The 143,177-nt window shown below is 43.3% G+C and overlaps 4 protein-coding genes across 5 annotated transcripts; 2 read left to right on the plus strand and 2 right to left on the minus strand.

The window, feature by feature from the left end:
• Positions 1–8,306: 8,306 nt before the first annotated feature.
• LOC131090923 (serine/threonine-protein phosphatase 4 regulatory subunit 1-like) lies at positions 8,307–29,097 on the minus strand. Of its 2 annotated transcripts, XM_058036597.1 has the most exons (20): positions 29,017–29,097; positions 28,877–28,921; positions 24,945–25,077; positions 24,517–24,623; positions 23,774–23,916; positions 23,097–23,243; positions 21,443–21,550; positions 20,252–20,317; positions 19,529–19,687; positions 18,869–19,062; positions 18,103–18,536; positions 17,207–17,439; positions 16,560–16,649; positions 15,891–16,076; positions 15,457–15,618; positions 14,763–14,863; positions 13,552–13,672; positions 12,918–13,052; positions 12,116–12,257; positions 8,307–11,390 (listed from the first exon to the last, which is right to left on the minus strand). In XM_058036597.1, the coding sequence occupies exons 1-20, from the start codon at positions 29,021–29,023 to the stop codon at positions 11,239–11,241; spliced, it is 2,865 nt and encodes a 954-aa protein (XP_057892580.1). In that variant the 5' UTR covers positions 29,024–29,097; the 3' UTR covers positions 8,307–11,238. The 2 variants fall into 2 exon arrangements, with proteins under 2 accessions (XP_057892580.1, XP_057892582.1); XM_058036599.1 differs by lacking the exon at positions 28,877–28,921 and having other exon boundaries at positions 29,017–29,091.
• A 176-nt stretch (positions 29,098–29,273) lies between these two features.
• On the plus strand, positions 29,274–47,156 carry RAB22A (RAB22A, member RAS oncogene family). Its single transcript, XM_058036600.1, has 7 exons — positions 29,274–29,395; positions 31,199–31,278; positions 33,409–33,490; positions 37,405–37,476; positions 37,598–37,704; positions 39,551–39,660; positions 41,015–47,156. Exons 1-7 carry the CDS (start codon positions 29,360–29,362, stop codon positions 41,110–41,112), a joined length of 585 nt encoding a protein of 194 aa, XP_057892583.1. The 5' UTR covers positions 29,274–29,359; the 3' UTR covers positions 41,113–47,156.
• A 3,558-nt stretch (positions 47,157–50,714) lies between these two features.
• VAPB (VAMP associated protein B and C) lies at positions 50,715–83,649 on the plus strand. The gene is made up of 6 exons (XM_058036344.1): positions 50,715–51,051; positions 66,541–66,693; positions 73,975–74,078; positions 76,270–76,350; positions 77,524–77,700; positions 79,814–83,649. Exons 1-6 carry the CDS (start codon positions 50,994–50,996, stop codon positions 79,970–79,972), a joined length of 732 nt encoding a protein of 243 aa, XP_057892327.1. The 5' UTR covers positions 50,715–50,993; the 3' UTR covers positions 79,973–83,649.
• Positions 83,650–88,935: 5,286 nt separating this feature from the next.
• APCDD1L (APC down-regulated 1 like) lies at positions 88,936–105,276 on the minus strand. The gene is made up of 4 exons (XM_058036343.1): positions 104,903–105,276; positions 94,202–94,313; positions 93,271–93,829; positions 88,936–91,037 (listed from the first exon to the last, which is right to left on the minus strand). The coding sequence occupies exons 1-4, from the start codon at positions 104,937–104,939 to the stop codon at positions 90,273–90,275; spliced, it is 1,473 nt and encodes a 490-aa protein (XP_057892326.1). The 5' UTR covers positions 104,940–105,276; the 3' UTR covers positions 88,936–90,272.
• Between the last annotated feature and the right edge of the window lie 37,901 nt (positions 105,277–143,177).

Consider the following 143,177-nt stretch of genomic DNA (forward strand, 5'->3'; position numbering starts at 1 on the left):
TTGTGCTGTGAAACTGATTGGGTTGGAAGTGAACAAAACATTGTTCCTCAGTCATACGTGGAAAAGACTAATGGTATTGTGAAATAATTTTAAAACATAGTAACTCTGTTAACCTTATGTGTCCTGTTTTAGGTGAGCCACACTTTGCAGTTCCAGATAAGATCTAGCTGAAATTTGAAAGTGATGGGTCAATATAATGTGCTTTTATTAATGGAAATTATACCTTGTGGTCACAGGTTGTGTATGTGGCCCAAGTGACTCTGAATTTAGCCCCTTTCGTCATATTATCCCCCTCACTAAAGTGAAATAAACTAAAAATTCACTAAGTGTTGAAATAAACCTGCGGACTTCAAAGCACAAAAACAGATGAACCATGAAGAAATAAACAGAACAAAGAATCTTCACTCCCCACCAGCACCCCACTTTCAGTTTGGTGGCTCCATTGACAGCAGCTTCCCTGGGTGCAAAATCAGATTTGCCGGTATGTGGACACAATTCTTGTTAATCTAAGCTTTTAACCTCTCTAATAACAGCATCATTTAGAGTTCCAATACAGGACTGAAGAAGTGGCCATTTTCTCTGCTTCCTTGGTAAAAGAAGGGCTCCCTGATAAAGGAAGGGCTCTTTATTCAGTCCATTTTGCTTTGCTTTCCCCAAAGATCACAAACGTAGAGAGCAGCCCCGCACCCAAACGAGCCATGGCAGCCTCGCCCCCAGCCCTGCACGCACATCTCTGATTTCTGTCTGCGGCTTTCCCAGCGATGCCTGCAGGCTGCCGAGTGGCACCCGGCTAATCCGCGATGCTCCAGCCCGACCCGAGCCTGACAAAGCCTTCGCACCTCCCGCAGCCCCTCCTCCTCCTCCCGAAGTGAGAGACGGGCGACGCTTTTATTCCTCACCGGGGAGCAAGACGAGCCCAGCTCTGCTCTGAATCTCCTCTGCTCGCTGACACGCGTCAGACACAACATTCTCATCCTTAAGAGCTGGAGCAAAACAAAAACAAAGCAAGAGCCCAAAAAACCCCAGTGAGCTCCAGTCCCTGTCTGGAAAAAATAATCAGCCATTATGCTCCTCTCGCCAGAGCCCAGCCAGGTCCTTTGTTTGATGGAAGCTGGGTGATTTCTCTGCTCCATCTTGGCACTGCACAGGTTAATGAACAAACCCCACATACTTACAGTCTCTCAGGAGAAGTGAGATCCGACTGACTGCCACGTGAGGAAGCACGAAGGGACAAGGTTTATGGACGTGGAGATCTTCTCCCCCAGCTCATTCCCTCCCTGGCTGCGGTCACAGGCCAGGTTGGGAGCTCTCTGTGCCAACAAACCGGCCCTTGCTGCTTAAGGCCAAGGCCTGAGAAGTCAGGCTGGCTCTGCTGCTTCTGCACAGGACAATGGAGTGCAGGGGCAGTGGTGCTGCTGGGCCAGAGAACTCTGCTCAGGAGATGGGGCCTGAATATTTAAAGTAGGAAAATTCACTTTAATCTACCACTTTTGGGGGTCTTGAGCCAGGTGCCAGGTAAAGGGAACACACTGCAGTGCAAACTGGACAACAGCCTGGTTCCCAAAGAGCACTGGTGATGCTTTTGTTCTCCCAGAAGCTGTGTCCACAATAATTCCAGTTACTTATGTGCAAATGAGAAAAGCTCTTGCCATAGATTTACCCAAACCAGGTTTCTCACAATGTTTGTTTGCCCTTCTGTTTGTTTAAAGCAGGAGTTCTGAGCAAATCTGTATTTTACTGGGATAGCCACAAGCAATGGACAGCTTGAGCCTCACTCCTTCACCTTGGGCCAGAGCTGTTTAACTTGAGAGGGAGCCACCTTCCTCATACTCAACAAATCTCAATTAAAATATCCTGCAGACACAGACACAGAATTCTACACTTAAAGGACTCACAGAGGAGAAAGAATTGCCTAAATCTGCTTTCCATTTTCCTTTATTTGCACTGTTGGAGTCACTGCTAGTCCATCCTCACCTGGCAGCAGTGACAGGCAGGACCTGGCTGGTTGTGCTGGGCAGCCAGACCCTGGCACTCCCTGGTTCTCACTGCTCCTGCTGGGGTTAACCAGCTGTTGAGAGTTTCAGGAACACACAAGACACCAAATTACATAAATACTGTGATTATTTGGAATGTGTTTTACATTCATCTCATGTGTGTGTTTGGCAGCGTTGGGGGACTTGTTTTGAAGCTGAATAAAGCACATGCAGAGTGGTCATGGATGTGTAAAAGCATCCAAATATGAGAATGGCTCTTCAAACCTAGTGAGCCAAATCTTTCTCTTTTGGAGAAGGGCTCTGTAATGATGATTTATACATTTTCACTGTGGAAAAGTAGATAAATACACAGCATTGCCTTGTAAGCCTCCTAAACAGTCCCCATAAGGGCAGATGGCAAAGTTTATCCTATAGCTCAGGTTCCAAAATGTTGATTTGTTCACCTGGTCTTGCCCAAACCCCGTGAGACATGAAAATACAAATTCTTACAAGACTCTAGTCCCAGTTCAGGTCTCTTACAACACTTACAAAACAAACAAGCTTCACTTTCTCTCCTGATGACTACAGCCTTCCCTGAAAAATTACAACTTTATTATGCATAATTCAATTTCATCAACTGCTTTTCTTTATTGTCCCTCCTAATTATGCACACATATACTTGTTATTTATTGCAATACATAAATTATGCCCCAAGCATAGCACAGAAGTACACACACATTTCTTATGCAAGAATAGAAAAATCAGCTAGGCCTATCAGGGATTTATTTACTCCCCTGTCCCATTCTGGATTTGTAGGTGTTTGTACAGATTCAGAAACCACATCTGAATTCTGTCTGAATTCTCCCCTTAGTTGAGGGGGGAGAATTCCCTACATTATGGAATTACCTGCATTCCATAATGTACCACACCAACTTTAAATGCTTTTTTATTTCTGAAGAACAAGGCCAGATGCACAGAAGTTTTTATGCTTCTGACAGCCCTATGATGACAACACAGTAACCCAATTTGTTGCCTGATTTTGGCTGAGAGGGGCTCAGGTCAGTGGTGTGTGATGTGCCACATGCAATACTTTTAAACTCTGGTCATGATTCAGGACTGCAGTCCAAATTCAGGCTTTAAATGATGCACCACAGGATCCCTGTTCTCCACAAAGCTACAGAGGGAGCTTGGGCAATGAGATCTGAACTTTAGACTTCAAAGGTATTGTCTGAAATGAGTCCCTGTGGATAAACCCCTTCAGGGCAGAGCTTGCTCCTCCTGAGCCCACTTTGGCTGTGCTGACCACTCACCTTCCCTGCAAGAACATCTGCATACAGCAAACTAAGCCCAAAATGTCAGGTTTTTACCAGCACATATTGAGCACCTATGGCACATAATTAATCTCAAGGGTACATTCCCTCTGCAGGGTGTCAGGAGAGCACAGAGTGCAGAGGCATCTGTGGCAATGAAGAATGTAATGCCTGCAGGTCTCCTTCTCCCCCACAGGCGATTTGAGAGCCCCCTGTAATGGATGGTTATTTGTCTGTGGTATTGATTTATTAATTTGTTACACACTAATCATTAATCAGCATCTGGTGCCCAGACAGTACAAGGGGTCACACAATGCAGCATCACCCACTGCCCTGCCAGGCCTCTCCAGAACCCACAGATGCTAAAACACCAAACTTTCATTTCATAAAGGAAATGCCAACACTGCTCTGCAGTGCCTGGCTGAGCCCAGCGGTGGGAGCTCTCCCCTCATGTCCCTGAGGTCACAGTTTGGCCAAACACGTGCAGAACATGCTTGGCTCATTACACATGTGCATAGCAAATCCACACTCAGCAGCAAGGGAACACAAGACAATATATGGTAAAATACTGGGACTGCACTTCAAAGATCAGGATGCAATTCCAGGGACTCCCAGGGTGACTTTGGCCACAACAGTCCCTCCCCTGCTTCAGCTCCCATCTGTAAAAAGCAAAATAACCATCCCTCATCTTTGCTTCATCCATCTTTGCAATTTAAACTCCGAGTTCTTTGTAGTGGCGTCTCTTTCTCAAAATACATCCAGCTCCCAGTACACAATGTCCTCCTCAGAACAGCCTTATGAAAATGCATCCAAAAAATAAAATAAAAAGAACCATATAAAACATCTACTGATGAGATAAGACCACCAGCATAACAATGCAGTGAACAGCTGTAATCTGTGGGAGGATTATTTCTCTTTGCCACAAATGCCATCTATTTTTCAAGACAAGCTCTTCTCTTTCATAGATCAGGGAACTCAGTATCTGCAGACAACTTCCCTTCCCAGCAGTATGGTTTTTAAAGGCTCACAGTAATTTGTGACATTAATTAGAAGATGTCACATTTTAATGACAAATATTAGTACTAGTCTGCTTGATTAACATAATTTATTTTTTCATTGGACATTTTATTCCAGATGAGCTGCTTTTCATCCATCCATATTTGCTGGGGGAAAAATGCATCCTGACATGCAATGTTAATGTGCCCTCTGAGCTGACCTCTTATCTCTTAATTTTTCATTCTCACCCCCCATTCTGTGCAGTGCCTGAAATAAGATTTAGCAGCAGCTCCTGGTCAAGACTCTCCCACACTGGAGCCCTGCCAAGGCTTTTGGGGTGTTTAGCACTGACTAAAGGTCTATTCCTATGACATACACATTTAAATTTAGCACTAAACTGGTGGGGAAGAAAAGAGAAAAATATGTAAAATGCCACATTCTGACAAGCAGAAAATTAGAATTCATTCCCCTGAGAATTAAATGGACTTTTCTGCTTCCAGTCACTAACTATGACAAGGTTAACATTTTTCAGTCTAATGACTAAGGACATTAAGTGTGCATGTGAATAAGAAATAAAATTCCTGGAGGGTATTAGCTAAGTTGTGACAACAGCCCAAGCTGACAACAGAACTCTGAGGCTGCAGATTGCAGCCAACACTGATCCTCTGCTGAGAACCAATGGATACCACAACATGGAGGGCATCCTTCTGTCCTTATTCCTGCAACAACACCAAAATCACAGCAAGATCCATGCCTGGCTGGGGACAGAGCTCTCAAAGGGCATCCAGAACATTCCCAGTACCCCAGGAAGGGGAACCATGTCAATCAGAGGCCACAAACCTCTGAAAATACTCCAAAAATAAAAAATTCCAAGTGCATCTCTTACTTCCCCAAGGATTCTTTCCCCACTCCTGATTTAATTCTGATATGACACGAGGATTAGGGTAGGAGATTAAGTTATTATTTGTGACTTGCCTTAGCTTCTGTCCTTCCCAGTTGTGTTTTCCCTGTAGCTCCTCACTGTCTGACTCAGCTGTGGCTTCCAGACAATAAAGGATTTCATGGGATGCAGCATGGAGAGCTCAGAGGAAGAGAGAAGTCTCTGTGTTATTGATATGCCCTTGATGATAGCATTAGGATACTGGAAATTATGGACTATTGGGAATCTGTCAGGGCATATGTAAAACTGGGGCACTAAAAGGTAAGATAGGAAAATTCTATTTTCAAATATCTAATTTCTTCAGTGAAAAATAAGTGCAAAAATTACATTTAGAGATACAGGTCAAGTTAGAGAAAGCCCTTTTAAACAGGTACAATTAATATGGATTCTATCAGAACAAATAAAAGCTGTGAGAACATCAATAGAATTCAACACAGAGCTCTCATTTTATTGTTTCTGCCTTTGATTTGGTTTCAAAAGCTGCTTGGCCACAACTAAGAAAAATCCAAACCTTACAATTTAGGGGAGAAATGAAATGTTCTAAAAAATTAAAATAGACATTAGGACTAAAAAGAAGGAAAGAAAACCAGAAGAAAACAAGTACTTTCAAAACCACAAAATCCACCTCTAGATTAGCCAACTGGAAGGATTCACCAAATTCTCTTTGCTTTCCTGTGGCTGTCAGGGCACTCATCAGTCCAAAGCAATCATTTTTTAATTTTTCTAGTCTGAAATCAGCGTGATGAACTATTAGGCAGCTCTGTAACAAACCATGTGTACTGTAACATCAAAAGCTGGATTCTCCTCTCTCCATGTGCAAAGCAGCAGGCACATCTCAGCCTGTGGAAGGTTTGTGCTTTGCCAGAGCAGTGTGAGGATTCCTGCAGGTTTGGCACCAGTGGTGAGTGCTGCACCTGCCCTCCCCAGCTCTGATCACATCCCACACCACTCTCACTCTGCACTCTCATTACCTTTGGTCCCTGCTCTCATTACCTCACACTTCCCTACAATAAACTGCATGAGCCACTCACCTGCCTGTAATCCTGATAAATCCAAATCATTTAAAATGAGTTTGTTATGTTCCTCTGCCCCTCCAAATTCCCCAGCCTTATTTTATGTCATCAGCATATTTCAGGCACTTTTGAAATTACATCCTGCTTGAGGTCACTGCACTCATTTTAATTCCACCCCCCAGCACATCAGTGCTTTAACTCCCTCCTGATTTATTTATACTGTTTATTATCAGAGCCCAATTCAATCAATAAAAGCTGGGATCCAAACACATGCACACGTTTGAATTATGCATACAAACACTCATCAGGGGACAGAAGACAACTGCTATGGTCTAGATCATTCCTCTAACATCTGGCAGCTCATAGGTAAGGGGGCTCAGAGCCATGAATTTTTATACCTTGACTTCTGCTTGACCCCAGTGGTTGTTTGGCTACTGGAAACCAAATGAATTGAAATAGCATCAGAAATTCCATGGAAGAGGCTTGGCCAGGGGATCTCTGCATTTCTATCCCAAGCCACTATAACTGTATTTATGGCTTTCTGAGCTGACAGTTCCTTTATTAGCTCCTGTGCACACAGGAATTCCAGAAAAACACCAGCAACCCACAGCAGACAGTCATGTCCAGCAAATGCTGCAAACAGAACAGTGTACAGAGAACTGGAACCTAAAGGGAAACCAAAGCACAAACCTCAATTGCAGCCTGGCTTAGGCATCAAACCAACCCAAACAGGCTGCTGGAAGCAGAGTAGGAAATTAATAACTTCTGGCTCCCCTCTGCAAACCACCACCCTCCCCAAACCTTACTGGTCAGCAGATCCTCAGGCACAGCTCACTGCTGGCCTCTGCTTGCCTTTGAACACAGTTGGTGGTTACAACCCAACAGCACTGCAAATTCAGAAAATGAAGGCAGAGAATGTGTGGACATGCTACAGACAGACTGCCCTTGGAATTGTGTGCCCCAGTTCATCTGCAGTTCCATTTCTCTCAGTCCTTTGCCACCTCCTCACTGCTCTTCCCTCCCTACCATGGATCCTTAGCAGCCATCCCTCATAAGCAATCATCCTCCCTGCTAATCACTCTTCTGAAAAGCTGTTTCTATTTCTTACTGCTCCAAGCTCTTGTGCCACAGCAGAGCAGCACAGGGAGGCATGGCCTGAGTGCTGGGGACTAAATCACAGCCCCTCTGCCCCTCCTCATCAATTTGACACTGACAAAATTCCCTCCTGAACCTTCTCTGGCCTAGAGTTACATGAATTCCTGGAGTCTCTCTGAAATCCTGTTTTAATATTTCACAATTTATGCACAGAGTATTTCAGCTTTTCCATCAATACATTTCTGCTTGGTAACTCCCAGTTTGAATGCTGACTGTGTTTTGCATAAATTAACTAAATTGCAGCCCTTCTGTTTCATTGGTACTTTTTGTCTGCTTCCATCAGGAACAATGTCAGGGAGATTGCAAGCTGACTACAATTCTCTTTCCTAAGCAAGAGGAAAACATGTAAGAGCCCAATCAGCACCAGTTTCCTGATGCCTGTTGGGCTTTATTGTACTCTGGCATTTAACAATTTCTGTTCATTTGGTTCACTTTAAGAAGGGAATGTAACAATTGCCACAGTGTTCTGAGCCTCTGGTGTGTATTGATAAATATGGAACAGGTGTAACAACAGCTTCTTTTTCTTTCCCCTTAGAAACTCCCTGAGCTAAAGTTGTTTGTACAATGCCAAAGCAAGAACAGAACTCTGCTGCCAAGCTCCACCACTCAGCTTCCAATGGAGATGTGCAGCAGGCTGGAGTTCACAGGTGAGACAAGACCAAGCTTGGTGTGAAGCTGCCAAGAACACAAAACTCTGCTCAGGTGCTGCCTGAGGCTTCCCTGCAAGTTCCATATCCCTACAGGTAGAGAAAGTTCCATCAACTGATGGCAGATTTTAAAGATTCTTTTACTACACAGCACAAGGAATTGCACATTCAGCCCTGGTTTGGCAGACAACAGTGCTTCCACCCAGGAGAGGTTTCATTAACCAAGAAATGCACTCACATCTCACCCACAGCAAAAATCAGTTACCACAAGGTGGTTTATAAAACAGTCACAGGATTTATTGAGATAAATACAAATAGAAAGTTACATAGATTCTTTATTCTGACAAATGGGTGGCACTTCCAGAGTGTCCCCACTTAACTGGGCTCTGAACACCACGGTGCAGTGACACAGCTGCCACATGCCCATCCCACCAGGGCCACGAGGAGGCTCAGACCTGAACAACATGACCAACATGCTTTGGATCACAAGTGCTGGCTCATTCCCTACAGCATCCCAGCAATATTGCACCAACTACTGTTATTGTCATGTTCCTTAGCTGGAAATGCTGAAAAGTGATGTCCTTACTGCTGCTGTGCAAGTGGATGGACTACCTAACTTTGCTCCACCTGGCTTTTTAAATACATATTTTTGCATAATTTAACCCAGAGAACTGCACGTGAACACACTCATTGCATACATTTGTCTAGACAAGACAAAGTGCAGCCTTTAGTCATGCTGAAATAATTTCTAGTTTAAAACTAAACCAAAAGGACAAACTTGCAGAGGGTAAATCTGGGTCACAGACCTGCACATTGTCTACAGAAATCCCATCCCAGAGCTATGCTGGCCCCCATTAGGACAACATGCAACTGTGGAGTGTAACAGGAGGTTTTAAACACCTGACTGAAATCACCTTGTTCAAAACCAACCTGAATTTGGGAGCCAGAGAGGTACCAAAATATTGTTAAAAAACAAAGAACTTTGTTCAGCCTTTTAGTGAACTTTTATAGCTGGTGGCTTACCCTTGACACACATCCTAGTTAAAAACTCCTACTGAACACTAACCAAACATGCTAAACCCTATGGAAGCTTGTGTTTCCCAGTGGATTATTGCAAGTCAAGGAATTATTGAAGGTGATCTGACAAACAGCAACCTGGCTTGGGTTAATGTTCAGGGTATTTCATTTATATACAGTTATTTCAAACATACTTACATATACACACACTTAAAAAAATCTGTGCTGAGAAATTTAATGAACTGATAATAAAAAACAGAAGTGAAACCTTGTCAGAAAGGCTTTAGAAAATCTGAACTGTTAGAAAATATCAGTATAATGCCAGCATTAGGAAAAGATATTAGAACTAGAAAAAATTAATTTGAGGGGTCTTTTTGTTAAGAAATTGTAATCATAAAAAGTCTGTACTGAAGAAGCATTTGTTTTAAATTATAAAAAAAACTGTAAAAAATTAAATGTAGAATATTGCAGAGTTTACACTGTTTGCTGCAATAGCAGTGGTGTATTTCTGCCTGCAACTTCCAAACAGCATTTTGTGATCTTTCAAGAAAACAATTTGCTACAAATACTGTACATATTATATAATACATGACTGGTTAACTCACACAAAAGTGAGCCCTCCCAAAATACAGAACTCAGCTGAGGAACCTACTCACTGTATTGCCACATTCAAACAAAACCAGAACAGGTATTTCTGAAAACCTTCCCCCATGTGAACTACTTACTATGGAACATGAAATAAGGGTGAATATTTACAGGTCTGCTGAGGAGAAAGGACTCTGCTCTCAGAAAGAAAGTAACTGTTATCACATGAAAGCATTTCTTTAGTGTTTAAGCATTAGTTTTTGAGCTGGACAAAGTTTCAATCCACAATAAAAAAAAGACTGTTTTTTTTCCAGGACCCACATTATTGCAGATTTGGGATCCAAAAGAAGACAGGGTCCAGCAGAAGTATAGGCTTTACAATTTTTCTGAGGCCAATTTGACTAACAATTCTGCTCTTTCTTCCAAGCCCCTGTTCCAACAGACAGGAGCCATCCCACTTCACCTCACATGTCTGACTTGGTGTTTGCCCCAGAGCTTGCCCTACAACCCACAGAGGCTGCAGAGCCAACTGTGGCACCACCTTTCCCCTGAACATTTCCCCACTGGGGTTTTGCAGAATTTAGAGCTCCTTTGTTTCTTAGGAAAAGCTGTTTGGGGTTTAAGCAGTGGGCAGGTTAAAAGGTGTTTGTTAAATGAGGTGTGCATGTAGAACACACAGACCCAGGCCTGCATCTCTCTGTAATTCCCTTGTACAGCTCCTGATGCAGAACTGAATCTCTCCACTCAAGTGACCTTTGCTGGGGCAGAGGAGGAATTTTCCACTTAGGAGCTCTCCATTCTGCCTGCTCCTGGGAGAGGCAGCAGCAACAAAACCTGACCTGTAACACCTGCAAGGGCACTCAGAAATGTTGCTGTTATGATCTGTTAGCACTGTAAGGGTATAGCTCAGAAGGAAGAAATTAATGGAAACCTCACAATATACAAAGAATCTTGAGCTCTCTGTACTTTGAAAAGTATCACACACAAAAATGACCAACCAATGCTTAATTCTAGCAGTGAACCTACTTTAAAAATGAAATGATTTTTGAGCTATTCCCACTGATACAGAATTAAGTTCTTCATAATTTTTTGTTACAATTCAAAACTATTCACATATATACACTTTTTTTTTTCAAATAAATGCAGTAGGTGGAACACTACAAAGATTATAATAAAAGTGAGGAAAGAACAGCTTCAGGAAAGTTTGCTACAATCAGGTTTTAAGATTTAGCAATCTTTTTAAGCTTATAGCAAACTTGTACTAACAGAAATATTTTGTTAAAAAATGAAATGTAAATTCCAATTATGCTTAAACACAGAGTGTGGTGTAAGACTTTAGAGACAGTACTGAGGTGCAGGTGAGGTCAGAGTTATCACCTCCATTTATAGAGGGAAAACCAAAAGGAAGGAATTACTCACAGGAATCAAACACACCGCTGCAGATGAAACAAGGTCATGAAATGGAGACTGCAACATTTCTCAACACCCCCTTTCCTGCTCAAATAGGTAACAAAACCCACCTTGTCTGTCCTCATTACTCACACTAACAGAAACTAGGTGAAAAACCATCCTGCTGTTCAGCCTTCACTGCACAACAACTCCTTATTGTTTTTCAATGGTGATATTGTCCCTGTTATCCTGTTTCAGTTTTATGGTGGCAAAGAAAGACACATCTTGATCTCTGTCAGACTGCAGGGCTAGAATGGTTTCTTCTGCAGCTTCTAGATGAGGATTGCCAACACTTTTAAAATAAGCTGGAATAAGAGGAGAAAAAAGACAATTTTAATCAAATCCAAAGGAATAAACCCTAGAGTATAAGTAGTGCAGAAATACAAAGAATGCCAAAACCATCTGGGGCAGTTTATCCAGCTTACAGTCTCCTTACAGAGACCACAGGAAACTAAGGAAGCTGACAGAGAAAGAGAAATATGCTGCTTCTGATTCATCTTATTAGCTACTTAAATACCTCTAAGATAAACTTTTTTGCCAAGCCCTAAATAGAAATGTATCAATGAGCAACAGGAAACTGCTACTGTACAACACATTCCAAACATTTTCCATACTTTATTCTGACAAAAAGATAGGAGATTTCTGTGCTTCTTCCTCTGAATAATCAGAGGGCAGGACAGAAATTAGACCCGAGATTCACCAGAAGAGCCCCGAGGGGCGTTCAGGAGGCTGGAGCCGCAGGCAGAGCTGCCTCGGGCGGCTCGCGGGGCCGCAGTGCCCCCGTGTGGGGCCGCTCGGCACCTGCGGCACGGCCGAGGCAGCTCCGGCCCCCTCGGGATGAGCATCCCATCCCATCCCATCCCACCTTCCGGGGCTGCAGAGCCACTCCAGCGCTCTCAAATCTGAATCTAAATCCTAGATTTCAGTGCGTGGCTCTGTTTTACAGCCTTGCACCGACTGAGCTGCAAGAGCTGTGCTCCAGAGGAGAGCCCGAGGTGCTGGATCTTTCCAAGGGAATGGAGGACCACACCTTTCTCCAGCAGTGTCTGCCTGAGAGCCTTGGCCAGCAGCACCCTGACGTTGGGCACAGGATCTGATGCAAGGCTTAGAAGGCTGGGGAGTAAGTGTTCAACAAACTGGTCCACAGGCATGCACTCCTCTTCTACTACAGCCTATGAGACAAACACACAACAGAAAAAGCAAGATTTATGTTAAAAATACACTATTTGCCATTCCTTCAGTTTCTTTCCACCTTGTCCTTAATTTGGCCTGTTAAAAAAGCTCTGAATGAGAACACCTCACCCTGTGTCTCACCATTTTGAATTTCAGCCAAAGATAGGCCAGAAAGAGCAGATTAATTTCTTTCAAGAATGTTTTAAGAAACGCTGCTCTCTTGCCTGTCATCACCCTTTTCCCTTTGAATGCCCAACCCTTGCTCCTCACTGCTACCCAAGTAAGCATTTTTGGTTTGGAGGGGGTGAGTGGTGGCAGTCAAGAGGGAAATGGCTCCTGGCATCCAGCACCCGTTGGTGGTGTGAGGAGCTCTTGTGATGATCCTTTAGCCTAACACTTGTTTGATCCTTGGCCATGCATCTCTGTTTGCCTCTGGGATAGCAGATATTCCAAGGACTAGCTGTGGCAGCTGGAAGCACAGACCCAGGCAGGGATCCAGCCTGGGCTGGGACAACCAGATGCCAGCACTGAGACCACACTGACTCTGACCAAACCAAAAATAACCAAAAAAACTGTGAGTCAAATTCCAGCCTTGCCCACATGCTGCAAAGCCCCACATTTAATGTACACATAGAAACACAGAGAGACAATATTCCAACCTGACAAATGAAGGCAAAGGCTTGTCTCCCAACCCACTTGGAGCAGTGGCGAAACCGCACCACGAGCTCATTGATGAAATTCAGTCCCAGGGCATTGGCACTGTTGGCATAGAACTTCTGCAGTATTGCTACAACCTGTGAGCCAGAGCAATGGGAAAAGGAGGGGAACAAAAAGAACAAATGAAACTTCAGCCCTTAGACTTAAAAAGCCATCATGTCGTTTGAATTCTACAAGGAACACCGTATTCAATGTAGTCAGCTCTGCTTGTAGGCTTCATAACAAATTAAATTAACTCTGAGGAAAGATCAGTAGTTGGTTGTTCTGTGTTTTGTTGTGTTTTTTTTTTTTTTTCCACAGAATGGAGGAAGGTTTTCCAATTCACATATACTGGCTTTCATTCACTTCAAAGGATTTCTCATTCACATACAACCACAGAGAAAAATTTCAGCATCTGTGGCAGTCAGACAACTCAAAATATTTTATAAACTTTCCACTTCACTTTTTTCCACATTGATTCCTGTGTTTATCAAAACATCCCTATTCACCCTACTGTCTGAAAACACAATGATTTCAGGTACCCTCTGCAGGACCATTTTGCTGCTCTCCTGCCAGGAAGTGAACTACATCCCCTACCAGTTTGAAGGAGATCCACCGAACTTCTGACACTTTATCGGAGCACAGAGTCAGTGCAATGTGCCTTAAGTAGTCATAGACATCATTGGGGTTGTAGAGCTCCAGGATCAGGATCAGCTGCCTGGAACACAAAGGAAACCATCACTGTACCAGGTGCAGCACCAGCCTGCTGCCATTCACCAGCTCTCACAGGTGGGGAAGGAGCACCAAAGCACCAGGGTTACTACAGAGCCCTTGGGCAGTTTGTTCTTCTCTTCACTTGTTACAGGTACAGGCTTTAATCCATCAGGGAGGCCCAGAGAAACTGTGATCCAACCTACATGTACCAGTGTATCAACATTAGCCAAAAGAATAAGGAAAAGCTACAAACAGAAGCATGAGAAGCCTTTTCCAGCTTCAAACCAATACCCTGGATATTCTTGCAAAGCAGACACTGAATATTTACCTCAGTGTAGAAATCTACATTCCAGAAAACAATTCCTATCACAGAACCACCCAGAACTCAGTCCAGCCACAGAAGCAGCAGCCACACAGAGCCCAGGCAGTGGCAGCTCCCCACCAGGGCTCAGGGAGCTGCTGTGTAACTTCTGTGCCACTGAGAGTTTGTTGTGCCAAACTACAAAGGGAGAGCAAGTCCTCAACAGGCCAAACACAGCAACAAAATAAACAAAGATCAGACTTCATCTGCAAACTATGGCTACAATGGTGCTGCAAATATCTACAGGGCTTGTAGAAAAACAACTGCAGGATGTTAATCTACTTCTGTTTATATACCCAGTCTTATAGAAGTACCAAAAAAAACCAACCTATTTTTTAAGAACTGATTTTTCTTTCCTACACATTAAAAACATTTTTACATGCATGTCACTAGTTTTTGCAAGAGTCTTGAACTAATAAATTCTCACTGAATACTATCTATCATATTGTCATATTTCATCACCTGCAAGTGAACCAGATCTCCATTTTAGTAAATCACAGGCATTTTAGTCATACATTACAACACAACTCATGAAGAAAAAAAAAAAAAAATCAAAAATCCCAAACACCCTCAACTCCCCCCAGATAACCCTAACAGCCAGTGGCTTTTTTCTTCCTAAAGAAAGGTTGTGAACTTTTAGCTTCTAATCTAGATGTGCTAACTTCTGAATGTAATTACTTATTTCCAAGTTAGTAATACAGATTAAAAATCAGAAGTTAACAAAATTACATACTCTGCCAGCTCGTAACGAAACCTCCAGTTCCTGCTGTTATCAGTCACCACAAATTCTTGCAGCTGGTAAAGATACTCCCTCCTTTTGTCTGCATGAAGTAGCTAAAGGAAAAACATTACTGGTATCAAACTGATAAAACTTCAGACTTGCAGTTCTCTGGTGTGTCACTATTCACACCAATGTGCATTTTCCTACTTGAAAGCCAGTGACCAATCACAAGGTGCTCCCTAAAAGCTGTGCACAGTCAGCTGAGTGCCTGGACACACACAAGTGACGTCCAAAGTACAAGAAGTCATCCCTTTAGCAACACCCAAAGCACCATCTCTGGATATGAGAGTGAGGAACCAAAAGCTGAGGATCTGTGTGCATTCCACAGCAGCCCACCAGGATCTGCTCTCTTCTCTCCCAGCCCCAAACACAAATTGCTACTGGGCCAATTCTCCCAGTTTACAACAGGCAGCAGCATTTACAACCACATTTACAAAGGGTTTTCAGCTTGGTATTTTGTTGGGATATGGAGAAAAGAGAAGCAAGGCACTTTAAAAGAAGGAATAGAGGCACACACACAAAATGGTAGCGTGGTGAAAAACTAAACATTGATTAGATACTGAGACATGCACAGGTCATTCAAAAACTCTTCATAAAATGGAGTCAGAAAAAATTTCATGTTGAGAAATTTATTACATTTTCCTACCTTCAGAAAGTCATAGAGGTGTTTGAGGACACCGATTCGCACTTCATCCAGGTCTTTCAGGAAGCCATTGAAAATTGGCACCAGGTCAGCAGCTGTGAGCTGATCCCCCAGGATCACAGCCAGCTCGTGGATGGAGAAGGCCAGAGTGCGCCGCACCTTCCACTGCAAACGGGCAGCAAGGAACCGTGAGGCACCAGGACTACAACAAACAAGCTTTTCAACTACCCCTGGGTGAGGGCTGAGAGCAGGACAAACAGGGCTAGGAGAAATGTTAATCATATTTATGAAGTCTGCTTTAAATCTGGAATTTTGCATTTTTAGTGCACATTTATTCCTCTATATGAAATTATGTGATCTTATAACTACAGTACAGACTGAAGAAAAAAATCTCCTCCTCAAAATTCTGATTTTTGTTACAAACTTTTTTTTCTTACCTGTACATCTGAAGCCAGTGTCTCATAGGTGTCCTTGAGGCAGTGCCAGTTCTGCCTGCCCAGTGTCAGGGCCACCCCAGGCAGGCTGTAGGCACAGTGCTTGGCAATCTCAGTGTCAACAGTCTGGGCCCGAGCAGGGTCAGTCATGGACAGGTACTGGTCCAGTAAAGGCTGGGGGATGATGTCCTACAGACAGACACACTTCCATTTAAGAGCAGAAAGAAAATACAGCTGCTGTGCTACAGTGCTACCCATCAGCCAGCACCAAAACACAAGAGACAGCACCCCCTGTGTGTTACCCTCACCAGGGGTACATGCTCCAGTGGTTATTTATCCTCTCATCAGGACAGAGCAGTCAGCAAGGAACAGTCATTACAGCTTTATCAGCACCTTGCACCCACCAAGCTCAAAGTTCCTTCTATGGTGATGCCAAACAGAGAATCAGTGACAGAGCAGACAGTGCCTACCTTGCTTGCACAGGTTGCCTCTAAGGCACCAAAAAGGCAACAGAATGTTGCTAATTTTCCCATCTAAACCAGGGCTCTCCTTGAATTCTGGAGCATTCCTTCACATTCTGCAGCTGATCCATTGCACAAGGTATCACTGCATTAAGGGTAAGATGAATTACTCCAGCACTCCACTAAATCCATTAGATGCCATTTTAATCACCTGTAATTTTGACTTGTCATCTTCAAATGGTGGATTTTCTTGCTCTTTCCTCAAAAAGACACTGGTTCCTCTGTGTTGTTCCTCTGAGTCCTGTAAAAGAAGGTACCAGGTAGTGAAATGAAGGAGATTTGGTGGTGTTTGGGCTATTTCAAAGCATCACAGTGCAGAACAACAGAGCTCAGATTCAGAACAGCCCTGCACAGGCAGAGCCTTGTTCAGTGTGTTTATGCAAGTACAAAAAGACAACAGTTGCACACTGAGGCAAACAGATTGTAGCAGCAACAAGGGCAGCAGTAGTTAAGATTTACTCCTAAAGAAAGCAATCTAACATCTCAAACCTAACATTCATACACATTTTGGATGGTTACTTTTAAATAGTTTTTATTCTTGAAATTAACAAATTATATTCAACAGAATTTAATCAGAAAAAAAACTTGCACAAGACTACTGCAAATCTTTACCTCCTGGGTCATTTGTGTGCAAACAGAAATGATAACCCTTAATGGCTTTTCTTTTGTTAATTAGAGTAAGTAGAATATGATAGCTTGGTCTAGTAACGTTCAAAGGCTTTGGATCAAAAGTGGATCAGTTATGCCAGGACTACATAACCCCACACAGCTCAGACATGGAGCACAAGGTGTACTTACTGTGCTTTTCAGCACACTGGTGCTTGACTGGTCACTGATGTCACCCTGGGAGGCAGGGGATGAAAGAGTGTCCCCCTGCACCTGCTTGCAGGCAGCATCTGAAACCACTGTTTCATCCAAAATCATTTTGTTCTGAAGATGGTCACCACTTTCTTCCATTTTTTTGGTGTCACAGTCACCAACAGAATCAAACTGAGCGGCTCTGAGAGCAGCAGACAGCACTTGGACCTGAGCTGTAGAAAGTAAAAGCTGGTTATTTAGTCTCCTTTCTGCATTTAAAGGCATTAAACTTGTAATTAACTCATCTGAAAAGAGAAAAGGTAACCCAGTAGGAGCTGCACACAAATGCTGCATTAGCAAACATTTGCTCTTGGAAAGATAAGGCATTTTACTGCAGAGCACTCCAGAGACTTGGTGAAAACAAGAAACTGAGCTGGCTATGGATGACAAGAAGGATTTGGTCCATGAAGCACAGATCCCACTATCAGGCCAAAGGGCCTGTTTCAGGTGGGTAAGGAGGAAGAACTGGAAATGAGGGCCATTCTCAGTCAGCCAATATTAGATGAATTCAGCTTGTAACAGGTAGCACTGTCACTAAACCCACAGTATCTACAATACTCAAAACCTGTTAAAACTGTCTTTAACAAGCTGTTTTCCCTTTTGTCTTTAAATCAATTTATTTTTATGCAAACAGAAGCCAGGAACAATTCCCCAGTTGCTCTAGAAATAATTTAGGTCTTATGAAAAAAGCTGTTACATAACCTTCTACTATAATTTACTACTCAAGGTAGGTTCATCACCCTATGAAGATCAAGCTAATTAAAATGCAGTCAAGTGTTTTGTAAAGGCCAGAAAGCCTGCTCAGACAAAACACAGTTTTACTGTCAGAGTCCCACCTTGAACATCTGGATCATCTATGTGCTCCTGTAAGCTTTCTAGAACCTTTTTTATTTCATTGCTAGCAACACAGTTATTGCATGGCCCAGAGCAGCCATCGCTGTGCTTGTCAGCCTTGAACTGCAGCAGCTCCAGGTCCTGACTGATGTCGGGCAGAGGAGGGCGCCAGTACAGGAATGTGTTAAACACGTCCTCGGCAGGCGGCAGCCCCGAGCCCAGCCCCGGAACGCTGCTCTCCTTCGTGCCTTCAGAGCCACCAGCAGCAGCTTTGTCACCCTGACACAAGCCAGACACATCTTCTCCTGGGCTGGCACAACAATCTGAACTTTGTTCCAATAAATTTTTATTTAGGTCCTCAGAGAGCTTTGTATGAACTTCTGCTGAAGTCCCCTCAGTCGATGATTCTGGTTTGATTTCCATTGGTTGTTCTGAGCTAGAAACAAAGTTATTGAAAGTAAATTTTAAGTACTCTGTAACAAGAAGTTCTCAGTTAAACACTTCATAAGAGACAGCAGCAACAACAGAAGCTTTTCTCTAAAGAAAGACAGAATTTGTTACCACTATGCTTTACTTCACTAGTTATCCCTTTGCCCTCCTGAAGCCAAAGTGAATTTTTCAATAATCTGGTTTACACTCCAATGGGTGATCTCACTCTTCAGACCTTTTCTGGAACTGCATTCTCAAATTGAATTTTTAGCTTTGCCAAACAACAAAACCCCCTTTTTTTAACCCCTTCCACTACATCCCACCTTTCCCAGGATTTACCTGGACAGTGCAGCATTGGCACTGGAAGACATCACAGTGATATTGTTGCTTGGCTGACAGGGATTGGAATTCACATCTTGTGCTGGTGGTCGGATACTCAGTGTCCCATCCTCTCGAATGTACAGACCAGCACTTGAAGGGTTTGCAAAGGTAGAAATAAATGGGCCAAGAGACTGAAAAGCAGCCTGACGAACCTGTGGTGGTGTGAGAGCAACAGTCAAGCTTCGTGCAAGTCTCACAGAGTTGAAAAATCTAAATTTGGTGCTATTTTCAGTAAGAACCAATGTGTTCTTAATATAACAGCTTCATTTAATACCAACTATAACCAATTACCAAGTAAGTGCCACTTAAGCAAAGGGTGATACACCTATGCATGTATCTACAATCACTATACAGAAATCTTTTGGGAGTTATAAATTTGAAGGACATCTGTTTACTTCAACTCATCTATTTAACACAAGCAACCTTTTCTCAGAAGAGTATTTAAATTTATAAACTGTTGAGAGAGAAGAAACATAAGAAACTGTCTCATTAGAGATTAGTTTTTAGCACATGAAGCTCTGCTCTCAGCAAATGCACTTCAGAGCACTACTAAAGGTGTCCATTATTTGTTTAGGATGTGCCTGGGAGGAGGCATCCAGTCCAGAGGGAGTTACTCACCCATCTGCAGGTGTCACTGATCAGGCTGATGAACAGTGGGGACAGTTTGCTCCTGCGAACCTCTGGGGACGTGGTGTAAGACACTGCCATAAAGCACTCAGCACAAGCCTTCCTCATTCCCCACACACTATCAGAACACAGCTCAAAGAACTTGGGAATCTGCCAAAAAACACCAATCCAAAACCAATTAAAGACTAAACAAAGACTGCAGTAATATCAAAGTATTTGTTTGAAAACTGGAGACAATAAGTAAAGAACAGAAGAAACAGGGACAGGTTAAATGCATACACTAATTAAAGGAATTGGAAAAAACCCATCTGTCTGTCACTTACTCCATTAGGAATATGTACACAACTATTTGCAGAAAGGAAGAATAGAAAGAATTATTAATGGCAAGTTTTCCCTGAAATCATAATTGAATTGATGATCATCTAGTTCAGGAAAAAATAAAAGTGGTAATTCTACAACATGTGAGCATACATAAATGTGTGTATATATATATCTGCTGTCAATTACATTGTTAAACATGTTTTGCAAAGGAAGAACTTTGCATTTCTCTTAATTCCCAGTTTTGCTGTGTAATTGCAACCAAGGCCTCAGCCAAATCAATTAAAAAATGCATGCACACTGATTAATTTATAGAGAAGACAATAAAGGAACTCATTATTAAACTTTCTGAACTGAGAAATACAGGTCTTGCAAATTGATTTGGTTTTTACATACCAGCAGTCTTTCAGTGGCTTCTTGCCCAACTGCGTTACAGATGTCACCAAAATTAGCTGCACAAATCTAAGAAATAACAAGTCATTAATAACACTGTGTCTCTTTCAAGGGCATTAGTTTGATTATCAACTCCACCATGCATTATTTATCCCATCAAACAACTGCACATGTTTTGACTCTTCCAATTTCAGGCCTGTAACTGCATCATGTAACATTAACTCATCCAAACAAAGAGTCACTGGAGCAAGTGTCCATACACCACATGCCTCTGGGATCAATAGCAATAAAGGTTTCTGCATGAGGAGCATCATCTGCTCCAGTAACCACCAGAAGGGACAATAAGCCCCCATGAAAGTTTAAATCACTTTGAGCAACAGCTGTCAAAGCCAAAGCAGGCCAGAACATGATACCAGGGTCAGGACTTAGGTGTACTGACAGCACTACCCTGGCTCAAGGTGGCTTAAGTGCTTTGCTGAAGCAAGGTTTAATCAAGGTCTCAAGTTCGTGCCATTTACAGGCCACTACAGAGCTCTCATTAAGGCAAAAGGGACATCCCCTCAGAAAAAGATGTTGGCAAAATCTGAAATAATTTAAGATAGAGCTGTGTTCAAACACATTTTAGTCACTCCCTGTGCTTATCTAGAAGGCACTAAAAGCAGCTCAAATTCCAGCAAGTGCAGCTTATATTGCAAACTAAGCTGCAGCTTGGTGTGACCCTTAAGTCTACACAAGTATTTTAATACTTCTTATGCTACAAGTTTCCTTTTGTACTCAAACATGAGTTAAAGTAAGTCTTACACTTTGGGGATTTCTCCTTTCAATAATAACAAATTTCTTTTTAAAGGAAGGATTTCTCAAATGTCCATTACTTCTGAATTTTGAAATAAGATGCTAGAAATTATAAAAGTTGCTACTATCCTATAATCAAGCACAGCAGCTTACAAAAAAACATTGTGCAAAGCTATTAAATGTGCAAGACCAGTTATCAGTTTAACTACTGGACCCGACCTACTGGCCAAAGTCTGTTCCTTACTGAGGCACAGAAACTAGAACCATGTCAATAAATCAAAACTTCTCTTCCAGGTGCTTTGAAAGTCCATCAGGTAGAGTTATAACTAAACTATGCAGGAAAGCATTTGAGCAGCAGTACAAACTCATTGTCAGCTGGTTTTGGGCTTGACACACACCAACCTTTCGGACTTGGAACAATTTCCCATCACTGCACAGCTCACAGAAACGAGGGAGCAGCATGTGCTCAACTGTTGTTCTGCTCAACATTGAAGCCATTTTACAGATTATCTGAAAATCAGGAAAGGAATATGAGTAAGGAGAAGAAAATTATTAAGCTTTTAAGCACAGCCAAATATTCCTCCTAAAAATTACCTCAGAGAGCAAGACAGTGATTACAATCAAACAGATGAAACTGCTACACATTATTTGTATTTCCATACACCTGTTTTATGTAAAGCACAAACACAGCTTTACTTTCAATCATTATATGCCAGAACATAACATTTCTGCATTTAACTCCTTGTCTTTATCTGATTTAAATAGACTTTTTATTAATAGATTTGTTTTCAAGGTGTTTGCAATGTGCAAACACTGGCATTTTGTATGAAGAAAAAAGCTCCATTGCACTAAGGATCTTATAAAAACCACATTCTTGAAGCATATTAGAAACATCCCAAGCTTCAGCATGCAATAAGAGATTGGTCTTGAACAGCTCAGATACCTAAAGTGCACAGTCCCAGCTCTATAGGCTCAGATACCACAATAAAATAGAAGTTTGCCATACAGCAGGAGACAAAAAAGGGAGTGCAAGAAAAATGAGTTATTTATGTGAGCCACTGCACACTCTGCAGGAATGATGAACAGAATTTTAGGAGTTAACAGTGTAAAGGAAGTTAGCAACATGCTCCTTAATTCAGCTTTCTCTGAGGAACCATCAGTTTCCTCTACCAACACAAACCATGTTTCTGCTGTGAAAATCATGTGCTTTGGTTTGGGTGTTTCCTTTCAGCTGTAATTCTTGTGTTTGCAAAAGGAGAAAGTGAGGGGCTCTGATGCACCAGGGGTTTAATGCTTACACAAACATCATCAGATTACAGTCCCCATCTTTCTGGTTTTATTTTTAAAAAAACATTGAAGCTTTCTACCTTCACAAAAAAGAAGCTTTATTCCTTTCTAGGAATGCTTGTCCTTGTAATAGAATGCTCAACAACTAAGGAAGAGACCATTCAAGGACTTTCCTACAAATTTTCAAACTCCTAAAAGGCATCTGGTGCTCAGATGTCATCCTGGAAAATTGCCTAAGCAATTCCCAACTCCCAAACAAGGAAGAGGAAAATCTAGCTGGTAAAATATTTTACAGGTCAAGTGTCAGATATCCATGCTGAAATGTAATTACACACCAGCACTTTTCTGTGGAGTCAACTGGTTTCTTGAAAGTCACCAGGCAATGTTTTTTTCAGAACACTTCAGAACAGAGATCAGGTCACATTTCCACAACATTACTGTGAAACCTGGTAAAGCAAATGTAAAGAACACTCTGGGGAATGTAACAATCCTAACAAGAATTTTAAAAAAGGCTGCCAAGGACCAATTGTATTTTAAAGCTATTCAGCTACTATTTTGACATCATTTGGCATCCTGAAGCATAAAGATGGTCTCTTTAAATCTGATATTTTCAAAAATGCAGAATAAAAATTAAAGACTTGCTTTGTTAAAGTAAAAATCCAAACATCTTACTGAATAAACACAGAGTTTGATGGCTTACTTTTTTAATGTCAGCACTATTCCTGGACCTCATCTTAATCACCACTATAAATTAATGTTATCAACTTACATTGACAGCTTCCACCTTGTACTCATCATCACTGTCAGGGGCAGAGAGGTCCAGCAGAATTGGACACACCTTATTTTCAATGTCACTCTGAGCCACAAGATCTTGTTCCAGCAGAATCAGCAGTGCTTCCTGGCCTGCCTTTCTGACCTATAAACAAACACACAAAACCAGTCTGTCACTATAAAAACAACATTTACAGATACAAGAACCACAAAAGCCTCTATGCTTTGAATGGACACAAAAAAAAAAACAAACCCAGAAAAAAAGTCTTAGTTCTATTATCATAAGGAATTAGTAACAAATACTAAAGTTTAATACAATCATTAGATGGCATTTCATCACATTCTGAAAATGAGATAAAAGATGAAGTAGAAGACAGAGTTTTCAAGTCATGACTCCAGTAACAGATTCTGTCCATGTGCTGTCAGACAAATCCTGAAGTCTCCCATTATCTATCTGCTAAGGGAAGTACTAAAAACAAAAACCAAAAATACAAAAAAAAAAAAAAAAAAATCAGACCTCCCTAGCAGAATGTACTGAAACCAATAAACACAGAGCAGTACATAACAGCCAGATATCAACCAACATGGAATTTTCTCTTATCCTTTCTCATGCCTTAAATTCACTGAACCACACAATTTTCCAAGGATTCAACTCCTGTTGTTTGTTTTTCCTACCTGATTGTTAACATCTGTGAGGTACCTCACTACTATGGGCATAAGGTATTCAAAAAATGCTGTTGGGAATTTTGGTCGACTTTCCTGTAGAAAGATGGCAATAGGAGGAATCTGCTCCATCAGCTCTGTGCGAACAGTGGGCTCTGGAAATACAAGTCAGGTTACATTGGTAAACATGAAATGAAGATCAGGTATCTTTAAAAAAAGGTAGCATTTTTCTTCATGTTTTCACAACAGAGGAAAATTAAAATAACTGAAACATAGAAATAGCATCACTGAGATTGCCTGCTCTTAAAAGAAAGCTGAATAAAACAGAGTAGCCTTACATACATCACCACAGTTCAGAGACTTGGGAGCAGTTCCCAAATCAATCCAATAAAATGAGACAACAAGGTAGAAAATCAGTCACCATGAATGTATGCATAAGAACTATTAAAACACAAAACTGCTCTGTGCCACTTAAACCAAATACAACAAATCAAATTTAACAAATTTCTTGAAAAATGTTGCTTGAGGCCCTATACTAAGAATAGGCCTTTTATTTAACATTTACCATACAAAATATTTCAAAACCAAGAGATAAAAATGAATCTTTTTCCACTAACAGATCTTCCTGCTGGATGATTCAACTTCCTTAGTTCATTCATTGTCTTCTCAAAATCGGAAGTCAGCATTTCCTATGTTGCAATTTACATAAAATAACTTACACAAATTAAAAAACAAACAAAAGCAAACTTTCAAACCTGCATCTTCAGAGAGCCTGACCACTATTTCCATCACAGTCAGAAAGTCCTCCTCATTGTTACTGAAATCTCGAAAGACATCCAGAAGACCCCTGGCAATAATTTGCCTGTGGAGTGAACACAACAATTGCCTTAAAATCCAGCCAGTGCCACTTAGATGGGATGCAAGGGGAACTTATCACATGTAACTGGCACCATAAAACAGATCAAGCTGTTCTCTGAACATTGCAATACCCACAAAATAAAGATGGAATCAAGAGATCTTATTTGATAATCAAGGCTGAAAACCTCTTTTCATGGAAGTGTTTTACAAGTTATTCAAATAGAAATAACATCAGGCATGTATTTGGGAGAATAATGAAAGACAGTAACATCTTAACATGCACAGTGCACTCAGGCACCACCAGGTGTGCCAGCTGTGCCCTTACCTGTTAAATACATTATCACTGAAGGCATATTTCTCCAGACGAGCCAGTGGAGTTAAGTTATCCTGGCCAGGAATATCCAAGAATGCTGTTATCCTCATGCTATCACAGTCTGGTCCATAATCTTCAAAGCCAACTTGAAAGACATGAAAAGTAACCCAAAAAAAAAAAAAAAAAAAAATCCAAGAGTCAGCAAGAGATGTTACAATGTAAAATACAAGAAACCAGTAACTATTTCTTTAAAAGAAAAGTAATTGCACATCACTGCAAACAGCTTACAAAATCATCTTAAACTGTATCTAATGAAGTTGAGTATAACACTTGCACACAGACTTGTAAATCCAAGCTTTAAAATTTAACTGCCAAAAACCTTAGCTTTAAACACTTTACTTTGCCCTTTCAGTGGAGGATCCACATGCATTGAGTTAAGAGGGCTCAGCTGACACAACTGCAGATCACAAACTTTGGGAAAAAACTTCAGCTTCACAGAACTTGTGGAGGTGCTGGGAGCTCCCTGCTGCACCTATCAACTATGGGCTTTTTTTTGTGTAAACCCACTCTTCTCAGACTTTATATGTTTAAAATTCTTCTGTTCCAAGCCTCAGTTTGTTCCCAAATTTCCTATGTAAAACCCTGCTTTCCAATTATTCAGCAAAAGTCAAAACACTCTCAGAAACAGAACTCAGTAAAAAAGGAAGTCATCTGAACATACTTGGAGAAAAATGCTATATCTGGGTCTTCAGGGGAAAAAAAAAGCAGATTGGTTTAAGGTCTCCAAGGAACCCAGGTGAGTTAAAATACTACAGAAGCTCCAAAAACTGCTTTTCTCGCAGACAACGTGCTCAACAAATCCAATAGATTTCAAACAAACAGAACTGTGGGGTTAGATTAAACATTGACATTTCAAATGTGCACACAGATACAAGTGAACCCACAGCCACACAATAGGAAACAGATGCTAACGATTCCCAGCTTTTTAAAATGATGACATATTGCACTGGCACCCTTATTTCCCCTCCACTGGTCATTATTATTTCTCATGCCTGCTCCTTACAGCAGGGTCTGTCTGGTTCAAAACATTTTTCTGCACAAGTGTAAACAATTTACAGAGCCCAGGTCTGTCTGGGATAAATCTGCTCCAGGACCTGCCCCCAGTCAGAGCAGCTGGAGAGGGAAGATGCAGATTTGCTGTGTCCCTGACAGCTCAGGGGAGTTACACAGCAATGTCTGCAGCATTGCAGATTTCCCTTCTGAGGTTGCAACAAACTCTGGCCATCCTTATGTCTGTGCAATTATTGTGTATATATTTGAAATTCACACAGACCAGACACTCAGTAGCTGATTTTTGAGCTTAGTCACCTGTTACACAAAGAAAGACTGATTAGAATCAATATACTTGTCATTAGCTTTGCCTAGGTCCCACCTGTCCCTAATTACAAACACTTTAACAATTAAAGCTATTAGTTCACTTCAAATAGTGCAGAATTCCTACCAATTCAAACAACAATGAAGTAAATCCCAGTTCTAACTTTGACTACAATACCACACCTGGGACTAATCTTGTAAACATGATGTACATGTTTAATTTTACTGCATGGAGCAGCTCCATTATTCATTTGAAGTTCTTAAGCACACCCCAGTGCTTCCAAGAGCAGAGAGAAAACAGAGCACCACTACTTATGCTCAGGATTGAGAGTTAAATACCTGACATTTTTTCCATACACTCTCACTACACATAAGTAAGAAATAATCATGGCAGAATCCATTTTGTCTTCTCTCAAGAATTTTAGTTTTCTTTTTCCATAAAATAGGACACCATGGATACTCACAGGTTTCAGAATACATCAAGTCCTACAAAGTAAATCCCAAATACTGAACTAGTATTTCTTATTCTCATGTTCCTTCACAGGTACATCTATTATTCAGTATTTTCTCTTCTAACTAGATCAAAAAAGTGAGCTTGAAATCTGTTCACCCATAAACAGAAATAAATGTGACAGTATTCACAGCTGAACTTGAGTTCACTGTGCTTAAAAGCTGCTCAGAGGTGTGAGAAACTCAGGGTCACAGGACCTAGTGGAGCAATTCAATGTCATCCCCCAGTGTCACCATTCAGATTTCACAGCACAAACCAGTAAATACCAGCACCCAGCACCATGCTTTAATCAGCTCAAGAAGGTAATTTTCCCTCCTGGTGTTTGTAGAAGGAAAAACAAATTCTTTAAATACTTTCTTATTAATTACACAAAGGGCACAAATAAGCTAATTCTTTCTTCCAGATGACCCATTACTTTATGAAAAACAAGTTTTAAGCTGCACTTGACTTTAGCTAGATTTTACTACAGCTTTTTCTCATATTCAGAATAAGTCCCTAGACTTCCTGTTTCAACACAATTGATCTTCACTGTGCATGACACTATTGCACCTATTTACTCAAGGAAGTAAGAATCCAGTTCCAGTGATTTATTTCACTGAGGCTTTCCTGAAATACACCCTGAACTCTCTGCTAGCCTGGTCTCTGGACAACGTCACCTTAATCATGGGACACCTGAACTCTGCTACAACAGAGCTCTTAATTCCATAATTCTAAAGGTAATGTCAAATTAACTAACATAATCAAAGAATATTTTTAAATAGTTCAATTTTCATAAATCTCTAAAAGGTATATTTATTTCCATGCTCATCCTGGAATGGGTAACTTCTTTAATGAATTACCACTTATGGCAAAACTGTCTTTATCTGGACATTTTTATTCACTCAAGCTTTGCCTTACAAGCATCAAGCCTCTTAATCAACTTAGCAGACAAATCTGTTACAGTCTAAACAGAACAGCCAAGGAGTGAACACTAATGGACAATAAACACTCCCAGGGATGGTCCAAGGCCAAAACCCATAAGGAAACAACCTTGAAGTTTGCCTTTATTTTTGCTTCTCACACTTTACACAGCGCTACCTACTAGGGAAAAGCAGAAACCTCAAAGGCTGAGAGCAACAACCAACAGAATTCCACAGAAGCAGCTCCTCCCACAGAGGCAACATCCCTGCACATCTTCCAAACGAAAGACTTTAGAACCCAGTTGTATTCCAGTATTTCCCCACCTTTCTCCTAAATCAGCTTTCGCACGCTCAGCTGGGAAGGTGGGTGGGATGGGTCAACCTGTTTCACATTTCCAAGCGGTATCAAGCAATAAAAGTCTTGTGAGAAACAAAGTTTCACACAAGAAAGGAATGCAACATCTTTCTTTTTAAATAGAAAAGTCAATCGAAAGCGTCAAGGAAGCCACCCCACAGAGAGAGCTGCTTTCTAAGGCATCGGGAGTTCGTATCACTGTCAGTCAAAGCTTTATCTCCTGAAGTCACAGCGCTGACCAGGCTGGCTCAGGTCTGACAGGTGTGCAGCTCCTCTGGAACACAGCCCGGGACTACCGGGGTGTGTGACGGAGCCGTTCCCTGCTCTGGGACCGGGGCTCGGTACCCAACCCAGACCCGAATTTGTGCGATCCAACCGGAGCACGCACGGAGATCTTCCCTTCATCCCGAGGTGCGCTCGCAGCACATCCCCGGGATGCAGGAGCAGCGGAAAACGCGTCCTCGCAGCCCCTGCAGCTTTGGAAAGTCTCCTTGCTGAGCTGAGCAATCCCTGGGCTAAGTATCCTAATTCCCACTGACAACAGGAGCGGGGCTGATCCCCTCGTCCCTCCGTGCGCCTTTCCCAGGCTGCCGGAGCTGCTGTTTACACCGAGCCCACCGGGCACTGGAAGCAGCGGGGATAGTCCCAACACCCCGGGAGCCTTCACCTGCCAGAACTGCCACAAAATCCTCCCCTCGCCCTCACCGGGGTGCAAATGCGGAGGGGGAAAGAGGGCGACAGGAGGACCCCGGGGTGGGAGCGCGGGCCTGAACAGGGAGCAGAAAAATAAAAAACAGTTACTCACAATCATCTAAGTCATCCTGCAAATCCACAAAATACAAAGGGATCCCTACAAACAAAAAACAGAAGAGAGATACCAGGGGGTTGGTTTCGGAGGGACGGCGGCAGCCCCGGCTGAGCCGCCCGCCCGCCGGCCCCACTTACCGGCCATCTTGGAATGGACATGGGCGAGGAGGAGGAGCGGGAGGGCACAGGGAGGAGCCGCGGGTGCTTCCTGTCGCCGGGTCAGCCCCGAAACGCCACCGGGTGAAGGAGCAGCGGCTGCCGGGGGTCGAGTGATCCCTCAGCGCCCAAGGGGGACAACAGCGAGCGGGGGGCACGGGCGGGGACTCCGGTGGCCGCCCAAGATGGCGGCGCGTCCGCGCAGCCTGAGGAGGAGCGCGGTGTGCGGGTAACCGGGGCGGGCGGGGGGCGGCCGCCGCGGGGACGGCGATGATCGTGCTGGGCCGCGTCTCAGGCGCTCGCTGAAGGCGCTGCCTGCCCGGCCATGGCTCTGAGGGAGCTGAAAGTTTGCCTTCTGGGGGTAAGTGCTGGGCGGCGGGAGAGAGGGTGGGAGGGAAATGAGGGGCTGGCTGGAGAAGCTCTGTGGTGGCGGGGAGCCTCTTGTCAGAGCTCGGGAGCCTCTGGTGATGGCGGAGAGCCTCTGTCAGGGGCTGGAGAGGCTCTGTGGCGATGGCGGAAAGCTTCTCTCAGAGCCTGGAGAGCCTCTGCCAGAGCCCGGAGGGGCGCCGAGTGTGCTGAGCGCTCCCCGGGCGCTGCCGGGCCCTCGCCCCGTCCCTCTGAGGGGACCGGGCGGACGCGCCTTCCTGTCCGCGAGGGAGGCGTCTGCCAGGGGTCAATATCGCTTCTTTTCTGCCCTGTTCTCCTTTCTAAAAAGTAAGAGAGGAAGCACGATTATCCAATGCGCCCTTCGCTCTTCCTCTCAGGCCTTTTCGGGCTTGGAGTGCACAAAATAAATAGAAGCACCTGAAATCTAACTGGCGGGAGAGAGGGAGGGGCCTGAACTTATATTGTAGGAACATTTGCAGGAAAGTCTTGCAGGTGGTGGAAGGAGGAGACGTGGAGTAAAGCGAAGCAGAAGTTTAAAAATTTAAGAATATGAAGCTGCTTGTTGTCTTGGTTTGGTTGGAGGGCCCCACGGTGAACAGGTGGAGGTGTCACTACCAGCATTAAAACTCTCTGTTCAGAGTTGTCTTCTGCTTTAAATGGCCACCCTGCCCTTCAGAGGGGAAGATTATGTGTTTGTGTGCCCTTCGTGTTGTGCAGGTACTTGGGATAAATACTGTTTGTGTTTGCCTGGCCTGAGAAACCTTTTAGTACAAAAGAAAAGGAGAATAAGCACCCACGAAAACTTGTCCTTGAATTCCCTGAGCCAGGAGCCACATCTGCGTTTGTCTTTTTAAGATTTGCTCTGATTAATGAGACTGCAAACAGTGAAAAATACAGAGCTGTGATGTGCTTTTTTTCAAAAGGAAAATAGCTTGGCAAGATGAACACAATTGTACATAGTGTACCCAAATTACTGCAATATTCAGGAGGTTTGGAAAAAAAAGCATGAATGATGTAAAACTTCATTTTCAGTGAAGCAATTCTTCAGGGGTTTATTTCTTAAAGTTTTAATTACTCGGGAAATGTAAAGCAAAAAGTTTGTCTTCACACATCTTAAATAAAATACAATTTCAAATGTCCAGCTTCTACTGAGAAGTGTTTTACAGCTAAAAGTTTAATTTCACTTCTAAATGTGACTTCTCTATATCTTTTGCTTTTTAACCATGGAGTTGATAGTGCAAAGATATACACAATCCAGAATCTTCATGGTTTGTTTCCTCTTTCACCATTTTTAGCACGTAGAGTTGCATTAGTAATGTGTTTCAGGTGTGTCACAGAAGAAATTTCAAGTCTTTCATTAAGCAGGGTGGGACAGCATTAGTCAGAGGTTGAATGCATGTGTCACACTTGTATAATTTCATGTACTCCACTGGTCCTCTATCCTGGTAAGCTGTACTCAGTTGCTGTATGTTTTACCAAAAGTGGTCTTTTCCCACTGCTGTTCTATTGGAAGGTGTGCATAGCTTTGTAAAAAAGCTTAAAGTTTGAGTAATAATATGTGAATGCAGATTTTAACAATTTTGTTTAGAAAGCTGTAACTTGTTACAGACCTTTCATTTTCTACTAAATTAATGTAATACCTGAAGGATTTCACAACTTCTCTGAGATTCTCTGCAGGAATGTGTTATTCACTGCAGTTTACTGCAGGATTTGAGGACAAAAGAATCATGTCTGTAGTAATTAATAATGCTTTCAACTGTTTCTGTTCTTTCCTTAGGACACTGGTGTGGGCAAATCAAGTATTGTGTGGAGATTTGTTGAAGATAGCTTTGATCCCAACATCAACCCAACAATAGGGTAAGAAACTAAACGAAGTAAATGTGATTTATGCAAGAATAAAATGAAATTACCTGAATGGATCACTTGGGAGTTCTTCGTGTGTGGCAGCTGAGTGTGGTAATAAACATAACTGCAGCCTTAATTAAGCTGGTGAGCTACTTCAGGACATGTGGGAGTGTTCTCAGCACTCCTGCAGCTTCCATTTTCAGGTGTAAGGTCTGGACCCATTTTTGTATTGTTAATCTAAGCTAACAATGAATAAATTACACTACAGATGCTTCTTCTAAAGGGACAGCATGCTTTTCTCATGGACAGCTCTTAAATTTCAAATTCTAATTATTATGCAACTCCACGGTTTCTAATTCATGTATTTTAAGACTCAAGTACTGTAAGTCTCCTAGGTTTTTGAGGATGGTTAACATACTAATTCAGGTAGGTCTCACCATTAATTAGTTAAAATGTTACACATCTGTAGGCAATGCACACACAAATCTAACTGATGAAACTGTTTTTGCAGTAAGTCTCATGGGTAAGGGGAATATTTGAAATTTGAGCCTCAGAGTAGCAACATTATTGATCTCAAATCTTTGAATGGATGGAAGGAAGAGCAAGCATCAGGAATTCTTGGAGTGGTTGGATCTTTTTCTTTCTTTTGCTGTCTTTTTTTTTTGGGCTGCTTTGATCAGAATCAATTTTTGGCTTAGGGAACTTTGCTTGATGCCAAGAGGTGTGTGGGAGTGTCAGCACAACTTCCTGTCTCAGGTGTGGTGTCCCACAGGCTCTGCTGCAGCTTCTACCAAAAAAGATCCTGCTGATAAAGATCAGCTGTGTCTCATCCTGTCCTTCTGAAAAATTGGGGTCTCTGTGGTCTCTCTCTTTTCCTTTACACCCTCCTCTTTTTTTGAGCATAAATACTGATGTTAAACTGCAAAATGTTCTGTAGAAGTGTGCTTTTGTTTGAATTTCTCTGTTAACAGAGGTTTATTGGCAGTACTGAGAACATTATAGCTGCTTGAAGTGATAGACTGAAAATCTATCTTTTACCAGCCTTAGCAAAATCATTCACTGCTCTTAGGACTGGTTATTTTGGTAATTTGCTATATTAAAGAATCAAAACTTGCCCAAATGTAGGGATTATGTAAAGCTCCAACAAGATACACAGTCCAAAAACTTAAAGTAAATTATTTTTTGCCTTTTTTTTTATGCCTTGCTTTTAATTCCCAATTGGGAATAGTAGGTGGAAAAGACAAAGAAGAGTGTCTTGCAAAACTAAAGCTGAGACTGTTTCAACTTTATTCTCTGGGTCTTTGAGTTCATGAGATACAATCTTGTTTCCTGTCCTGTTTTCATTCCTCTTAGAATCAGCTGAGCAATCACACTTTGTTGTTGTCAATGTTCATTGCTCAATTCCTGACATGGGCAGCTGCAGAAGCCTTGTCAGAATTCTGCAGCTTTTCTCCCCTCAGGATGCAGAGGGCAGATTTAACCAGCAAATACTTTAGGCACTGCAGGATATTCATTATAGCATCAAAAAGGAATATCAAACAAGTTATAGTGCCTACTTGGCTGGGAGAAGCAGCTGGGAAATTTAATAACAAAGCAGACATTATTCCTACTAAAAGTCATCAAGGATAACTCCTGTTTGGAGGGGTTTGTCCACTCAATTGTCAAAGGACTTTGAGAAGCCTCTTGTCAGGTACCACTGGGGATGGTTTAGTTGGGATGTGAATTACAGAAACACAACTTTACAGTTCAAAATGACTGTACAGGGATGTTCTGGTTTGTAGAACCGAGTAAGATAAATTCAGTGAGACTCTATGATTCAGGAAACTGTTTCCCTATTGACCAGAGAATTCAGATTTGATGCATAATTTGCAGCAGTCTTGAAGGAAGTGAAAGTCTCTGCTGTGCTTTACAAGAGATATCCTCTCACTTTGGTGTTCTTCCCTCATTGCAGAAATACATCAGCTAATTAATGGTGTTGAAATGCAACTAGGCTCACTTTTATTGGAATGTGAACCTTCTTGAAAGCTCATGGTGGTAATGAATGTTCTGAAGATATATTTATATTCTTAATTATATATATATAATGTTCTGAGGATATATTTACATTCTCAAAAAGCCTGAACTGTGTCTTTTTTTTTTCAGAGCCTCATTTATGACCAAGACTGTACAGTATCAAAATGAGCTGCATAAATTCCTGATTTGGGATACAGCTGGACAGGAGAGGGTAAGTATAACCAATATTTGTGGAGAAAGTTTGGGCCAGTTTGGGTTGTTTTCTACTCTGCCCCTGGAAGTCACAAGTGATCTCGCATGTATTAGAACACATTTTCTGTGCAGATTCCTATCAATATGTGGGTGCTGCAGATATGTTTTTATTTTTCATTGTCATGATTTAAGTGTAAAGGTAAGGAAGATTACCTAGGAGGAGTTTATGAAACAATAGTCTGAGTTTAGATTCACTGAAAGAGAATGGTCTTTCCACAGAGAACAAGGCTGCTGTGGGGGGAAGCCAGCAGCTCTCTCCAGTACCATTTCTGAGCTGAGTTTTAAACCTCCAACTGCAATATTTGCTGTCAGTGCAGCAACACAAGAATCAAAGTGAGATGAATTACCATGTTTCATAGTACAAGTAAGGCCTTGATTCTGGAAAAATATACAACTGCTGACATATTCTGTTAGCTTCCCTGTTGGGGTTGTAAATGTGAGTAGGATGTAGAGTTAGGTTTTCCAGAGCAGTTTCAAGCAGTGTTACAGGTGATAACTACTCTTTTATTCTTTTGTAAAGTTTTGCTAATCAAATCTGATGGTGTTAGAAGCTGTGTCCAATCTCTTTTGAAATTTAAATTTTAATTTGGTAGTTTGGGGTTTTGATCTCTGCAGCATGCATAGTTCTGAGGGAAGCAACAAAAGCTTTGAAGGAAATGACTAATCAGATGAAATCCCAGCTAATTAATTTGCATGATTTTCACTTGGAATTAAAAGGAAGACTTTTTCTAGGGAGCTTGATTGCTTATGGATTACTAGTAAGAGTGGTAGAAATTACAGTAGCTGCATTAACAGTGCTTATTCTTGCTCTGACTGCAAGTGAACTGCTGGCAGCTGCCAATTACTGGAGATGAGTTTATTTAGGATGTGAGGTAACTGTGATAAAGGTTGGCTTAGAACTTTAGGATAAGAATTGGCAAATACAGCTGTACTGCTTTTCAGGATTGGCTTGAGAAACAACCCAAACAAACAAACCAACAAAATAATCCTCCCAATAATAACAAACAAAACAAACACTTTGTAAAGCCTCAGTCATCCCTGTCCACAGGGACCTGACCTTTAGGGTTCCTGGTGGAGCTGAGCTGCCAGCTTTTTGGCTTGATAACAGCCTAGGAAATAACTCAAGTGTATTTGTATTGTGATTTAGTGCTGTCAGTTTTGAATGACAATTTGTTTCCTTCCAGCAGCACCATATAAAGCAAACTGAAGTTGTCAGGGATGTTTCCCAGGAATATGTCCAATAGTATCTGTGTTATCAAAAATATCCTGAGCCCTTCCATTCCCAGCAGTCAGTCAGCATTTGCTGTAAATAGTTTGTCTTGAGTGAACATCATAGCCCATTCTGGAATGTTATTGCTGCAAAGTGATATTCTGAGAGGTAGAGTATGAATTTTTAGAGGTTGGTACTCTTAAATGAAAAGCTTTATAAACATGCCTGCCACTATTTGGCAGGAAGCATCCATTATGTTTTAAGATTCCATCCTGTTCACTTTAACTGTGCAGGCAATGGGAGGACCCTGGAATTTGGCTTCAGCACATCTAATCTGAGGAAGCATCTCTGTACATGACCAGCATGTTCCTGGTCTATTTTTGGACTCTCAGTGATACCTCTTTACTTTTCTTCCATACAAGTAGCTTGATATCTTTATTGAATCAAAAAAGGAAAGGTGTCTTTACAGGACTCTGAGCCAGGAGCTGTGATACCTGTGCAGTTTATATTCCATATCTGAGAGAAGTCACTTGAGACTCCAATGTAATCAAGGGAATCAGTGAAATGTGAGCAGGCATGCTTGCTCTGAAATGATTCAGTGTCTTCACAAAGGTTCCTTTTCCAGAGCAGGGCAGCACTGTCACTGCTGTCACAAATGGGCTGTACACCTGCCCGGCCTGAAATCTGTAGCAGTTTTCTGGTCATGCAACATATCTGCCAATGAATTATGGAAGGGATTCCCTCTGTGGAATAGATCTGGAATACTAAAAATGTCCACACCATTCTTGGAACTGAAATGTCTCTGCTGAGCTATGGTGTGGAATGCATGGAATTCACAGTCCTGGCTTCTTGAGGAGTGTTTGCTGTTTCCCATTTCAAAAGCCCAGCTGCAAACAGTGCTGCACTGCACTGGGCACCCCCTTGCTCTCAGTGGCTTTGGGGTGGCTGGACAGCCTTGTTCCAGAGCTGGAAATGTGCACCAAGTCATTCACACGCCTCATTTACACACATACCTTATTTCTTCTCTCATTTCTTCTACACTGAGTTCAATTGATAGGAGGTCACTTACAGTAATTAGGATTTTTGCCTTCTTACCTAAGAGTTTTGAGTTTCCCTGCATAGTTACATTATGCATAATTACATTAATAATTCTCTCAAAACACAAATTGGAGGCTGGGGGCCAAGCTGAAGTCTTTGGAAAAATTGCAAAAGGAAAATCCAGTGTTCCTGGTAACATCTGTTTTGTTAATATATTTTATCTGCTGACTGCTCTTAGGTGGAAAAAAGTATCTAAGTGTTAGCAGACAGGAAATGAGAGTAATACAAAATCAGCTAGTGAAAGTTGGTTTATTCCCAATGTAAATAGTGAATAATCAAAAAGCCAGGTTGCAACCAGTCCAAGTGGTGGTTTACCAAATATGTTTCCCTTTATATTTCAGTACTTAGAAGGAAGAGAGAGATTATGTCCCAATGTGAACTGAATGCCTGCCCATGTTTCCCTTTCCCACTATTAAATATTTTTATATTCTGAACTTTGCATTCAAAATCCTATTTTCAAAACAGAATTTGAGAACCAAATGTAAATGGTCTGGAATTCTGCTTTATAGCAAGATTTTTATGATTTATTATATTGCTCTCAGTTGAACTGTACTAAGCAAAAGGAAATTGGTATTTTATTAGAAATGAATAAGCCTTTATGAAAAACTGTATCCAATTCATTATTTTTACCCTGAGTAATAAGATGCACAAAAGCTCTAAATCATAATGCTTACATGAAACCAATACATGCAGTTTATTCTGCACTTTGAAGGGGAGTTCTGGTTGCTAGATTGGTTGTCTTGGCTTTTTTAAAGTTGGCAGAATATCCCACTGTTCTTAAGAATTCTTCATTGAGATTTTTGATGCAACTTGATTGTCTACTTTATTACTTTTTTTAGCACTGGATTCATAAGGTTCTGTCTACTCAAAAGTACAGCCCTGCAAAGCAAACAGACCTGCTGTAGATTTCATTCTGAAAATCACAAGAAAGCAGCCTTTTATCTAGCATGTTCCTTAAAGCTCTATTTGCGACAGGGCAGATAGGTGTGGGCTTTTGCAATTTTTTGGTTTAAACATACTTCTAAATTTGAGGGAAAAACTGAAGCAAAATCATTAAAGCCATAAGTTAGATTCTGAAGAAATCAACATTTCTAGCATTGAAGACTGCTGATTGATCCATGGGGCTAGGAGTTGACAGCAGCTTCTGAGCATTTCAGATCAAAATTAATAAATGCTAGTTTTCTTAACTAGCATTTTTGTCTTAGTCAAAGTTGACCTTGCTTCTCCCTGCATTTTTGCCCTTGTTTGGTGTTTGAAGTTGAGCACATGCATGTTTGTGTAGACAGTGTGTTCAGGGAGAGGTTCTAATCTGGGCAAAATAAGATCAAGTTTGCTTTGCTGCTGTTTGCAGTAGGTGCTGCTGAGCCCCACAGGATTTATTGCTGTCCTTAGGAGAACAATGCCTTCCTGGGAGATTATGTGCTCTACTGCACAGGCTAATTGTGACTGTGAAGGAAAGTTTCTCACTGCTGTGATCTTGGTTTTCCCTTTTTTCAGTAGTACCACTAATGCTAGTGAGGTTCTGGAGGCAGTGGAAGATGAGGTTTGTGTTTGCTCTTTTCCAGTTCCGAGCTTTAGCCCCGATGTATTACCGAGGGTCAGCAGCAGCCATTATAGTGTATGACATCACAAAAGAGGTAAGAAACCTGATCTTGACCCAGCATTACAACTTCTGGGGTTTTTTATTTGTGTCATGGGCCAGTTCTGACTCTTAATTTCTTAATTCTTTCCGTCCTCTTTTTTTTTTTCCCACATTAGGAAACTTTCTCAACATTAAAGAACTGGGTTAAAGAGCTTCGCCAGCATGGACCTCCCAACATTGTTGTAGCTATTGCAGGAAATAAGTGTGATCTTAATGATGTCAGGTAAATAACTGCTGTTATTATATATTTTATGTTTTGTATATTTTTATATTTTTTATATATTATATATTTTGAGGGTTTTCCTTAAGCCCCTAGCATTAAATATTTTAATATTTTAGAGCAGCTGAAAGGTATAGAACAATTTAAGCTGTTCTGCTGTAGTATTGTAGTTTCACAAGGGATTTGAGCTGTTTCTGCTGTCAGAGGACATGGGGTTTGAGCTGCTTGTGCTGTCAGAAGATGTGGTTAGTCTGCCCTTGGATGGTCTCACCCACTTCCTCTCCTGTGCTGGTGTGAGTACACGTGTGATTGGGCAGTAAATTGGGCTGTAAAATAGATCCAGATTAAAACTAACCCTTAAAAAAAAACAACCAAAAAACCTGATCCAAGTATATTTATCTTTCTCACACCATGAACACTTGCTGGCATAGCGGTGTGGGGATAGCAGAGTTAGGAATGAGCAGTTTACAGGGAGACAGGATTACCTTTTCTGGTGGCAGTGCCAAGTTACACAAACCTAAACTGCCTGTGAAACTATAGTGTAATAGAAGCTGTTTACCTCACTTTACAAGAAGTGCCCCTGTCAGTCTGTAGCACCTCATTTTGTTAGGAAAAACACCAAGCCTGTTGGAAAGCATTGTGTAGGTTTTTCTAACTTGCTTGTTCAGGTGCCCTCCTTCCCTGCTGAAATATTGGGCTGGAATTGGCTGTGGCCAAAATAGTTGCAGGGAGCGGGAAAAGCTCTTGAGAAACTTTATGAACAGCCAAACTTTCAGGAAGGCATGTACTAAAAACAAAAGAAGGCCTTTTTTATTGATGTCCTGGTTAAATAAGCCAAAATTCAGAAAGAAGGTGTGTGTAAACTTCTTGGATTTAGGTTTTGCTGGAAAAGGCACCACAGCTGGTGTCTCAAAGGAGACAGCTGGTTATATGTTTAAAGAACCACTGCAAAGGTTGCTCTGAGTATGGTTTTACAAATTGTTAATACCTAGAAGTTATCTAGTGAGCTCTAATAACTTTCATTAGAAGTAGCATGTCTTTTGAAGGAAATAGGGTGTAAAATTTTTTGAAACAGAATTCACATCTCACATGCTCAGCTGGCATCAGAAGTGTAAACATTGCTCTTCAAGCTAATGAGGAAGATTCCTTGTACTTTAGTCAAAGGCAATATTTGAGTGACTGCTCAAAGTCCATGTTCTTGATATCCTAAAGTCCCTCATTACTGAAAGTAGCCTGTGTGTGGTAGAAATTGTACATGAAGTGATACAATGTAAAGTCCAGAGTTCCTTACAGCTACTGGGGTTTGTATTTTTCATTTTGTTTCAGGAAATATACAAAATCATCAACTTGCCTGCTTTGGGGTGCAGAATAACTTGTACACCTGTGTGCTCAGTATAAAAATATTCCTTTTTTATAGCTACACATTCATGCAAAGTAAATGCTGTGCGGATGATTTGTGCAGTGTTGGGAGATACTTTGGTTTGGTAAACAGTCATAAGAAATGCACAACATGATTGGAAATAATGCTTTAGGATCTTAGGACATATGAAGGTAGTGGGGTGAATAGCACACCAGAAGGATTGACTGCAGGCCTAGGCTTAGAGCACTGCAGACAAATTCACTGCAGTGTTGTCAGGTGGATGAAGGCCTTGGGTAGTTCATGACTGTGCTCATACCTCAAGGCAGGGAGACAGCACAGGGTAAAGAATGAGCTTCAGCATGAGGGAGCACTGTGATGCTAAACAGCTAAAATATTCATAATAGGAGACACTTAAAAACTTTATCTGTCCCTTAAGGTTTTGAGTAATGGTTTCTTGTGCATTCATGAATTTATTTTTTTTTTTCCCAGAGAAGTCATGGAAAAAGATGCTAAAGACTATGCAGATTCCATTCATGCAATATTTGTAGAGACAAGTGCGAAAAATGCAATAAACATTAATGAACTCTTTATAGAAATTAGTAAGTATTTGAACAGTTTAATTAGTAAGTATTTAAACTACTTTCTTCTGCAAAAAGCTTGAGTAGAAATTTGATTTCTATATTACTTTTTTTTGCTGTTTGGGTGAAAATTTACGGACTTTATACTAAAGTCATTACAATCTGACATGACTGCAAACTGCAAAATGGGCTGCATGAATTTCTGGTCACCTAATGACCTCTAAATATTCCTTCTAGAGGTTTTCAGCATACTGTGATGCTGCTGGATAAACAGCAGGCCTGGTACTCCTGTCAGAAGTCAGTGTCATCTTACCATGTCTGTTATTGACTGTTCCAATTAGTGCTTCCAAGGTTATGGAGGAGGAAGGAAATGGCATGAGGACAATCCAGACTTCATACATCTGAGAAAATTAAGTTCTCACTCTTAGTGCTTGTACTTAGGCTAAAAAAAATGTATTTTTAAAAATATAAAAATTCATAAATGCCGAATTACTACATGGGGAATAGCAACTACTGCATGTAAATTTTCCTCAAGTATGTTTGTAGTACCTTGGGGGTTTTTTTGTATTAAATTGCAAATCTTTTCTGTCCCATTTGTGGTGAGGACAACAATGATACTTTTTATATGTATGAATAAAAAGACAGTATTCCAAAGTGAATTCTATGCAATACTATTTGGAGGATATGTATCAAGTAGCAGCACCAATGTGCAGGTGTGTCAGCCTGTTTGTGAAAAGAGGACTAACTACAGAAACATCAGACTTAAGGAAAAAAAAAAGGTCTATAGAAGCAGCTGAATATATTGAAGCTGATGTAAAAACTATGTGCTGTAGATTAGCTTCCTGATTTATTGACTTAATAGTTGCTCTCTGAAATTGATGTTGAATAAATTATGGGGGGAAAAAAATCATAAATCCTCTTCAGAAGAGAATGCTCAAGCAGGAACAGTCCATTGTAAAGACTGATGAGATGAGTAAAGCTGCTCTCTCTACAAGCACTCCTTTGTTAAGCCCAATGCAGGTAATCTGTGGAAATCCAGGTCAACATGGTTGTTCTCAAGCTATTCCAGATGGTATTGCATCCTGCAAAGTATTCTCCAAGTGCTTTTACAGCTTAGCTGTCCAGGTCTAGATGAATCTGAAGTGGAACTGCTGCTAAATTGACTTCAGACTGCCTGTGCTGTCCTTTTGTGCAGCCGTCCCTCTTACAGACATAACACAGACTGTTGCTGCCATCCTGCTGGGCAGGAATGGCATCCCTAGTGACCTACAGCTAATTGAAGGCACATTTTTGTATACAGAGCATACACCAGATGCTTAGAATCAGTTTCAAATCTAACATTTCCTATATATTTCTTTTTCCTGCCTCCTTGTAGGTCGCAGAATTCCATCCACTGACACCAACCCCGCCTCCAGCGGGAAGGGCTTCAAGCTTCGACGACAGCCATCGGTGACAAAGCGCAGCTGCTGTTGACTGACCCCTTAGAAAGTCAAACTTTATATACAGTAGGTGGTCTTGGAAGTTAATAGTTCACGTTGGGTTTATCTATCAGTCTTAGATCTTTATCTGCTGGTGTTCAAAGACGCCAGGTCCCCGAGAAGGGCCCGGCTCGTCGGACACCTGCGCGCAGCAAGGACTGCAGAGGGCAGGGCAGCCTGCTGGCCTCCACAGCGTGCAGTGTCCCTGCCTTCAAAGGGAATCCATCATCACTTCTTTGGCCTTGCTCGATTGGAAGGTGACTACATGGATGGTAGAACTGAAATGTTTTCGTAGCTTTGTAAACAAGGTTTTGGGAGGGTTTTTGTAAAAAGGGAAATGAGCACTTTTGTGGGAGATTGGGTTAGGAGGAGTCTGGAAGTTAGACGGCATTTCTTCCTTTTCTTCAGTGAGCCTATTTTAAATTTTGGTGTAGCTGCTCCAAAGTATGATGGGACAGTTGATGTGAGATGGCTACAGAATAAGCAGCTGAAGACAAATAGTAGGCAAATCAGTCCATCCAGTCCCCAAATCCCATTTGCACTTTTTATTTAAGGATGATCTGCACTGGGGGTGGGGACACAAGCAACAGATCTTAAACCACAGACAATCTTCTTTTTCATGCTGACTGTAATCACTTTAAGGCAAACTGGTATGCTGATAGGCATCTTTTTGTTGTTACGAGTTTTTTTAATATTAAGATATTGGTTAAAGAAAATTACTCGTAGATCTGACTAAATGAAGTGGTTACTGACTAAAAAGAGATGCTGTAAACAGATGCTGCCAGTGGTTCTGATAAGACCTACAAGGTTTTGGGGAAGCTTTTAATTGCTTGGCATGTGTAAAGTGTTCATATTATATTTATGAGACCAGTGTTTAAAGTGTTATAAATTATGTAAAAACAGTAAAAAATAATAAAGTCTTCTACACTCCTTCCATTCCACACCTAGGGATAAACTCTTGGGGAATCTCCATCAGGGTTTTTTCCTGCATTTTAGATATTGTCACTGTGAGTTCATCCAGAGCCAGATGAAGTTCTTTCTCTTTCAATGACATTTGAAAGGGCCAATAGAACATCCTGTTGGGGCAGCACAAGGCCTGTCTGTTGAACAAGCTTTCATCTAGGGTGCACCAGTCTTTCCTATTTTAGGCACACAAATACACATAGGAAGTAACCTTAAGACATGTGGTAATGTAGATCATTACCTCTTGGTTCCTGGGGTTTTTCATCTGTGAGGGTTTTTAGCAAATCAGTGTTTAGCTTATTCTGTATGGATTTTAGTAGGCTTTCAATTAAACTATAGGTTGACCATACCTGTTTGTGCTATTTTATTTATTTTTACTTTTTGTTTCTTACCAGCACTAGTGAGAAACTTTTATACTTTTGAAGAAAAAGAGCTTAATAGACTTGAGTATATACTAAAATATGCTGGTTAGCTTTAGTATCCAACTGAGCTCATGATGATGCTTATTCTTTTTTTTTTTAATCTGGTTTTCTATCATCTCAAGTATTTTCTCTGAAGGAAATGTAGAAAAAATTGTAAGAAATGAAAGGATTTGTACTTCAGATTCATTTGTGTTACTGAAAATTGTTGGGGAGCTGGAGCAGAACAGGCAAACTGGTCCATGGCAGTTTTTTGACAGATCAGTGAGTTTAATGATATTTGGTGACTACATTTTGGTCATGCATTTTGCTTCCCCTGCTGCATTGCCAATTCTGCCTTCTTTGCCATAGTCCCACAGGCTCCATGCTTCTTGAGAGCCCAAGAAATCCAACTTCAAGGGTATACACCCTGCTCTTTCTGCAGTTCTGATCTTGGATTGCTGCAGGTAAAGTGTAACAGCCAGTGTTCCAGATTGCCCAAACTGCCAGCCCTGGAGTGAGGCTGCTTCTTAATATTTGCCTGTTTAAAAATCAGACAGTTGATGTAAGTTCTTCTGAGTCCAGATAAGTGTTTATTGATCACTGGCCCTGCTGAATGCTGGAATGCAATCTTCCCTGCATGAGATGCACATGCTCATTGTTTCATTTTTGGTAGAGAAAAGTGGTTTCTTTGGTATTAATAATTTGTTAGGTCAGCTGCTTTGATCTTGCACTAGGCTTGCTGGAATTGATTATATTTTGTCCTAACATAGCTTCTCTATTTGGAGATACGTTGGTATTGGAGTGTTTGGAGTGCAGATTATCAACCATTCCAGCTAAATTTTTAATAACTTTTTTCCTGGTAAGAAGTTGTTTAAAAAGCTCAGGATTAAAGTTTTATTCCACCATGTCTTTCTGTCTAATGAGTGGAGCTCACCAGAGAGACTCAACTTTCAGATGTGTCAAAGGGGATTACACAATCTCAGAATGGTTCAGGTTGAAAGGGACCACAGTGAGTAATCTGCTTCAACCTCCCTGCTCAAGCAGGGTCATTCCAGAGCACATTGCACAGATTAATTTCTGCAGAACATGTTTGGAAGGGCAAAGTGTCGTGTATGTAAAAATGTAACAAGGTGTATGTTATATCATTGATCCAGAGCATTTTTAGCTGAAAAAATATGACTAATGCAACTTCTGAACACCACCAGTTCTTTCTCATGAAAGTTATAGAATTGAATTAAATTTGATAAATATTTCATTCTTAAGCTTTGGAGCAACCTGAATGTGCTCTCCAGTTTTGGAGGGTGTCTTCATCTGACCCTCTCTTGAAACATTCACTTAGCTGACTTGCCAGGTTCTTAATCTGTGCTGCAGGTAGTTTTGTGGAATATTTTATATACATGCTGAAAACTGGTATGTCAAGTGTCCAAGTAGGTGAAATTTGGAAGCTGACATTTAGTAATCATACTACTGAAAATTGGTATAGGTGCTTTGAAAAGTTCTAAGACAATTCTAACAACTTTTGCTGTTACTGTGAAGGTAAAGACTTTATTTTAGGTCCAACAAATCACTGAACTCCAGATCCCTGCTGCTATCAGTGAGACCCTTCCTTTAAGTGCTGCAGGATCAGACAGTTGATGGTTTAGAGGGTGTTTTATGCAGACTGGAGTCTTTGATGTGTTGCTTTACATTTAATGCTACCAGCCTGCTCAAGAAGGATTATTTACTTGCTTGGGAAGAGGGTAAGAGGAGAAGAGACAGGACCTACTTATTGATTTGGAAGTCTAATCCTTCAACCTGGTTGAGGGAGAGCTACAATCTTGGTTAAAGCTTCATTTTAATTATCAAAAAGTAATTCACGGTGAAAATCTTGAATGCTTTAAAAGTTGGCCTCAGCAAGATTTTTTCTTACACTGTTAAGGTTAAATTATTCCTTCACATTAGTGTTTAGTTCTAGCAGAACACTTTAGTAGTTGGAAAAGGAAGCTTTAGCAGTGATGTTTGAATACTTGCTTGTGAAACAGTCTTTAGTGTGTGTTAAGGATGGTGTAGGCTATTTGTGGTGAGCTGTGTCAGCAATCTGCACAGGAGTGGATGATTGACAGGACAGAAGCTGTCAGAACAGTGGAGCTGCTCACCCTGGAGTGAACCTCACTCAGCAGCAATAGCCACAGACAAGCAGGGCAAAATCATCTCCAAAACAAGGAGAACCTGCATAATTCACTGGCTTCAACTTCTACACTGCCTGCTCATTTTGTAAACAGGCTTCATGTATCTCTCCTGAATACTTACAGCCTCTAGAAATGGCTTTTGGCTCATAGTTGAGAAAAAAGGACAAACTTTCTTAGCTTTTCTAGCAGGGAGTCATTGTACAGCCACCTGAGATGGTTTGCACATCACAAGTCAGTCACTCAAAGCGGAAGAATTGTTTACTTGGAATTCAGTCTCTAAAACTCTGCAAAAAATTCCTATAGAAAAGTGTTGGTGTTTCATGTTCAGATCCCATCTCTGGTAATAGATCACAGCCTAGTGATGGTAGGTGACAGCAGATTTACAGAACTATGATGATGGTGTGAATTACAATGTAAGATGGAAATAAAGGTTCTAGTGTTAAAATAGTCAGGTTAGCTTTCCTTTGAGTCATATGGCTCCAGCTTGTTGAAAGGAATATGCTTGAAAATACATATTTGTGTATCATACAAAAATTCAGATGCCAAAATGTAATTCCCTAAAATTATTTTAGGCCTTCTGACACTAATGTTTGTTTCTGAAAAATCCCTTCTGATATTCTGGAGGTCTCAAAAATCTGAATGCAAACCACTTCTTGCTCAGCTACCATCAGAAATGCACAACTTGGAAAAGTTTGAACAAGCATGACCAGTCTTTATCCCTAAAGTGTCATGGATACAAATCTTTCAAGGATATAAGACTATCCTGAAATCCAAGAATACTGATGAGCTTAGGCTCTGACATGTCAAAATGTGCTTAGGGTCAGCTTTTTCCTCCTTCCCCCCTCCATTTCCTCCCACCACACCCAATCCTGAATTTTTAACATAGTGTTGTCAGAGTGTAAATGCTATAAAGATCTATTCAGAAATACTTAGAGAAGTTCTAATGGCTGAGAGTTACTTGGTGCTCCCTATTTTACATGAGGAATCGAGGCAGTAGGATGAGTTTTCTCAGTGTAGAATTAAGACTTCTTGAAAGAAACAATTTTGCTGTTCCTGTTACATCAACCTGCAAATTGATGTTCCTAAGTTTTTGCTTAAACACTAAGTATAAATTTTATTTAAGGAGCTAATTACCTTTGTAAAGATTTTCTTTTAAGAAGTTTGGGGGTTGCTTTGCTTGGCTTTTGTTGATGTTTTCACATAAGTATTGTTGAACAAACCAACTTTTTCAAATGTTGAAGGACACAGACCACCCTTCTGTCATGCTCTTCATCACTGTGGGTGTGATACTCCATCCAGTTGTTGCACTTGAATATTCTGTAACTCTGACACCTTGATAGATTCACTGCTACTATCTTGCCTCACTTTTACTCATGTTACAGTATGTATTTCCTATTAAATCCATTATGTTTTCTTGGCAATTTGTTCTTTGTTTCCTTATGGGATTTAGACAAGGATAGGTGGTGAGTGTCTCTTTTGCCACAAAGTTCTAGAAGTATCTGTCACAGCAGCAAATATTTGTAAGCAAAAGGGTAATTCATTAGCACAGCCTTATGAAACTGTCCCAGCAGCTGAGACCTGTGCCATGACTGTATTTTACCACATAGTGAAGGCCAAATTCACCTGGAGGAACAAGTTATTGTAAGCCTGTCGTCCACTCTTCTGTATTTTAACTTCCTTTCTTGTACTTCCTCTTTCTGAAATTGTGTATCCAACACTGACACTGTGAGGGTGAGTTAATTGATTTAAAGCACAGGAATGGATTGCATTTCTGTAGCTAAGATGCTTAAGACTTCCTGGCAATCTTCCCACTTGTACCCTCCACACTGAGGACAATGAAGAAAAAAAGGTTTTTTTCTGAATGAGAAACTGCATTTGTGTGTTCAGGACACAAAAATAACCTGATATGCATAGAGCTCTTGCAGTGTAGTAAATGTTTGCCTGTAAAATGTGTAGAGGTTAACCTTTGTGTCAGCAATTCTTGTCACTCGTAACAACATTCTGCCTTTTCATTCTAGGATGGGCTAACCTGTTCCAAGGGTTGAAAGGTCTGTGCCTTCTTACTCTGTTATCTCTTACTAAAACAAACTGAAGCCGCTCCGAGTTACAGAGCATTTGCAGCACTGTAAACTGCACAAATTCCCACCCATTGCTTCACTGCATGAAGTTGAGTCAGATTACTAGTGATGAAATATTGTAGTGATGAATTCCCAAGCTTATGAATGTTTTAAGACTTTTTTTTAGTCTTCTCTTGGGCTGGTCCTGAGAGAGTGTACAGGTTTGTCTGTATTGTTGGTTTGTAGATGCTAATGAGGAAAACCAGGCTTTTGTTCTCTCCTTTTTGTTTGAGTCCTTACACTCCCATATAGTGCATAGAATGCAAATAAAGAAATGTTGATTTGACAAAATATAAACAGCCTTTTCAGCCTAAGCATTCATAATAAACTTTTATAGTGTAATAACATGCTAAATCACTACCAGTCTGATGTATTGTGCAAAAAAAAAAAAAGGTGTAAACATTTTATTAATAAAATGCTTTGTTTATAAATATGCTGGCTTGTTTATAAATGCTTCCAAAATTCTCCACATCTTAAAAAAGTCTCTATAGCAATATAATTACAGAAGAGGAATGTAAGCAATAGCTTAAATGTACTAATGATTGGAATAGCTGTTTTCCAGAAGTCCTGACTACTGGTGTGCAGAAACTGAAGCTTTTCTCTGGTCTATGTACACTCAGACAAAGGCAGAAGATCCTGTGCAAAGAAGGGATGGGGGCAAACAGCAGAGAGAATGCAGCTTTTGTGTAAGTCTTCCTTTCTTTGCAGCACCATGCCTGAGAAACTGCAGGCCACACACAGGCTTGTCTAGCAGGGCAAGGCCTGACAAATTCTATCAGGACCAAGTTATTTAATACATTGTTTTTACCTTGGACTGCATGAAATGCACAGTTCTCAATTGCTTAGGCCAGGTTTCTGTCAATCAAAACTGTAAAGTGCTTTTAATATCTGCAGAGTGTTGTGGGCCTGTTGTGCTGGGAAGGGATCTTCTCCTGTTTGTTAATACAGCCAGCTGGTTGGTAGCTTGCTTTTTTTAAACCACTACTCTGGTGCTTATGTAGTTCTCAAAAATATGGATTTGGCTGCAGTTAACTCACTTGTCTTACATGATGCTTAAAAGATGTGGTTTGGTTGCTTTAATCTGGGATGCATATCTAACCTGTTGACTTAAAGGCAGCCTTCAAAAGCTAAATAAACAAAGTCCTGTTTCTGAACTGCTCTTTCACATGAAAAGGTTGGGTACAAGTTTTTATTAAGCAAGTGGCTGCAGTTCCTGTGCAGGAAACACATAACATGTCATCTTTTGTTTGACAGACACCTGGAATTATTTAAATTTGTTTTTACCTGCAATTTTGCAGTTATGCTCTTAGATGTGAACAAACTGCTTTTGAGTAGTGTCAGATGGGTTTGTCTAAGATGGCATGAATGTGCATCAGGGAGAGCATAAGAAATGTAGACACAAGGAATATGCTGGAATAGAGAGAAAAAACCATTTGCATGTGTTTGCATAGGGAATCTGAGAACTAAATGCAAACCACCTGGTTTGCACACACACAATGAGAATGTTTCACTTTCACAGCTTCCTAGGTAGAAGTTTTGCAACCAATGAACTTGTTCTTTAAAATTGTTCCAGTACAAAGCTTTCAGGTGCTGTCCAGCATTTCCCTGCAGTGTTCATCCCAATTTTCTCCTGTAAATCAAAAATTCTTGTGGGCACAGTGTTGCCTTTTAGTCTTGTGATCGAATTGTCCCCAGTGAGAGCTGTCTGTGGGACAGGGATGGGGTACTGCAGGTGGCCTCCATGCACACCCAGTACAAAATTAAATGTACACACATTATTTACATGCAACAAAAACCTGACAACCTACATTCATTAGACTTCATAAATTTTCAACTTAAACAATGCTGTGCTTTATAAAACCTTCAGCCTGGATGAAAACGTGGGCGAGTCCTTCAAATACAAACAGGTAAGTTCAGAGCTGCCAATTAGGACAAGGTGATACATCTTGGCAACTCCTTTGAGAGGTGGATCATAACGCTTCAGGGGCTCCTTTGTACTTCTTTCAGGAAAAGTAGAACTCGGAAAGGTCTGGGCAGCAACACTTAATGGTTGTTTACTTTAGGGCTTTTATTATGCATGACTATATGCTGTGTAAAGCTTTCTCTCTTACTCCCCGCCGTTAGTTTGCAAATAACTTACTGATATGTATAAAGCTTGTCTTTTCTACTAATTACTGCTCCAAGCCTGCCTGGTTTACGGAGAGAATCTGTAACCTTCCCACAGTACCAGCCAAGAAAGCTGCAAAGTATGAACTGAATTCTCTCCTGACTTGAGATCTAAAATGTTATGACAACCTGTAGCTTAGGCTAAAAATTATGCCCCATCCCCTCAAGGAGTAAAAATACCATCCAAATCTAGTTTTCTGGAAAAGAAAATGCACCCCTTTATGATGTTATGTGACCATCCTTTCCCCAAAAGAGAAGGAATTTTAAGAACAAGAGCAGTATTTGAGTGTATTGCCCTGCAGTGCTGATTAAAAAATCAGTCCCATCATCCTGCCTGGAAGGAGTTGGCAGGTTTCACTTGTATCATGCAAAACTCTAAGTTTTGTACTAAACACAGGTGTGGGTTTGGTTTGTTTTGGCATGGAATGAAAGATGACAGAGAACAAAAAAGATGAAATAGGATGGGAGGTGGTAAAGCACATGAGCAGAACAGGGATTATGGTGGACAGGAGCAGCTGAAGGTGAGGTATAAACACTGCAGATGTGCTCAGAGCAGGGAATGCCACTGTCCTGCTCTGGGGTGTTAATTTTAACATGCACATCACTCATTTGACATTGCTCTTAGTGCCAGGAAGAGAACAATACTCTTGTTGTAATTCTAGATCTTTTTAGCTACCTTACGCATTTTTGGAATTTATTAAGTCAAATAACATGATACAAAGAATTTGTGTGAGGGAAAGGTGCCCTGCATGTAGATGATACTGGTGTGAGAAATTAATTTTCTTTGGAATCTTTTTATTTCATCTTTTCCTGAAGTCATGTATGTATAAAGTCCAGTATGTTTAAAGTCCAATGAATACTTTTTAGTGTACATAAATTACCAGTTTTTAAGACCAGCATATTTCTCCTCTTAAGAGGGGCATCCCAAACTCATGCCTCTGACAGGTTATAGCAATGCTTTATAAATTCTTAGGAACTTTTCAAATGTTTAAAACAACTGAGGAGAGAGGGGAGCAAAAAGTGTAATGTTGCTGTAATTACACTGGCCTAGGGCTATCAATAAAGCTGCACTCTATATTAAACCATGCTGTAAATTTCAAAGAAATGTTTTAAAACATTGGAGTAAAAACCAACCAACCAAAGCTAAACACAAACAAAAATTCCCAAAACACAACCACCACAAACCACCTCAAAACAAACATAAAAACCCCAACGAGTTACCCAAAACTTTAAAAAAGGGGAGGAGGGATGTCTTAAAATCTGAGGTGACCTGAAGTTCTGGTTTGATTCATTAAAAAGCGAGTATTGCCTGCAGCTCGGTGCCGGTTCCCAGGGCTGCCCTGGCGCTGGGCGGCCCCGGGAGCTCCTCCTGTTCCCGGGAGCGCTTCCCTGCCCTCCCCCGAGCCCGGCCGGAGCTCCGCTGGGAGCCGGGCAGGGCGGCGAGGGGCCCGAGGGCTTCCCCTGCAGCCCTGAGGGCACAGGGAATAGAGGCCTAAAAAACCACGCTGCTTCTGGATAAAAGGCGTTTATTACAAACCACGCTTTCCAGTGACGATTTAACGTTGTTTATTAGCCCTCTTTGTTCCCGAAACGCTCCGGGGAGGCACCTCCGGCCAGGGGAGCGCCCGAGGAGCGGCGGCGCGGAGCCTCCCCCCGCGGCCCCTCACGGCGGGGCCGGGCTCACGTCAGCCGCCGCCGCAGCCTCTCCGCGGGCCCCTCCGTGCTGCATCATCCCGCCTCCCGCCCGCCCTGCCCGGCAGCGTGTGCGCCGCCAGCCGCCGCCCGACTGCCGCCCGCGCCTGTCCCCGCTCCGGGGCCGCCGGTACAGTGTGAACAAACACCCAGGGGAGGGTGAAACAGCGCCCGAGCGAAGAGCGAACGAGCAGCCGTGAGAGGGTGAACCGGCACCCGGGCGAGGAGTGAACCCGGCACCGGGCGCGCCCCCCGCCCGCCTTCCCTCCTCCCTCCCTTCCTCCCTCCCTCCCCTCTTCCTTCCCCTCCCTCCCCGTCCCTTCCTCTCTCCGCCTGGTGCCGCCACCGCCGAGGAGGAGGAGGAGGAACATGGCGAAAGCGGAGCAGGTCCTGAGCCTCGAACCGCAGCACGAGCTCAAATTCAAAGGTACGAGGCGGCCGCCGCCATCCCTCGCCGCCGCTCCCCGCGCCGGGCGGGCGGCGCGGCCGCGCTCGGGGCCCGCTCCCGGCAGCCATTTTCCGGGGGCCGGGCACCGCCGGCAGCTAAAATGTCCTTCAGCGCCGCGCCCGCCGCCCCGCCGGGGCCCCCCGCCCGCCTTGGAGCCGCCCCCGGCCCGCGGGGGTCTCCCCGCGCCTCCCTCAGCGCTGCCGCAGCCGCGGCGCGGGTGGGGGCGGCCCGCGGGGCCGGCGCGGGGGGGTCCCGGCCGCGCCTTGCCCGGGAGGCAGCGGGAACACCGGGCTGTGCCCGCCTGACCTTCCCGGGGGCGGCGGCCGCGGACAGGGGGGACCCCGCGGGGCAGCGGCGGAGCTGGGCTGCGTCCCCAGGCCCCGCCGGGGGTGTGTGCGCGGCCCCGGCCGAAAGATCTGGTGCTGTAATGTAGGACAGCGATGTCCGTGAGGTGGGACTGGGAACTCAGGTGCCACAAACCCTAGGAACGGATAAAGGGCTTAATCAAAAGACAAAATCGGGAAATTGCTAGCGATGGAGCCGTTTAAGTGTTCTGCGTGGGTCTTCTGTATAGAATCTAGACCCAGGAAGGATGTTGGGAATAAGATAACGAATAAGGGTTTCTTCTGTAATGTGTCCCAGGCAGTGTGGGGTTGCAATCATGTCTCTGGCCAAAAACGCGAGGCCTCTGGCCAGGTGCTGGGCAGCACTTCCTGGCTTTTCCTGCTTATTTTTATAATTTAGCAAGCTGTTTGGCTAAATAAGTCACGAATAGGCTGCCTGTGCAAAAATCCATCGTTTAAATAAAAGTCTTGAATGGGTTTGGGCTCCCACTGGCACTGAAATTCCTGCCTTGCAGCCTGACAGCACAGCTGTAATACAATATTCTGGGATTACAAATAAGCAATCAGCAAGTTTATTTATGCCACCAGAGTCAGAGGTGTTTTATAGCTTCACTTGATTATCTGGCAAATAAGCTTCTTTTTTAAAAAATGGGAGTCTGTTTGTTGGCCTTTGGCAAAAATAATACTCCTTTAAAAAAAGCTTTCGTGTACATTTTTAAATATAGAGGAGGTCTTTACCAGTTTTTATTAGTAAATATATTTGAACTATTAATACAAAGTGGGTTTTCTCAAACAGCCTGTTAATAAACACTGGGAGGAATGAATATATCTTTGTTGTAAGCTGAAGTTGTTATGGCAGCAGTATCAAACATGCTTAAGAAGGAAACTATTGTTGTTTTGACGTTCTTTGTGTTTAGTATGATTAGATTAAAATCACCTTTTGTTCTGGATAAAATTGCTTTCAGCAAACAAGCAAATCCAAGCTCAGGTGGGCAAAAAGTGGGCCCTTAATTGGCGCTGACTTGCTAATGAGACATAATTGTGGTTCAGGGTTTGTTTTTCATTCTTTACTTCATCCCAGGTAGATATAAACCTTGCCAGACTCTGCTTTTCCTTGAAGTAATGATAATTTGTCAGGCTGTCTTTCTTTCAGATGAGGTTCTGGGCTAAAGAACCAGTAGCCATTGAAGTTAAATCAACTAACCATAGCGCTTTTGGTTGCCAGATCTTTAGCCAGCAGCGCTCACTCCTTATGGCATAAAATGCTGCTTGACTAACTGCAGCTATTAAATGGCTTAGTTTCAAAGTACACTTAAATATTAATGTTCAAACAGACTTAGTGCTGTGGGCAGCGTTCATATGCTTTGGCAATACCTGTGCCTTACAGTCCTTTCTAGCAAGCAGTGCCGACCGCTGCCCTTCATTCAGGAAACACCAGGTTGAAGTATTCATGAAGTAAATTGTGCTCTAAGCGTTTCTTGCCCTACTAATCTTGTGATGACATACTGCCTGGTGATAGGGCTGAAATGATATTGTTACCTTTGTAAATAGTTGCATTTATTTCCAGAGTGTTCCTTGGCCCCGTACAAGTAGATCCAGGCTGACAGAGGTCATGGAGCTGCTGACTGGTACAGGCATCCTTGTGGTGTGTGCTGAAAGACATGGTACTCAATGTAGGAAACTGAGATTGGGCTCTAAACCTAATACTGAAAATGGGGAAGGGCTGAATCCAAATGCAGAAAGGTAGAAAAAGCAGAAAATTGTTCGCTCTGATGCTGTTGAAGGGCTCTGTGTAGCTCTTCAGTATAAAATTTAGAGGGAGGTAGGATGTCAGGAATAATATGGTGAATAAGGATGTCTTCTATAATGTGTCCCAGTCACTTTGGGGTTGCAACCATGGCCTGCACTTTCACTTCTTAAGGGTTGAAAACCATTTTATAGAAGCTTTTGTAGCCCCTTAGTTTTGCAGTGAATCTCATAAATTCATTTGGTGCTCTGTTTCAAAATACCGTGCTTGTGTCTCGTTTGAAAAAAATATCAAAGGAGTTTTTCATGCTGGAATTTTTTTTCACAGCATGTGAACATGAGCAGGGGTTGTCTTTCCTCCCGCCTCGCATCTCCTACAGCAGAGCACACATGCTCCAAAATAGCATCAGCGTGTGCTGTGCTGAAATGCAGCTGTGAGTCGTGGGAGGCAGAACACCATTAGGTGGCTGAAGGTGCCCACTTCTTGCCCTGCTCTCTGGTGCCGTGTGAAATAGGAGCTGCACTGGCTTGCCAGTGACTTCCTCCACTTCTTGGTCATTGTAGGGTTGCAAAAAAATTATCCAGCTAAAGGTTTACAGCTCAGCATTCACTGGTAACAAATGGTGAAAAAGAGCGTTGTTGGTATATGTGACATTTACATTTATGTTTCCCTTTCTTTCTTCTTTTTTTCAATCTAAGAGATGACATTAATCTGCCAAGAATTTGTTACAACATTCGGGGCTCTGACTTTAAGAATTGCTAGATTTAAAGCTGCACAAGGATGTGGAATTGTGCTGCAGGAGCCTTCTGCCCCTCACAGGATGGCTGCCCACCGAGGCTGATCTGTCTTTTCACCATATGTGCCCACCAGGACTAGAGATCGGCTGTTTAATGCCAGCAAGTAAAATTTTGTTAAAATATAGGTATTTTAGGACTGCCCTGGGTTTGTAGTGTTTGAGATGCTGCTGGGGCAGTGTTGCTCAGGAGGGGTGGCACAGATGGGCGGTGGCGGAGGCTGAGGGACATTTTGGTGGCGTTTCTGGAGGTTTGCTCCAGGTTAGGCTGGACTTATGACTCAGCACTCTGTCCGTGCTCCCCAAGTGGCTCCCGGCAGTACTGCCAAGCAGGGATTAGTGCCTGCTGAACTCTGCAGGTCGTGCCAGTTGGAAATGCAGGTTCCTGTCCCCAGTATGTGATCCTGGACCTATGCAATATGTCACTGTGTAGCTTTGCTTTCTGCTGGGGGCACAACAATGAACCAGAGCAATGAACCGATCTCTCTGCTGCTAACAGAGCCCCTGACCTGGGGCTGTCACCTGTCACTGGCTCGGGGACAAGCCCTGGCTACCTCAGAGCTGCAGCCCAAAGGTGTGGCCCTGGCCTGTGTCGGTGTACTGAGTCAAGGAGTGCATCTGCAGCCTTGAAACGTTCAGAATTTAGTGTTTACCCCAGTCCTGTGCAGTTTGTGTTTGCATGGTGGGGTGGCTGCCACTCCCTGCTGAGACACTCGGAGCTCCTCCAGGTCAGCCCGAGTGAACTCCAGCCAGATCTGCTCATTGCAGTGAGGGTGTGCAGAGCCTCCTGTGTGTGACAGGAATATCCCCTTCTACCAGATAGCAGGCTGAGGCTCTTCAGTGCAACAGGCCAGTAACATTTGTGATGTGAGATTAGTGTTTGCTGAAGCTGCTGCTGCCAAGTCTCAGAAGAGAGGTTCAGGGCATGTGCACTGTTCACTTACATCTCTGTCCCTGTCCTGATCCACTGGGAATGGTTGAATCACTCCTGCACTGAAGGTATTGGGAGGAATTTGACTTCGTGCTCATTGTCTCCTGTATTGGATAAATAGGAATTTCTAGTCACAGGCCATGTTTAAGAATGTAAAATAGAGACATTATTGTGAGTAGTTGGCTGTTTAGGATAGTTAATATGCATCTTTGAAGTTGAATGTTTATATGCTGTTTTCTTTAAACTCTTAAAGGCCTCCTGGTATTCAGAGCAGAATGGCAGCCAGTTCTAGGATTTCTTTACTCTTTGAAGGCTGCTGTGCCAATGGCTGTCTGCTTTCCTGCTGAAAAATGTACCAGTCCTTGCTTCCCTTTGTCTGGCCTGATTCCAAGTCAAGTCATTGTTACCGCATTAAATACGAGTAAACCTTTGCATCTCTCTACATATTTGAATTTAATTATCAAATCATAGTCTTGAAAAGGGGACATAGTATTTAAATAACAGGCAGGCTTCCTAAATCTACACAAATTTATCCTAAAATATATCCCAGTTATCAAAGAAAATCAGTCTTTTTCTGGTGCAGTTAATGATGCACTCACTTTTCTTGCAGCTTAGCTAAAATCAATAACTTATTCTATTAAACATTTGTTTAGTTGCACAGACCTGCTGCATCTCACTGAATTACTCTGATTTCATGTGCTCCATTGGTTTTAGAATTAATTCATCACTTTGCATAGTCTCTTCACTTTAGAAGAGAGGTGTTAAGAGGGAAAAAACTGGAGGCAAGAGAGGGTAGTGATGCATTGTGCATTTCTTACAACACATCTCTTTTTTGAAAGGTGGAATAAGTTGAAGATTGTGCTTCTCTTGTGCTTTCTTAATCTGCTGATGTCCTGTACAGTAGAGACACAGCACTCAACAGCTCCACTGGGAAATGAGAAAGGAGTTGAACATGTGGGACTAACAGAAATTTGGAACTTTGAATAGGATGGTTGGAGCACCAAACAACAATTGAGATGTGTGAAGCAGTCAAGGAGGTTTAACTGCATTTTCTGTTAAATTTAATTAATGTATTTAGGTCTCCCAAGACTATTTCCAAAAATACCACAATCTCCTTGAAGGCTTTGGTCAATGTGATTTACGGGTTAAGGACTTTTGAATAATTTTGTACTGCACAGATTTTAAGAATTCCAGTTGAAGTCATGAGCATTAATAGGATCAAAGTATTACTATTTCAGGGAAAGACCTAATGCAGTGACAAAAATTGTTACTTGGCCATTGCTTTTCTTAGTTTTGTGGGATTTTGTGTTTTAAATGTGGTCAACTCATTGCCTTTACTGTACAGAATGGGCCACATACATTCACAACTTCCTGTTCCTTGGGAATCCTGTGTTTGTCCATGGATTTTCAGCTCACTTTGAGCTATGGAGCTATTGTAATGATACATGAAAAAGTTTTTCAAGTTTGTTATTTAAAGCTCATCAGGATGGCAGCCTGCCAGTCTGATTTGGTTGCTGCGCTGTGACCTCTATTCATCACTTCAGAAGATAGATCTGATAACAGATTATATTGAAAATACAGATGGAAGGGGTGGCTCTCTCAAGTCCTGGGAGCATGGCTATCATGGCAAAATGAAGACACACTTAATGTGTCAGAGTGGATGCAGGTTCACACTGGTACTTAGCAGTAAATTGTATTTACCAGCTGCTGCCCTGCATGCCATGTGCAGTGTCCTGTCACCCGTGAAAGGAATATAGAGTAGAAATTTATACAGCAGCTCCTGATAGTGCCTCCTCATTGGAAAATAAATTATTACCTATTTTTCCTCACAGTGCAAGATTCATAAATTAAAAACTTACCAGTACCTGTGTAATGCCTTATTTCTTTTAAAATAGGTTAGCTGCCATTAAATACAAGAGTGAATTCTGTTTAATTGCTCTCTAATTCAGAATTAGGATTGTAAAAATTCAAGTACAAACCTTTAAATAGATTGTCAGATCTGTTTTGAAACTTAGCTGGAAAAAAGGCATCATCACCATAGCAAATGATCCAACTTCATGAGCTCAGGTCAGCTTACATCTATGAACAAATACCCAATTTTAAAAGCAGCTTAATTTGTTCTGTGCAGCCAGCTCTGGAAGGTATTGATTGCATCAAATGAGTTTTGGATCAAATGAGCAACTTCTACATATGTTATAATGCAATTTTTGTAGGAAGCAGGGCGAGGGAGGGTTTGTCCTGTTGCTGAGTGCCCCTGAGCACAGCTTTCTGCCCAGCTAAGGCCGTGCAGGCATCAAATGACCCTTGCTAATTCTGCCCACATCTTGCAGTCACACTCATTTTCTACTATCTTGTTACCATATTGGTCTTATGTTTGCTGCCTGCTGGGTACAGCTAATAACTACTGAATGCATTTCATACTTGGTACAATAACAGCCTCTTTACTTTGCCTGTCAGTGTGACTGCTTGGCTTTGAAAGCCTTATTGATGGTGTTTGCAACACTTCTGTTTGTGGTGACAGCTGTTGTTTCAGACTTAAATTCCATCTTTGTGTTTGTAAGAAACGTGATCTTTAACATTATCATCTTGCTGCTGCAGTAGTTGTTTTGTTGGGTTTTTTCTGCAAGTAAAACCTCACTGATGAGGTCAGGAACTCTTCCCAGTCAGAGCCCTCTCCCCTCTAGGTGAGGGACTGGCACTGCTGTGACAGTTCCTGCCACAGCACTGGAGGTCCTTTGTCTTCCTTGTGATGACCAGAGGCAGAAAGGAAGCTTATTTTATATTCATATATGAATATTTAACTACCAGTTTTTCCGAGCTAGGGGTTAGATTCATGCTAAGTCTTTTCCTCTGGCATTTGACCCAGTGTTTTTTCAATATATAAACTCTTTCAGTGCTCTGCTGACCAAGATGTAGAGCCATGTAAGTTATTTTCTGAGATGCCTGGGATGTTGTTGAGTTTAAAATTTGGCCTGCTAGGCAGCCTTTTGTAAGGAGGGATTTGTGAGTGGGTCTGGAGCAGCTGTCCCAGTCCTTGGTGTCCCTGGCAGTGTGTGCACAGCAAATCCCCATTGCCCTGTGGGATTCGGGGCTGCACACCTGCCCTGAGTGTGGCTCTGTGTTCACACCAGCAGCACCCACCAGCCTGAGGATGCTCTGTTCTTTCTCTATTAGAGCTGTTCTGAAAATTGCTCAGTTCAGCTGGAATTCTCGTGGCCTCAAACACATTTGTACAGATTGGGTACTGCTGCTGCCTGCAGTACTTACCCCACATTTTCATAAATACTTTATGAAAATAATCTCTTTGCTAAACTACTTTAGTGTCTAGTTCTCTGAGTCCCTCATACCATGGTGCATGGATTAAAGATTTTATCATTCTAAATTTAATCCTGTTTTCTTGGTTGGTTTCCACGAGGGGTGGAAAAATGGAGAAGGAGGAGGTTTGCCTGGTGATCCAGTTATTTAGGATGCAGATTATAAAATCATGTAGGTGTGGGGATCACTATGGAGCCAAATCTTATGTTTTTGCAAGCAATTGAAAAGACAAATTAGTTGTGCTTGTAGAAGGCATGTCAAATGACTATGTAATTCTTTTAAGAAAAAAAAATGCACTTTCTTGTTTTTCCCAAGACTGCTACTTTTTTCATCACACTGGTTACCTTCATCCTTGCTGATGCTTCTGATGTTTCTCCCAGCTGTTCACCCTCCCCCTTGTGCAGTTTCATGTTTGTTGTCTGTTGATATTTGCAGTTAGTGCTTCTTGTGATATGTGAATTAACAATATATTTTGTGTTTTCTCAAAACATTTGCATTTCCTCTGAATTGTGATTTCTCTTCTTCTGGGCTTTCTGTGTTTTTACCAGACTAGGAGCAGAGATATAAAGGCAGTAATATTTTTTCCACCTTAATTTTTGTATAGCTGGTTTTACACTGTGCTTAGTGATGTCATACAGTGGTGCAGATGATCACAGAGTCATGGAATTGTTTAGGTTGGAAAAGGCAGAAGTTTAGTCTTGAAGAACACAACTTGACATTTGTTTCTTGTTCTATGCCACACATATAAACTGTCAGATTTTTTTTTTCTGATTACGTTTTCTCTCTGCTGCTGGCTAAATTTCTGATTTTGTTTTGGTTTTTTTTTTCCTTTTTTTTTCATTTTTTTCCTTTCCTGAGTAGCTCCCTGGAATATATCTTGCTAAGCTCAGGATTCCTTCCTTTTTTGTAGCCATAAATAGTATCCCACTGCCTATTTTATGTGGCTTGGGTTTTTTAACTTATTAGCAAAGCAGCTATTCTTTGTGCATCCCCTGAATATCTAATTGTGTTTGTTTCTTCTGGTATTTTCGACTTATGAACAGTTTTGCACTTTAAAATATTTGCTCATTTGCTATTTAAGCTGCACATCAAATTTCTCTATTTGAGGAATATATGAGAGTAAAATTAGAGCAGTTAAGTTGCTCCTTCCCTAACATTTTGATGTGCATTTGAAATGGAGATTAGTGATGAAATTAGACCAGGAAAAAATCACTTTAGAAGAAAAAGTGTAGCTTGGATTGGTGATTAAAATCAGGATGGTTCTTCCAGGGAAACATTTTACATTGATTTCAGTCTTTGGCAGTGTTTTTGTCAGGGAGGTTTGCACATCAAGGCTTCATTGCTGTGTTGCTGCATCCCCACTTCTCCTGGGAGCCAGGGCTTTGTTTTTGTCCTTCCCATAGCCCGTGGATGGAGCTCCAGGCTATGTGCAAAAAGGAGATGTCTTACCTGAGTGAGTCTGGCTACATCATGGTTATTGAAAGAGCTGCAGCTGCTGTCCCAGTGTTTCCTGAGCTGTTTTCATACCTGGACAGAGTTGGCTCCTGTGATATTTGTGTGCAGAATGAGCAAGGTAATACAATCTGTCTGGCACTCGCTCCTGGAAGGATCTGAAAGCACAGCTGAAACAGAGATCCACCTCTGAGAGCTCACCAGGGCTGCTCTCAGTCTCTTGTTCATGCCACTGTGTGCAGAAATCTGGTTTGCCTCCATGATGCACAGAAGATATTTCATGTTCTGTGATTTTGTTGCTGAAGTTTGCTGTAGGTAATGTTTGGTCATAAAAAAACTCTGAATAGATCAACTGGGGAAAAAACAAATGACATTGGTACCAAAATTATATGAAGGACATATTCTTCTATTTCTCTTGGCAAGCTTATGTGTGGCCTCTCAGTTCTTACAGCTGTGAAGTCAGACTGTTAATGATCCTCTGAGGGATAAAAGGTGACAGAAATTACATACTAACAAATACCCTGAAAATAGTCTTCAGTCTCATGTTTGTTTGGGGTTTGGGCTTTTTTCCCAATTAAGAATGAGGCGTGCTCTGAGAAAAATAGTTTATGCTAGAATAGGCCAGGGAAGGACACTGATTAATCCATCTAAATGGAGTAACTTGCTGCCAACCTTGCTCCAACTTTGGCATCTGAATCATGTAATTTTGTTGGGTTTCTGCACCCTTTTTTTTTTCCCCTCTTAGGTCACTTTATTGATTGGATACTTCTTAAAAAATTGCTCCACTGCATCAGCTATTGCATAGGCAGTGATGTAGATGTTGCTTCTATTTTTGTAATATTTTTTGATGCAGGCATCCACTGTTTGATACAGCAGAAGTGGAAGGGACCAGTCCCCTCCCGTCACTTTGTTTCAAGGGCTCTTTTGGATGAGGATGTGGGTGCTAGGAGTGAAGATATTGATTCCACAGGGCTGGGGGGTTGTAGCTAGTTCCTTTTAAAATCTGAGCGGAGGTCAAAAGGTTGGCATGTGGTTTACACAAGGATTTTTTTAAAAAATAATTACCAAATTTGGGGGATTTGGGCTGTCTCAGTGAGTTACTTGTGAAATCAGATATTTATGCAACACAGGCTTTTCTTGCTTCTGATTTTTTGGCTTCTTTGATTTCAAAAGTTGCGGATGCTCACTTAATTATGAGAGTCTCCAGAGCCAGATGATGATGATGATTAAACCTTGGCACACAGTACTTTTTAAAACACTAATCTTCACAAGATTCTGTGTAATTAGGTAAGTATTCTCCTTACTTGACTGAGAGCGAAACTATAAGGGTCCAAACCTGCTTCTGTTTTGGAGCTGCTGTCAACTCTTAAGGCTCTTAATAGCAGAAGATCAAGCCCTTAAGTGATTTGTCTAAAGACAAGTAAGGTGGTGGGAGAGTTTGATTGGATCTTGGGTGTTGTTGATTCTCAGGCACCTGGCTGATAGCTCAAGATGTCTTGCTTGACATTTCAGCTCTTTTCATTTCAGTGTTTATCTTCAAAGGTCATCAGCTTTATATATGACTTTAAAAGAAGCCTGCAGTAAGTCAGGGTCCTCACCTGTTATTGAGCCCTCTTGCACATCACTGCTGGTTTTATTTTGCCTGTCTCTCTTATTCTGATAGACATCCACAGAAATAAAATGGGAGAGCCCATGGAAATAAAATGAAATCACTCGGTGTTGTCAGGGGCAGTAAAGGAATTGAGAAACCACTCAGATGTGAAGATGAGAAAAGTTGCAGGTGGAAAGACTGAAGTGATCAGATGGAGACAGGGGTATGGTGGCTGTTTGATGGTGCTGACACCTCCTTCTAGAGCAGGGCAAGGGGCATCCCAGTTTGAGGGGCTGGCAGAGCTGGGGGAGGCATTAATGCCATGGGAGAGGGGCCAGTGTAGGTGTAGGGTGGGGAAGGGATGAGTGTCATGTTCAGGCCCCATCCTTTCCCCTCACACAGGGCCAGGGTGACTCTTTCACTGGATTAATTACTGCTGCATGTGGACATCTACCAGTCACATGGAGGATTTGGGCTCTTGAGAATAGTCACAAAACAATTTAAGTTCCCCCTCTATTGCTTTCTACCATCTCCCTTATTAAAGATTCTTCAGTTACCTTTGTATGGCTGATTAATGTGTCAGGTGATTAATGACTTTCATCTGACACATCAGTGGGATTAAACCATGGTGAAATACATCCTTCCCCTCCTATTATTGCATTCCACTGCTTTCCACAGAGGAAGTAGAAGAGAGGTTATCTCATGAGAGGCTCTGCCTGTATTGCTGGCTGTTTCCAATTACCTTGCTGTTGGATACATGTCTGTGGTGAGCTGGAGTTGCAGAAGTTGTTTAGGGCAAGATGCTGAAAGTGCATCTAAAACACCCTGGGAATGGGCAACTGGATAAGAATTTATTCCTAGTCTTGTGGATCAATGGTTGCCAGTTGTATCAAGTATTCCTGCAGTGCTCTTCTTTGGAAAGTTCACTACATTTTTTAGAAATGCCTAGCTTTTAGCAGATGAGAATTTGCATTAAATTTAAGTACAGACAAAATGATGAATGTGCCTTAATTACTTTCAGCAGCTATGCCAGCACTACAAGTGTGACTGCAGCACGTATGCCCAGATGTGCTTGCAAGCTTTAACCTGCAACTGTGAGACCTTAAATTGGCAGAATGCTGTGCAGGAGGATGCAGTTTTCCTGATGCCAGCTCTGAGTGCTGCTGGTTCTGGCTGAAAACTGATTCTCCTTTTTCTCTCCCCACTGCCCCCTCCCTCTCTCTGGTGAGGGATTAATTTCCAGCCCCAGCAGCTCCTGGCTCTGCTCTTGGCCAAGCAGAGGAGCACAGTGCAGCTTGCACAGGCAGCTGGTGGAGATGGGGGGCCAGACCACCTCCCCTCTCAGCAGTGAGATGGGCTCATGCAGGAATGAAGCAACCCTGTGGGCCAGCTGATGTGTGTAGTTAGTGATAAAGATGTAGTGATAATTGCAGGTACAGATCTGCAGAGACTGTCCCTGCTGGGTTTGAACGTTCCTGCCCAAGCCTGTGCCATCAAAGCTTTCCCTCTGCTGGCACTGATGCTGAATTCCTTCATGTGCCAAACAGCATGAGGTCTGATTATTTGCCATACCAAAGCATGGAATTTTGGTTAAGGTGAGGGTGGTTGTGTTCAGATGTAGTACAAATGATGGGGCTGTGTAATGTGGTTTCTCTGAGGAGTGAGTGGCAAGGAACTCACGGTGAGTACTGTGCTCATCAGAAAGTTATCAGCCTGAATTTGCTGAAACAATTATGGGCAATTTCTATTGCAGTGAGAGTTATTTAAAATTTAAATAGAGTTGACATCATGGTCTTTTGACCTAATTCCCAGACTTTTTTATCATTACTAAAATGGTGTGGGATATTACAGTACCATACACTGCAGCATGGCTCTCTAAGGAAAGGTTGATACAGCACTGGTGTTTGAATAGGAAATGGACTGTAAAATTCTGAGGTAACATTGTGATCTTCAAATGTGAAGGGTTGGATTTGTGGGTGAAAAGCCACAGTTCAGTAACAACCCTGCTGAAAAGTAGTCCTATGAAAAACCAGGATACCTCTTCCTATTTGTTGTTTTATGAGTATAGAAGGTGATATTTCTTTTTCTTTCAGTAGTACTGCTAGTTTGTGTATCACTAGATGCCCACTTTGCATTAACATGAGTTGACTTTATTTTGCCAGGAGAAAGTCACCAAGCCCTTGTGGAGTATTTCAGACTTTCAGCACCAAATTCAATTTACTACATTCTTCCATGCTCCCATGACACCCCCATGTCAGATGATGCATGTACAGACCCTGTTTCCCATAACTTTGTCCTTGGGATGACACCAGTGGCATTCTTCTCATGATCTTTAAAAAACATGTGAGAAAAACAGTTGGGATGATTTTAAAGAGCAAATTGTCATTTGGAAAGCACCCTGCCTTAGTATCAGTTCCACTTACCTAGAAATATTATTATAAGCAATCGAAAAAACATTCAAAACAAAATAATGTGATTAAGTTAGGATTGTGGGTTTTAAGAGTCAGTCTTCACTTGTTCCATTCACCCAAGGACCATCCAGATGCACCAGTCTGGCTTCACTGTGCTCTCAGCCCACCTTGGGAGTACAAGCATTGTCCAGATGTTGCATAAATTTGTATCAATAGTTCATCCACTTGTAATGAGGACAAAGTTACCAGAAAGGTTGTAGTGTTTTCTCTTCCTGTATTTGGGTAGGATTCCCAAAGTCCCAATGCCTTGCATTGAAAAATGAAGCTGCAGGGTTGATGTGCATCTCACATGACTGTCAAAACCCACACCAGCTTTATCTGCAGTGCTCAAATCCAGATGCTGGAAAGCTAAGGTGTATTTCCAGTGCAGAATTACCTTGTGTCTCTCCTGGAATAAGTTCTCCCCCATACACCAACCTCCCCAAAAACCTGTAACCTTGGCTGTAGTAATCCAACTACAGGCAACCAAGATTTCATTTCAGCCCGAGCTGGCAGTCCATGGGCCTTGCTCTTAAAAGGCAGGCCAGCCAAGTGATAATATTTCACTGCCATGCCCCAGTTACCCCTGAGTAATACCCTGTGGTCTGTTTATTTTTTTCTTCAGGAGACCTTAATTGGCACGTTAATCCTGCATTTGTCTGCTGTGTTTTGCTTTGCTGCAGAGTTTGAGCAGCAGGGCCATAAGAATGAGTGTGCTTGCCCACAGGTTTGCTGGAAGCAGATGTCAACCTTCTAGTACAGTTGTGGTGGCTGTAAAACCTGTAATTTGGGGGAAATGTAGCTAAAGAAAATGTTTAGGGTTTAGTGGACAGAACAGAAGAGGAAACACCAAGCAGACAAGAAGAAATGAGTTCCGTCTGCTGAAAGGTTTTGCTGCCAAATATTTTGGTGTGATCTATGTTAGCAATAAGTAATTCCATTTGGAAATTATTTTCCACACAGAATTGTTGTCATATTACAGTTTCAAACAGCAGCTCTGTGCTGGGGCACACAAATCCCGCACACATTCGTGGATCAGCCAAGTCAAAACATGGTATTTCCCCCAGGAAATCTATCCCAGCATGCAGACCAGTAAAGCACTGCTGAGGATGCAGCTGCAGATGAAGGGCTTTGTACAGCCAACCCTCCCCCTGTGCTGGAACAACTCAAGCTGTAATTTTTTTAGTAAAGACACATCCTTATTGCATAGGCATCCTATAATTTCTTCTGAAACGTTTGATTTCTCCCCGTTAGAGATCTGTTTTGAAGATCTGCTACTGTCGTTACACACCTAAATGTGTGCTGGATTTTTCTGATGATTTGGCTTATTTTAACTTCTTTAACAACTCATGGCTGCTTCTGGCCAGTTATTTTCCATTAGCTTAAAGTCTCTCCCTGCATGCAGAACACAGAGAAAACTTTACAGCTGTGTTTCATTCTCTTTCCCATCTCAGTGTTTCACCAGGCACAGGTCTAGTGAAACCTTTGCCATGGGATCTGAAAATTTTATTACTTCAGACTTTTTAGCTCCCATTGCATTGCCAAGCTGGTCTGCTCAGGGTGCAGACAGAAGTGGTGCTGCCTTGTTGCCTGGTTGGGGTTATTATGTGTGTGATTCTTTTGAGGTTTTTCCCCTTCTAATTACTTTAAACAAATTGGATCAAGGATAGAAGTTGCAGGACTGTAGTACTGTTACAGCTGCATTAAATATTGTTTTAGGAGACAAATTTGTGTAGAATAAGAAGCAAACTTAAATTACATCAAGGCATCCATGCTGGCAGAGGAGGGTGGTGGAATGCTGCCTGCCAGTATTTTTATTATCATCATCATTCACCCTTTTTCAATTTGAGGGTTGCCATTTCTGCAAGGAAAAGTTTGATGCTTTTTTTGGACTAATTTACTTTTACTCCTGAGGACAAATGAAGATATTTTATTCAGGCCTCAAATTAATCACTTCTATGGAGAAGACAGTTTATCAAAGTGTGCTTATATTTCTTTTAATTTTACTTCTTTACCATCTGTGAAGCACTGTAGTTGTGTGCTACCTGTCTGATTTATCAGTGTCTTGTAGGAAATCAGCCTGAGGGATTTGGGAGTTTCAATTAGGTGGTGAGCCTGAGAGAAAAGGATTTGCCTGCACTTGGTTTTGCAGAACTTGACAATGGTTTGATTTTGGCTTTGCTAAAATGGAAATTTTCACCAGTGCTCTCAATGTCTAAAAATTTTCCTATTTTCACATGGTTATTTCCTGTCCTGGGTGAGGTAGGCTACTTTATTTCTTTTGCTTTATAATTTCTAGTTGCCAAGACAGTTTATAAAAAAATAAAATAACTTGGTAGGCAAAAGGAGATGCACTCTGTATGCTTGTCTTGCTGGTTTTGAAATGGCATTCCTGAAAACCTGGAGGAATCCTGGCTCTGTGGAGGTCCAGCTTCATGTGCAGATGGATCTGGGGTAGTCCTTGGTTAACAAGCTGTGCTGTACTCACTGCTTACACCTACAGCATGTGTGTATGTGGTGTCTCTGCTAGCCTGGGCTTCTGGGACTAGAATGGAGCAACTGTGACACAGCAGGGAATTTGGCATCCTTTGAATGCCATGTTGTGGTGTTGGTACCATGTGTGGATGATTTCCCCCTTTTGTTTTGCTGTTAATGATGAGCTCTTGGGCTGGGGCCTGGCTGCAGCCTCAGCTTTGCGTGCACGATTATCTGGACGTGCTGCAGATGGAAATTGAACATCTAATTACTTTATAAGATTTGTGAACAGAGATTTAGAGCCTGCTTAGCCTCTGCTTGAAAAGTGCTTTCTGTGTGGTTTCAAGTCTGCTTTTGCTCTCCTCCCCAGGTCCTTTCACAGATGTGGTCACTACAAACCTGAAGCTCGGCAACCCCACGGACAGAAATGTGTGCTTCAAAGTTAAGACCACAGCACCACGTAGATACTGTGTAAGGCCCAACAGTGGAATTATCGATGCAGGAACATCAATTAATGTTTCTGGTAAGCCATTCAAGCAGTTCTTTGCTGATTGAAAATAGCTTCTTATGATCAATTATTTCTTGGAATGCCTTCCAGCCTGAAAGTATTTTGGTGAATCCAGGAGGTTGTTTTCATGGAGAAGCAGCCATTTCATGTATCCTTACTTCTCTTTCTCCTGGTCTAGCAGGAACAAGTTTGGTCTTCTTGTTTCAGAGAGGAAAAAGGCAGAAATACACAAATGATTAATATGGTTCATTAGCAGCCTCAGCCAGCGTATCCAGACCAGTCCTGCTGCAGCCCTGCCCTCCCTGTGGGATTATTTTTGTACAGTTAGTTTTTTGCCAGCTTAACTTCCTGAACCAGCTCACCACGGGGTCAAACAAGTGCTTGGTTGAGCACATTGAGGGAGGAATAAAACTGGGTGGATGGTAGCCACTGGTTTGGGCTGGTGTGGGCTGATGGCAAACTGCCTTTGATTTAACCAACAGTGAAAACATTTACTTTCAAACCATGCTTGTTTTGTGTGCCTTGAAGATTCAGTATCCTTTGGTGTTAAAAATGTCAAATGACTAAATCTTTGCTGTTGCATGGGAAAAGTTAATGATTTTCTCTAATGAGTCAGTAGCTCTTCACTTGCCTAAGTTTGGTAATGGAAAGGCAAAGGAGTGGCTTACTTTGAAAGCATAAAGAGCTGAGTATTCTTACAAACAGTATCTGTGTGTTATTAATTTACTGATAATATATTCTCTCAATAACTTCTCTGATGCATGTTCTTAATAAAGAATTCTGTCAAAGGATGTAGTTGTGGCATATTGGATGAATTAGGTCAGACTTGAGTTAAGAAAATTATTCCTGTAAACCTGCAGATTCAGATTTGCTTTGCTATTCCTAAAAAAATTAATATTGGCATGATAAGAAATATTATTGATAGGTTATACAGTTTGCTCCTACCAGCCTCTTTTAGCCTGGGATAAAATTTTGGGATGCCAAAACCAATGCTTTTTACTTGAAAAAAATTAACATGTAAAAATTGACTTCAGTTTCTTACTTAATAAAATTCAAAATATTTAAACACCTCACCCTTAGAGAGAGCTTGCTTCAACAAAATAAAAATTGATCCTAAAACCACTTTGCACTGTAAAATTAAGCAACTCTCATCCTATGAGTCTTCTTATACATGCCCATATTTGCACACTCATTGATCTGTTGTCTTTGGGATTTCTGTGGTGTCAAATTGAGTGTGCAAAGGGCTGCAGGATTGTGCCTCCCTTGCAGTTAATCCTGGGGAGTGGCAGTGGGGAGGTAACCAGGGAGTGGTGGCAGCTCCAGGTGGGGCAGGCAAAGCACTTGTGCTTCAGGAGAGGGCCAGCACTACCCAGTGAGCTCTGGAATGACTAATATGTAAATGGAAAAGCTCTCTGGAGAGAAATGGAGATTTTTAAAAGTCAGAACAATTCCCAAGTAAAGCTGTCTGTCATCTATGCTAGCTGCAGGCAAGCATATCAAATGCACTAAAATCAATGAAATGATAATGAAAATTAGCATGGTTTCTAGCTACAAATTATCTTCGTGCTATAAAGATGTGGATGCTTTTCATCTTGCAGATGAACTTTGAAAATTAAAAGCCTACTTCCTTTGCAGGCTCTTACCAGGCTTTTTGAAATGTCTTGATCTCAGTGTTGAGTTCTGCTCACAAGTGCCCCTTAGCTCCACCCTGAGCAAATACAGTGCAGGCAACATCTCTTGTTGTGCTGCCAGCATCTTTATTTCCAGCCTGGCCCTTCCCTGTGGCACACCAGCTACAGTGTGGATCTTATGAGTAAAGTATCCCCTTATGAGACTGCTGTGCTAACCCTGAGCTGTGCTCTGCTCTTGCTTACACAGCTTTAAGAATTTCCCTTTTCTGATAACCTTATTTGCAGTGATTTATGATTTGGTTAGTGTGGAAAATGGCTGTGGTATATTTAATCACAAGCTCACATGTGTGTTCTAATATTTCCATGCTGATATTAAGAGTAGTAATAAATAACAATCTTAAATTGTCAGTCCTTATATTAACATTGAATTTTAAAATGCAAGTAGCACACTTTCATTGTTCCTTAGGTAATAGATAAGCTCCTTCAAACCATGCGTGGGACCTGATTTTGGTCTTGGGGATGGCAGTGTCTTTGGTTTTGATCAGCAGATGGGATCCTTTGGATGGGAGGCATCAAAGAGGGGACTGTTATTAACTTGCAAAATAAAATTGTTTTCACATTCACAGAAAGGGAGGAAGATGTGTTTAACCTTTACTTTGGAGTAATATTGCTTGAGAACAAAAGACTGATTTTGGAGTTAATGAAGTGAAAAATAAATAGAATTTGTTTCTTTGCCTCTAAATCAGTTATCTTTTCAGTCATTTAATTCAAGTCTTGCACAGGGGCATAAAAATAGGACTTGAATAAATAGGACTTGAATTCCTTCAAACCTAGTGAAAATACTACTGATGGGAAATTATTTAAAATATAGTTAATACAGTAACTTCTGGACACTTAAGCTAATTGGGTTGTGTTTACTAAATGCAATCTGTTCCCTTCACAGCCACTGATAGCCCTGCATTGGTGCTGCACCTTGTCTCCAAAAAATCAGTGCCTCAGCATTTGTTAGTCTAGAATAGTGAATATTATTGCCTGGAGCTGAATTTGGGGCAGCCTCTTCCTTCTTGCTCTGTAGTAACCAGATGCCTTTGTTATATTCCTGTGAAACTGTGCCTGTACTATTTTGCTGTGAGTGTATGAGAAGATATTTTGCTCTAAGAAGCAGCAGTTCCACTTTATTTCACATTAATATGATGGCTCATTTAAAGACTTAACAAAATGCTAGAAAAATAAAGCTCACTTTAATCTAGTGGAGTCTCAAATGCTGCCTTCTTATGCCATATCACAGCTTTTGCTAAATACCAGCATTTGAGGCCCTGTCAGCATGTGCTGCCTGCTGGGATGTCAGGTTTGGAGCCCGTGTTTTCACCTGTTATATAATGGCATGTAATTTTAACAGCTGAGTTTATGTAACTGTCGGGGAGCTGTGTGAGCTCTGTCATCTGATTCCATTGCACTGGGGCTGCAGTGCTGGGAAAGCACCACTTGCACACATTGCTGCTCAGCACCTCTGATTCCAGCACAGAGAGCTGATTTTGTGCCTTTGAAACCTAAATAAAAGCCGTGAATGGATTACAAAGGAGAAGTGAAGGAATGCCAGCAGATGCTGGTGAGCCTGCAGTGGATGGATCAGGAGGAGAGAGGAATTGCAGATGGCACCATCTGTGCTCAGTGTCCCACTGAAGAGAGCGGTCTGAACACGCCTCCTGGGAGGGAGGAGCAGCTGAGTTTGCTGTCGAATATCAGGGGGGATTTTTAGTCTTTTCTGAGCTTTCCTGACTTTGGAAAGGCAGGAATGGAGCTGCAGCCCTGTGCTCTGCAGTCACAGTGGGTCTGCCCCATTCCCTCAGGTACTGACTGTGTCCCATCCACTGCTGCATTCCCAAGCTTTCCTTGGCAGGAAACTCCTGTGCCCTGCTCTGGGTTGTCTGCTTTAAAATTCTATCTTGATCTTCACTAATTCAACACTTCTTAGTAACATTGAAATATTTTCAGAAATTTTATGTTTATTAATGAGAACGTGAAACAAGGTGGGATGGTGCAATGGATTCTGCTCGTTTCTGCAGATGTGAGTGTCCTTTGCTCACCTCTGCCAGAGCTGATGGAATTCCACAAGGATCTTGAGGCTTGCCCCTGTTTCTGGTTGGGGTATTTTATGTGATATAAGTGTGGTAGATTTGATCCATCCAGACCATGAAGAATTCCATGCAGTGCCATTTGGGGAAATGATTTATAAAGGTAGCAAAGAACAAATAAATTGACAGTCTGTTCATTGAGCTGCTTAAGAATGAACAGTGATGTGGATGGAAATGTGAAAGCAGGGAGCTACTAGTGATGTTTCTTGAGAGTGATTCTTGGTTCCAATCTTGTTTGATGCTTTTACAAGCTATTCTGGAACAAAGAGTACACTAAAAACTCTGATGATGTTGTAGAGTTGAGAGATTGAAGATAAGCAGCAGAATTAGGTGTCCTTGAAGGCTACAGTAAGAGAAGTGGAATGAGTTTCATTAGAAAAACTGCAGAATCACATATTTGGAGAATAAAATGCTCTGGCTACAGTTGCAGGCTTGTTGATTGAAGGGGCCTGATTGGGGTGAGCAAGATAATAGCAATAATAATAATAATAATAATACATAATGTGGCTGTGAGGAAGGCAGATATAGCACTGTACATCTGGAAAAGGGAAGAGGTGAGAGGGCATCAATGCTGTGCTTCAAGGCTCTAGTAAAGTTTCCTGCACGTGTAATTAGAGGAGCTCAAACCCAAACAGGTGCAGAGGATGAATGGGGAGCCTGGCCTGGAGAGAACCCACCAAGTCTGGCTTAGGTTTACCACTAGGCCAGGAGCTACTGTGATTGATGGCCTGGAGGGCACCAGAAGTAAATGACTCTTCCCCTTCTCTGCTATTCCAGCATTAGGGCAGTGCTGGTCCAGGACCAAGTAAACAGGCCATTAATAAATTTTGATGGAAACTAGAGGAAGGTTGCTGACTATCTGAGCTGGGAGACTTTTCTGTTCCTTCTGCTCTTGGAAAGGACAGCTAGATCCTAGCAGGTGTTAAAGGGGTTCCCTGCTTCAGATTTCCTGTGTTCTTTGGAAAAGCTGGTTTATTCTAGGAAAACCAGAGGAGTTTAATGCTTCTATCATTGTAACTAACTAATTGTAACTAACTTTGCCAGTGAACTGTTCTATGGAAAAGAAAGAGCACATTGGATGGTCAGTGCCTCTCTACTGAGTATAAAATGTGGGGATGTTGCAGGAATGTGTGAGAAACCCCATGTGCATGGGTCTCTCAGTGACTCTGCAGTTTTTGCTTGTGGTAGAGCAGTGCTGGTGCTCGAGCTCTGGGGTGAGCAGCCTGGGAAGTGGTTGAGGATCTCTGGATGCTGCTGACTGTAAACCTGAAGATCACATTAATAATTTTGTTTTTTAAAACCCTGATTGCTGGTGAAAATTGAAACTTCTGACCAGATGGGACCTGTGATAAGGCATTCTGTAGGAACATACTTCTCACATAATTTTTGCATAAGGTTTGTGATTTCCATTCAGAGCAAAGGAGCCACATTCTCACTGGCAATTTCTCCAGCAATTAGGGCAATTTTATGGAACTAATCTTTCACAGAAACCCCAATAGTGTGTGGATAAATATTAAAATGGTTTGGTTTCCTCTTGAAAAAAGTACATCTTTTTGAGCTTCCCATCTGGCTTACAAGACATTTGCTGAATAATTTGTGTCAGTGTGGCTTTCATGTATTGATCTAAAAATACAAGTGCTAACAACGCCTGTGCTGTCAAGCCCTCTCTGGCTCTTGTGGTTCAGTGAATGGAGCTGGGAGCAGTGATCATTTGGCATTCCAGGATGGATTCAGCACTGTCCCTTGGGAAATGAGGATTTTCAAATGAGCTGATAGGTGCACTCAGCAAAGCAAGCTGAAAAAGCCACAACTGTGGAAGTTCCATAAATGCTGAGTAGTTCTGGCTATCCAGTTGGATCTTACAATTGAAATTATTTAAGTGTCTGCTCCAGAGGAGAAGAAACAATGCTGCTGCTTCTCAGTGATGTGTCAGGCAGTGTTGAAATACTGTGCTTTCACAGTGCAGTCACTCCTGTTTGGGAAATAGTTTTAAAGGTAGCCAGTTAATTTGCAAACTTTTATTTTAATAATATCCAACTACTGCAAGGTGAGTTTAAAATGTATAATAATTTTTAAAGCACCTCATCTGAGAGAATTTATTGCCTGCCTTCTCCCTGGGCTTTAACAGGCATGTGGTTGTTGATGGCCACAGACTGTGTGCACAGTAAAGATGGCACAGCCATAGCATACCCTGCTCATTAAGGGAGGCAGATTGGTTTGACTTGCCTTCATTTGCAATAAATGGGATTTTGGATATTGCTTTTATGCAACAAACCCCTACAATTAGTGCACATGAATTTGGGCACATAATGGTAATAGCACCAGTACTTGAAAATGCTCCTAATTCTTGACCTGCTTCTCTTTTTAGTGATTGAATTGAGGGGCTGAAGTAAGAGAGGTCATGAAATGTGAATTTTTAAACCTTACACCATTTTTTTCTGTTAGCAGTAATGGCAGTATTTGCAAGCTTTGTTTTCAGTTTGAGGGGGTGGAGGCTTTTTGCAGTGTCTAATAACATGTTTGTGTAAACTGTGCTGCTTATTTCCACATGTTCTGTCTCATGGTGAAGCCAAGCTCATGATTTTTAATGCCCCAGTAGCTGAACATCCAGGTGTTATTTGCAAATGTGGGAGTTCCAAGTGACCACTGTGATTAAAGATTATTCTGTGTAAATGAAATTCCCATCTGTCCCTCTTCACGTTGCTTTAACCCAAAAGCAAAGTCATGGAAATTCCCAACATTGCTTAAAAAAATAAATTAAAGCACACACACTCCCTAAACCTGCTGTTCCTTCCTCTCTTTCTCCAAAGAGAGTAATTTTCTGCATAAGTAAATTTTGGAATGCTTTTTATTTTTTGAGTGAAGAGAAATACATTCCTTGCATACCTTTCGTAGGCAAAGTTTGCATCCCATTTAACTATAAACTTCAAGCTATAAATTGGTAACAAACTTCCAGTAACTTATTTGTGGAAGCAAAATACTTGTACTTGATAAATCAAATGCCATGAGACTCTTAAACTTTTCAGAGGAAATTTCCATCCTGAGACTTGAACCTCAAGGTTTACAATGTTTGACTTTGCCTCTGTAGCTTTTCTCGGGCACCATCAGCAATATTGTGTGTACAGCTCATCAAAATGCTCCTTACTCCTGCCCCAAGGATGGAGCAAGACAAAAAGATGCTGTCTTGGAAAATGTTTCCCTCTGTCTCAGAAGATACGTAAATGATCCTATTTCCTATAAATGACTATTGTTATCTTCTATAGCTGTGTACAGAATTATGTGGAGTGATCAGCATTTCCAGAATTCTCAGACCAAAGTCTAGACAGACTGAGGAAATCTGTTTCTCTTGCCTCCTTTCAAAATTCTGGTTTAAAGTAGGTTCCTGATCTCAGCTGCTGCTTTGGTCTTAACAACAGACAACTTGAAACCATTTAAATGTTTGTTTTTCTGGAATCTGGTGACTGTGTCATCAGTGCATGACTGCAGCAGAGCAATGTTAATGCAATATGTTCTGGGTTTTTTTCTTCCAGTGATGCTACAGCCTTTTGACTATGACCCTAATGAGAAAAGTAAACACAAGTTTATGGTTCAGTCTATGTTTGCTCCAGCTGATACTTCAGATATGGAAGCAGTAGTAAGTATTGAAATTATTTTAAATGGATTTCTTTCTAATTGTAGAATGTTGTAAGTCCTTTGACTGTATTGTTTAAGGGGTGTTGTCAAACCACACTGGAATAGTCATTAAAAGCTTTTCCAGATTTCCATCTCTGCATGGCAAGGAGTTTTCTGTTATTTTGAGCCCCAGGAATCTTGCACTGAGTTGTTGTCTGTGGTTGCTGCTTTAGGAAGCTGCTGTCAGTAATGGGATGCCACACCATGAAACAAGTAGCTGTAGTTTTTGCATTATATCCTTCTTTAGAAAGGGCAGCTTGAACATATATTCTAAGGATATACAGAATATATTCTAAGTCTGTGGCATCATTTTGATGTATCTACTCTCAGTCTTGAGTCTTCTCTTGAGCAGCTCCTTCTGCAAGATGCAAGAGGATGATTTACAAATATTGTGTTTTATTTTATCCCTACCTGTGTCTGCTGTGGCTTTGTAAATGAAAGGCCCTCACAGATTCTGTCCTGTGGATTACAAATGAGAGCAGTAGAATTATGTAGGAGCTGGAGCAGAGAAGGACAAAAGACATAAAAAAAAGATGTCAGGCTACAGTAAGACAACCTGCAGAGGAGTAAACCACTATGTCAACTGCTGACTTTCCTTTTTCAGCAAGATTTGCTCCCAGAAGAAGGCACAAGGAAGCTTTCTGTAGCCTGGCTTTTGTTAGCTTGAGAGAACATCCAGTGGCTATTGAGGACACAGTGTAAAAAGGAAAAAGATCCTTTTTCTAAAAGTGTGTGGCTTTTGTGTGCTACTTAAAAACAAAAAAGCCAACCCAGAAATACTCTACAGTAGTCTTCACAATATGTGTCATCTTCTGAATAGCTTCTTAAAGCTGTGGCACTATGCAGGTTAATAATTTCCCTTCTGAAACTGATTTATGGAACTATATTTGTTTAATGGGCTCAAAATAAGATCCAGTGGGAGAAACAGCAATAGTAATAAAATGTCTGCATCACTAGAAAGATGTCAGTCTGCCTTTCTTTTGAGCTCTTTAATTTTTATGAGTTACTTTATACCATGACAAATGTTATTCTGCTGGCAAAGAATGTTTTTTAGTACCTAGATGGGCCTTGCAATTTTCCAAAGCTCTGCAGACCAATAGGATTCCTTTTCCTGTAACACTTTGATCAGTACTCAGTTTTGTTACCACTCTCCAGATCTCTTCCTATTCTGGATGAACAGGTGAGACCAGTTATGGGAGTACTATAAAGCTTTCAACACTTCCCAGGCAGCCAAGGAGCTCGAAATAGATCTGACTTCAGCCCCAGCAGAGCTGAACTTGGATTCAGCTGTTTAGGATGAGTTAAATACTACTCCAGCTTGCATGGGCTTAGCCATAATTTGTCACCTACTTGAGATATGCTGAGGAATACCAAGCTACCAGGAGGATGGTCAGAGTGAAGAGGAGCACGTGAGAACTCCAGGATCGGAGAGTGGACACTTCTTGCTGTTTGTTATCACTGAGAATAAATCACTTCAGGGTTACAGCTGATACTGAGCAATGGTTTATTACTGCTGATCCCTGTTAAAAAGGTTGCAAGGAATCTTGTTTATGGCAGAGTCCCCAGGGGAAGGGGAGAGGAGGAGTGAGGGGAAGTTATCCCTCTGTGTGCAGCACATCTGGTGCTGTTCAGACATTGATGCTGGAAAACAAGGAGGGGGAAGAACAGTCCTGTATTCATTCCAGTCAGGAAGAAAAGCTCATGTGAAATTGGAAAAGTTTGAATAGGGACTCCACTGGCCAGAGAGTTGAGATATCACTCTGTGATTTTTTGGGGGGGCTTGTTATCTTTCCCTTCCCTTGAATTCATCCCTCCTTTTAATTTTTTTCCTTCTTTTTTTTTAGCAGGCTCATTACTCCCCCCAGTCTCTGCTAATTACTCTGATACAGCTCCCAGTTCTCATAAATTACCTGTGGAAGTTTCAGACTATTTAGAATGATTTGCTTCATAGTATCTGGTCTGTCTTTATGATACCACTCAGTTTTGGTTTTGATCTCATTTTTCATCCTGAGTGTGGTTAATGGTGGTGTGATAAACACCTGTGGGTTCTTTCTGAGTGAAATGATGTGATTTGTTTACATAATGCACTGCATTTCCAATCTGCCTGATTGTACTCATATGTTTAATATGAAATTAATATTAACTTATTCCAGTGGAAAGAAGCAAAACCAGAAGAACTCATGGATTCGAAACTTAGGTGTGTGTTTGAGCTACCAGCAGAGAATGATAAGCCTGTGAGTATTTTCAGATGCATACTGAGTGATTTGACTTAATACCACAGTAAATCCTGTAAAATGGCATGTTTGTACAGACAGCTGTATAAGCACAAGACAGAACCCTCTGTTCACTGCCTGGATGGCATCACCCTTTAAAAACACAATGTAAACTATTTAAAATCTTGGTAATCCTTGGTGTAACTAACAGCCAGTTTAAACTTCATAAATGCAACAGTGGCACAAAGCAATTTTTGAGTTGATCTGTTGTCATTTAGTGAAAGGTCACAGGATAAAGAATACTTAAAAAAATTAGAGGTGCTGATTGCTGGTTGTGAAGCTCAGAGTTTATAGTGAAGCAGTTATAATCATCAGCAATATAAATTTCACTGCCTGTCCAACATTCCTTAGAACAATTCTGATTTTGTCAGGTGAATTGATAGAAAACTGAGGAGGAAGACACAAATGCAGTTAGGAATTATATTGAAATTATTATCTGTAATATTGTAGGATCCTTTGTTGTTAGGGTAATAGACACGATAATTTGTAATGCAAATATGTATTGTCCAGTGTAAAACTGGTAATGGATTGAATAAACTGAAAAATGCTTCCTAGTGTGCAGGTACTAAAGGCACAGTTGTTCTACCTTGCACTGAACATCTGTAATTAGGATTATGTAATTGGCTGGGGAGAGGTTTGATTTTATGGGAGACCCTTTCCAAAGTGCAGAGCATGGAGGAGATCCAAAGGCAGGAGAGGGAGCAGGGTTGGGTTGGGAGATCTGAACTTTGTTTCCAGCTTGGGTTGCAAATTCCTGCATCCCCACAGAAACTCAGAAATAGGGAGAGGGGACAGCCAGGAGTGCAGGGGAGGGAGCTGCAGCCTGTGCTGGTGCTGCAGTGGCTGCTTGTGCTGTGCCTGGGGAGGGACCCTTGGTTGTGCACCTGGTTTAGGGACATTTCTGTACATGCAGGGTGTGAAAAGTCAAGGTTATTCTCTCTTCACTTACTGCTGCTGATCTGATGTTTTCTGGGATAGCAGTAAAGTTACAGAAAGCAAAATGTTGTTTATTTCTTTTGATACAGGCACGTGTCAGGTGTGCACAGACAATTTTACCTGATTCTCCTCCTATGTATCAGGTGTGTGGTGTGGTGTTAATAACTAACCAAAAATCACTCTATCCTTTTTTAACAGCATGACATAGAAATAAATAAAATTGCATCCACAACTGCAACAAAGACAGATTCCTCTATAATGTCTAAATCAATAAGTTCTTCTTTGGATGACACTGAAGTTAAGAAAGTAATGGAAGACTATAAGAGGCTTCAAGTAGAAGTTCAGAGGTTACGGGAGGAGAATAAACAGTTTAAGGTAAAGATTGCTGTTGTTTTCTTTTCAGATTTACCCTTTTCCTGAAAAAGAAGCTTCCATCTTAAAGGTTTGGTTACCTGACCTTAGCACAATATTTTACTGCTGTCTATAAAGTAAAAGATAATTCAGGTTTCTCTGTAAACTGCGAGAAGGTGCTGAAATCAATGGTTCCTTTGAAAGGAGGCACAAGTCATGCAGTCACAGAAGGAGATTGGGTAGCAACCCAGAGCCCAGAGGAGTGAATTCCCCCTCTTTTTTCTTTTCCTACCTAATTTCTCAGTCTGAATTAAGCATTCAGTGTTGGACTTGGCCCCTTCTCCCAAACCATGGGAGCTTGAGGGCAGTGTTGTGCAAATACTGAGTGTTTCAGTAATTGCACCTGTAATGTGCTGCTGAAATGGCCAAATTAAGACAGATGAATGGGAAATGGGCTTCCTGTCAGATCCAGCACATGGCTGGGAAATCCAGTAATTGAGAAGCCTTTATCACTCTGCTGAAAAATTCTTTTTACAGTAGCTTGACTTGCTGTAAGTGTCTACTTCCATGGGTATCAGCACCAAGGAAAGTGTGGATGCTGTGACTCCTGCAGCCCAGTGAAAGGAGCTCTGTTCTCTCAGCTCTGGTGCTGCTTGGCTGGCTGATGCATGAAGGAATTCTTGAAAACAGTTTTGTTTTGCACAGAAATAATATGTGTACCTAACAGACATGGCCCTAACTTCCCCTTGTGTTCTTGTTTTGCCAGTGACTCAGTACTGTTAAATTCTGTATGATTTTATTTAATTTTTTACCAAATTGTTCTTGACTAAACACTGTACAAGAGCTATCTAGAATTGAGCTGATGTCTTACATAAACATCCCAGATAGGTGAGCTCTTTGTCCCTTTGTGGAGTGTTAAAAACACCTGTAAAATACCAGAAAGCAATGCTGAATCACTGCCTGCTGTCAGTGCTGTCAGTGTCAGGCTGGAGTCACTGTCAGAAGGAAATTAAAATATTTTAAATGAAAATTTGTTGTTTCTATATCAAGTGTTTTGTATTTAAACAGCATTTTATTGTTTACAAAAGTCAGTTGTCTCCATTCAGAATTAGAGCAGCAGTGAGGTGTTGGGTAGCCTGTGGCTTTCAATTAGTCAATAAATAAATTATTAATAGAAAAATAAGTTCACCTTCAGATCATGTAGGTGTCCCTTTGAATTCAAAAGTGAGAAACACTGACATACCCCAAGCCCTTTGAACTCCACTTACCTGGCAATTTTGAAGACTGCAGTAACTTTCATTACAATTGGGTTGGTTCCTTGAGTATTTAGGTAGAGGCTGGAGACTTTTGCTTTGATACCTTATACTTTTGCACTATAATACTGTATCACATTAAGAAGTCTAACACTGTTGCTTCAGCTGGACACAAATTAAGTCACAAAAGACTCATTTCCCCTCTCCTGGAGTGCTCAGAGTGTGTGTGTGTGAGTGGAGCTGTGCTGCACAGCAGCTCAGGGAGAGCTGAGGGGAGCATCATTCCCACCTGGAATGAGAATTTCTGCTGGTGTTGCTTTGTTTTATCTGTTGTCTCATCTTTAAATCAGGTGAGCTGCTAAATTCCTATCAAGTAAAATATCCTAATTATTGCCATTAGATTCATGTCAAAATGTCAGCATTAATATGATGGGGAAGCTGATTTCCCTTCAAGGGCTGGGAGATCTGCTTGTGACATCTGACATGGAAAATGAGGAGTGTAATTGCCTTGGCTTGTGAAAAACATGCAACTTCATCTTACTTATACTGAGAAACGTTTTCCCCAACAGCACCTTTGTTACAGAGCAAGAAAAGCACCTTCATGGCATTTCCTCCATCATTTTTCTGAAGTTCTGGAGCCATCTCCAGATGGCTTTGGGCAGGAGTTCCTGCAGGTTCCTCAGTGCTTCTCCCCTCCCTTGGCTTTCCCCTCCTGCCTCACTGCCCCTCCTTCTCAGGATCATTCAGGACACAGAGCTCTAACTTAGCTGTCAATTTGCTTTCACCTATTCTGTAACACCCACCCAAATAAATACAAGAATATAATTTAAATATGAATATTTAAAGCTTTTTTTTGTAGAGATAACCACTCTCTCCTCCTTTAGGAAGAAGATGGACTGCGGATGAGGAAGGTACCCCAGACAAACAACCCAATCTCTCCTTCTGCAGCTGCTGTCAAGGACGAAGGGCTCAGCTCCAGACTACTTGCTTTGGTGGTTTTGTTCTTTGTCTTTGGTGTAATTATAGGAAAAATAGCCTTGTAGAGGCAGCATGCTGGAAATTGTAAATTGGTTTGATGGTTCTGCCATATCATTGGATTAAATTTATTCATAACAATGTTTAAAAAAAAAATTAATGTATGACATCTCACAGGTCTTGCCTTTAAATTACCCCTGCACAAATACTATGTAACATAATCTAGAAAGTTCAAAATGTACGGTGAGGGAATGAATGAAAGAGAATATGCTTCAATGATGAAGGGGGGAGAAAATCCTGATTTAACACTACAATGGAATATTGTATATGTCATTTTAAACATTCTTAGGCCCTGGTACATGTTGCTGGATTACCTCTTTTTAAAAAAAAAAATTTAAAAAAAAGGAAAACTAGAAAAACCTCTTCCTCCACTGCTGGAGCTGGCCCTAGGGATGTTTGGAGCTGGGTTAGGCAGGAGGTGTTGATAACTTCTGTAAAATACGTTAATCCACCATTCTGCTCATGAATTTAACAGTTTCTGTCAGTGTCTTCAACTCTGTGCAAGTTACCAATTTCTTGGCACTTCAGTGAGTAGTGAGAAGCTGCAAAGCCTTGGGTGTGGCAGCACTGAGGGAGCTGGGCAGCACCGAGGGGCTCGTTCAGAATAAAGGTCAATGCCTTGTTCTCACCAAGGGACCAAGCTACATTGCTGTTGGTTCATTTAGTTGAATTAAAATGTTATTCAGAGATGTTTAATGCATATTTGACTTATTTAATGTATTTCATCTCATGTTTCCTTATTATCACGAAATTGACTGATTCTTTGTGGTATGAGAAGGCACCTGTTCAAAGCCAGTGACGAGAACTAAAAATTTGCTGCTGTAGTGGTGCAAGATTCTTCTGCCTCCTGGTGTTTTGGGCACTACACCATTGTTGGGAGTTTTGATCATCTGAGCATTGGGAAAAACAGTGGTCAGGAAACTGTTTTTGTATGTAAATAAGTCTATTTAGGGGAGAAACAAAGATATCAGTAGTAAATTAGTCCTATGCCGTAAAAAGACCAATCTTGTTTGACTATGTAGCATCTTAAAAAAAAAAAAAAAAAAGAAAAAAAGAAAGAAAAGAAAAATTAAATAAAGCCCCCAAATTAATGTTTCCTTTGTTACTTTTGTCCTGTTCTCACAGTTTTAGAGGTGGGGAGGAAGCAGTGTTCTCTTGTCAGCTTTGTTCATAGCATAAGGAAGCTTGCAGTCTGATTTCAGGGTGAATTTCTCTTTTTTTCCAGACTAATTTTAATATCAAAGCAAACCATCCCATGGTGAGCCTGACGCACAAAAGTTGTTCAGAGTCTCCATGCTGAGGTACAAGGTAACATCCCACCTTCCAGGTTAGTTGGGTTCAGCAGTTCAGACACCTGACAGCGCCTTTAGAATCAGGAGATTTTGTTTCTAAGCTTCCTTTTACCACAAGGTGTATAAGCAAACTCAGTGTGTTTTAACATGATGGATTCAATAGATTAAACAGTTTTTGAGCAGGTAAATTCACATCTATTCTCAAATGGGAGACCCAAAACCATTCAGTGGCAAAATTTGTTGTAGCATGTTACAAGATGAGGCTGAGTCTTTTACAGATGACTTCTGTCATTCCTTGCCTGTTCTGGGGTTCTGTGAGAGCTGTGGGGCTGCAGCCTCTCTGCTGCACCCTTGACCTTTGTGTTTGTCCCACTCGTGTCTCAAGGGCTTCCTCCTCTGCAAGTGCAAATAAGTGAAATTTAATGTAAGGCTTAATAAGAAAAATAGGTGGGAAAAAAACCTTGTGATTGGTGTGTTCAGCTTCTGAACATGAGTCTGGAAGTATTTCTAGGAGATTCAATAGAAAGGAGAGGTGTATTTTTGGCATTTTGAAGTGCTGGTGCCTTGTCTGCTCAGAGGGAAGGGACAGAGCCACTGCAGCCTGGCTGCAAAGGGCAGGGCAGGAGGGAGAGGAGCTGGAAAGGACAAAGCAGGGAGTTCATGGGACAAATTGGGCAGAATTGATAAAGAAGATACTGCCTGGGCAGTAGAAGCTGAAGAAAACTTTCTAATGAAGCATTCTTTTCAGAAAGGCAAGGTTGTGAGTGACACTGCAAAATTAATTTTCATGGCTTTGAAGAATATATTTGAGAAAACCTTTGCTGAAGGAAGACTGAGATATGAAGTAGATTTTTTTTTAAGTGGCTGTAAATATCTTGTTTTCTTATCAGAATTTCTGATTCACTTTGAAAAAAATAAGCTTTTTTTGAGTCCTTTGTTCAGCTTAAAAACAGCCTAAAAGTGGTTGGTTTAAGAAAAAAAATTGCTATCTTTGCAGGATAAAGGGGGAGGATTTTAGATTTAAACTAGTCTCCTGTGAGGGTATCTGAAGTAATGTTCAGGCAGGTTTCACACCCAGTGTAAGCTGCCTTTGCTGGCCCAGGGCAGAGCCAGGAGCAGCTCTGTCCCCCCCAGTGCTCAGCAGGGACCTCTTGGTGATCTGAGCCAGCCTGGAGCTGTTCATGAGCAAAGCTGTGCCTGTGTTTGCACTCTGGGATCATAAAGAGGTCCCTGAAAACCTTCTCATGCTTTTCCACTGAGCAAGGAGACCAGGAGAGGATTTCAGTGTTGGTGACATCTGTAACCTGCAGCTGGGCTGACCCACACCATCAGTCCTAAACAAGACTCTTAAATTAACTGCTTGTATTTTGGAATTTAGCCAAATCCTGAGGTTTTCCCTCACCATTTTTCACAAGAGCCTGAACACAGTAGCCCTGAATTGTCTGGGTAATGCTTTGCTTTGCTGAGCTTGAAATAAAGTCATTGATCAGGGGAATTCTCAGCCCCTGTTTGACCAAGCCCTTCCTTCATAGGCAGTAGAGAGAAATCTTAAGGATTTTTTTTCTTCCAAGGTTCCTAAAAGGCCAGTTTGTAGATAGAGTGCAAATATAGATTGGATGGATATTCCTAAGCCACCTGGCTCTTTTTGTAAGTTGTTCCTTTCATGGCAACACAAGAGCAAATGTTCTCATGAAGTATTCCCAGAAAGTGAATTATTCTGAAGGACATTGTGTATCTTAGGAAGTTGTGCACAAAATGTAGAGTTTCTAAATAAGATAATTGTCTGGGGTCCTCACACAACATCAGATGTTAGAAACCTGTGATTGATTCATGGTAGTAGAAATCAAGTTATTACTAATCTAATTCTTGTCCTTGCTGTTACTTTAAGATGACCACTTGCACATTCATTGTTGATTTTTGTAACACCCAGCAGAGGCTGCTTGGTGCACTCTGGGCGAATTTGGGATAAACAGAAACCTGAAATATCTTGAAGCCTAGAGCTGGGAAACAAATGGAAAATGATTTCTTCTATTTTAAGATGTAGTTCTCCACATCTTAAAGCAAATACTCCGTGCATGGATGATCATAACTATTGCTGTGCATGGCAGTTGTCAGCTGGGAGTGCACAGCTGGAACAGCTGCACTGCAAGCCAGGAGCAGCTCAGGTTACTGGGGAGTAGCCTGGGGGCTGAAAAGCAAGATCATGTCATGTTGTTATGTTGAGGGGGATTGATGTACCATAATGTCATTTTCTAAAAATACAGGATTGTAAAGCTCAATGGTGGTGTTACTTTTTCCTCCTGAAATGCTGTTAGTGGGATAAAGTTGGAGCTTCACTTTGCAATTCACTAGAATTTCTTTTCATCAATAAACTATGAAGGGTTTGTATCTGCTGCACATGTGAACTTGCAATTCTTGTCAGCAATTTTACATCGTGGTGTGCACAAGGAATGGATCATTTGTGTCTTGGCTTACTTGATGTTTCATTGCCAGTGGAAGAAGACTGTCATCCCTTTTCTTCAGAAGATGGCACTTCTGCCTCTTCAGTGGAATGTCCCTCATTTTCAGGCACAATAGTGGCTTCACTGTAGTGCTCCTAATTTGAAATTATATTTCTCTTGCCCTATGTGATATCCTGAAATTCCACATCCTGAGTTCTGTTTTCTATAAAAAGTAAGTGAGGAAAAAAGCACCACCAAAAATCCCTCATTTGAAATTAAAGCCCCTGTAAAACAACACTCTGAGGCTCCTGTTTCTTGTGGCTGGGTCACAGCTGCACTGCTGCTGCACTGGTGCTGCACAGAGCCTGGAGAGCCACTGTGCCAGGTTTGGGAATGGGGAAGCATCCCTGGCCCAAGTCCTGGAGTGAGCAAGTTGAGAAGTGACAGGTGGTGGGTGAAATTCAGTTTATGTGTTTGGGATTTGGAGAAGATCAGCTTCACAGAACAAAGTAATTGTGTTTCCACTGCTCAAATCTGCTTAACTATAAAAGTTGGTTGATTAATGGTTGGGGGTTTTTACTGGATAAATGAAGATTATTTTTAAAATAACACAAGTGAGAGCCAGCTAGGAATCTTGCACGTGGTACTCCAGTGAGCACACACCTGCACGCTTGCTGGTGACTGTGTGCCTGTCACTCACTCTGCCATTTCCTGTGGCTTCAGTTCCTGTTCAAGAACTAATTTCACATTTGTACTTGAAGAGTAAAACTTTAAAACCTTTCCTAAACTTCCACATAGCTCTCTTTGCTACAGTCCAGGCCTGGATTTGTCCTGAAGCCTCCACAGAGTGAAAAGTACAAAAGGGACACGGGGTCTGTGAGCACAGAAATGAGGCTGCTTTTCCTTGGAGTAAACTTGAACTTTGGATCTTTCCTCCTGTGATCTGTCATTAGAAAATGGCCTTTTCCAGAGAGCAAAACAAAAGAAGTTAAGAAAACAAATGAATTAAGAAGAAATAATTGAAGCTGTGTATTACAAGTTGACATTATACATCTGGCATTTCTGTTTATGTTTCTGCATTGGTACATTTCATTCTGATTTAATAAGTTCCTAATTTTGTGAGGTTTTTTTCAAGATTCTGAAGTGCCTATGAAGAACAGCCTGTAGTAAAGTATTGTTCCCAGTTTAGCTGTACTTCATTTTTTTAATCAAATCTTTTTCTTTAGTGGATAAACTCACAAGATTAGAAAAGCCTCTTGAACTCCCTCATGTTTAGTTTGGCAAATGTCCTACACACAATTACCCACAGAGAGCTACTTTTGAAAGACCCTTATTAAGGCTGTACAAAGTCAAGCACTCAGGAGGTAGGAAATGGCAGAACCAGGTTTGTGCTCTGTGAGTTTGGGGAGCACATTGCAGTGTCTGATCATTTCAGTGATCAAAAACTGAGCTGGCACTGCTCAGAAATTGTCCAAAACTGCCCAGCTTTGTGTGCCTGGACTTGGAGAACCCTAAATTCTCTGAAGTTATGTATAAATAGGTTTTTTAAAGTTGATTTCCAATGTGGCACTGTGGTGTTGGGTGTAACCCCCCATGTGTGTGCTGGGGGAGTTCTTTGTGTTTGTGTGTGGATCCCCATTCTTGACCTGAGCTCCTGCTGGGGAGGAACCCGGAGCTGAAGCAGCAATTTCTGTTTCCACATTTCACTGGGAGGCCACACACAAGTGTGATTGCAGCCAGGAATCTGTGCCTCGGTGCTGAGCCCAGAGGAGCATTTCTGTGGGGGCTGGAGGCTCTGCTGCCCAATCTGCCTCCTGCTCTGCTCTGCCTGAGCTGTCAGATCTCGCTCCATCCCCTCCCTCAGCGCTGTGCTCCAGGCCAAGTCATCCTCATTCCTTCCCTGCTCCTTGGCAAGGAACCTTGTTCAGCCAAGCATCTTTAATGGCTTTTCTTCCCTGCTGCCTCTTTTCCATCTGGGTCTCTCTTCCCATCACCCTTCCAGGCTTGCCCTGCCCTGCCTGGGCTCTCCCTGGCACAGGCCTGGCTGCTCCTGGTGCCTTCCCCATCCCCACAGCCACTCACTCACCTCCTGCTTCCTCTTTGTTTTCTCTTCCTCCTCACTCTCTGGGGAGTTTGGAGCAACAAGCCTTGTCACCCATCTCCTTTCTGTCTCCAGCTTCCCCCTGCTGTTCCAGTGCAGTGGATTTATTTATAGTGTGGGACAGACTTTGATATTCCATGTGGATTGTTTCTCAAACAAAGCAGTAGCACAATGCTGTTAATGTGTCCAAAAGTGCTTCAGATTTTTTGGTTTCATTTTATCTGGGAAATCTAGAATGCAAAAACGCATTCTGAGGTATTTTAAACAGGGAGGCATGAAGGTGGTTAATTGGAAAAATAAGTTACTGTTAATTGAGCTGTGTGTCAGACCCAGGACTGTTTGTCTGGCAGACTTGGCTCACACTTTAAACTTCTGCACCTGCTAAAGAAGCAGAAAATTGGAAAGGCAGCTTGTCTGAGGAGATTGTGATATTAAAGAAGGTACTGAAGGCTCAGTCTCAGTGCAGGAAGCCAGAAAATTGTTTGAGACTTGGGAAATTATTTTATTTTTTATTTTTGGGGTGGTTAAAAAATAATTAATCTTTTAAAAAATTATTCTAAGAGAAGTGAATGTGGAAGAGTTTACTAAGACACATGTGCCTGTTACCATCAACTTCCAGCACACACTGGCTTGGGTTTTCACAGGGACAGTAAAAATGTATTTATTTGTTTTGTGGTGGAAAGGAATCCAGTAGTCAGGATTAAAGCTCCTGGTCTGTGTCCTAGACCTGTTTTTCTGAAGCAGTGCTAGACATGAAGGATGAAATTAATTTGGTCTTGTTTATGCCAGATAAAGATAAATGAATGTCAGAAATGAGGTTGGAATCCTGATTGCAGTGGAGCTCAGCAAACAGCCATGTGAGTTGCTAATAAATTTAATTGGTGCTTCAAAAGGGCATAGCTGAGCAAATTTCATACCAGATCTGGAAGTGGGGAGGAAATTAGATGAAAAACTGAAGTAGAATTGACAGTTTTCTAAGTGAAAGGTATTAAATGGCCAAAAAACAATAATTTTGCAATTGAGAAGGGGGACAACTTTGGCTAACTGCCCATCCTACTTCAGTGATGAAATGAGAGGGAAAATTAGATGGAAAGTAATATAAAACAAATAAGAAAAAGGGAAGCAGACAGCAATCCATTCAAAATGGGAGTTAGGAAATGCAGAAAATAAGGAAAGCACAACCCAAAGGAAAAGAAAAATCTGGGTTGGAGTGCTTGGAGAGGATGATGAGGAGCTGAAGTTCAGAGGAAATCTGCAATAGGATAAGAACTGTTAAGAAATAGATGCAGGAGATAAAACCTAGGGATGATGTAAGAGAACTGGAAAGGTGATGTCATTCCTTAGCAATGGTCAGGATTTAAAATTAACAGTTTTTAATTCAGGAGGCCCAAAAGCCTCGATGAAAGGGAGGAGCCTGGGGCAGTGTGGAGCTGCTGCTGGGGGTGGGCAGTGGGACAGCCTGGAAGGAGATGGCAAAGGAGATGGATGTTCCTGATGGAGCCTGGTGTGAGTCCTCTCATTCTGTCTTTTGGGTTCCTTTGGGATAGATCAGAGTGAGCTGGGTGTGTCAGGGCCCTGCAGAGCCGTGTGCTCCCTCAGTCACACACTGCTGCAGCTCAGACACAACCACCACGAAATGGGGATGCCCAGAGCAGGGTCCTGCAGGGACCTGGCACATTCTGTGGTTCCAGATCACTGAGGAACACAGCACAAAATCACTACTGATAAAACATTACAGAAATATCCATGGCCAGGACCAGAATGAGAACAGCTCCATGCACGTTCCCAGTGCAGTCCCAGGGTAAAAGCCTGATGAATACCAATGTGTTCTTGTTTTTAATTACTGTTAGCTGTAAGTGATTATCCTTCTGTATGTCTCAGCTGGGAGAGTTGGGAATTTTGGATGCAATTTGGATATTTACATTCTACAAGAGAAGCTGAGTAATTGGAATGGATGCAAAAAATATGATTCAGAAATTACTGGTGGAGTGTGAAAATGCCTTAGAGAGGGTGAGAGAAAACTCAGTTGGCTGAGATTTTCTACCAGAATTGAGACTGTCTTGATTACAGTGCACTAGTACCTTCACAGGCAGAAAATACTGCACACTGCAGCTCTCCGATCTTAGAAAGCAACACAAGAATCACCAACTGGCAGTCAAAGCCAGGCAAATTCAAATTGGAAAAAGGCACAAATTCTTAAGAGAGAATAACTGTGTAATTTAGGAATGTGTCTTCAAAAACTGTGAACAGAACAATAAAAGTTATGATATTTATGCAAATAGCTCTTCTGTGGGTTTTTTTCCTCTCAGAGGTGCCCTTAGAGGGGGGAAGGAGCTCCTGATGAGGTTTCACAGGGCAGTGCAGCCAGCAGAGCAGTGGGGCGCTGGTGCTGCTGGAGCCAGTGGTGCCTGAGCTGCTGCAGGGCAGAGCCTCCCAAGGGCTTGTGCTGACATTGCATAAGTGTGGGATGGTGTTTCACACCACCTTAATCTCATCCCCACCTGGAGAGGATCTGTGGCCTTGTAAGAGCTTTTACACCATGCAGGCCCTGGACTCTTGTTAAGTTTAATCCATTTTGGTGGCATGTAAATTAAAAAAGTATCTGCACACAACTCTGATTCATGGGGTAAATGTACAGCAGGAATTGCCTTGTCCCTCTCCCAGCCACGCTCCAAAGGCAGCACAAGGCTGTTCCTGTGCCTGCCATGGGATCTGTCCTGCAGAACAGGTACCTGTGCTGATGGGAGCCACAGGAGCCTCTCCCTGGGCTGTGCTGAGCACAGTGATGGGAAACTCCTGAAGGAAAAGTTCTGCCAGTGTGTGGCTCTCAGGAGGTGCAGCTGAGCTGCCCAGGACTTGCCCAGTTCTCAGCATCCTGAAGGGAACATCCCCAAGGAGACACCACCTGCTCTGAGATCACTTCAGTGGCCCGTGGGTCTCCGTGCAGCAGCAGGGAACAGAGCACAGCCAACAAGATTGGAAATAAGATTTGCCTGCTGAAGTCTCCAGGGATTAGGGAGGGAACCCAGGGCAAGGCAGCCAAGCCTGGCCCTTTTGTATATCACCTTCAAGTAGAACTGTTCATGTGCATGACTAATATTGGGTCATGCCTGGAACATGTGAACATGCTGACAACATTTATGTCACAACTGTAATGCATTTAATAAGCTTCTCATTTGAATTATTAATGTACAGATCCCCCCAAAGTATTTTTTTGTTATAAACCCCATAATTTATCTAAGTACAAGCTGCAAGTTCGTAAATACAGCATTAAGAAGGTGGCTATTGCATAGCTGCTTTAACAAAATATCTTTTGTGGGTAAGATATATAGGCTTATTTGGAGAGGATTTAGCTGCTGGAGAAGGGCTTCTCGAGGAAGTTATATGATGCTTAGCTGCAGCAGACAGGGAATATAATTTCATAGTTTGTCCTGCTTGTCAGTAGGAATCAGTTTGACCTGACTGTGCTGTCTGATGTGAGCATCTCTTCAGCTCATTGTTCACCAGAGGCAGATTTATAAAACATCTGTACAGGAACGAGGCTGGAAGTGACACTTTGAGAGGAGAGCTGGATTAACAACTGCTGTGCCAGAACTGCAGAGGAGGCAGTGGGAATGCATGGCCTGAGAGGGATGAGGGATCTTTCCCTTCCCAGGGCTCACAGTGACAGTGCCTGTGCTGGGCAGGGCAGCAGTGACACGGGGACACTGCTGATGGCTCACAGCCAGGCCAGCTCTGCCCTGGGTAACACAGCAGGGATGCAGTGCTGCAGCCAGGGAATGCTGAGGCTCTGAGCTGTGCACAGAAGTGTTTTCCATCCACTGTAATCTATGCCCGGGGTCAGGTGGAAAAGTCGAGCCCTCAGTGAGAGCTGTTTGGGGCATCTCCAAGTGCAAAGATTGTTTGTGGGTCCCTGTGTGTGACATACACAGGCAAAGTGCAGAAAATATCTGTAAACTGCAAGAGGCATGTGAACCGTGCCCTTCTCAAGAACACTTGCTGACTGTTTATTGCTGACTGACTCTGCAGATTAAATTTGCATGAACAGCAAAAAGGAGTGTGATGGGAGGGAACTTAACCTCACAGAAATTCAGCAGCCAACACTTGGGATGTTTGAATTACATCTGAATCAAGCTCTTGATTAAATCTTAGCAATGTCAAAAGCTCAAAGCAGCAATTTGAATTGATGTCACTATTTTCCCCCCTCATGTTGCTAAATTATCTGTTGCAATGTGCAGTGCATCCGTGTCAGTACATTAAATTTGCACGCAAAGAGGGGAGATTAGGCAATAAAGCCACAGGACAAACAGTGTGGAGCCAGGCATATCTCCTTGGCTTCATTCACTATTGGGTGTTTTTAAAAAGTGTTTCCAAATCTGAGTAAAACTGATTCCAGATGTGCTCATCTGAAGGACATAAAAATCACGCTAGCACCAAGATTTATCTGAATTCTGCATTGTACCTGAAGAGATAACTAGTCCCATCTTAAAAACAGAAGTGCTATAAACAGTAAAAAGGCCACAGGCAAAGGTTTTAGTGCTTCAATCCCGTTAGCATCCTTTCTTCCCACGTATTTCAGACTGATGTAGTTGGAGAATTCCTCTGAGGCTGCAGCACACTGGATCAGAGGGGCCTGGTAGGAGGTGGGTCGCTTGTCGGGGCTGTCGGGGCTGGAGCCGTCCGTGGGCCGCTCCCCGATGTAGAGGAGGCTGCGCTCCTGCGTGTCCTGCTCCGTTTTGAACAGCTCGTACTCGGTGTGGGGCAGCTTGATGCCCAGAGCCAAGCAGCCGTTCGTGGCTGTGATATCCTGCTCCACGCCGGCGCTCCAGGAGCCCTGCAGCCCGCAGCTCCCGGCTTCCGAGGAGTTGAGCATCAGCACCGTCACCTGGTCCATGGGCGTCACCCGGGCCCGGGTGACCTTAAAGGCCAGCTCGGTGCCGCCGCGCACCTTGGAGGAGGGGATGCCCTGGCTGTAGTGCCCGGAGGCGTAGATGGTGAACGTGGGCTGCCTGCAGAGCGGGTCGGAGTAGTGGTAGTAGTGCCCTTCCCAGGTGTGGTTGTTGCCGTGGAATGTGAAGTACCTGGTGAGGAAGAGCACGGCCGGGCGCACCTCGCAGTGGGTGCTGACCCAGCTGCCGCTGAGCTGCATGGGCAGCGCGGCTCGGGCGGGCAGGATCGGGGGGTGATGCTCATCGGCCCTGGAGATGATCCCGCACGCCGGGCAGGGGTGCACGTGGTGCTGCAGGAGACAGAAAATAACAGTTCTGCAACTGGGAAGCATAAAAATAAAAAACCCTTCCAGAATATTTCAAAAGCTGCGACTCCCCTCGGCCGCAGCAGGGTGCGAGCTGCGGGGAGCTTGGCAGGGCTGCCGAGCAGATTAAGGGATAAAGCGCTGCCCTGCTCTTTGCTATTCTGGTAGCCGAAGGACACCGCGCTGTGCCCTGCTGAGGACAGCCCGGGAGGAGCCCGGGGCAAGGGCAGAGCCGCTGCCAGGACGGGGAGCGCTCCCCGGGGACATCGGGGTGCTCCCCTCAGGTTTCCATGGAGAGCCGGGTGAGGATGAGGGCGCCGGGCGGTGCCAGAACAGAACCACGCCGCAGCTTTTGGCAATGAAGCCGAGGTGACGCCTGGCTGGGGAGAGCTCTGCGGCTGCAGCACCTCCAGCACAGCCCAAGGTGTTCTGCCTCCCCTGGCCCCGTTCCTGCCCCTGCTCCCACATCCAGGGGTGCGGGGCAGGACCGGGATAAGCCGGGAAGGAGGGAGGGTTTCCCAGCAGCCAGAACGGGGGAAGGAAACTCAGGCACCCTGTGCAGACGGAGGCCCTGACCTTCCCTTCCCCGCCGGGGCAGAGCTCTGAGTCAAACCAGCCCTGCCCTGATCCGCTGCCAGCAGGGGTTTTGTGTAGCTTGGAAATTTTTCTTGTACTTCATATATCACAACTGATTTATTTTTAAATAAGCAGGGTTGGAACATTATATAATTTTCTAGAACACGAGCTAATCTTTACTGAACTATCATAGGCAAGAAGGTTAAATAACTCAGTAGTTAACTGTAGGGTGGGTAATTTACATGCAAGTTGATTGGAGTCTACTGTAATTTAGTCATTTTCAGCTTGCTTTACTGCTACTGTCACAGTAATGAGTGCTGACAGTACACAGTACATTATGGCTAAATAATCCCAGAAGTTGGCAAATATATATGCTCTCCTTAGGCAGGAAATTCTTTGATAATGAAAGGTAATTTGGGGAGAATGGGTTTCTTTAAAACAGATATAAATTTAAGGGGAAAAGAGTGATATTTTCAAAAAGAGAGTTAAAAAATAATTTCTGACATACCTGTGTAACTCGCTAGCACTAGCAAATGGATGTCAGTTCACAGAAAATAAAAAAAAAAAAAAAAGAAAAGAAAAATCCTGTGCTCAATAAAATTATCACTATGGACATAGAGCCAAAACCCTTACTTGCTTAAACCAGTCGTGTGAAGTTATTTCTAATGTATGGCAGCTTCTAATTATGGCCAAGTGGTGACATCATGTGCCGGTCCATTGGAGAGCTGTTGGCTGATTAATTACAGGGCTGCATTCAGAGAGTGAATTTCAGTATCTTTAGGTTTGGTTTTAAATTAACTTTTAAAAGTGTTTATGTTTACCATCTGGTTTTGCTCATATATATGGTTTTGGCCCAAGATAATACAAGTTTAACCAATTTGAGAATGTTACTTTTGAGAGGGAGTGTTGCTCTGTGTTTTTCGAAGTTCAGTTGGTGTGGTTCAAGGTGTGGGGAAATGCTGCCCCAAAATAATTTTTTTTTCATTTATTTTCTTTCTATCTGACAAAGTTCAGAGAGATTTTTTCACCACCATATTTCTGATTTGATCAGCTTCAATTTGGATGGAAAGCTGCTTTCGTGGGAATCAACTAAGTTGCTATAAACCAAAATAGAATAGAAGGCAACCAAAGTCTGCTGTTCAGTTTTATGTACATCAAAATGGAAGTCTGATTCCTATGTAATAACATTATTGTATTGGGGACAAGTTCCTGTGCTACTGGCATTGCAGCAAGGGCTGAAGAGCTAAAGGCAGATCCCTTGTTCCCCTCAGCCGGGAGCACACCCCAAGGAGCAAGGAGAGGGCAGGACAAATGAAGGGCAGAGCAGACGGGCTCTAACAATGTGCAGCCTGAAGCCTTCACTGACTTTGGTGCTGGAGACAAGGAAAATGCATTTCCTCGGAAAACACGGCCAAACAAAAGCTGGTAGCTCCAGGCCCATGTCAGTGCAGCCTTGTTTCCCGTGTTGCTTTGCTGAGGCAGAGGGTGAGCCCCACATGCCCCAGGTTCCCACCCCACCTCACCCGCGTGTCCTTAGGTCTGCGGGGGCCCAGTGCCGCAAGGAGCGGCTGGAACAGGCAGGGAACTGCTGGCCAAGCCCTGACACAGCGAGGAGGGGACTGTGCAAAGGCCTCATCCTTACCAGGGCGCTCTGCAAGGGGCGCTGGTAGCCGGTGGGGCGGTAGTGCAGCCTCTCGGCCCAGTCCGTGTGGATGTCCCCCAGGTAGAGCTCCTCCACCACGCGGCTCCCGCTGTGCTGCGGCTGCAGCAGCGGCTGCAAGTGCCCCTCCACTCGCACCAGGCTCAGCTCGTGCATGGCGAAGCCCAGCGCCGCGGTGCAGTCGCGCTCGGTCTTGGCGCTCAGCACCTCGTACAGGGCTCCGGGAGCCCAGGAGCGCCCCGGGGGCAGGAACCCGCGGCAGCCCTCGCCTGAGGTCTGGTTGATCCGGGAGGCCACCTCCCGCATGGCCCTCGGGCTGTGGAACACGATGCCCACTTTGTGCAGGTGGTAGTCGGCCTCGGTGGCGCCGCGGGTGATCCAGGAGGCCTGGCGCAGCCGGAGCTTGCCCTTGATCACCAGCGAGTAGGAAGGGTCGCGGCAGGACGGATCCCAGTAGTAGAACTGCAGGGCCTTGAAGAGCCGATTGGTGTAGAAGAGGTAGGATCGCGTCAGGAACTCGGGCCCCGGCCGCACCTCACACCTGTGGAGAAGGCAGCGAGGTCTGGGGATGCGCTCCCAGTGGATGGCGGTGCCTTCCCAGGAGAAGGACGTGGCTTACCCAGGTATTAAGGGCGAGTTCCCAGGGATCTGGGGCGCCTTGAGATGGATGTTCCTTCCCAGGTTTGGGGTGCCTTCCCCGCGGTTTTAGGGGCGCATTGTCAGGGGAGAGGGGCAGGTTCCCAGGGTCTGGGAGTGCCTTCCCGGGGTTTTGGGCGCGTTCCCGGGCTCTGGGGGTGCCTTACCCGGGCTCTGGGGGTGCCTTACCCGGGGTGTGGGGGTGCCTTACCCGGGGTGTGGGGGTGCCTTACCCGGGGTGTGGGGATGCCTTACCCGGGCCCTGGGGGTGCCTTACCCGGTGGAGACCCAGCGCCCCTCCAGGCGGGGCGGCAGCCGCGCGGCGATCCCGGCGCTGTCCTGCAGGTGGCGCAGCTGCTGGCGGCAGGGCGGCTCCGCGGCCGCGCAGGCTGCGGGACACGGCGGGGGCGCGGGGTCAGCGCGGCCGGGGCAGCGCCGAGCGGAGCCCCCCGACCGCCGAGCCCCCGACAGTGCACGGACCCCGCTCAGCACCAAACCCTGAGCTAAGGACGCACGGGGTTTTAGTTCACTCAAGTTTTCCGATTTGAGTTTCATCTGAATCCAACTGGTTTTTAGATGAAATCTTCAAATAACAAGGAGCGCTCTTTGTTCGTGTTCTTCCCCTCTGATGCTATTGTTGAGGCAGTGGCTGGAACGGGGAATTACAGCATGGGAACGCTGGCCTCGCCTGTCGCCCGCCATAAGGACAGTAATTCTGTCACTTACCTCATTTCCCATAACAACGGATGTTATTGGCTTAGGGAATGTGTGAACACTCAGCTAAATCCTGAAGACCTTTGCATGCACGCACACATATGTACATATATTCCTATGCATTATTCACTCTCTGCTTAAGCTCTCCGTGGCACTCATTGCGGGCCTGCTGCTCTGAGAAACTCAGGATTTCCCTCTTCATGGCACCACGGAATGAGCTGTTGGTGAAGCTCCTCCCGAACCCCCACTGATTCTCTGTGGTACAACTGACCCTGGTTCCAGTGGAGCTCAGCCCAGCCAGGGCTTTACGAGCCCAGATGGGGTTTGTTTGCTCCAGCTGTACTTTGCATTTTACCCAGGAGTGCGCTGGACATTTTGAAGCCAACTTTTATTCACTCCATACCAGTGTTAGGACACAGGTTGCTTTCTAGCCCACTTATCAGTGGAACAAAATGTGGGCTAGAAAAAAAAAGTGGAACAATAAGTGGGCTAGAAAGCAACATACAGGTTGCTTTCTAGCCCACTTATCAGCTGGAACAAAAGATCCAACATCTCTGTGTTGCCTTCCCACTGAATGAGGATGTGAAAGGTTTGCACACCCCGTGCCTCAGTCAAGGAGATGAACACAGAGTCACAATATACAAGCTCTGGACCAAGTCAGGTAGGAAGAATTCAGTAATTAAATGTCTGCTGTGCAAGTCAGAGTCTCCTGGAGAAGGAGCCCCACTAAAACCCTTCTAAAAGGAGAGGGAATCCCACTCAATAACTTCAGACTTTTATCTGATGGACAAATTCAGCCACTTCACTATGGTGCTGCATTTGCGAAGGTTTTACAGGGCACTTGAAATGTATTTGTGTAGACTTGAGCACACAAAGCCTGAACTACCACAAAAGGAATAAATACTTGGAAAGGGAAGCCCCCAGTGAAGCAGGAGAGCAGTACCCAAAGGCCAGGGAAACCAGCCTTGCATTTTCTGGTGCCTCACCCTGCACTGGAGTGTATGAAACAGCTGGAAAGTCACATTATTAGAGTTCAGGGCTCTTTTGGGAGCAGGCTCACAACTGCACTGCTCTCACCATCCTTAAGGGCTGGACAAGGTCAGCAGGCACAGCCAACTCCTTCACAATTGCTTGCGCTCGTGCTTCCTAAAATGCAGTTCCTGTGATTCATCTGAAAATGGAAAAATATGGGATGACAAAACCCACTGCTATTAGTTAAACCTCTAATTTGGCAGCTGCAGAGTGTGTGAGGCTGCCCCATGGGTGCCTATTTAGGAGAGCCATGAGGAGCTGGGGATCTGTATCCTCACCTCAGCTCTGCCATGACTTTACTCTGTGGTCCTGTGTGCTCCCTACTCCCAGGGCTTTTTTTTAAACTCACACTCACAATATGCCAAGATTCATTTGACTGCCCTAAGAGGCCTAAACACTGGAGAGTCATCAGAACAAGGGCAGTCCAAACTGAACCACACTTCAAACAAACACAAAATTATTATCCTAGAGAATACAGTAAACTAAGAAATAACTGTATTTGTATTAGAGGTAATAATGGACATTAGGGTCAAATTTGCTCTTGCCCATAACCACAGAAAGACTCCAGAGGTATCAGTGCAGTCTATAGATACATAGAATGCAGCTATAAAATACACACAATATAACCCAGTGAAGTCACAAACTGAGCTCTGCATGTGTTTATTGCAGCAGAAGCTTCAATATCTCGCTGAACCCTTCGTGCTACTCTTGGCAGAAGCACTAATAGTCTGCATTGTTTGGGAGCAGAGACACTTTGGCAATGCAAGCACTGCATTTTGACACATTCAATACAAAAGGGAATTTTTATAATCGGGACCAAACTTCATGGGGGAAAAAAAAAAGCCTCCAGAATGTAAATATTTGACATGATGGGAATTCCTAGGGATTTTGTCTTACTTATTTGTGCACAAGACTCCAAGCTGGATGCATCCTCAAACCAAAAGCTATTGGCTTGTGTCCAAAATTTGTGGCTCCTTTTTTCTCTCTCAAATACTCCAGCCCCACCAGATCCAAACATCCTTTCAAGCTGGAAAAGTTTAGTCCCAGACCTAAAATCTGTAGTTAGAGCACCTCTCTATTCCAAGAGCAGCAGAAAGTGGCTGTCACTCATATGTCACTCTGTTACTCAGCCCCTGGTAAAGCGCATCAGAGCAGCTCCTCTTTCTTAAGAGAGACACAAATTAACTGCTCTGTAGAGTTCTCAGGCAGGAGGAAGGAATTATTCACAATTCATCTTCAAGACAAAAATCCTCATTCATGGGAAACTCTAAAAAAATGCCCAACTGTGATCTCTCCCCTCTCTTGCTTTGCCATCCGTCTGTATCGATTAACCACAAGTGTTTCCAGACAGCTCCCAGCACAGCCCTTAGACAAAACAGGGGCTTTTCCCAGCCTTCCATGTGTGCTGCATCCCAAAGAGCAGCCCAAAGCCTCGGAGCAGCACAAGCACCCAGGCAGGGAGTGGCAGAGCTGGGAACTGCTCGTCACCACCATCAGCACAAACCCAAGCAAGCCTGGAGCAAACAGCACCAGCAGCAGCTGCTGACCAACCATTCCAACCCTCACTTGTGTAAACCACTTCCAGGAAAATCAGATCCATGGCATCAAATTATCAAAAGGACAGAACTGGAAATTTTCAAATTCTCCTCACTGTAAATTGTTGGTAAAATTAAGGTGGAAGATTTTGAGGCAACAGCCAAGCCTGGAAATGAGAGCCTTGTGCTACACAAGAGCTGTGTGCTCCAGATGCAGAGCCACTTCTCACTTCTAAAGGAAAAAACCATCAACCAAGAGAGAAATGCTGTCGTATTCCTCCTTGGAAACAAATCTTGTTTGTGCTCCCCCAAGCAGATTGACTCTGGAAAAAAGCAAAGTTGAGTCACACATCTGTTTCTTCATAAATGGAGGAGAAAATGCATATATTAGTTTGCAACAAATTAGTTACTGTGGATCAGCTCTTCTCCAGAGCTAGATTGTTTAATCTGTTACATGTTATTGCCTCCTATGGCCAGAATTTATCATTCCCATTTATAATTCTAATGTTTCAGTTAGTCACCCATTCGCAGGGATAAGATCAGGGCCTGAAGTCACGGAGCATTACACATTTCTTCATCTAGAGATGACATAAAACCTTTGATATTTTCTGAGGAATGTTCAGACTGGAAAGAAATAGGCGATAAGAAATGTATCAATGTATTTTGCATAAGTGAATTATACTTTTCCACACAGACTTCATTAACACAGCAAAACAGTGTTTCTTTAGCATTTTTCTCCCCTGAGAGCACACAGAATGGATGTGGGGTTAGCCACTGAAGGAATAAGCATTCTTTTAGGAGCAAACAAAATGGTTGCATTTAGCAAATCAATTTTTCTTGCATTTGTGTGTAGATTAAGTTAGTGGTGTCTTTAATTCACTCGGAAAAAGGCATTCTCAAGAGAACAGCTCTGTGGGAAGAGATAAATTTTATATTATAATATTATAAAGTTATAAAATTTAAATATAACCCACTGGGGATGGAAAAGTGTATCACAGCAGAGCCTTGCATTTTGCCTATATGCAAACTGAACACAGTTCAGGACAGGACTTAAGCACACGCTTAAGTCTAATTGGTTGCAGTGAAACTTAAGCATGTGCTTGAAATTAAGCCAGTGCATGAGCATTTTTCCTGATTAGTAATGCCTCCCTGAACTGAAGCCAGAATGTGGTCAAGTGGTTGAGGGAGATGCCAGTGCTTTCACTGGAGCACTGTTTGGTTTCTGGAAAAGTATTTCTATTATTCATCCATTCTCTTATTTGTCTGTAAAATGGGTATATTCACATTTAGCTGTTTCACCATTCTGGTGCTCAGTTCATGATATTCATAAAATGCTTTGAATTCTAAATTCTATCTGAGAACTAAATGTTTCTCAGTTATGCCCTCAGGGCTGGCACAGTAACTGTACTACCCATGAGCTATCATTGCAGAGCATCACCCTCAGCTTCCTCTGCACAGCTGAGCATAATCACACGTGAAATCCTGCAGACACTAAGAGGAAACTCAGCCGACTCCAAAGTACCAAGTAGTTTGGGATTTTAGAGAAGTTTTCAAAACATACTTTCACTACATACATTTAGCACAATGGCACATGAGCTCAGACATCCCATTCTATGGTTTTAGCCTGGCTTTGTTCTAAGGCTGTGAGCACTGCCTGATCTGTCTCATATCCAAAATTAAAATAGTGAAGGGCTTGTGGTGAGTTGCCTGGGGGTTTTAAAGGCACTAGAGAAGTAAATATTTTGCTCTTGGAATAATGGAATCATGTCTTTTTCTTGTTAAGTGTCAGGTCCAGCAACAGATGACAAGACAGATGGGATTTGTGGTAGGGAAAGGGAGGAAGGAGAAGTACCCCAAAGATCTTCTTCAGTATAAACTACATTTAAATAAAATGGCTTCTTCAAACTGCCTCTCTGGTTGTTTACCCCAAAGACAACCAAGCCTAACACTGCAAAGGGGATTCAAGGGCTTGATCCCAGTTTTACTGAAGTCTGTAAATGGCAAATATTTCATCTATATTCTTTAATTCAGATGAGTCAGAAACTCAACAGAAAAAACAGCCCATGGATGTGAAATTAATGCCACAGTGTTGTTATGGATGTATAGAGCACCCATGCAGGTTTTGGCAGCACCCTGAACCCCTGCACAGGCATTTTATTAGTGGCTATCATGGCCATTTGTAATAGTGATGGCTAAGCATATTTTTTCCTGGAGTGCTTTGAAGAGCAGAACCAGTAATCAGCCATGGCTTGGCTATAAAATGTCAACCTCATTTCAAACGTCTAAATCACTCACATGGACCAAGAGTGCAGAGAGGACCACCCACCACATAATATTAACATAAATACAGCATTTACCCAAAGCAAAATGAGCAACTGGAACTGGCGGGAGTTGAGAGTAGAACAACAAAAATGATGAGGGGGTGGGAGGGATTGAGTTACAAAGGAAGATTAAAAGAGCAGAGTACATATAGCCTGGCTGAGCAAGATGGATATGATAACAGCCTATAAATATTCACAAAGCACAAACACCAAGGAAAGGAAGGAATTCCTTGCAGTGAATAAAAGGATTCTGTTGGGAGTGAATGAAGAGAGGAAAAACATGTGGCTTGTGTGGCAGAGTGAACTTCTCGAGGCACAATGTAGTAGGCAACCTAAGTCCACTTGCTTGGCAGGATTTGAGGGATTGAGCAAAGCATTAGTTCAGCAGGGAACAGCCCGCTCTTGGCAGGGAGCTGGCAGGATAATCTGAGTGGCCTTTCAGTCTCCCACAGCTATGGAGCTGTCCCAGTTCCCTGCTCCCACGGGGGACAGCTGCTCTCCTGTGTAAGCACATTGTTCACTGTCCTGCTCTTCAGAATCCCTGCCTGGCCTCCACGGCACTAGAAATGAAGGCTGGATGCACAAAGGCATTTAGGGATGTACAGACCTAAGCAACTGCAACAGGTACTAAACTGCTGGACACAGCTGGGAATCCCAGCAGGTCCCTGCCATGTCAAGTACTCACTGCTGAAAATCTAAGTCCAGGAAATTAGGTTATAAACCCACTAAAGCAAGAGCAATCCTTTTGTTCTCTCTTTATTTAGCACCTAACACAACAGGACTCTTGGCACTGCTGCAAGGATACTGTTTATAGTAATAAAAATAGGATCTAATAGGATCTAATATTCTGAGGCTACTTGGCTCCTGCAAAGCCAAGGATGAGAAGGGCATTCAAAAGCAGTCATAGCAGAAGGCATCCTCAGGAAAAAAGCTCTGCAGAAAGGAGGGAAACTGATCCAGAGCCCACACCAGCAATACACACACGTTTAACTTAGAGCCACCAGTAACCACGGAAAAAGGTTACTTGTTCAGCTGGAGCACAGAATTAAAGTTACTTCTAACATGTGTTTTGGGGTCTGGGTGTGGTTTCTAGATAGCCTGAAATTTCAGTCTACTGTTTTGCCTGTCCACATCAGCCAAGTTTTGATGTGTTCCAGTTCTCCTAAACTCTGCCGACAGATGCTAAAATCAGAGCTGACATTCAACCTACGTGCTGCATAATCTAATAGCAGGACTTGTGCTACTCAAAACTAACAAACTCTGGGAGCTTTTCTGCAGCAAAACCTTGCTGTCATTTATATTCTCATCTGTCTTTTCCAGGCAGCCTAACTGGGAAATATGTTTTTTTTTTTTTTTTTCTCTGAAAAGCTTTAAAAATAACATGTCATTGTGTTTTTGTATCAACAGGGGAGAGCCAAGCCATAACTTGCTTGTCCAGCACTTGTGGATTTAGTGAGAGTGTGAACAAGGTGAATCCAATTGTCTCAGTGGGGAGCTTGGTGTATACATTGATCCCAGAGTGCTAGGAGAAAGCTGCTTCCAAAGACCACAGTCTTGGAGTTAGACAAGGCCAAAATGTCACACATTTGTCAATGTTTCTTATTAACCCAGGAGAAACCATGGGGGACTTTTCCAGTGCTTGACATACGCTCAAGTTTAAAGCATTATTTTAAAATCTAAACTCAAGCAAATCTCTTCAAGCACTCTGTGGTGAGAGTTCTCCTGTTGATTTATGTCCCCTCACACCAGCTCTAAGTAGAAGTTGCACCAATCCAAATATCTATTTAACAGTGCCACGGGAGCTGAGCTTCTTTGCAGCATTCAGTTTCAGCTGAATTCAAACCGTGATGATTCAATAAGCTATTCACTGAAAATGAGAAAACACCACTATGAAAGCCACAATTATCACACCATCACCCTGCTAAAACTCAAAAATAATGATGGATTTCAGCCCTCTTATCACTTAACACCCTGAAGCTCTGGAATTTCAAATAGATATCAGAGCTTCTTTTCTAAGACACAGAAACAGAATTTCTCTAATTTTGCATTTTAAACCATGATATTTTTTAACTCCTTAAAGCAAAAAAACCCCACAGATTGCAGCTTACTAACCCCTCAGATCTTACACAAATTAAAATGGGAAGAGAAGGAGCTGTTCTATGAATCATATTTTCAGTTTCTGGCAGCACTCTTAGCCTACAGAAGAAGGGTTACACATTGAAATTCTCACGTTCTCACTGTCAGTTTCTTGGGATTATTATATCTGAGACACACCAACTTAAAATCAGGAAGTTTCTCTTCTTTCATACTTTATCTTCCTCAGCAAATGAGTAAGAAAACCAAAGCACTTGTGTAAGAGCATTGTATAGGTGCTTCCTAATTTTGAGGTTGATTTTAGCAGTGATTGTATCTCACCCATGAAAGCTTTGTCTTTAGAGATGACATATGCTCTGTTGTGGGGAAACACAGGATCCCACTGAAAGCAAAACCTCCTTCCAAACTTTGTTCTGCCAGATGCAGCCTCCCCTAGCATTGGATTCCAGCTTTGGTTTTCTTCACAGCAATTTCTGGCTTTTGAAAATCTCCTTACTCAACAATTTGTGCTTGTGGGGAAAATATAGAAACCACACAATATTTTTTTCACTTGTGCTTTTTTTACCTCTGAGCTCTGTTTTTATCTATATCCATATACTCTGAAACGTGGCTAACCCTATAATTATTGAACAAATAGAGTCATATCACACAATCCAGCATAGCACATTAGTTGTTGATTTTTTTTTTGGCCTGAGAAATGAAGAATAATAACCACCAACTGGGTAAAAAAAAAATTAGCTAAGTAAACATTAACCAAATAAATATTTGAACCAAAGACAATGATGTTGGTTTGGTAGTAAGAACAGATATATTATTGTGTAAATAGACACACATCTCTATGCTGAGTGTTGTACTATCACTTATGGGATTCTCTTGCAAATCTCTTAACTGAATGCAACTGGTGATCTTATTTTATCTCAACATTGTCACTTTCAAACTTAAAAATAAACATTGAAAGCAAGAATAGATCTTTTGTGTTAAAACCATGTAGGAGAAGCTACACATGAAAAATATCAGTGCAGTGTTATTGGAATGTACAGACTTTCATGAAAGCTTAGGTAAAACTCAGCAGGTCTCTGGGGACATTTCCAGGAATGAGTGATTCTTTTCTGGAGGAGACTCCAAAGTCAGATCCAGTTTCCTAACTGAAGTGGTTTTTCAACTAATTATGCACTGGTGTCATGCTCATGCTAATGTTCAGCCTTATGCAAAATGCAGAATGCCAGTCTTGCTCACAGTCAGCAAAGCTGGCTTTGATTTTAATGAGTTCTGGATCTGCCTTAGGTATTTAAACAGTTACTTTGAGGTTCAGTTTCTGTTCTTACTGAAATCAATGGAAATTCTTTCACTGACATCAGATGCACGAAGCAGAGAGTTTAGGTTAGAGCAGACTAAGAGAAACTGCATAAGGATTTAAGAAAGAATTATTCTAATTAGACTTCAGTGAGTAAACTTACATAATGCAGTGTAACAGATCCCTGAGCAGAGCAACTTGAGCTAGTAAGATACTTAGAGGATTCATATTTCTCAGCTTTATTTTGCAAACACATGACAAAGATCCCACGTAAGGAGAACAGGAAAGCAACTCTACAGAAGTGCCCTGCTCAGAGATTTCTTTCTATAGTCTGGTCCTTTACACTTAATGCAAGTAATGTCCAGTAGCTCTCACTACACAGTTCTTTTGCCTTGATCACTAAACCCTGAGCTGGAGAGGCGAGCCAGTGTGGTATTTGCTGCCCAAAACCTCAGATGAGTGAACTAAGTGGTAGAAAGAGCAGTAGAAGCCAGGTGCCTGGATTTTCAGTGTCCAGACTGCACAGGGCCCTCAGGGACATCCTCCCATCCTTCCTTTCACCTGTCCCTTCTGTTCAGGAGTCTCAACCAAGGGTCTTCTCTGCACTTCCTAGGAAAATACTGTCTGAGGATGGAGGAGTCTCCCTCAGACTTTGCTCTTTGTCATAAACAGAAATAATTTTGTGTATTTTTCACAGCACAGTTGCCTTTGTTTTCCCATATGGTCTCTTAAGCCAGATCCTTTTCTTCTGAAACTGCTCCAAGAACCGTGGGGTTGAAAGATGCCTTTCTGAAAGAGAGCTGCAAAGATGCAGCTTGTGCTGCTCCGCGAGTCTGTCTGCACAGCTGGGGCTCACAATCACGTCCCTGGAGCAGGAGGCTACTTGTGAGGCTGTCCCTTGCCAGAGCAGGTGCTGCAGCCTCCCAAGGAGAATCCCCAGCTCCAGTGAAAATCACCTCTAAGCCCTTCCTGCCGCCAAACTCTGCTCGATGCTCTCCGTGCGCCAAACGCGGGACAGGAGCGAGCTGCGGTGACAAAGGGGATCCCCGACTGCCTCTGCCAGCACCTCCCTGGGCAGCTCAGCACCGGACCGCCAGCTCTTCTGGCACCCCTGCACGGCGCTCACTCCCTCGGAAAAGGCTCCAGGGGTTCTGTCCCCGCTCCCAATCGCACAGCTCGGGGCAGCAACCCTGGGCTCCGCGGCGCTCCCTCCCGTCCCTGCCCCGGCGAGCGGCGCTGGGGCTGCGGAGCCCCCGGCACCCCGCGGGCGCACGGCGCGGAAACCCTGCCCGGGCCGGCGGGCCCCGAGGCTGAGGGAAACCCTGCCCGGGCCGGCGGGCACCGAGGCTGAGGGAAACCCTGCCCGGGCCGGCGGGCCCCGAGGCTGAGGGAAACCCTGCCCGGGCACCGAGGCTGAGGGAAACCCTGCCCGGGCCGGCGGGCACCGAGGCTGAGGGAAACCCTGCCCGGGCCGGCGGGCACCGAGGCTGAGGGAAACCCTGCCCGGGCCGGCGGGCACCGAGGCTGAGGGAAACCCTGCCCGGGCCGGGCGGGCACCGAGAGTGACCTGGGCAGGGAGCTCCGGGCGCCAGGTGCCTCTGCCCGGGCGGGGGCACCCCGGTATCCCCGTCCCGGCGCCGGCCACACCGCGACCCGCCGTGCGACTTCCTCTGGTCCCCTCGCCCCCTCTTCGTCGCTTCTTTGCACCCTCTTCGCACTCCCCTTGCATTTTCCTGCATCCTCCTGCCCAGTCCGCTGCGCTCTCCTCGCACACTTCTTGCACACTCCTTGCTGTCCCTCCGCACTCCCCATAAAGTCAGTCCCCTCTCATTCCAACCCCTGCACCCTCCTGCCCGCTCCTGCCCCGTCACCGTGCCCGGATGGGTGAGGGAGGTGACAGGGAACCTCATGAGAGACCCCGGATCCGCCACCCGCTCGCCCTCCCGTCCTCTCGCCGCGGGACGGCACCGGCCGCCAATGGCACCTACCTACGAGCAGCCCTGCGAGCCACCAGCACCGGACCATGGTGCCCGCTGTGTGTCCCGGCCAGAGGCGCGATCGCCGCCGGTGCCCGCGGAGCTCAGCGGGGCGCGGCGCCCGGCGGTGCAGCCATGGGCCGCCTCCGGCGCTCCGGTGCCCGCGGCGGCGGCACCCCGGCTTCAGCCCGCAGGCGTCCTGCTCAGCCCGAGCCTTGCGAAGGGATAAAGGGGGGGCGAAAAAAGAAAAGTATATATTTTAAAATAAAGCACCGCAGCCCACCCCGCCTTCACCGGGGAGCGCGTCCCCCCGGCTGCTGATGGCTTTAATGGAGCTTGGCAGCCACAGGTTCCCGCTGCCAGAAGAGGTGGAGACTCCGCCGCCTGCGCCCCACATGCGGCCGCGCACCGCACACGCGGGGGAGGAGGAGGAGGAGGAGGAGGAGAAGGAGGAGGAGAAGGAGAAGGGCAGTCCCGGCCCGGCACCACAGATCGAGGTGGGCGCCCGCCTCGGGACTGGCACTTCTCCCTCAGGGACCGGCCCCACCTCACCCGCCCTGCGGCCCTGGGGCTGCCCTGGCACCCGAGCTCTTGGAGGCCGTTGGGGAACGCGGGCCAGGTCTGCGCTGTGGGACGCCATGAGGGAATAGTCCCCCTGTCCCCCCGCCATGAGGGGATCGTCTCGTCATCCCCACGCCATGAAGTGATCATTCCTCCATCCCCAAGCCATGAGAGGATCATCTCGTCAGCCCGGGGCCATGAGGGGATCGTCCCTCTATCCCCAAGCTATGAGGGGATCATCCCCATGCCCCACACTACGAGGGGATCATCCATGAGGGGATTGTCCCCACATCCCCACAGCCTGGTCCTCTTGCACACTGCGTCCCTGGCACCCTCAGACCCTTCATTATCACCAGGGTCATCAAAAGAATGGGGTAAATCCCTTAAAAATCCTCTCAACACTCTACACAAAAAAATACGGGACCCTTTGAGGGCAAGTCAGAATGCCCACCTCAGGTGGTGCTTGCCCATGCCAGCCATTCCCTCTCCATTCCTCAAACCAGGCCTGTGGGACAGAGCTGCAACTGACAAAGGACTCAGAATCAGCTGTTGGCACGAAGCAAAGCACAAATCTGAACCTAGATGTGTCTGGGACAGAACAACACTTTTCTTTGTTTCGGTGAGTATCGATGAACCCTCTTGTTCTCTCCCTTTGAGCACATAAAACAACGCGTGTGTCCCGTAGTGTGAGGGCCAGGCTGCCTTTGGAAGCAGTGAGGGAAGAGGCTGAGCTGCCATGGCTCTGCCAGGCCAACACTTGTGGTGCTGGTACTAAAGGCTGAAGTTTAATGCATTTTTCCAGACTGAAAAACTAGTTTCAGTATTTGCAAATGAGGCAAAGAAATCAAAACACATGTATGCCCCCGGCAGAACCCCAGGACCCTGCACACTCACTTTTCCTGGTGAAACTGGCTGTTTCACCAAATAAAAGGAATCTTTAGGGGAAAATAAGGAAGCTTGTCGCCAAGTTCACAGCAGTATTCCTGCTGATTGCAGTGGGGAGAAGTTGAGGCCTGATTCCACAGTCCCATATTTTCTAAGCAGGACCTTCAGCATGCTGGGGTGAGGTCTCACTGCAATGGGTTTAATGACTTTGTCAAAAATAATGCATAACATCTTTAATGTGAAGTGAGACAAACTTATCTGTTCTGGGTGCATAAAGAATTAAAGTTTAATGATACTTGCCAACATAAAAAATAACAAAGTCCATTTGTAATGCAGGCACTCCTTTTTCTAGCTGATGTTTTTATCTCTTTTTGTTTCTCAAATTCCCCAAACCAGTCATTCTCGTTAAATGTCCAAACCACTGCGGTTTTATTATATTTACAAATACATAAATTCTCAAATGCATAGGCAAAAAAATTTGTCCTTTATAATGATAATAGAGAGAAAAAAATAGTTTTGCAAGAAGTTTTCTTTATAAACCAGCACTTACTCTTTTCAGGCATAGCCAACTTAAATGAGGAAAATAATGGAACAGGTAGTTTTTTACCACTAACAAACTTTTATTTTGGCTACACACCTCTCATATGACACTTCCAGCCTCTAACACTAATCTCCTTGATTTCTTTCAGAGTATTCTAAAAGCATTTTTTGGGGTGAAGGAATAAAACCAAAGCAGAGTAATTTTCACACAGGTGTCTGAAAATTTTAATAATCATACGTAAACCATCGCAAGCTTCTATCACATATCAGCCCCACAGGGCATAGTGATAGATTTCATTCATCTGGCCTCTTTCATCCCTGTGGCTCCCAAGGGACCTTATCAAAGTAACCGAGCCCTGAGCCCTTCTCTCTCTTTTTTTTGGGAAGAATTCCTCCCGCCACCCTGGTGCTGCAGAACAGCAATGCAGCTGTTGGGCCGTGCACTGCCCCGGGAGGGTGAGAAGAGTGCCACAGCCTGTTAGAAATACCAGGAGGATTTAGACAGGCGATGGAGTCTTCCAACCTGGAAGTCTGCCAGGACATCAGGCTTGCATTCTCAGCTCGTGTGAAAATGGCTGGGTAATCTTCAGCTCCTGCAGAGGACCAGCAATGTAAAAATGCCTATAATTTTTATTATCAAATAATTACAGGCTACCTGCTGGGCAAAGCACGTGGAGGGAGACAAATGAGTGCAAATAAATAGCCTGTAATTCCAGCAGAACTATGTGGCCTGATTTATGCATTCAAAGAGAATAAAAGCTGTTCCTATTCTGATTCAGGGGCACTTCACTCGCAGTGCTGTAAATACTAACACACCTGCAGGGTAACTGGGAACCAGCCCAAGGTGTTTTTACATTAGCTATGCTTCACTTGCCTGGCACCTTGTGTAATATTCATTCCTGTGCAAAACAGGTACAGAATATTTGAACTCAGGATCATGCACTCTGGTTAGCTGTACAGGGCATTGAGTTGTCCGGTTCCCAAAGGCCAAATATTTTCTCTTCCTCTTGCCAGAACAGCAAGGATAGGCAACCACACGTGAAGGCAGCAGGCCAGGAAACCAAAGACCGATCAGCCAACTGCTCTGAAAATACTGTTGTCTGAAAAGAGGGGTCCTCTGAGTAGAGACTTGGGTCCCCAAAAAGCCCTATCCATAAATCATAGCAGTGCTGCTTCTGAGTCCTGTCTCTAAGAGGGAATGCCAGGGGATGTACTGGGTGACCTGGAAGTGCTGAGTACGTGCATTTACAACTGATATTTACCTCTAGAACTACTTGTGTTCTATTTCAGTTTCAGGGGTGTATATTTCAGGAGGTGGAAATTGAATAATATATTCCTCTTTGGGGCACTTGTGGAGAAGAGCTACGTGTCCTTCATGGAACCTCATTGAATCTCATTGGCAAACTCTGGAGGGAGCTATATACATTTAACACTCTTGGACTCACCAACAGATGGACCATGATGCACAGTTGGAAGATGGGGACTGAAACAAAAAGTTATAAAAAAAGTTACAAAAATAAACAAACCTGGAAAAATTCTTGAACTTCTCAGGGGGGAAAAAATAAGGTGGGAATGCTATTCATTTCACTTCTAAGTAAAACCAGTTAATATGTGCAGAGGATTCTTCAGGAGAAATACAATGTGTAATTAATGTCTTCATTAATTAACTCAAAACATTAAGAGAAAAGATAGCAGCATCTTCCCCAAGGGACACTGGAGCCATGGAGGATATGTCCTGCTCAGACATTTGAAAGGTGCCATCAGGGCCTCTCTCAGGGCATTTCCCAGCTGGAATGGGCAGTAGTGAGTAGAAATGAGTACCCTGCTTCTCTCAACTCAGCACAGGGCAATACTTCCATGCTGTATTACTGCCACACTCCTCACCATTAGTAAAAAAATCATAGCATTGTCCTCCTTGATCACCCATAATTTCTGACACATGCCTGATCTTGAGCAGGTAATTCCCTCTCACTTCTGCATGATTGGCAGCAGCCTGTTTGGACTTGGCCATTTGAGGTTTGGTGGATAAAGACAGAGTTTTGGTTGTCTTTAGCAGCCACCTGAGATGAGCAGTGAAGGAAGTAGCACCTTCCTTTAGCCTCTTACTTTGCACTATTCACTAAGAAATAGTATTTAAAAAAATATTGCACAGTCATGCAATGCATACCCAGTGCATTTTACTGAGCAACAATAGGAAAATGTGAATAAACCTTGCAGAGCACCTGGCTCAGTGTATGTATTTATATATGAAAAAGCCCTGCAGTATTATTTACATGCTTAGCTGGAGTTTGTCCTTTCTAGAGAAGTCTGGGCTGCTACCTGTTATACTTGGCTCACGATGATTTAAATAAGAATTTATAGACCCTAAACCATCTGCAAAATGTCCCAGCTCTTCAAGGCCAATGTAAATGCAATGAGGGGGGAAAACCGCAGAAAGAAAAGGTTAACAAGGTTTCTCCTTGCCTCCCCCTTGGCACATTTTATAATTAACTTTATAATGTCCAAGAGCAAAAGGTTGAAACAGATGAAGTTCCCACATCCTTGGAGATAATTGCAACTGTTTGTGTGGCACATGAAGCAGCAGCAGCTCTGTTTGGTGTCACTGCACTACACGTTGCTGAGTGTGTGCACTGCAGGGCACTCTGGAGCCTGGCTTCACATCTCCACATGAAAGCAGCTTGCTGTGATTTATATCATCATGCTAATCAGGAAAACACATTAATTCAAGGTCCCTTTTGGGGCCTTGGGAAGAAGGAAGAATCAAAAATGAGCCAGATTTCTATTTTGTGCAAGGTGCCACTGTTTTCCAAAGTGTGAAGGAATTAAATGTGTCATTAATGTTTGCAGACACATTAAAAGGCAGCTAGAGGAGAGAGCTCACTGTGTGCTGCAGTGAGAGCCATGGGCAGAGAACCTTCTTCTGCCCCCTGACTCTATCAGCATTAAGGAAATTTAAAATTTAAATAAATCTTGAAATTCTAGCCCACGTTTTCTTATGAATGACAGATCCTTCCTGCCCTCAGTCCACCACATTTCTCCAAGCCTGAAAACTGACGCTTCCTTCTTAACAGCAAAAAGTAGGAAAGACGTTTGTGGTCTGGTGGTTACACCATGGGGTTGGAAAGCAGAAGAAGTGGTGTTTCAAATCTGGGCCAAGATTCTTGTTCACCATGGACTTGATCCTGCCAGATACTGAGCACCCACTGATTATCCAAGGCCAGGCCCTCATGCAATTCATGTGAGTCCAAGGTCTTGTTCCAAAGTAAAAACTGGGCCCGTATTCAAAAAAATTGGTGCTGATTCTGTGGTTATGCTGCTTCCTTCACAACCCCAGCAGTCCAGCATTAATTTTCATTTTCCCTTCTAGTGGCATGAGGGCTGGGACAGTCATATTCCAACACTTGACACCTCCAAACCTCTGATTCCTTATGAAAATCTCATTTTACTTCTGTCTAGCATTTAGTTTTTTCAGATTAGTGGGAGGTCCTGTTCTTTAATGTTTCTGCCCATACCCAGGAAGGGAGAAGAATAACAAATCTGGAAAGAAATTGCTTTTATTCTGATGAATTGCAAAATCACCACTAGCTCTCTCTTTGGCTAGAGGAGAACCCACTATAGATACAGACACAATCTGTGCTGAAACTGGTTTTTAGGGCAACATGTGCCTTAGAAACAGCAGGGAAGCATAATCATATACCTACTCTGGCTGTTGGGCAAGAAATAAAAATCTCCTCAAGGTTTTTTAATGCTCACCCATTAGGAGGAATTTAGGTGCTAGTGTCCTATAAATACCTTAGACCTGTGATTTTATGTGTGTTTTCCATGGACCTTGTGGCGACTCTGAACTAATTCTAAGGTTCTGCAAAATATGTAACCAAGAAAAGCAGGTCTATTGTCAGAGACTCCATGGGGGTCCATGAATCCAAAAGTCTGGAAACTACTACCAAGGTCAATGGATGGATTATTTAGATTGGATATGGCCCCTTTTTTCACATCCTCTTATTTAATGCAATTTTCAGGGTGAGATTTCAGCGTGCCAGTTGTACCACTACAGGCAGAAAACTGCACAGACCTCTCTGACTCCTGCAGCTGCAAGCATGGCCTCTGCCATTCTGCAAAGACAGAGAAAATAAGAGGGAACTTGGGCCATCAGAAAGGAAAGGTAAAATAACCATATCTTTGTTCAGTGACCATAGTAACCATAAACAGTTGTTAAAACAGATTTTGTGACATGTTAAAAACCCAAGCCTTTCTGTGCTCCCTACTCCAGGGCTGTTGTAATGAGTCTTGTTTTCTCCTTGTTAAAACAATCATTTACTCTTTACTTTGAGGAAGATTAATGTTCTCAAGGCACATGATGATATCAGCAGAGATAAATCACAAAGGCCACCAGCCAAACTCGGGCTGCTGTGAGGACTGCACCATAAATTGCTGCAGCAGACATGCACCTGCTCCCACCTCAGGCCAGCCCCTTGCATGGCAAATTCCTGCAAGACATGAGGAAAGCACGTAATCACTTGTTAAATTCTTGCTCTATCTAAAAAGTATTTAAGGATATGAACTTCAGTTCAAGCCTTGCATGTGTAATACCCTTATATGCCCAAAACATCATTCCACCGTGTGCATTTTTTCTGGTTTATGTATGTGCATTTTCCCTGACACTGTAAAAGCCTATCAAAAATGTTTTCAAAGCTTTTTTTAAATATACAAGGAAGCTGTGGAATGAGGGTGTCTTTTGAGTGCTTTGGTCTATATGGCACACATTCATGTGAAGGTGCCCCATGGGTACCTGGGGCTTCAGCATTCTTGCCAGGATGTCTTATTGCACAAACCCTCCTTGCTGCCCCATAAAAACCACCAACTGTCCCAAACTGCTGACCTATTAACCAAACAAACTCTGCTAAATATTGCCATGTGTAAGTGTACTATTATTTTTCTAATTGCTAAAAGCATGTCCTTCCTGTGCTCAATAGCCTCTAGAAGAGATTGTTAACAGCTGGGTATTTAGCACAACAGAGGCTTTAGACTTAAAGGAACATTGTCCAGGTTAGCCAGTGAATTTGGCCATCTGTATTTTTTTATAGATGATTCTTTTCATGTTATCCATGTTCTGTTTGAAACTGTGAATCAATGGCTCTCATGAGGGTTAAGTCAGCAGAGAGCAGAACTCATTATTAAAAGAAAAGACATGAGAGAAGATGGATGTAACCTTGGATAGCTGATGATGGATTGGGGCTCTTTTTAACTGGATGTACAACCTTTTGCTGTGGGAATGAGGACTGGGGGGGTGAGGGGGAGCAATATTTTCTGGTATTTTCTGATGTGGTTGTATGGGATAGCTTGGACCCAAAACGTCCCAATCGCTCCCAGCTATTTAGGGATCATGGATAAAGAAAACCCCAAACTGTGCTTTGCCCGTGGTTTCAGTGGTGAGGGAGTCCATCTTACATATGGCTGCAATAACTTTGAAAACCTAATTTTATTTTCCACTACTATTGCAAGAGGTTTTTGTCCTCCTGCTTTTTGCTTGCTGTGGAGGACCAGTCGTTTTTATTCTCATTTCTAGACAGCTTCAATTCCTGAAGATGTGAACTGGTTTGCTGTTAGGGCATTTGTATTTTAGGCATGAAAAACAGATGTCTAGACCCATTAGTGTTGGGAAGAGAGATTTCTTTGGTATTTGAACTATAAATATGGCAAATTTCCCCTCATCTTATATTTTGTAAAGTTTTGTTTTTGCAAAAATATCTAATCTTAAATCAAACTGTGTCTGTTTGGTTATACCAGTCCTTTTGAGCCAATACAGTCTATCACGTCAGCAGCAGTTTAGGTATTCCAAAAATAAAATCATTATAAATCTGTGCTCTGTACCCCTGTGTACCAAAATCTTAGGGACAAAGCAGAGATACTCTGCATTTACAGAAGCAAGATTTAAACCTCAGAATCTCAGTGAGTTGCATGTGTGCTACAGCAACAATGATCTTGAGTTAGGCCCATAAGTCAAGTGTTCACAATAAGAGGTGACTTCTAGACTTTCAGAGCAGCCTCTCCCTTTTTGTGCATCACCACTGCAGCATCACGGAGCCCAGCTGCCTGATCTCAGGGATGCTGAGGGGTCACAGCTCCACCAGGGCTGGAACCACCCCAGGATGCCCTGAAAGTGCTGCAGGACTGAGGGGAGGCAGGACCTGCAGCCAGCCCCCAGTGAGTGCCCAGGCTGCAGGCAGAGCTGCCAGGGGACCTTTGATCCTCTGCAAACAGAAAGTGCAATTGATTCTCTTCACTTAGAAGCATGACTGGTGTTACATTTCCTGAGCTGGACAAGGGTGGTCCAGATGTCCATGACAGATTTTTGCATAAGCACTTTACATTTTTTGTTTTTCTAGCTGTTTGCTCTTCTTCTCTGGTTTAAAAAAAAAAAAGCTCTTCATACACTCTTGTTGAAATCATTGCCCTGAAAAAGGACTTACATCAGCCTTTAGCCTTCAATAGTTTATTGGATCTCTGGTTGCTAGTGGGGAAAATAGACAAAATTAGGCAGACAGGAAAAACTGTGGGACAGTTATTTATGTGAATTTTGGGTCATTTTTTCTTTCTAACAAGTTAGTGCAACCATATGGTGGAAAAAATATGCCAAGTTTTACCCAATCTACTCACAAGTCAAATAATTGGACATATAAACTGATTATTCAACCACATATGCATTTTGAGCAATCTGGAATGTTATTTTTTATGGACCAGATTCCAGATTATTCAGACATTCTACAAAGAGTCAAAATGCCATAAAAATGTAATGATTCTGTCTCCATTTTTATGTGTCCACTCCCCAATCACTGTGGACACAGAGGTCCCAGCCCTTCATGCAGGGAGCTGGACAAGGTTCCCACAAAGGAGAGACAGAGTATTTGCACACCCTGGGGTTCTGTAGAGATGGGCAGGTCTAAACCATGGATCCACTCACTCTCCAGTGAGATAATCATAGTAATAAATGATATATTAATACAGATCACTGTAAGTTGTCACAGGTTATCACTTTTGAATTCCTTCTGTCCTTTAACATCTAAGGAAATAGAAATTACCGGCTGTGCAAATATTAGCCCATCTTTCTGAGTGTGCCAAATTACTGGCTTCAGTGAAAAACCTGCTCTTCAGCTTCTCTGGGCTGTGGTCACCCCTGTGAGCCTGCAAGGCACTTATTTCCCTGATAATAAAAATAAACTTAGCCAATTTCCAAGCCACTTCCAAGTTTGCTTCTGGAATATCAAACATAAGTTTTCATTCTCTTATTTCTTGATTAATGCATTGAGCATCAACTTTTCTCAGTCACTTCTAAACTTTAATCAAGGATAAATCACCCCCAATGGGCATTTTAATCTTGTTTCCATATTTTTAAAGGAAATTAAATGTTAATTGCTGCTAGGTAAATTTATCTAAAACACTGATTTTCAATTCATCCCACAAACAGTAAGAAAATAAAGATAATTGTGAGGCATTTCCTGCTGAATAAAGGGAGCAAGGACTTTTTTCCCCAAATAATATTTCTAAAATAAAGTATTTTAAAAGATTACTGTTATTGTATATTTTTAAATGTCTGTTACTTTCAAATGCCCAGCTAAGCTGACTGCAGTAATTGTTAGGAAAATATTTCTCTCCCTGTCTCCGAGGTGACTGTGGAAGAACTATGACTTTGTTTAAGGAGAGATTAAAAAGTAGAGAGAAATTGCCATTGCATATTCAACAGCAACCAGAAAATAGAAAGCCCAGCTGCTTTAGTGGGCTGGTGTGTGACATCCCTGCTGCTGTGTGTGTACTCAGATCCTTTGGGGGAAATCATCCCTGGTTAGAGCTCAGCCTGTGTTCAGCTTCCAAGTCAAGGCCGTTCATTTGGGGCTCTCACCACTTGTACTTGCCCTTTCATTATCTCTTGGGGCTGCTCCTCAAATCTCCTGACTACACCATCCCAGGAAATTGTGAGTTTCAGAAGATGTCACAGCCTGGCTACCCTGAAATCAAGACATCCCACAGCACACACAAACAGGGACCCACATTCTGCCTTTCCAACAGCGTTACCCACAACCATCTCAATTTTAGGATTGAGCTCTTGCATTGCCAAAGATTTAAACCTAAAAAATGGCTTTGGACTAAAGTTTTTGTAAGATTTACCACTAAAATCATCTCTGTAATCAGCAAGCAAAATCCTTATGGTTTCAAATCCTACTTTTTGATCTTTTTCACAAAAGCATTGACATTATTCTATGAAGCAAAGAAGAAGCTGTGAAGGTCGAATCTTCTACGTCATTGCAATCATAAGAAGAAAAATATAAATTGAAAAATGTCTTTATTATATAATCTGCACATTAACAGGTGGAAAAACAGCAACATAATTTACCTTTCGACACAGAAATGTCTTCCTTGGAGCCAAGCAAATTCACTCTGGTGTTTAATCTGACTAGTTGCCAATTTTCTGTCGGTAATGGGAATCCAGTGGAAACTCAGGAAGGAGAGAGAATTAAAGATAAATGCCACTTTCAGGGCAGGATCTTTGTCTAAGGATATTTGGTCGGCGTGGCAGAGCACAGACTTAGGGACTGGTCTCAGGTCTAGAGCAGAGTGTGCTGGTTTGCTTTTGTGGGCCTGTGCCAGAGTAGCAGGGTGATTTTCTAGAGTGCAAAATTATCATTACTAGCTAAGACTTTAGTGAAAATACAGGTGAGGCCCTCCAGGCTCACTCACTCTCACACACATGCACAGACAGCACCTTGGCCACATTCTAGCCCAGACATTTCAGGGATGCTCTGCAGCCACTCCCTCCTCTAGTCCATGACCAGAGCTGATGCTCTTTGCCTCAGGAAAAGCTTAGAGAATCCACTCATTGTGGTCCTGAAGGTTCCCTATTTTAAAGAAACATCATATTCTTATAAAAAGGTGCTGGGACTAAAACCTGCTCCCAGGAAAGGCTTGCAGAAGGGGAGGACTGCCTGCATTGAGTTAACAGACCCGTTAAAAATCCAGAGAGGGTCAAAATTAATATTATTTTCTAAATTTCACAGATGTTACTTTATTAAAAGGAAACCCCAAGATGTTCAAAGGAGGCAGAGAGCTAAGCTGCCAGTGTCATTGAATTTTAATGATGAGTGTGTTCCTGAGGCTCTTTTAAAATCCCAGCTTTAATGTGTTGCTTCATGCAAGGCTAGAAGGCTTGATTGCAAGCAATAATTAAAAGTCTTCTAATCCCAAGAAAACTAGATTAAACCAGAGCTCCTCTTTATAGTGCTTAAATTAAAGCTACTAAAATGGAAGCTTCTTCAGAGACATTACTTTCCATTTTTTATTCTTAGTGTCTCCCTCTGAATCAAAAGCTGCTAAAAGGGGTGAATATAATGTTAAACAGGCTAACAATAAAGTTTTCAGTCTAATCAATCTCTCTGGTACTACAGCAAGTGCAATTATTTTAATGGAATGCCAAGATAAGTAAGAAACTGAAAGTAATCTGAAAATTTCTCTAACTGCCTGTTAATAGTGGACTTTCCTTCATTTTCTCCTTTGAAAACATTCCAGGAGTGTTCAGAACTTGAGTGAAATATCTCCCTAAATATTGCTTAAGAATGACTTTTGTGCTGTCTGGTTCAAATGCAAAAAAATCTCAAAAATCCAGCAAAAAACCCTTTCTGTAAGTTACTGCAGTCTTGCCTTTTGCAAGGATGATGAAAAAAAAATCTGGAACTTACTTCTCCTTTGTTTGCATTGATAGGTCTTTTATTCTGGTACTGGAGATTAAACAGACATTCAGCTTTTCACCTTCAGTATAAAACCAGGAAAAAAGTAGGAAAATGAACAAAAATGCAGGAGAGAAAACTGATAAGACAAAGTAGTTGCTCAGAGATAATAATAAAATAAAATGCTTCTGATACCAAGGATATGTGGCCATAGCAAGGCCTCGGCAGTAACATAGCTGTGTTGGAAGGGTCGACACAATTTACCCATAAATATTTTCCTTGCATGAAGGCTAAGGGATGAGGCATATATAAAGATGTACACATAAGATTTCTGTCCCAGCTGGCAGCTGGTATCCCACTTTTCTTTTGAACTGGCAGCAACTGGGGCAGGCTGTTCCTTGCTCTGCTGCTCAGATGTCACAGGACCTGTTCTCTGGGGACAGGGACTCGGGGATGGTGTGACAGTGCTGTGACGGGCACGTTGTGCTTCAGCACTGGCACACTCACCTGTCTGGGCAGGCACAGAGCCCACAAACACCCAGTGTGAGCTGGGGAATTGTCACCAGGTGCCACCCGCGTGTCCCAGCTCCGCCCAGAGCCCACCTTGGAGGTGCAGGAGGTGCCCCGTCCTGGCCGGGGGACAGGCACCCAGCACAGGCACTTTTGGCAGAGCCTCCCTGCACCACAGCCTGCAAAACATTTCATTTTGCTCTCCTCGCCCCCAGCGCTCCCCTCCGGTTGTGGTTTGCTGCCTGTGTACCCACAGAGAGGCATCTGCAGCAGGAGAGTCGGGGCAGAGAGGTTTTCCACTAGACTGAAATAGCCTGGAAATGCTCCATCCTCTTTGGAAAAGGACCTCGGGGTTTGTGCCATATCATGTGGGCGAACAGCAAGGAATCCTCTCGCACCATTTGTGCTTCTAAATGCCAGCCACGCTGCGCGGCTGCCGAAAGATCCGTGCCAGGCTGCGCTGGAAAAGCCCGGGGCAATTCCCAGGGGAATCACTGAACTCCATCAGCGACCGAGAGTTCCTGAGCAATGGGCATCGCTGCCAGGGCGGCTGTGCCAGGGCTCGCTCCGGGCAGAAGGTTCGCAGCCATCCTCTCTTTCCCTCCCTGCACCATCGTCCCTTTCCCTCCCTGCACCGCCTGCCCTTGGGGCTCGCTGTTTGTGCAGCCTGCCGTGCGTTACTGAGGCTGCTCCTGCCATCGGCTCTCAGAAACAGGCTCCCTCCTGAGCCCCTCGCTGCCATGCCCTAAATCATCATCTGCCATCATTCCAGGCTTGTCCCGGCTTCTAAGACATATTGGTAGTGACAATAATGGCTCTCAGAGCAAAGCTTACACAACGTGCCCGTTTGTGTAGGTTTCCAATACACAGCACTCTAAAACGTGGCCATTTCTGTGGTTTTCTCCTTGTGAGCAACTGAGTTTCAGCAATCAGAGGAAAATGGGCCAGGGTAATTCTCCTCTCTCCTGGTTGCTTTTACCTGTCATACCACTCACAGATATTTCAACACACCAGCCCTAGGACAGCTGTAGCCTGTGAATAGTTCCCAGGGCTTCATTTGACAAAACTTCTTCCTTTCAGTTAGTTTTATAAAGAGGGAGAATTTCTCTGTGGTGAGGAATGTCATTGCATTTCTTCGTGCTTTTCAGTAAATTGAGAAGCCAGGAAAAAAAGAATTACAATACACCTGGTGTCAGGATATTCAGTGCAGCCTAAGTGGGAAAACAACTGAGGCAGTGGAGGGGGGTTCAGCTGTGTGCTCTGTTACATAGAAAAACTGTAGTTGTACAATTATGTTGTACAACATCACCTGATGAAGAAAAAGATAGGAGCACCAAACTGTGGTGCAAGAGGAATCCAGGCTTTGGTTTGGTGTTGGGAAAAGCCAGGCTCCAATCTCCTGTTGCTTTAGTGTGCATAGCTGCAATAAAGACACCAGGAGCTATGCTCACATGGGAGCAGACACTCAGATATTATCCTAATTTACTTGCCCATTCTGTTTCTTAGTGCTTTTCTTTCTTAAACTCATGCAAAGTCCAGTCTCAGTTCAGGCAGAACTCCTCTGCCTAAAGAGCACTTTATGTTGTGTGGAAACACAAGCAATGCCTTCTGCACAATATCCCAGACACTAATGCAGGATTTTTAATCTTAACACAGCAAACCTGGTTTTCTCTAAAGATAGCTTAGTCTATCAAATGGCCCTGCTTGTTGGAAACCTCCACTGACTTTTAATAAGGTTTCTGTCTGATGTATGTGCACACAACAAAGTGCACTTTTTGCTGTGCTAGAAGAATTTGAATAATCAATCGTTTTAAATAAAATTCAAATAACTCAATTTTAATTGAGTTGAAGTAATCTTTCTTTCAGTTGAAGTAGTCTTTCTTTCCCTGCAAAAATACTTTCTGTGAAATCTTTTTGACTTTTTGTATCTGTTTATTGAAGTGTATTGATGCTCAGTGCAATGAACTCAGATTTATGGAGAGACAGGGTGTATCAGACAAGATCTGGGCTTGGGGCAGTTTCCATGTCCAACACCCACTGAACATTTACACAAATCAGTATTCCAACCTTTGCAATCTGAACATCAGTAAGGGATGCTGTGCCCTGCACTGCTTTAGTATAGAATGCAAAAGAGTAAAAGCACTAAAATCTGTTCAATCTGCTGGCCCAAGTAGGAGGCAGATGCTCTGAAGGATTGCAAAGAAATTCCTGTGGGCTGTTGAAAATAATGCAAGGGATTTGGATGCAGCTCTCTGGCTCTTTGCAAAGCCTCTCTTTTTATCTGCCACTTACGGAGATGCAGTTTTCATGAATAAGATTTTAAGCCTTCCCTGAAGAGCCAATGCCATTAAAGGGCGCTGGGAATCCCTGCCTCTGTCAAGTTCAGACCAGTCTTGATAACAAAGTTCTGCTCCTGCTTTGCATCCCTAAGTGCCTGTGCCTCCCTCCCTGCCTTTTCTGCCTTGTCCATAGACATATAAGGATCCCTGGCACAGGAATGGCATCACTATGGCCCATATTTGGGGTTTTTGTAAGGTAAGAATTATGAACAGAGCAAATGCTAAATGCTGCTGACCTGGCTGGCTTTGGTCAGGTCTGTACCTGGTTTCCCAGCTGCACACTCAGACTCCCTGTCTGGTTCCATCTCTGATACACACACATATATCTTAAAGATTCAGTGTGAACCTAATAAAACATTTTTGCAGGCCCTTTGAATTGAAATTGAAAAGGAAGCCATTCCAGTCACCATAAGTATTCACTTTTCCTTTCTGGCATACTTAAGTAGGTGAGAATTTGAGGCAGGTGCCCTCCAGTGTCTGCTACTATTATTTGCTGAATTTTGTAATGTAAAAGTCATTCTTTTGGATTAGTGTAGTGTGTGTTTGTGTACACATCTATGGAAGCTGAAAATAAGAATGGTTTCCAATAATGAAATCTTAACCCAAATTGCTGTAGTACTCTCGCATTATCCAATTATTAAAAAAAAAAAGCACTGTTTAATTTGGAAAGAGATGGTTCCAGTTATAGAATGAGTTATGTGGATTTGATTACAGAGCAAAATTCTTGTTAAATTGGTATTACATAATGTGTGAGTGAGAGTTCTTTAGGTTTAATAATCTGATCTTCCTGCATTTTTCAGTTTTCCTGTTTATTGAGAAAGGTGATCTCTTTGCTTCATGGACATGGGACCCGTGTCAAAAATTTAGAAACTGAAAGTAAAAAGGAGAGGACAATCAAATGAAATGACAGGGGAGCTGCTGTCCTCCTAAATAAACCACAGCCAAGGAAAATGCAACTGCACTCCCCTTGCTCTATTTTAAAGAATGCTCTTTGCTCCTAGAAACTTTTCATTCCTGTATCAGTTAATCTACTGAGAAAAACACTTGACAATAAAAAATATAGATTTTGTAGCAAAATATTAGGGACAAAATTCTCTCTGTTAGAACAGGCTGCTGCTGGCCTGGGTGATGGAGCCAGAAAAGGACAGAACTTCACTGCCAGTCCCCTGTCCTCAGCTGTGCCAACACCACCAGGATCAGCAGAGGCTGTACATTTGTAATTTTCTTTTCATGCACAAGCATGAAAGGCTCTGACTTGAAATGTGTCCCCTGGCATTTCTGTAGTTTGGAAAAATTCAGCCCAAAATCTGGGCTTTGGAGTGGTTCCCTCCAGCTCGGGGTGGTTTGTTCCCATGTGTTGGATGCAGGGACCCAGTGCTGGTGCATGCAGAGATTTGGGGGCACACAGAGAGCCTGTACACAGGATGGGCCACAGGCAGGGTGAACAATAAACTCCCACTGCTGGGAGGAATCAAATCCTCTTTTTCAAGTGCTGCCCTGGCTTCTCTGTATGACAGAGAGAAGAGAAGACAGTGCAGTGCAGTTTGTGTCAGCTATCACAGGAGGGTGATAAATGTGCTGTCAGAGTCCTACAGCTCTATCTGTTTGCTGTCTGGTGGTTGCATGATTCAGGAGCAGTTTATGAGTTTCTTCTGGAACCAGATGGTTGCAAGGCAACAAAACGAATGCCAGCCACATATAAATGTCAAATGTTCAAACCATTACATGTCAACATAGCCAGGGTGTGCAGCCAGCACTGCTGCAGAGCACAGAGCCACAGACAGGCAGCAGGGCTTGTTTAGCTAAAGAAATACAGAATTCAGGAAAACTCTGATTCTAAAAGAGATACTTGTTGAAAATAAATCAACTCCTTATAACAAAAATATGACCAGGTCTGTGTGTCATGAGATAGCCTGCAATATATGTCATGAAAGCAAGTCCTGTCAGATTTAATTACTTTTTTCTTGCAGCTTTAAACAGAGCTGGCTTCAGCATGAAGGCAGCTCCTTATTAAAAAAGAAATATAAAAGATGAGATTACTAACCACGAGGAATTTACCAACAGAGACAGTATCTAATCCTGTGCAATATCCTGTGCAATCGTGAAATATCTGGGATATCTGCAGCATTCCAGAGAATTATATTTGGGCATTAATTATTCTTCTTAATTAGCGTAGTCAGACAGAGCCTAACTGCAAGGCCTTCTCAGGCTGGCAGCACACTCAGTGGGTTCCATTAGCACATAAGATGTACTACTTTAATCCAGAACAAAGTATTCTGCCCAGTAGTTCTGCCAGTTTATGCCAAATCCCATGGACTTGACTGGGGCCAGATTTTGTACTTTGGCTGCTTCTCTGTGTTCTGGCAGAGATGAATGCATTTTTATAATGAACTATCCAAAATCTTTCCAAACAAACTCAGTTTTAAAAGGATTTCCCCGCTGTCAGAAATGAGGTATTTAGCTGATTCGTGATGAGTACAACCTTTTCTAATAAGGCCTGCATATATTTCCTTTTGAGCTGCACTTCATTCATTTGCTGGAAATCCAGGAAACATTTGAATCAAGTTAGGACCAAACAGTACAGAGGCTGCAATGTGGTTATCATCATGTCAGGCACAAGGAAAAGACCGGGGCAGAATCCACTCCCTCCAGAATGTTCCCATCAATATTATGGGTGTGAGAAGGAGCCTGCAGCCATCTGGCCTTCATTAGCTCTGTTTCAAGCTTGCTATACATAAGGAAGGAGTCTGAGAGACAGTCTGTTACAGCCAAAGACTGCATCAAATACCCAGTCCCAGTGTGAGTGATCCCAGGAACTACCTGCTAATGAATGGAACATGGCATTTGGCACCAAGGATGATGGTGAAGTGATAAGTTAAAAAATGTCCTTTATTATTGTCTTCCTTTATAAAATTACACAGGATGCACCATTCATTTCAGAGCCTTTGTAACCACTCATTTAGCTTTGCATTATTTAGCAAGAATGACTCTTTTGGTAAAATCTGTGCCATTCTAAAACTGATTTTTCATGGCCCATTGCAAAATTGTTTGTCTTCCCCATACATCAAGTTTTATTGCCATCAGTTGCAGCTGCACTACAGGGTAATGTGATTCTATTCCATAAAAAATCAGCAGCAAATCACTGTGGGTGCATCTATAAACCTTTTGGGGTAAAGTGGTGTCTCATACCTGTGTGTTCAACAGTCCAGACAGTGAATTATTGCTGGACTCCTGCATCCTGGACACTGGGACCAGGATGGAGAAGTCCATACAAGGCTTGACCTTAAAAGACCTCTGCATTCTAAATTCCTGCTGACTCCAGTGGGCAGCTGAGTGTGGGAGGTTGGCAAAACAGAGCTGGGGTTTTGCTGCAGGAACCATTAAGGGACATCCCACTGTACGCCCCAAGAAGGTTTCCAAGGCCTAAATTAGATCTGGGCACCATCTGGGTCAGTGGTTACTGGGGCTGCAGATTTCTATGGAGTCCTCAAAGGACAGGCAGTCACTCCATCACAGTTGTCCCTGGGTTTGTTTTCTGCAGCGGTTTGCACAGAATGTGGGGAAATGTCTCCCAAATCTATCAGCACATTCTGCAAAACCCCACTCCAGCCCCAGCCAGGACGGGCGTGGGGCTGTAATTACCAATGTGGTCCTGGCTCCTCCCTGGACAAAGCAGGAGCCTGCAAAGTCCTGGGTCAAAAATGACGTTTTTCATATCAGATTGAAAACTGCAATTCTTCCTAAAATAAAACCAACAAACCACCTATTCTAAGATTAATGTGCAACATAAATCAGAAGTAATCCAACTGAGACTGTTAAAACAAAGCTGCTTTTTCTTACCAAACTGAAACACTTGGATGTGACAAAAAATAAATGGTAAAGGCAGAACTGCAGCTTTTGACAATTTTAAATGAGATTTCACTTTAATCAGTGAGATTCTGCAAAGTGTTTCTGACTTGTTTTCCCTGGCTATTTTCAGAGCCTTGCTCTATTAATATTTATTACCCATATTTTCACACCTGGAGGAATAAGTTGCTCCCTACTGTTAGCGAGCTACTATAACTTTGAATTTCCTATCATGGTTAGCGCAGGAAGGGGAATAGCCAGGCTTTAGTCTTCCACATGGTTTGGGTTCATCATCTTCAGAATCTTGTCTGTGAAGTGGGAGCCAATGTTTGCCATTTTACTTATCCACAAGGGAAATTTCCTTTGAGATGCTCAGATGAAAATTCAAGAAATTAGGATGACTTTGGTACAATTGCCCTGGTACAACAAGAGGTTTGCCTGCAAAGGATAGAGTCTGCTTGGCTGTGCATCCTGCTGGTGTGGCATTGGCATCTGGGTGCACTTAATTGTCTTTACCATGGTTCTCCAGCTGTTTCTGAGCAGCAGGGTGTGAGCCAGCACGAAAACACAGCATCTTCTACAGACAGAACTGTTGGGACGCTGAAAGCAAATGGAATCTCCTGTGCTCTCTCTTTTTCTGCTAGTTGTCCTTCCTCATTCTTCCTCCAAGGACAAGCTGATGAAATCAGACAAAGTCACCAAAAAAAGCGATTTCCAAGGAATATTTTTGCAGAGAATTTTCATACTCAAAAAAAAAAGAATTTTCATATTTCAAAAAAATGAAGAAGTGCAACTCAGGATCTTTCAGCCCTCGAAAAGGTGCGACTCTATTGAGAAAAGAGCTTTTCTCCTCAAGATTATTCTACTAAGTGAAAATTTCTCAGCTGAAAACCAATGCACCAAGATCTCTTCCAAATCACCCGCATCCTGGGTCAGTATCTCCTTTTTCCTGGCTTGAGGAGCCCCCAGAGTGAAGAAGGCACAGTGGAGATGGAGCCAAGACCAGGCTGTAGTGGAGAGATGGAGCTCCTCCTCATGCTCTCCTCTCATCCCAAAAACTCAGAGGCTGCTCTGGGGCACAAGGAGATGCTCTGGCTCTCTGCTGTCTCTCCTGACTTGCTGCCTTCCATTTGATACACCCTCACTTTGTCCTTGTGCTCAGCTAAAGGTGTTTCAGGTTGCCTGCACAGGTAATTTTAGCTCCTCACTTCTCTTGGCACACCAAACGAGTGGCCTGGCAGCAGCAGCAGCTCATCAGGAGCAGCGGTGCATGCAAACAGCCTGAACTGGGTCACAGCACCTCCACTCACTGCAGGGCACAGCTTTTGATGTCCCAGACAGATACCTGAGACAAGACAGCACTTATACACTCCATGATCTGTCAGACAGAGATGGAAAAGGGGTGATAAGGAAAAGAGGTGTGGTGGGAAGCGCTCTGTTGACATTGGTAGGGAAGAAGTGAGTGCGGAGGCTCCTGGGTGGCCTTGGGGAAGCCGTAGAGGCAGATCCAGGCTCTCTGAGAGGGGCATGGCTTGTGCCTCCTCAGCCCAGCAGCACGTACAGAAGTGACCCAGAGCAGTGCTGAGCACAAGCTGTCGTGCAGCCAGGGCAGAAGGTTTGCTTTGTTTACCAAAGTGAAAGAAGTCATTTAATACAGAGACCCAGCCCAGTTCAGTCTGCCAGGAAAAAAGAGAAAAGAGCTGGGATTGGGATGGGACTGTTGTCCTGGCCTGCAGGCTGTGGACATGGTGTCTGCTCCCTGCTGTGATGATGCAAAAGGCTTGTCCATTAGTTTTGTCTCCTCAGGCCTTAGCCACTATTCTTACTGAAGAAGAAGGAGTCAGACTGTCTTTTCGTTGTGGGACCAGGTCAACACATGGAGGAGCCTGCGAAGTGCTGCTTTATCCCATTTTCCTGCAGTTGTCCATCAGCACTCCAGGTTTGATGGAGTCAGCCCTGCAAGGCAGACACTGCCATGAGTCACAGAGCGGCCAGCCCAGCACCGTGCCCTGGTGTCTCCAGCACAGATTCCCATGGGAGAAACCCCTGGATGTGATCCCTGAGCAGGGCCTTGCTTAGCAGACACTCGCTGACAGTAATTGTGATCCCCAGAGGGGACTGGGCTGACTCACACTCAGAATTTTCGTGCAGCATTTGGGATGGGCAGTGTTTGTGCTCTGAGTCACACTGAGCCGTTCTGTGTGGCTGGGAGGATGCTCCTGCGGGGTCCTAGCCCAGAGCTGCGCTGCAGAGGATTTCATGCAGTTGTCACGGGGCCTTTATGGAGGTCACATTGTTCTCAGGAGTATCAAAGTCCCCTGCCTGCCCCAGCCATTCCTACAGCATGCTCCAGGGGCTCAGCTTTGCACAGGAAACGCTCACTTAGCAATTGCAAGTAAATATGTAATTGCAGCTCAACACTCCAAAGTGTCAGGAGCCAACATCACCACCCTCCCAAGTCATGCCTGTGTTTAAAGATCCCAGGGAGGCCCTTGCTGTCCCTATTGTAGTCCCAGATGAAGAATGAGCCTCTATCCCTCTCTCTGAAGACAGCAGCTGCTCTACGGATGCTCAGCCGCTCTGGAGGACCCCAGCAGGCTGCCTCAAACCCCAGCCAAGAATAACATCAGAGCACAATGTAGTGAGTTTGTTTTTCACAAGGTTCTCCCAACTTCCATGGGCTGGGTGCATGACTCAAAATTAATGGAATGCAATAATGAATTTCACTTGTCAGGCCAGCATTACCCTATCTGCTGTGCTGAAACTGCTGTTGCATCACACTGGGTGCTGGGATAGGTTGGAATCCTGGAGGAAATTGTACATGGAGAAGTCCTGAGCAGGCCTAACCTGGGACTGGATGCAGCATATCTCAGAGGGACTTTTACTCTTGATAGTTTCCTTTTAATTAAATGTAAGCCTGCCTAAGAAAATAGAACTCAAGGTCAGGGGTTTTGGATGGAAAATGAAGTGACCGGGGCACATGTCGTGTTTCACAGAGGGAGGCAGTCTGAGGATGTTTTATTCAGGGTGTAGGGATTAGATGTTTTCCATGGCATTTCTAAAAAATCCTTTAAGTGCAAATACCCAAAGGGTAAAAGCAAATAGTGTCCCTTCTTCAACAACACTTTATCTGAACCACCGCTGTCCTTCAGGGAGCCCTCAGAGCTGCACGGAGAGTTGCTGGGTGAATAAATGGGCAAATTTATTCACCAAGTGTGGGGTCAGTCCCCTGAACTTCCATTTCCTTCCTCTCCCTCTTGCAGACCCCAGTCAGCTCTCCATGGAGGGAGCCTGGGCTCAGATGTGAGCTGAACACCTGAGCTCACAAAAAACCAAAGACTTCATTTAATGCCCATGTCTCAGTGACTGTGCTGCAGGTTTCTCAGCCAGGTGAAGAGGAGCACCTGTAACACTGAGGAGAGCCACTGCCTTCAGGGAAATATCACTTCCCTCTGTGTAGCAGCAGGGCTGGAAGGACTGGAGTTGGATGAGGCACTATTGCAATTACTGGTGTTGCTGGATGGATGTTTCCCTTCATGCTGTGCAAAGCTGTATTCTTTGGGAAAAGGAAAACAACTCAAACCTCCTCATAAACCACTTAAGACATGAGATGTAGAGAAAGATTAATGAGAGGACTGGATGGAGTGCAGTTCTCAGACTGAGGACATGGCTTGGTTCTGCTGCACTGAAGCACAGGCTCAGAGGAGTCCTGGAGGGCTCTGGGAGCCACCATGTGCAGGGTGGGCTCTGTGTCTGCAGTTTCTCTCTCCACAGCAATGCACACGCTGCCAGAGAGCAGGTGAGGCACTGGCTTGTGTCACTTGCACACTTTCCTCCCACCTTCAGGACAGATTTAGTCTTTTTTCTTTTGGCCAAAACCACCCTTCACTCCCAGGAATAAAAATTATATTCCAGACCTGCTGGGTTTTCCCTTCCTTTATTGCTGAATATTGTTTGCTCCAGGACTGAAGAATCATGAAACCCAGACTCAGAAAAGTTATTTTCTTTGAAGGAAACAGTCTTACACCAGTGAGTTTTCTGCATGAATATTTGTTTGCATCCCACATTTGTTGCTCTCTGAGTCAGGCAATCTGGAGAGAACGAGACCAGGGTGATCTCTGGTGTCCTGGGAATCACAGCCCAACACCGCCTTACTGCAAGGATCTTAGTTTATATTTGATCATTTTTTAATGATTTATTTTTTTCAATAAAAGATTTATACTTGGGAAGACCTGTTCCAAATCACCTCAGCAAAGAGCAATTCCATTATGAGAAACTGATCCCTCTATCCTCAGTCCCTCTGGGAGAAATACATTCTTTGGTAGATTTGGTCCAATACAAATGGAAGTTACTAAACTGATCATGTAAACTGGTGTGATCACTAAGGTTCTGCTTGGCTTTATGGATTTCCTGTTGTTTAACCACCTATGCCTTAGTGTGGCATGTAATTCATTGCAAGGAAATGCAGTGATCCACTTCATTAAAACTTCTGCATACCTAGGGAATTCATCTTCTTTCAGATAATTTATCAAGCAATTTTTTTTATCCTCCTTTTAAATGTTGTGCTAATTTTGACCCTGATTTAAGATTATTAACATTGAGATTTGCCCTCTACGGACCTCAAAATTCCAGGCTCATGAAAACTATTTGATCTCTAGGAACTGATTTCAATCCTTGAAAGGCAAGCACATGCCATGGGGTCATATTTATTTTATGAGATGATTTTTTCCTAGTGAGATCAGTTGATGGAGGAGCCAGTGTTGCAAAATGTGGAATAAATTTCCAATACTATACCGCAATACCCAGGAAAGGTCTCACCTGCAATTTAGCAGTCAGTAATAGGTGCATTTGAATAGCTTGCATTTTATGTACCTCTGGTTTCATAACTTCCTTTCCCTTCTATATCTCATATTTATATTTATTTATATGTACGAGATAGAATATATATATATATATTTATATATATATTTATTTATAAATGGCTTCCTGCTTTCTTACTGAACACTGGGGAATTAAAAGTCAACTCTGCTTCCTTGAGCTGCTGAAAGATTGCTTTCAGGTGCTGTAGGAGTTCTTCCCAAGGTTTACTATAAATCAAGGCAGCATCCACACAAGCCACTGCATACCCCAAATGTTTGCATAGCAGCAGGCTGGTTACTTGAAAGACACTAAGAAGCAACCCACACAAACCACAGCTTTATGCTGAAAAAATCCAGTAAGCACTGAAAATTTTGTTGTGGTCTTGGAAGATTCTGCTCCAAGGTGTTGCCGATATCTGTTCCATAAATCCCGAAAGCTGTTTTATCCCTCGGCCCTCACATCAGCTGGAACCCGAGGATAGAATTGTTATCTAGCCTCAGTGCCCCAGCACTAATTGATTTGGTGCCAACCCCTCCATGGGTACCAGACCAAGATCTTCTGAAATGCTGCCTTTTGCCACCAGCACTCTCCTGATTCCAGCCGAGTTATCCAGTCTCACCCAATTTCAGGAAAAGGAGCAGGACAATTTAAGGGCTGTTGTTAGATGTGGGCTGCAGGAGAACTGTTCAAAACTGTGCCCTGGCTGCATATCCCACTGGGAATGTTCAGTGTGTGTTCCCCAGCAGCACCAGTTGCCCTTTCCCCACTCCATCCCAGCAGGACACCCCGGCTCCCACCGGGGCAGGAAAGCTCTCTGCATCCTGGATGCAGGCAGAGCCAAATGCTGCTCTTGTTCACACATTTCTCACTAACTTGGTGTTCCAAAAATGAAATTTTTTCCCGCAATAAAGTTTGAAAAATGCCAGGACGCTCCCAGGCAAGTGATTCATGTGGATGTTGAGGGGTTGGGGAGGGGATAGGGGAGTGTGGATGTTCACACTGTCTAATTTTAGATGTCTAATTCAATTAAGGTCTGGACTGGTTACACAGTCAAAAAGACTCGCCTTCCAACGGGGGTTACTCAGAATTCCTAAATGAGGAGCCTGCTGCTGGCCATGAGCTGGGCAGCACTGTGAGCTGGAGTCAGACAGGGTTTGTACCTCCTGGACACATTTCTTTGTTCAGCTCTCCCCTCGGTGGCATATTGAAATACACCCTTCTTATTTTGTCTCAGAAAAGGCTTTATTGGCTTAGCCTTATGCCCCATTTTAACCTCTCCTTCCCATTTGTTATTTGTGAAGACTCAGCCCTGATTAAAACCAGCCACATCTTTTATACTGTGTGATGGCTGTTGCTTCCTCTCCATGGATTTCTTCCCCAGGATTCAGAGTTTCCTCAGCCCAGCACGTAGGAAGCCAGCATGCAGAGCAGGCCAGAGAACGAGAACTCCTTTGTAGTTTTACTTTACTTTTCCTTCTGTTTGATTTCCAGGAGAGGGATTTTATATTGCCTGATTTTAAATAAATTACTCAGGGTGCCCGACAGCCCTGCAAGACATTTCTTAACCCTTAAAGCTCTTGCATCACTGTCAGAGAGTTCAGCAAAAGTCTCTTTGTCCTTCATCTCTCCTCACCTTCCCTATTAATATAAAGTCACCATGGATGAACTGATGCTCATTTTCTCTGTTACTCAAATCAGAAGAGCTACATTGTTGGTACATTCATCACATTCTGAGCTCTGTGATGTCAGAGATTAAAATGACCAAACCCAAAGTGCATTTCTGGCCCCTTAGCTCTTTACCACTAACTATAAACTCCCCCACACTCTTGTGGAGCTGAGGTTAGACTGGAGGTGTCCCAGACACCAGTTCAGAGCTGTCCTCGTGGCCAGCAGATGATGGGAACCCAATGTGATCCCAAAAGAGGAGCCCAATTAAACCCTCTTGACCAACTCTGTTTTCAACTGGCTCTACATTCTTAAACCAGCATGTGCAGGGGTGTGGGCTTGTCAGATAAAGAAATAAACATCTGCCTCTTGACTCCACTGTTCATTCCACTGAAAAAGTCCTCTCTGGCCATGGCAATCTTCCATGAGTCTGAAGAGGTAGGAATTGTACACTGGGCATAGTTTCCTGATGCTTTGAGCAATTCCTTTTAAAATTATGCATAGGAAACCCAGGCTGTAACCCTAAGTCATGCCAAAACAGTCTCCCCCTTCTAGATTTATAAAGTTTGCCCAGCTTTCTACCACTGCCACCCAGGTGGTACTTCACCTTACTACAGAAAAACACCTATAATTTTATTTCTTTGAAAAACATGTGAAACTTTTGGCTCAAAGGCTGGGTGGGAAAAAAGTACATTTCTTAGTGGTTTATTGCCCTTAGGAAAACATACTTCAGTTATGAAGTATTCCCCCCTGAAAACTTACTTGACATTTTGTCGAGAAAATAGTAACATTTCTACAAAGTTAGCCAAACTACTTAATATCAGAGCTGTAAAGCAAAGACCTATGGAAATGTCAGAGTGTGGATGAGACTGGTGACCTGGCTTCATTCCACAGTTATGAGCCTGCACTTGTGCTCAGGGACCATCCTGGAAGCTTTGCCCACAGTAGCAGGAGCTGCTCCTGCAGGAGAGGCTGGAGGTGTTTCCCTGCAGCAGCACCATTGCTGCCTTGCTCTGCGTGAGGCTGGAGGGTGGGAGATGGAGGCAAGAGAGGTTTGGGCATCATGGTGAAGCTCCTGAAGGGCTGGACCAGGTCCCTGAAGGTTCAGGTGGGGTCTGGATTCTTTTCACCTGAGTGCAGAACAGCTTTTCTCTACATCCTGGGAGCCTCAAGCCACTCCCAATCCTCCATCCTTCCCCTTGCAGGACTCCCAGACATGTGCCATAAGGAGCTCAGGATGGGGACAATGACACACTTCTGTCAGAGCTCACTGGCAGAGAAATAAGCCTAGCTCAGCCCAAATGAGCTAATTAACCAATATCTGTGACTCTGTCTGCCACCCATCTCTTCAGCTGGAGTGGAATTCTGGCTCTGCTGAAGTCAATGGAAGTTTTGCTATTCACACATATGGGAGCACAATTTCACTCCTCATCTCTCTGCTTTTCAGCCTGACACACCAGAAGGTAAAACCCTGTCTCAGCTGCCACCACTCCAGAGACCTCTCAGGTGTCCCAACATACATTCATGGCCATGGTTCTGCTCTTCCATCCTTCAGGAACAGCTGCTCCCATTTTCAGGAACAAGAGAGTTAAATGCTGTGTCTGAGCAAATATGAACTGCAAGAAAGTTCAGGCCCATGCTGGGATGTGAACTTTCTGTCTCGAGCCCTTTTCTAGCTTTGCTGTAAACAATTTCAGAATGTGATTAGATTTTAAGGGAAACTTGTAATAGAGCTGTAATAAGATATGATGTAATAGGTAATAATAATAATATATAGCAGCTGTTAAGGAAAGCTTTTTCTCCATTTATCCCAAAAGGATACAAGGAGTCAGCTGCAACTTCATATTTTGAAAGAGGGAATATTAAACACTAGGACTGTGATGCAATGATGTTATTGTAAACGCTAACAGGAAAGCCCAACGTGTGAGGGTTAAGACCAGCAGAAGATGCACGCAAACAGCTGCCCTGACAAAAAATTCCCTCAAGTTTGGGTCATTTTCTTTTATTTAACTCAGAGTTAATACACTGGACTTCCAGATATTGCTTTCAATAGTTCTGGGCTGCTGAGAACAGTGGGATTTTTACTCTTGCTTCCCACCATGGCCCTAATGAACCCTTAGAGTGCACCTAGAGAGCTTAGTGTGAGGTGTGTCTCCAAACACCCGTCTGCAGCAGTGTCACTCAGCTTCCAGCAACACCCTATCCTCAGTTCCTGCCTCTGGGAGAAAAGAAATATAAAATCAACAGAAGTTCAGGCTGGAACGTCAACTTCAAAATGGAATTTCCTGGTGTTTTTTGCAGCATGGCATTACTTAAGTGTTAACTAATATTGCTCTACGTGTTTAATCTCCATGTGTTGAAGGAAAAAGATCTTTCATGGAAAGACTAGAACAGATAAACCTATATTTAGCCTTCTATAAACACCTCACAGGGTCACATTTCTGAAATGCAGAGGCCAAGGATTGCATGGAGAAAGTGGATGAACACAGGCAGAGTTATATTTGACTAAAATAATGGGCATTTCTGTGTATGATGGACAGGACCCATTATAAATTAGGCAATGTATTAAAATAAAACTTTTAATTGTTGACTGTAACAAGAAACGATCCAATAGGGGAGAAAAGGAAACACTTTTTTTGGATCATTAACCTGTCAGAATGTTTCCAGGATGAAGTTACTGTGCAGAAACATCAAACAGGCAGAGGGGCTGACTGCTGTACGCAGCTCTTCTTCTCCACCTGCCCTTGGCAGACAGCAGTGTCAAAAACCTGCCCTGGGCTCTGCCAACCCATTTCTGACATCAGCTTTGCTCTCCACATAACTCACTTGACTTGTGCAGCCAGGGGAGAGCTCTGGGTCCTGTCCTTCCTGCCAGGAAGGGGCAGTTGGGACTTCTTGGTAAGATGAGGACTCCAGCATCTGCAGGCACAGTGGAATGGAGAAGTTTTTTCCTTTCAAACCTAAGGACAAGCCGGGATACTTGTGGTGTCAGTGTTAGGGAAGAGAAACAGAACTGAGTGTCCCATTACAGCGGCTTTCAGCTGTATTTGGGAACAACCATTACGTGAGAGGCACTGCCTACTGCCTGTTCTAAGTAATCCAGGCCTGATCCAAAGCCCCAAACCATCTGCCCTGCCAACAACAGCATGTTAAATAACTTACCAGAAAGTACATTAAAACAGTCTCCTGTCCTTGGTGTTATTTTGGTATTTTGCTGCCTGTGCAATGTTACCACATTGTGCTTGCTGCTCAACAGTGTTTTTAGCATAATAAAGCTAGGAAAAAAGTCATCCTTTCACCTAAGTTGCAGAAACAAATTCATTTTTAATATTTAAAGCTGTCCTGGATTCAGACTGGCATTTGAGTTTTCTGTATATTTGTCTCTTAAGTTGAGGGGGATTTTGAATAAGATTTGCCATATTTTTTACTGTCTTTTAAGAAATTACGGCCTTTGTGTCCAGTTGCATTTCCAGCTACAGGGAGAAAAATGGTAATTGTGCTGATGAATCCAGAAGAATCTGAGAGTGATTAACTTGAAACAAAGAAGTTAGGTTGGTCTAATGATGAGATCCTTATCTGAGTTGAATGCATTTAAATGTGTATTTTACAGTCCACCGGTCAAGTCATAAAATTACAGTTAAATCTTAAAGGACAAACTGAAAGTTACTAGGTCAGAAATCAGCCACAGAATTTTACAGGTCAGGGAACAGCAGGTTTAATTCTTTCCAAGGTGCCCTGCAAGACAAGGTGGATGGAGGTCAGAGTTTCACACTCTGAAACGTGGGGATGGCTCTTGGGCAGTCACCATGCAGCAAAGGGAGGAAGATCATATTCCAAAGTGTGGGCTGTCATACTGAAGAGAACAATCACATTCCAAAGTGTGGACTGTCATACTGAAGAGAACAATCACATCCCAAAATGTGGGCTGTCATACTGAAGAGAACAATCACATCCCAAAATGTGGACTGTCATACTGAAGAGAACAATCACATCCCAAAGTGTGGACTGTCATACTGAAGAGAACAATGATGCCAGCAGCAGCTGCCTGCTGTCCTTCTGCAGGGACACAGCTCCTGGTCAGTGCTGGCTCGATGGCACTTCATCCTTAGAAATCCCTGCCCAATGCCAGTGTGGTCACAGAGAAAAGGCCACAGCACAGCCTCTGCTTGTTCCTGATGAAGTTCTAGCACATCTCCCCTCTGCAGCAGAGCAGCTACGTTTTCTCTTTTGAAACGGGAATGTTGTTCTCCTGCAATTGTATTTATTTTATGAGTTGCACTAGGAATGCTGCGTGGCACTCTCTTGGCCCCTCTCGCCTGTGATTTACAGTAGTTATAAACATTCCAAAGTACACATGTAAGTTAAATGATACATTAATATCATAAAGTTACAATTCTGGTATAAATGTGTCATCGGTTTGAAAATTCAGTTTTTCCTTTGCCCAGCTTTGTGATTAGGCTGACTGGAATCAGCTCAGTGCAAAAGCACCACAGCCATGAATTCAGTGTGCCTGCATGTCCCCAAAGTAGAATGGTGTGAAAACAAGAAGAGAAGGGTATTCTGCCAAGCTGAAACAGTTCTGAATATTTGACCGCTTACATACATTTTCATCATATTCTTCAATAAATAGAACGAGAGGGGAAAAGGTAATCGAACCTCATGCCCATGACAGGAAGACAAATTAGGCTCCCTGCAATACTCTCCAAGGTCCAGCTCTGCCCGTGGGGTCGCGCCATTGGAGTCGCTGCTGCAGTGCCAGAGACCGCAGGGCTGGACGCGCTGCTCGGGCGGGCACGGCCGCCCCAGCGGCTCCCAGCGCTCGGATCCCGGCCAAGCCCGCTCGGCACTGCCTGCCCGGGGCTGCCCGGAGCGGGACCTGCCCTGGGACACTGCTGGGACGCGATCCCTCCTTCTGCTGTGGCTGCCAGGGCATCTCAGCCCCGCAGCTGCGGCACCGCTGGACTGTCTCCCGCTTGTCGCTTGATGAAATTTGCATTGCACTCCTCCCATTTGCATCTGCTGGGAGGAGTGACCCGGCCGAGCATTTTCGCAGGAGGATTCTCACAAAATTCAGAGACAGCTGTGTCTCCTGCATTTGCAGATTAACTGCAGCAGCAGCGGTGAAACAGCGAAATCAGATGATTCATTCAAGATCACGCAGGAAACCAACATCACTGGGAGGAATAAAATGCAGCACCTGAGACCTCTACAGCTAAACTTTAACACTAGCATAAAGAAGCAATATATACAGCTGGCAGGTATTCTGTAAAATATCACCCAGCTTTGCAAATAAGGCTAAGAATAATCACTTACATAATCAATGCAATATAATAAATTAAGATGAAAGAAGCTATCAAAGGAAAAGGAAATTTGTGGCATTAAGATTTCAGAGGATCGATCTCCAAGTTTTCTGCAGACTGTTTATTTGTAAAAAGATGAAATTACTGCATTTATGTCCATCCAGCTATGTGCCACTAGCCTGAAAAACCCTCAAGAATGCTAATTTTCAGATAAAATACATTAATGAACTATTTAAATAAAGGAGGCAAGCTAATTCTTTACATTTGTATCACAACCCTGATTCAGGTAATTAGTTAAGCTGATTCATGGGCAGGCTGGAAAGTCCTTAAGACCCTGCAAATGTTACCTGCATTGTATTAATAGTCAGCTCCTCATCAGTCATTCAACAAGAATTTATTTTTTCTTTGTAAAAATCTATGAGAGAACAGCTTGGCATTCAGAAGTTCAGCTCTTGGAAAACATTTCTGCCTCCTCCTAGACCCGGTGAGGGGAGCCGGGTGAACTGTCAGATGAAACAAGCCTACCACAGAGCAGCTTCAGCTTTCATTGTTGCAATATGAAGGTATTTTATAATGCCTCATAAGTCATGTGTGAGGCTCTGATAATGGTCACGTCAGCCCCCACATTTCACACTGCGTTTAAAAATACAGCTTGTTTATCTACCCCAGGCTGCAGCCTGCCATCAGATTTACATTTGAAAACACTCAGCACCCGCACACAGCCTCAGACTGCCTTGCGAAAAGCACCCTGACATGAAACAATGCTGTCACCCTCTCTTTATAATCAGTGTTTTAGAATTTCCCTTTTTTTTTAATCTCTGGGTTTGGAGTCAAACCCATACTCGGTGCCCTTTCAGGAAATGCATTGAGGTATTTTGCTCATCCCTTTCTCCCTGTATCCCTGCACCCTGTGGGTGAGCAGGGTAGGTGGGTGGCCAGATGGCACAGAACCACAGTGTGTCTATGCTAAGGCTTCCCATGTCCTCTTTGCTTTATTGTGTTTTGGTGCATTTAGTATTTCACTTACAGTCCAAATCTTGCAGACAATTGTGAGAGGATCTCTGCTCTCAGACATAAAAAACAGCCTCATAACCCATACAATTACACTGAAAATCCTCAGTCTGTAACTGAGATGAACCTTTGGGTCGTAATGAACCTCAAGCATGCATTTAAACATACAAACAGATAAAAATAAAACAACGTGATGAGCACTGAGCCAATTTCACAATTAGGCTGCCTGAGTCACAAAATTAAATTGCTTGGAGTTGGCAGTAACATATGAACTTTTATTTGGGCCTGTGCTCTATTCCATTCCTGTATTAGCTCCTTAAATAGCAAAATGAAGTATGACTTAGCATTCAGCAGTAAATCCTCTCCTTTTTTTGTGCCCTGTGCTGCAGTAGCATGGTTTAAGGGAAAGTATTTTTTGACGGTGACAATAAGTGCGAGATATTGCCTGACTGCAAAAGTAAGTTGGTGCTCCAGTTAACTATTTCTTCCTCAATGCAGAGCATTAAATGTCGAGCAGAGGCATTGAAGGAGCCTGTTGATGATTTTAAATATTCAGCTGGTGTTTTTCTGCCGTGTTTGTACAGTGCTGGGCAGCTGACAAGAAGCCCTGCAGAGCATAACGGCTGCACTGTATCACCCCAGAGCCGAGAGGGAGCCAGGCCCTGCGATAGGAGGGACAGGGCTTCCAGCAGGCCGGCACTTCTTGCTCCAAGTGTGGAGGCTGAGTATTTATCACTAATCCATGTGTATTCTGGATGTGGAGCCTCCCCCCATGTCCCTGGCTGGCCCATTCCCCCAGCGCCCCCGTGCACCCCGTGCCATTCCGCCTCCAATGCCGCCTTTATCTGCCGGCTTGCCGAGGCTCGCTGCCCACCACACAGCGTCTCTTTAATCTCTGTAAACCCAATTCCTGGCCAGAACAAACTCTGCCTGCCAGAACACATTTGGGAGGGATGGCAGGGATGAGAGGCTGCCTGGCAGAGCAATGGGCAAAGGGGATTCATGGGTTAATTTCTGCTCGGGCACCTTTTTCTACCAGGCAGACCAGGTGGTAGAGAATTGTTAAAGCCCCTTGGAGGTTTTTCCATTGATTCCAGCACTGCTCCAACCTGTATTCTCAGGCTTAAATCACACACAAACCACCTCGAAATGACCTGAATGTCAGCCCTGAAATGTCTTTTTGTGCAGAGTTCCCAGCCAAGGGCTGGGTTTGGGTGTTATTTCAGGCAGGAGGGCAGGTTGCTCTCCAAAAGTCTGGATGCAGGGAAAAACAGGCTTTCATGAAAAGCTTATTCTGGAAAAAACCACTGTATATTGTATTTGGAAGCACATAGGGGGTTATCCACACAAGCAAAGTGTTATGTTTTCCAATTGTCCAATAAAATAGATTTACATAGAAGCAAGGAAGAAATAAGGCATTTTATAGGACTGTTCCTAACCTCCATGAACTAAGACGTCTTGATTTAAAACTGCTCTGTGCCCAGCAAGAGGAAATAGCTTAGACTATATATGAGAAGAGAATAATGGCTCCATCAGGTAGTCTGTCAGCTCATGTAAATAGGGCCAGACTGGAGATCAGGGGGAATGATCTACTCTCCCAGGAAAGGGCATCACTGAGGTATTTAATGAAACTGGAACAGATGAATAATTCCATGAGACTTGTACAGCAATTCCACTGGGCCCCTGTGAAAACTACAGGAAACACAACAGGAAAAACAGAGACTGTATTTCCAGGGGAAAAGTTGAGTGCCAAAGCATTTACAAACTCAGTCTAAAGTCTTTCAGAAGTACAGGCTGAATCTGTATTCCTTAAATCCTATCACCTTCTCTACAGGACCTTCTCCTCATTCAGTTGAAGCAGCACAAAATATCCCATTTGACAGTAATGCTGCTCCTTGTGCAAAACTGGACTGAATTTATATTTCAGGATGTCTCTTTCCTGTTTTATTTCAGGCAAAACTTCACATTGCCAAAAGACTTCAATGCAGAACAAAGTTTTATGAACCTAAAGACCAAGGTCGATTGAAAATCAGGAATCATTCATGGAAAATTAGCAAATGTGACACACGCAGAGTGAAATCTGCATTAAGAACTGCCTCCAACTGGCAAGGCCCTAACCTGTGGGACAGTTTTATTGGATCTCCCAGGATTACTGCATAATTTTCTTTGACAACTCGTTCACGTTCCAAACCGAGCAGAAACCCTTTCTGGGGGCAGCTCTGAGGCTGCCTGCTGTGTCAGGATCTGTGAAAAAGATCAAACCAGAACAAGCAGGAGGGATTTTTCTGCTTTGTAGTGCATAAGGAAGAACCAGGTGTGAGATGGTGAGAGCACCGTGGCTCTGCTTCAGGCTCTGCAGCTCTTGTGTCCAGACACACATGGGACTCCTGTCACCATCAGCTGGAGCTGATGCCAGGCAGGAGGAGCAGATGCTAACCCAGGACCAGGCCTGTGTGTTTCCAGACTCCGTCATGCCTCAGGTACATCCAAGGCACAGCGTCAAGGCTGAGCTCTTCCCACACCTCCGCCATCTCTCCAGCACTCCTCGCTTTGTTTGACTGTTTAACCAAAATCTTGGCCAGAACAGATCATCAGAGCTGGCTCAGGGCCAATGAAAAGCCTGGGAGAGTTCATTCACACTGTGGAAAAAGCTGGGGCTCTTGGGCACTGCCTCCAGCCCTTTGTGATCCCCTTCCCACAGCTGCTGAGTGAAGAAGCTGATGGAGAGCACCAACCACACAGTTTAACAACAGCTCTGTGGATTTTGGTGGGGTTGGAACAATACCCCAGTGACTGAACATCCCCAGGGTGCTTCATCCCCACTGTGGGTGCCAGTGGGGTCACTCATATTTTGGGTTACTGGGCAGGAGTGATCACCAGGTAAAGGAGAGGTATTTTCTGGAAGGAAAGCACAGAGAGGCTCGTTGCAGTGCTGTGGCAGCAGGAGTGTGGAAGGGAGGGCCTGGGCCAGCTGCATGGTGTGCAGGACAGACCTGGAGAGGATGCTGAAGTTGTGAAACACGGGATGGGGATGGGATGTGACCTGGAACGCGGCAGCGATGCGTGGCAGGCGTGGCATGGGAAGCGGCCGCAGCCTGCACGCCCCGCTGAGATCCACATATGGATCCAATGCCAAGAGATGAAAGGCCACACGTCTGGGGATGACCAATAAAAATGCAAAATATATTTTGGATGGAAATGTTCATGAGGAAACCAAAGGGGAAACAGTCCTGCTGGCAGCAGCAGCTGCAAAGCAATCGGCCAGGGCTGGGGATGGAGAGAGCTGGGGTTCCAAAGCAGAGGAGATAACTGCTCCCCTCATCTGGACACATCAGCAATTCTGTCATCAATGTAGTGCAGTTTTGTTCAAAAATTGCATGGGGAAAGATATTCCAAAGGAAAAAACCTGGTATTTGCAGGGGCTGCAGTCCCAGCAAGGACCATCTTCTGCCTTTTTTCCCTCACATAAGCAGCAAATGGGTCATGGAATGGAAGTGCCAAAACTAATCTTTCAATCTCTTGTTTTGTTAATATGAAAAATGTATTGCATTTTTCTAAAAGGAAAAAAAATAAGACAAAGAAAAATTACTTTGTCTGGAACCAAAAAGTAAAAAACCCCAAAGCCTTCCTTGTGAAGTGAGCTAGGAGTGACTTGGATAAACACACCTATTGACTTTAAAATGTAATACTTTTCTTCAGAAGGGATGAAGGACATGGAGGGTGTGTGTATATCAGAAAGCTATTTACATTGCCTTAACCTGGATTCACCTTTCTTGTCTCTGTGGTATTTATTTTCTTTGTATAGTTCTTCTTCATGTTAGCCTTTCTGCCATAATTGCAGAAAAGGGTTTGCAAGAAACTCACATTTCATTGAGTGCAGTTCTGCTTTTACCTTGATGCAATTTTTGTTTCTAGCAGACTCTTTCTAATTTTCCACATTATTTCTCATTTCATCTCCTTTTCTTGATGACTCCTCTGCCATTGTTGAATCCTTTTTCCTCTTATTTTTCTAGAGATAAAACCACTAGGACAGATCAGCAAAGTAATGTTGGCTTTTGCTCAGTATGAGCCGAAGCTCATAGTCCAGAAGACTAAATTTGTGTCTTTTCTGTTTGTTAAACTTTGGTAATACAGCTTCTCACCATATGAACAAAGATCCACTTTAAAGAACCACATGGTGTTAATGTTCATGCATTTGATTTATTGGGACACCCATTGGAGGAGGCTTTGCTGTTACCAGGAGGCTGCCAATACTCAGTAATAACTGCAGGGCTGCTCCTCTCCCTCCAGCCTCAGCATGAAGAGGGATTATTACTCTTTTACAGTGTTTTCCTTCACTTCCCCAGTCTAAGGAGATGTGTAGGATGTGGGAAATGGCCTCATCACTCTGCAGAATAACTTGCTGAAACACATGATGGAGAGGAGCTCAAAGTGTATGGGCTTAGTTTGTAACCCCAAGGATGGCTGAAGAGAGACTTGAGCAGAGCTCTGCAATCCAGGGGAGGCCTGAGGAGGATTGTAAGAACACAGGCAGGCTCAGAACCAGTGCTTTTAAACCAACATGAGCCACAGAGCTGAGGAGCTCTGTGTGTGATGTCTCATATTGGGAAAACAATGTCCCACTGCATCCAACCACAGCAAAAATGGAGTGCGGTCAGAACTGATCCAGGGATGGTTTTTTCCCATGTGAAACCTGATTAAAAGTACCAGAGGAAGCCTTTGTGGTTGAGAATTAAGCTTGTTCAGCAACCATATAGGATAATAAACTTGTCCAGAGCTATAATGGTTACTGTTAAACCCTAGAAGTATTTTTAAAGCTAATGCTTCTGAGCTGAAACCAACTTTCACTCGTTGCAGATTCAGAAGTGTCTAAAGCAGGGAAACCTCCCACACCAGCATCGAAGGCATTTCATACCAGCACAGGCTGGAGACTGCTCAGAGACCAGGATAGGTTTTATCAGAAATGAGCATCTTGAATTGAAGATGATTACATGAGTGCTAAACTCCTTTAAAGAGCTTGGCCCAGCCCAGAGAGAAAAAGGAAGGGTTCTCCAAGGTACGGTTATTTCTTGGGGCTGTGTTGGGCAGCTGCCAGCTTTATTCACAAAACTGCTGCTTTCCTCCCTCCATAATTGCAGTGGCACAGAGCCACCTCACAGAAAAGAACTGGCACATTCTTAAGGTCCTTCCTCCCCCCTCAGCAGAGCTCTTAGGATGAGCTGGCAGGTGCAGCCACTGTCTTCCCACAAAAAAATACATGTGACCTCTCTTTGCTCCTTCAAGCTCAGTGCCCACTCTCAAAGTCGAATTTTCCAGAGCTATGAATGTCAGCATTTGATTGTTCAGGTGCTTTTTCACATCAAAAGCTTTCAGTTTTGCTCCTCCAGCATGTGAAAATTGATTATTTATCCTTCCAGAGCTGAGGCTGATCCTGCCTTGTGTCAGGAGCACCATCAAACCAGTGGCAGTACTACCCAAGTCACCAGGAAGTTTGCAGTGAATTGGGGTTTGTGTTGTTGGAAAATGGCAGTTAATTAGAACCGAGGTTTTCGGTGCAAATGTATTTGTTCTGCTAAATTTAACTCCAGACAAGGTGTGAAACTGCCGAGCGAGGAGGCAGAGCAGGAGTGTACCCCTTTCTGTCTCTCCTGCCTCCATCATCCAGGAGAGAATCTGGTGTCCAGGCCCCTCACCTGCACTGTGGAAAGTTATTTTCAAGTCTTTTTTACACAATGGTGCAAAATCTTTCACTTGGTACGCCAAACAATGGGTGAGGGAGCAGAGAAATCACTGATTTCTACACCGTGAGAGATGGATGCTCTGCCCTGGTGCCTCAGGCATTCTTCCAGAATAAAACAATTACCTTATTTTTTCTGGGGGGGGAAAAAACCCCAACATCAGAAGTTTTCAATTTCATTCCTTTGCAAAACAAAGCAAATGTTGACACCTGTCTGTTTCACAAAAGATAACTGTGTTTCTCTTATCCCTGGCATTTTGAGTGGTGTGGTGGCCCATATTTGTACCCACCACCTTCTGCAGGCCCCTGACACTAACACTCCACCAGTCCTGGCACATCTGAAACTCCAAGGTCATTTGTAAGGACAAGAAAAAATTTTCTTTTTAATAAACATCTTCTTGTAATTAATACCAGTTCAGGTAATTGGGAGACCTGGGTGAGGAGTGAGGATCAGCCCCGTATGTCTTATCCTGACTTCCCTGAGCTTTTACTCCTTCAAAGCCAAGTGTGGACCACAGAGGAAAGAGCAGAACAGTGAATTGCAAAATCACATTCTTTTCCCTCAAACACGAAGGGACTTGTTTGCTGCAGCACGTTGGGTTTGGTAGAGACAGAGTGGAAGCAGGCTGGGGAAATGAAGCTGTGTGCCCGTGGTTATCAGCTGCCTTTGTTCCTGTAAGTGCACCAAGAGCTGCTCCTGCCTGTGAGCTGCCAGCAAGGAGCACTCAGGAGGCCAAAGCCTTTGCTCCCCTCTTGCCCGGGCAGTGTGGCTCATTTGGAGGTGTGGAAGAGTGTTTGACACCTTTTTGTTTCTCGAGGAGTGAATGTGGGAGCAAGGGGAGAGGAAAGGTGAGGCAGGAAATCTGGCTCCTTTTAAAGGTGCTTTGATAATCTCCTGCACAAAAAGCAAAAGCCCTCAGGTTTCTCACATTGTAACGTGGAACATGGGCTGCTTGAGACCTTCAGTTATAGCTCAGTTACCAGGAGTGAAATGCTTTACTTGCCTCAGGGGACACGTGAAAGGAGAGCTGCCCCCAGTGCACTGCTAGAAGCCATGCCAGCAGTTCAAGTAATTTTTTTCCAAAATTTTATGATCTGATGCTTGGATTACATTTGTTTAGCTGTAGAGGTGTGAGGTCTGAAAAATTTGTCAGAGGAAAGAATAGCCCCAGCTCCAGACATGTGTGCATTTGGAGTTCAGCTGCAACCAGGACACTGGAAATCCTTGAGGAGGGATGAAGTCACAGGATGTCTTGTCTGAGACTCAAAGTGCAGGAGAGGAGAGACACATCTGGTGGCAGAGAAGTGGCTGTGAGC

This window comes from Melospiza georgiana, chromosome 17 (assembly GCF_028018845.1).
Source record: "Melospiza georgiana isolate bMelGeo1 chromosome 17, bMelGeo1.pri, whole genome shotgun sequence".
Taxonomy (NCBI): domain Eukaryota; kingdom Metazoa; phylum Chordata; class Aves; order Passeriformes; family Passerellidae; genus Melospiza; species Melospiza georgiana.

Coding starts and splice junctions, on each gene's coding strand:
- RAB22A (XM_058036600.1), top strand. CDS start 29,360: ATGGCTCTGAGGGAGCTGAAAGTTTGCCTTCTGGGG. Junction 31,279..33,408: donor AACATCAACCCAACAATAGG/GTAAGAAACTAA, acceptor TTTTTTTTTCAG/AGCCTCATTTATGACCAAGA. Junction 33,491..37,404: donor ATACAGCTGGACAGGAGAGG/GTAAGTATAACC, acceptor GCTCTTTTCCAG/TTCCGAGCTTTAGCCCCGAT.
- VAPB (XM_058036344.1), top strand. CDS start 50,994: ATGGCGAAAGCGGAGCAGGTCCTGAGCCTCGAACCGCAGCACGAGCTC. Junction 66,694..73,974: donor AACATCAATTAATGTTTCTG/GTAAGCCATTCA, acceptor TTTTTCTTCCAG/TGATGCTACAGCCTTTTGAC. Junction 77,701..79,813: donor AGGAGAATAAACAGTTTAAG/GTAAAGATTGCT, acceptor CTCCTCCTTTAG/GAAGAAGATGGACTGCGGAT.
- APCDD1L (XM_058036343.1), bottom strand. CDS start 104,939: ATGGTCCGGTGCTGGTGGCTCGCAGGGCTGCTCGTAG. Junction 94,314..104,902: donor GCTCGCAGGGCTGCTCGTAG/GTAGGTGCCATT, acceptor CGTGTCCCGCAG/CCTGCGCGGCCGCGGAGCCG. Junction 91,038..93,270: donor GCCCCTTGCAGAGCGCCCTG/GTAAGGATGAGG, acceptor TGTCTCCTGCAG/CACCACGTGCACCCCTGCCC.
- LOC131090923 (XM_058036597.1), bottom strand. Junction 18,537..18,868: donor GCCAATGCTGCACTGTCCAG/GTAAATCCTGGG, acceptor CTTTGTTTCTAG/CTCAGAACAACCAATGGAAA. Junction 16,077..16,559: donor ATGACAAGTCAAAATTACAG/GTGATTAAAATG, acceptor GTCTGTCTGTAG/GACATCATCCCCCAGCCTTT.